The 139,953-nt window shown below is 39.5% G+C and overlaps 10 protein-coding genes across 15 annotated transcripts; 2 read left to right on the top strand and 8 right to left on the bottom strand.

Annotated features, from left to right (window-relative positions):
- Positions 1-33,541: 33,541 nt before the first annotated feature.
- gata2b (GATA binding protein 2b) lies at positions 33,542-43,716 on the bottom strand. The gene is made up of 6 exons (XM_044349284.1): positions 43,469-43,716; positions 42,802-43,229; positions 41,608-42,201; positions 39,601-39,746; positions 36,703-36,828; positions 33,542-35,650 (listed from the first exon to the last, which is right to left on the bottom strand). Exons 2-6 carry the CDS (start codon positions 43,025-43,027, stop codon positions 35,366-35,368), a joined length of 1,377 nt encoding a protein of 458 aa, XP_044205219.1. The 5' UTR covers positions 43,028-43,229; positions 43,469-43,716; the 3' UTR covers positions 33,542-35,365.
- Positions 43,717-58,180: 14,464 nt separating this feature from the next.
- si:ch211-157b11.8 (fibroleukin) lies at positions 58,181-63,359 on the bottom strand. The gene is made up of 6 exons (XM_044348768.1): positions 63,105-63,359; positions 62,240-62,435; positions 61,797-61,874; positions 60,536-60,648; positions 60,137-60,399; positions 58,181-58,843 (listed from the first exon to the last, which is right to left on the bottom strand). The coding sequence occupies exons 1-6, from the start codon at positions 63,357-63,359 to the stop codon at positions 58,501-58,503; spliced, it is 1,248 nt and encodes a 415-aa protein (XP_044204703.1). The 3' UTR covers positions 58,181-58,500.
- A 4,075-nt stretch (positions 63,360-67,434) lies between these two features.
- On the top strand, positions 67,435-78,991 carry LOC122980916 (ras-related protein rab7-like). Of its 3 annotated transcripts, none has more exons than XM_044349356.1 (6): positions 67,435-67,778; positions 72,593-72,655; positions 73,977-74,103; positions 74,334-74,552; positions 77,209-77,337; positions 77,505-78,991. In XM_044349356.1, the coding sequence occupies exons 2-6, from the start codon at positions 72,603-72,605 to the stop codon at positions 77,598-77,600; spliced, it is 624 nt and encodes a 207-aa protein (XP_044205291.1). In that variant the 5' UTR covers positions 67,435-67,778; positions 72,593-72,602; the 3' UTR covers positions 77,601-78,991. The 3 variants fall into 3 exon arrangements, with proteins under 3 accessions (XP_044205291.1, XP_044205292.1, XP_044205293.1); XM_044349357.1 differs by lacking the exon at positions 67,435-67,778 and adding an exon at positions 68,150-68,174; XM_044349358.1 differs by lacking the exon at positions 67,435-67,778 and adding an exon at positions 68,798-68,865.
- Positions 78,992-81,460: 2,469 nt separating this feature from the next.
- Positions 81,461-85,271, top strand: arpc4 (actin related protein 2/3 complex, subunit 4). Its single transcript, XM_044348775.1, has 6 exons — positions 81,461-81,568; positions 83,344-83,462; positions 83,601-83,712; positions 83,818-83,913; positions 84,330-84,500; positions 84,702-85,271. Exons 1-6 carry the CDS (start codon positions 81,566-81,568, stop codon positions 84,705-84,707), a joined length of 507 nt encoding a protein of 168 aa, XP_044204710.1. The 5' UTR covers positions 81,461-81,565; the 3' UTR covers positions 84,708-85,271.
- A 66-nt stretch (positions 85,272-85,337) lies between these two features.
- Positions 85,338-102,081, bottom strand: pfkfb4b (6-phosphofructo-2-kinase/fructose-2,6-biphosphatase 4b). 3 transcript variants are annotated; one of them, XM_044348774.1, is made up of 14 exons: positions 101,927-102,081; positions 91,589-91,705; positions 91,389-91,485; positions 90,276-90,342; positions 90,109-90,183; positions 89,961-90,017; positions 89,741-89,862; positions 89,443-89,650; positions 89,100-89,246; positions 88,901-89,005; positions 88,678-88,807; positions 88,458-88,520; positions 88,202-88,266; positions 85,338-86,388 (listed from the first exon to the last, which is right to left on the bottom strand). In XM_044348774.1, exons 1-14 carry the CDS (start codon positions 101,967-101,969, stop codon positions 86,329-86,331), a joined length of 1,356 nt encoding a protein of 451 aa, XP_044204709.1. In that variant the 5' UTR covers positions 101,970-102,081; the 3' UTR covers positions 85,338-86,328. The 3 variants fall into 3 exon arrangements, with proteins under 3 accessions (XP_044204709.1, XP_044204707.1, XP_044204708.1); XM_044348772.1 differs by lacking the exon at positions 101,927-102,081 and adding an exon at positions 93,127-93,342; XM_044348773.1 differs by lacking the exons at positions 85,338-86,388; positions 101,927-102,081 and adding exons at positions 86,835-87,959; positions 93,127-93,342.
- A 1,509-nt stretch (positions 102,082-103,590) lies between these two features.
- si:dkey-197j19.6 (neural Wiskott-Aldrich syndrome protein) lies at positions 103,591-107,792 on the bottom strand. The gene is made up of 9 exons (XM_044349806.1): positions 107,432-107,792; positions 105,766-105,912; positions 105,349-105,435; positions 105,129-105,213; positions 104,954-105,029; positions 104,819-104,870; positions 104,531-104,678; positions 104,218-104,444; positions 103,591-104,133 (listed from the first exon to the last, which is right to left on the bottom strand). The coding sequence occupies exons 1-9, from the start codon at positions 107,528-107,530 to the stop codon at positions 103,987-103,989; spliced, it is 1,068 nt and encodes a 355-aa protein (XP_044205741.1). The 5' UTR covers positions 107,531-107,792; the 3' UTR covers positions 103,591-103,986.
- Positions 107,793-108,013: 221 nt separating this feature from the next.
- On the bottom strand, positions 108,014-114,032 carry LOC122981194 (MAP kinase-activated protein kinase 2-like). Of its 2 annotated transcripts, XM_044349804.1 has the most exons (11): positions 113,594-114,032; positions 113,009-113,278; positions 111,728-111,867; positions 110,568-110,632; positions 110,397-110,476; positions 110,146-110,272; positions 109,892-109,967; positions 109,664-109,788; positions 108,888-108,973; positions 108,721-108,801; positions 108,014-108,631 (listed from the first exon to the last, which is right to left on the bottom strand). In XM_044349804.1, exons 2-11 carry the CDS (start codon positions 113,270-113,272, stop codon positions 108,458-108,460), a joined length of 1,218 nt encoding a protein of 405 aa, XP_044205739.1. In that variant the 5' UTR covers positions 113,273-113,278; positions 113,594-114,032; the 3' UTR covers positions 108,014-108,457. The 2 variants fall into 2 exon arrangements, with proteins under 2 accessions (XP_044205739.1, XP_044205738.1); XM_044349803.1 differs by having other exon boundaries at positions 113,009-114,032.
- Positions 114,033-115,089: 1,057 nt separating this feature from the next.
- Positions 115,090-122,138, bottom strand: uroc1 (urocanate hydratase 1). The gene is made up of 19 exons (XM_044349802.1): positions 121,844-122,138; positions 121,051-121,181; positions 120,527-120,620; positions 120,362-120,421; positions 120,121-120,249; positions 119,956-120,017; positions 119,741-119,807; positions 119,244-119,387; positions 119,052-119,140; positions 118,011-118,073; positions 117,736-117,915; positions 117,542-117,639; positions 117,370-117,442; positions 116,843-117,032; positions 116,664-116,762; positions 116,436-116,535; positions 115,887-115,968; positions 115,665-115,764; positions 115,090-115,567 (listed from the first exon to the last, which is right to left on the bottom strand). Exons 1-19 carry the CDS (start codon positions 121,967-121,969, stop codon positions 115,427-115,429), a joined length of 2,028 nt encoding a protein of 675 aa, XP_044205737.1. The 5' UTR covers positions 121,970-122,138; the 3' UTR covers positions 115,090-115,426.
- Positions 122,139-123,916: 1,778 nt separating this feature from the next.
- Positions 123,917-126,636, bottom strand: chchd4b (coiled-coil-helix-coiled-coil-helix domain containing 4b). Its single transcript, XM_044349049.1, has 3 exons — positions 126,401-126,636; positions 125,035-125,133; positions 123,917-124,943 (listed from the first exon to the last, which is right to left on the bottom strand). The coding sequence occupies exons 1-3, from the start codon at positions 126,420-126,422 to the stop codon at positions 124,630-124,632; spliced, it is 435 nt and encodes a 144-aa protein (XP_044204984.1). The 5' UTR covers positions 126,423-126,636; the 3' UTR covers positions 123,917-124,629.
- Positions 126,637-128,484: 1,848 nt separating this feature from the next.
- On the bottom strand, positions 128,485-135,226 carry sec61a1 (SEC61 translocon subunit alpha 1). Its single transcript, XM_044349920.1, has 12 exons — positions 135,109-135,226; positions 134,380-134,447; positions 134,202-134,267; positions 133,354-133,432; positions 133,124-133,255; positions 132,928-133,037; positions 131,613-131,766; positions 131,360-131,520; positions 131,038-131,235; positions 130,601-130,792; positions 130,426-130,502; positions 128,485-129,605 (listed from the first exon to the last, which is right to left on the bottom strand). The coding sequence occupies exons 1-12, from the start codon at positions 135,113-135,115 to the stop codon at positions 129,419-129,421; spliced, it is 1,431 nt and encodes a 476-aa protein (XP_044205855.1). The 5' UTR covers positions 135,116-135,226; the 3' UTR covers positions 128,485-129,418.
- Positions 135,227-139,953: the final 4,727 nt, after the last annotated feature.

The following is a 139,953-nucleotide window of genomic DNA, read 5'->3' as shown; positions in this document are numbered from 1 at the left end:
ATTCAAAAACAGCATATTTTATTGTAACTAACATTTCAGAATTTGACATGACTGTGATATTGTCAAAAGACTTAAAACTATTTATTTTATACTGTATTTAACTGTACTAGCACAAATTTTCATAAGACCAACTTTTACATTTTCATTAAACCAACTTTTAAAAAAAAACATGAAGAAGAAAAAAAACACTTGCCTGGATAGATTTAGAGATATTGAATACAAACTTTAGCTGTAGTACTATGCTAGCTTATATGCTACCCTAGTGTGTGTGTGTGTGTGTGTGTGTGTGTGTATTTGCATGTGGTTTGCGTGGCTCTGCGGCCGGAGCTCATCACCTGCAGGGCCAGGTCTGCTTTCTTATCACTTTGTACTTCTCTGATTGGCTTTTATCAGCCCTCTGAGCTCTGATTGGCCTTTATCTCTGAAACCAGCTCTGATTGGGAGGTCATAACGCCTTACTGCAATGGAGCATAAATAGCCTGATAAGGCGCTGATACCAGAGTTCAGCCCCAACACACTGATAATACTCGACATTATATCCTGACCCTCATCCTGTTTCCACCAGCTCCATGCGCAGTCCTGCCTCGTTTTTAAATGTTATGTAATCTGTGTTCTAATGAGTGGACAGTTCAGTATATAAAAGAAAGGAAGAATCATGTAGTTTTTGTTTTGTAATACATGCTGAAAGTGCTACATTTATCTTCTCACTGGGTTTTGGGTGAGGCCCTGTAACACACTGTGATATCAGTATATCCAGATTTTCAGCTGATATGAGTTATACTGCTTGATTTTCCAGTTGCTGTTTTGCCATAATTGGCAGGATTTATAGTTTAACCGTATACTATTACAGCCAAATAGAACTCTGATTTAGGATTGTAAATCCCAACACACCAAATTTCCATTTTTTTCTGTACTGAATCCATATTTGTCTCTGATCGGAGATCATCTAGAAGTTGTTGAGTTACTCTTTTCTGTGGAGATGTTGTTTGTCGTCACAGCTGAAAGTTAACTACAGCAGTTCCTCATTTTTGTCTTCAAGATATTCCTGTACTGAACTATGTACCTCTAGGGGGTAGTAGTCATCAAGAATGGTTAGTCCAGTGTGTGTGTGCTGTAGACAAGACACAGAAACAGAAAAACAGATTTTTAACTAAACTTGAACTGTTTTTGTTGTTTCCTCAAAAAAAAGACAATAGAGAGGGAAACAAGGAAAAGAAAATCAAGTTTTCAGAGGATCAGAGTCATCCACTTAAAACACAGACATTTTTATTCTTCACATGTCTGTAGATTCTGGATTTTACTATCAGAGAGCTTGGATTAATGAATTACCAGGATTTCAGGTTTGCTATAATTGTTTGTCTTGTTTAATGGGCAGAAAAAAGGAAATCGTATGTATCTGATGAATTAGCCATGTGATAAAAGTTTGCTGTGGAATTATTCAAAGCTAAAATGATTCCTTCCTTCTGTCTTGTTGGCCCATTCTGCACACTAGAAGCACAGTTAAAAAAGAAAAAAAAGGCTTTTAGTTTATTTTTTTTCCCCAAAAAATGTGAATCAAAAATATCTGTTGTCTGATGCAAAGTATGTAATATGTTCTGTGTGTGAAAATTGGAACTTTTAATGCCGAATTTAAAGATAAAATGTAAAATATACTCACACTTACTTCAGGAGTCACTTCTATTTCATTATTTAGATCCAAACACTTTATAGAGAATTTGCTTTTCTTTGAATTTTACAAGTCTATATTGTCTTTATCTGTAACATAGCAGCAACTATTGCAGCGCTGAATTAAACTGTATGACAAATCATTTAAAATACTCGTGAGGTTTTCCAGCAAGCACAGTGGAGAATTTCTTTTGCCCTGAACTCGACTATTCTGTCCCTCAGTAACCAGTTCAGACCTTTAGTTTAATGGTGTATATCAAACACATCCAGATCTCAATTATCATTCTTAATGAGGGAACGACTCTAGAGGAATCCCTTTTCCATCTGCAACCTTCAAAGGTCCTCAAAAGAACATCTGAGGGTCTTTATCGGACAAAGTTTCTCCTTCATTTGAATAATTCTCTAAATCGGTCAGAGGGAGATATGAGAGTGAAGACTGAGGTCCTATAAAGTCCTGGAACTGAAATGAGATCTGGGTATCGTGGGGAGGGAGACATAGTAGCCTATGATATGGATTAGAGTTTAGGGATCCGTATCGTTCTATCCCCTTTTTTTCGCTCCTTTTTTTTTTTTTGTCAATTCTGTCGCCACTTATGCTTCTCTTGTGTTTGCACTACAGCCCTCACAAGTGTACTCTACATGCATGTGTGTGCACACTCACTCACGCACAGAAACATTAGCATACACACTTGCTCAGAGGTAAAAGGAGGGTCAGGAGGTGTCAGAGGGGAAGAGAAAACGTCTAAGATGTGTGTGTTCAGAGGGCCTGTATCTCATTACATAGGAGTGTGATAGCCATCAGAGTCAGAATAATATTTAGCACATGCTGCCTGCTAATGAAGCGGTAATGTCCACAGACTGGAAATGAGAACCAGAGATGCCTCTCTTATTCTTTTATCCCCTCATCTTCATGGCCCTCTCCTTCCATCTCTGCTCTCTGTTGAATATTGATCATAGAATAACGGCATATTAACTGTATTTGTGACAATTTTGTTTCCAAAATCTTTTGTGATTTCTTCTTTCAGCTGTTGAGTTATTGGGACTTGTGCAGAGGAGCTGGAAAAGGGTTACACATGAAGTTATGAGTAAGTGGTTGGCTATTTTCCTTTTTTTCCTTTCTCTCTTTCTGATTCTTGTCCTTTATTTATAAGTTGAAACACTATAATATATTACTTAACATTCACTATACAAAAGATAATTGACGGTTAGTGCTTATTGCTTGTGTTAACTTTTTATGTTAAAGTGTATAGTTTTTACACCATCAGGAGAAATAATGACTAACAAATTGACAATGATTCAGGACAATTTTAGCAAATGTGTTATTTTAAGACGTCTTTTTTTTTTGACATTGAGATGCCTTTAATGTTTTTTTTCGCATTGGGATTTTTTTGTGTCCATATTCCTGCACTCCGAAACAAAGAGCCGAGTTGAAACAAAGGAGTTTCTGTATGATGAAGGGTTATTTTCAGATCATTTGTCAATGCAAATCTACTCGCGGTCATGGCTACATCTGGTACAGGCAAATCAGCTGTAGGGAATCCACTGTAGGCCGGGAAATGTGCACAGCTGTCTTTTTTATCTGTAAGGTTTTTTTTTACAGTAAGTTGTAAAAGCGATTACAGTAATAATACCAGAGAGTGTGTTATGTACTGTGATTATAGCCACAATTCATTGATAACTGCGGGCTTTTGTAGTGCCATCGATACATCTGTACAAAGAGTTCCTTGTACATAACAATGAGATACAACACAAGTATCAATTTTAACTATATTTTACATGCATAGATTAATTAAATTAAAATTAAACAATTAAAAAGTGTATGTTGTGTCTTTTTGGAAATATTATTGAGACACATAGTTGACCAGTTACATTTTCTGGCAGAAAATATCTGTTGTATAAAGATTTGAACACAAAAATACATTTATAAATGAATGTGTGCTTGGTTACAGCATTACATAGCAACAGCACCCGCACACAAACACACAAACACACAAACACACACACACACACACACACACCCTAACCTTAATATAACCCTAAACTACCCTTAACTTTAAGCCAAGCCTTCACCCTCACCTAATGATTTATATTAAGAGGACTTGCTTTTTGTCCCAATAAGGGAGGCGAGTCCCCACAACATGACTGTGTAAACAGATTTTTGTCCCCACAACATGAGGAGCACCTGGTCCACACACACACACACACACACACACACAGACACACACACACACACACACACACACACACACACACACATTAAAATAAAAGTGTCACTGTTAAATGTGCTTTAAAGATTCTCGGACCACACTCACAGCTCTCATGGTTGGATGAGGTTTATAGTCAAAACATAAATTAGCTTTTATAGCTCCACAATAAAACACTCTTCTTCATTTAGATGTTCTGACGATCTTCTGCTAGTTTATTGGTCTTGATTTGGTTTTTGGTTGTAATGAAGGTGATGACTCAGATTCTTTGCTTTGCTTTGCTTCCATATGTGGATTCATGTGACATACGGCCTTATTTGATATAACAGATGTTACAGTACAAATCACGGATCATGCTATGTATTGTTTCCCAGTTTTCAAGCTAATCTGAGGTTAGTGCAAAGTATTGACATGACATATGAGAATTACGGCTTTTTATTAATACATTTGTGAGTCTTACACTTAAAAGATAAGTTTTCTGGATGACATTAAAGATCCATAAAAGATGCATCTCACCTCTCTGCACGCACATATTCAGCATAGTTTGCAGTCGCTAAAGGGCAAATGCAAATCATCAGAAAGTTAAACCAGAGGATAAAGCGGATCCGAACTCCAAGCTTATTTGGTTAATGCCATTAAGTCTGTCTGTGTCAGTCACCTTGCACACAGCCCGTCTCTCTTTAACACACACAAAAAACACCTGCACAAAAGAACAAGTGATTGTTTCAACTTTCACCCGTGCCCCCTGTTTTCTCCTTCTCCAGCCCTCTTCCTTGTCAAGAAGATTTACATGCTCTTTTTTTTCCTGGCTCTTTTATGCTGAGATTGTCCTCCTCTGTAGACTGCCTCCCCCCGTGCCGTCACTGCACAAACACAGCTGACAGGAGGTGGAGGCGCTGCCATGACAGAGTCGCGTGCCGTCCAACAAATCCCTCTCAATCCGCCAGCCAGCAGGCCCCGAGTGGGCTTGTGTGTGTGTCTTTGACGCTGTCCTTTTGGAGTGTGTGCATGCGTGTATTTTATAGGCTCCACATTTGTGTGTGTATGTAGATCTATTTTGCTACCCTGCATGTTGTGTGTTTTTCAGCTTTACTCCACAGCTTCTCCAATAATTAGCTATGATTATTTCAGTGTTTGTCCTCTGGATTGAGAAGAGGATTTATCGATTACTGCTTTTAGAAAGAGTCACACACTCGATTGATTGACTGACAGAGGCAGTCAGCGTATCGGACATCAGATACAAGTTTGTTTTGAGCCAGCTTGTTGTATTCATCAATCCTCCGTCTGATCAGTTTGTCAGTCTTCATTAATCAATATGTCTATCTGGTGGATCAGTTTACCAATAAATCCATCTTATCTTTTCTTTTGGTAAAAAAAAAACTTTCACCGCAGTTAGTAAATTAGTTTAAACTCCCCTTTTGCCATTTTGTTGTTGCAATTTCAAACATTTATTGCTCAGTGCTTTATTCTATTACTTCTTTTCATCAATAACAGAACTGCAATCATTTTGCTCAGAGGCTCGTCTTCTATTCTAAAAGTATTTTTTGTCCAACAGGTTTTTTTGTGCGTGACCTTTGTCCTGTCACACTACATCAAGAGGTTGCTGTTTGTCTTTGCTGTAGTTAGGACGTTATAAAACCACACTGACAGACTATTGTCATGTAAATACAGGCTGCTGGTGGTCTTTTGTCTATGATGACATTCAAATTCTAGACAGTATTTGTCTGTGTGTGTTCATACATGTTAAAATCCGACAAGTCAGAAATACACACTTTACATACATAGTAACACTTTGTCTTTTGTTGCTGGTTGTACATTAGATATTTTCATATGTCTGTGTTTTATTCATGCATTATGTTTAAGCGATTGAAGTGATGCGGTCAGTGATGGATGAATGTGCTTTGCTTTGTGGCATTTTAACCAGGTCTTTAGAAACAACTCTGCAGCTGTCTCCTGCTACATGGCACTGCGGGTTAAGCACATACACACACACACGCTGCAGCCCTCCAGCTCTGCTCAGTCCAGGGGGCAGTAAAGTGGTTATCTCTCTCTCTCAGATCCTAATCTGACAGCAGCTCCTGCCTGTTGCCAGGTTACCCCTGGGGCGTCAATCTCCATTTAAATCCTCACTGCCTCCCCGCCCACCCATCAACACTAGCCCTGTACACCCACCACCACCCTCCACTGCCATCCTCCACTCCCTTCTTCTCACCCCACAGCCCCGCGGGTCCGCTCTCTCCTCCCTCACCCCTCCCTCACAGCCCGCAGTCTGACTGTGATTGTGGCATCAGGCTGAATTCACACAGGGCAGCAGGTGACACATGGATGCTTTGGAATCAGCTGCCATTCAGGAAAAGATGGACTGTGTGTTTTTATGATGCAAGGGCACATGGTGGAGTTTGTTCAACATGCTCTATGCTGCAGGCCGTTCCCAGTGTGCTTTGGCACAGGTTCACACACAGTGTACAACCTGGTCTTGTAGAGCAGGGGGATGTGGGCTGAGTGGGTTTGTCTGAGAGGAGAATGGCAGACAGAGGGTCTGGTAGCTGGAGGAGGATGTGGGCAGAGTCTGTGCGGCCCGCTCTGCTCAGACAGATGAGGGGAAACGATGGAGAGATGGAGCGATAGGGAGTCTGATGTCTGAGAGAACGTTCTTCTTCTTCTTCTTCTTTTCCCACTTCTCTCTATCCTCCCCTGGCTTGTGAATGGAGGTCCATTGTGTATGTTGGAAGGGACGTCTTGCATGTTGACCCTCACCCAGAGGTCACAAGGGGAGCAGGGTGGATAAGAGAGAGCGCATAATTGCAGCACAAACACAAAGACGAGCCCACTGAGAGGCCCTGCCGCTGTGCCAGATCAACCTTCCAGAGGCTGCCATTCAGAGTGCTGGTGAGCAGGATAAATTTCCTCACCCACAGATACACAGTCGTGTGTCTGTCCAGTCTGTCATTTGACTGTTTCTACTTGTTTGATCTGTTATCTATTGTTGACTGGTTAAAGCCCGGAGGCAAAGACAGTTTAGTAGCACTGTTTTCCATAAAGGAAGAAGGAAACACAGCTGGGTAGGTTGGTAGTTAGGTAGGTAGGTAAGTAGGTAGGTAGGTCGGTTTTTGTTAAGTAAGCATCTGGCACACAAGCATCCCACATGGTATTACAAGACAATGCTATTTTACAAAACACACATCTTCCAGTGATTAATATAGTATACAAAAAGCATGTGGAAAAAGAAGAGAACCCTCCCCCCCAAAAGATCAAAATGAACTGTTCACAGAAAAGAACTGTTGCATATCTACAATTTATCCCGATAAAGGCCTTTTTTTTCCTCTTCTCTCATGCTTTCTCCAAGTAACTGACTAATTTATGTTTCATATGTGAGCAGCCAACTCAGTCATTGTGCATCATCCGTACTTACATGACGTTCAGTGCCAATGCAGGAAGTAGTATGCCCCAGATGAAAAGTAAGGATGTAGAGGTCAGAGCAGAGTTTGTGCCCCACCACAGAGCTGCATGAAATTCTTACATTTATATTGACCATAACCACAATCCTTCCCCAATCTTAACCATATCATAGTTGCATGTGCAGATATTGTAGAGAGGAAGAATTTAAAAAACATATTCTAGGGTTTTTCGTCCAATGTTAACTTTCTTGATTGGCGATAGGGTTATGAGAAACATACAAGTGGGAACAAAGTTGAGACGAGATGCGGGTGAGATTTGGTGTGTGTGTGCCTTGCATTGGAGTCGACTGTGATCCAGCCTTTGGCCCGTTCAACCTGGTTCTGGATGCCAGGGTCCCAGAGGACCCGAGGTTTTGGGCGGATGTGTGCGTGTTGGAGCATCTTTTGTGTTTGTGTGGGTTTATGGTCCAGTTGGCTCATTCCTGGTCAGTGTGTCAGTCAGTCTGTCGTGTGAGAGGGCACGCTCGGTGCATCTGAAACCTCTGGGCTGACGGCCGGCGGGCACGGCTCAGCCACCGGTGCTCCACCTGGCTGATTGATGCGGGCCTGTTTGAAGTCCTCTCAGGGAGAATGAGCTCCATTCATAAGCTGCTGCACCCTCCACACTGCCGGCCCCACCTCTCACTACCAGCCCTCCACTCTGTTAACAGCTGAAATGCTACACTGCTCAGAGCTCATAGTGGTATGAAACTGAGGTGGAAGACAGCAATATGATAGATAGCCTCAGGATATTCTCCATCCATGTGGAGCGGCAGCCAGTTGTGGCTTTAGCTTCCTGCTCTTGTGATTTGAATATACTGTACTATGTGTAAAGATAACTCTACTGTTAACATCCACTGGTAACAATGCCAGTCGATCACCTCACAATACTATAAGTAACTGCTGCAAACATTTAATCACTGATTAAACTGCTGTCTTTTCTCTTTTAATCAATTGTTCTTTTACTTTATAAAACATAAGAAAAAATTAAAAATGAGAGAGCCCAAGGTGACGTTCTCCAGAGATAACCCAGAGATAAGCAACAAATTCCCACATTTGAGAAGCCGGAAGTAGCAAATATATGTCAGTGGCCCAAAAATAAAAAAGATGAATCAATTGTCAAAATAGAAGCTACTTAATTTTCTGCCAATCGACTAATCATTAGTCAATGAATTGACTACTAGTTTCAGCTCTAAAACATACGATACAAGTTTTGTTCACATTGGAGGTACAGGATGATTTCCACAGTTGTCTTGCAGTTGTTGCTTCACAGTAAATGCAGCCCCTCAGTTCAGCCTCTGTCTGATACAGGCCGTTTTCGCTCCCGTCTCTTTAAGGCTCCCCTCCCAATGGGACTCTGTTCTGATTGGTTAGTTCCCGGAAGCTGCCCCTTGGCAGATTTTCTGGCAGTTTCAGAGACTACATAGACAAACAGTAGTAGTCAGATTTAGCTTCTTTTTCTCATTCTTTACTCGAAATATAAGCTTCTCAAATACATCTGTACATGTTCGAGTCCGAATCCAATCCAAAATAAATAATAAATATCTGACTGGACAACGAGAATAACTCGTGTAAAAACCTTAGCAACAACCTTAGCAACAAAGACTACAGAATGGACGGCCGTTTGTGGGCGTGTGTGAACGATCTGACTCCAATTCGATGGGACAGTTGAGGTAACTTTGCAAACAGAGTGTTAAGAGCAGACTGAAGCCGGTGCTTTAAATTTGAGGGCGCCATTTTTTCATACGTTCAGGTCAGTTCTGGAACTTTGACCATATTTAACATAGACAACCAACATCAGAACAGTATATAAATTACAGGATATCACAAAACGCATGATATGTTCCCTTTAAAGAAACTATTCATTTGAGAACAAAAGTAACTACACCTCATTCAACACTCCAAATCAAAAGTCTATGATTAGTTTCAAAAAATGTAATTGAAATCAAAAGTGGAACAATGTTGTATGTGCAATTTGTGTATGTGTTGGAGTGTGTTTGTCCGCACTCCTGGTCATGCGTGTGTTTTTCGTGTGTCTTCTTGTATCATGCACATGTGAGTATGGGGTCCTTTGCAATTTCTATCAGAAAGATCTGCTGTTGACAGCCAGAGCCAAGGCCAGTTCCTGGCCCTCTCACCACGCTTTGTCTGTGGGATCCCTGGAATGTGCAGGAATGTGGGCTCTGACAGGTGGAGAGGTCCTCCTCAGAGACAGACACAAACCTAAACCCTCTTTCTCCCACTCTCTATCTTCCTCAACTAGTCTGCCTCCATGCTGCCCCCTGCACCCTCTCTTTTAAGTTCCCCCTCACTCTTGTGTCTAGAGTATGAATGTCAGGAAACCGCTCTCCTCTTTTCTCCCTGCACATGGGGAGCAGAAGAGAAAGGGAGTCAGACACACTGGAGAGAAAAGGTTGATTTAACATGAGAACAAGAGTCCAGGCATTTCCTTTTATTTTTTTCCTTGTGGCAATTTTCTTCCTCTGTCTGATTGATTAGGTCGGGACACCATTGTCACCACATTTGCAGAGAGATTCCCATTCTCATGCAGATGAACTGTCAGCACGCCGGGTTTTCAGGGGAAACGCGGCGTCTCATTTCCAGCTCTTCTTCATCTAATTCCACCTAAGCAAGAAGTTGACAGATATCTCTGCAAGTTAAACTGGAGAAATAACCTGCCTCAAGTGGAGCTGGATAAAACTTAAAAAAAAAAACCTTCTACTGTCAGCTTCCCTCATCCCCCATCCACCCACCACCCTCTTCCCTTTACTCAGATTGTTATCGTCAGTTAGATTATTGCTTCCTGTAGAGACCTGGAGCTGCCTCTGCTCTCAGCTTTATGTTCCTTGTGTTCCTGAATAAAACGTAAAGCTAAATTATTACTATCCACATGCAATAAGTCTCAGTTTTCTGTCCGATACAGTAAAACACTTGTACCAAGTGAAATATCTTCATTGTTTTCTCTTTTTCTTATGCTCTCTCTTCTCTTTACTTTTGTTGTATGTGTGGCTGTGCGTCTTTACATTTTTCTGCTATCTGACTGTGTTTCCATTTAAAATGTAAGTAAGGATTTCATGGAGTAACAATTTTGGATCCACAATGTATTAACTCAAGACAAAGTTAACATGTTATCAAGTAAAGACAACATATACAATACAAAACAATGGAAGCAGGAATAAAGTGCAAATTAAAGTGCTTGAATAAAGGAGAAACATTCTTTAAAACAGCACACGATTTATACACAACTTTTGGTTTATCCAGCCATAGAGTAACAAAATTAACTTAATTATGGGTGGACTTTAGCAAATACTTGTTGCTATTTTTGACTTTTCTGGCATTCTTAAATTTAAAAAATATGTGATTCTTGTCAGATGGTTCCAGACCTCTATGTCTTATCCAGACTTTTATATTTCCCAGTAACAAATTGTATTTTGGTTACAAGTTAGAATTAGTCTCTCTGCAGTTTCTGTTTTCATGCAACACTGTACATGCAACCCATTATATAACTTTATATTGTGCCTACAGAGACACTGACCTATGAAATATTGCAATAAAACATCCTTTGAGCATATTTGCATTGAGATTTTAATTTTCCTACATACAGTTGCACACACATTATTCAAATATCCCATGTCTACATCCTCCTCTCCGTCCTAAGCCTGACGACAGTACAGTGCACCAGCCATCAGCCTCCCAGTCCCATTACTGGATCACTTCTGGGGTAACCAGAGCCATCCAGAAACCCCCCGCCCCCCCGACACCCACTTCAACACACACTGTCCTGTAAGACCTCTGTGTCCTCTGATTAGATTTGATTCCTAAAATTGAATCTCCCTCTGAAACAAACACCCTTTTATGCACACAAGCATACACACAAACACACATAAACTGGACACTGAAACCCTACTTAGTTGATTGTTTACGCAGTGACTCTTATTCTCAGTAAAAGCTGCTAATAGGAGCAAATTACTGCCAACAACTTGGAAATATCAAGTGCCTGACTGCTGGGCTGTAATGGAGTTAACTGCTGACCAATCCAATTATGGGCCTGCAAGGGGCCAGTGGAGCCTGGGGAGGGACGGATGGGATGGAGAGAGGGGTGTGTTGGCCTCAGGGGACAGGGGAGTGGAGGGTACCTGGCTCCTGGGCCGCTAACTGTCACTGTTTGGCTGTAATTGGATTTGGAGTGGACCATTGGGTAGAGTTGCCCCTGCCATCCAGACTGGAGCAGGCGATGTGATCTGATCAGTCTTTATTAGCAAACATAAAACAGCTCGGGGCTGAGCAGCGTCTCTTCTTCCCAGTCTGTCTCAGAATTACTCCTTCTTTTATCTCACTTAACCTGTTAGAACAATTATTCTAAGTCTCCATAGAGCACTTCATCAGCAGTACTGCATGAAAAATTGTCACATTCCCCGCGAGAGACGTTTTTGTTGAGCTAGAAGGACATGTACCACCCCTTTGAGTCCGAGCAGTTTGAGCCGTTGAGGAGCGCGGCGTGTTTGTTTTTGTTCTGCTTTGTGAGAGACATTAGGCTGGTAGTGACCCGGGAGGTCAGCGGGAACACAGCTCTCAGCTCACCGGGTCAACTTTGTTTGACGTCTGGAAATGTTCGAGCAGTAACTCAAACCAGGCCTGTTAATCAAAGCTAATGCAACTTTGATGCAGCTGTATTTTCTCCCTCTATCTCCACTTCATTTAACCTCCATTACCTCGGCCTCGCTTCCTCATTCCACGTCCCTGTCCTCCCTCCCCTTGCTGTCTCCCTGTGGTGCTCTGTTCAACTGGCTCCATTACTGGGAGCCCCCCTCCAACCCGCTCCCCTCAGGCATCCCAAACCTCATTTACACAGATATGTTTAGCCAGCACAGGAAGCAACCCGTGCCCTTAACAAAATTACGGTCCAGCCAGCGAATGAGCCGCGGGGCTGGTCTGCAGGGACCAATCATAGAGGGCCTCGGCTCGACGACTTCCTCTTTTGAAAGCAGAAGAGGGGAATGGTAGTCTCAAAATGCTGACTTTTTTTGCGTTCCCCCCTTTCTATGAGACGGCTCTGGACCTGACCAGGAGCTCACCTCTCGCTATGTGAACTAATGTAGTCCATTACAGCTTTTATATGGGCTTCATGTGCAGCTTTGAACGATGTTAATGATAAGGACAGTAATGATGGGGATGTAAATGCACTGAGTGCTGCGTTAACGGAGCCAGGGTGCACAGCTCTGATCACTATCTCTGCGGCGCCTCAGTAATTTGGCTCTGAAGTTCACTCTATTAATGGGACTCTGCTTTTCCTTTTTCCTCTCATATCCTTTAATTCCCCCCATCCCTGCATTCCTCTTTGTGTCTGGTGGAACTCCCCTTGTTCCTCTCGGCACAGTCTTTAAGAGATCACACTGTTTATATAGAGCTTGATGCTCCCATAACAAATATATTTTATATATTTATAGAATATGTAGGTATGAAAAAAAGTCTATTCAAGTGTATTTATTTTGCATTAGCGCCTCACAGCAAGCCTTAACAACCTTTACTTAAAACATCCTTCATGCTTTTTATTGCTGCAGGGCTGCAGGTCTGTGGGAGATAGCCTATAGATGACTGTCTCCCTTTGATTCCTGTTTAATATTCCAATGTTGTCCGTGGTCTTGGAAGGACCATGAGGCCACTTAAACACCCCCCCCCCCCCCCCCCCCCCCCCCCTCTCTCTCTTAAATCTGTTTCAGTATGCATCAGGGACTCTGGAGGGTAGCCATGTGAGATATCTCTCTCTCCCTCATTCCAATCACCTCTCCCTCCATGCCCTCTGCTCAGGTAATTAACTTCTCCCTCCCATCTCGATCCCCTCCACGCCCAGCCTCTCTCTGCTCCTTATCTGGGCTCCTTTCAGACTGTTAAAACTATCAGCCCCCTGTCTAATTCCTCTGGCTGAAGGTGGGGGAATAGGCAGAGAATAATCCACCACACCCGCTCCTCCATTACCTTCCCATCCTGTCACTCCATACATCCACTTGCCATCTCCGTCAGGTGAATCACTCTCCACTTGTTTTGTCCCCCTTTTTTTTAAAAAAAAAAAAGAGACAGGGCTTTTCAAAGATTCATCTTTCTCACCTTGAGTTTGAATGGAGATTCAAAAGCGAGAGATTGGATTAATTAGACATGTTATCCTGATCAGTGAAAGGGAGACTTGATCCCTGTTCACTATATCCTGCTTAGGACCTGCACACACACACATACACACTATGAGGAGGTGAAGTGAGCAAAGACAGGCTAAATCTTTGACTTTTGGAACTGCTAGGGATTAAAAGGAGATCGTAATTGCTTTTTTCCCCCCCTCTCTTTCAGTTCATTTGTATTGACAACTTGTTACTCCTCTGTCACACAGCAGAGAGCACAGAGGTCGCAGAGTTGGGCCGTCACTTGACAAAGACAGAGCACGAATGAGAGGACGTGAAAGAGTGGAGGAAGCTTTCATCTCTCCCCCAGTGAGGCTTCTTAAGCACTAATGCCAATTTATGATCTGATTCAGAACGTCTGCAAAAGGTAACGTGCACACAATTGGCAGATGTGAATGGAGAATACAAAGAAAGGTATGATTGTCGTCAGATAATCACTGACATAATTACCACAGCGTGATAATGGAGAGAGAGCACTGATTGAATGTCAGAGGAATTAAGTGGAGGGACATACAGTATACGCTAATCTTGTGCCTTCCTTCTTTCTCTGCTTCTCTCTTTTTCTTTGCCTCTCACTATTTATATCCTTCTCTAATAGCCTGTGACTCGTAGTGTGTGGTACTGCTTGCTGAGTTAGAGGTCAAGTGTTAAGTGTTGTGTGCGTGGTGAAGATTTGTTCCAGATCGTGTGTGGTTAACCGAGACGAGGTGAGGTACACTGTTAAAAAATGAGCTATACCCCTGACCATAAATAGTCCATCTGAAGTGGATCATAAAGGTAAAGTCAGCAGTAAGTTCTCTCACAGATGGATCAGAAATGTATGATTCATTTTTGTGGCATTAACAGGCTCTAAGATGGCGATTTGCTCAGCTATTGAAAGAGAGGAAAGGCAGCAGATTTAAATGTTTTAATCTGTCTGATTATACAGTTTTTGGTTTCTCCATTTAAAGAAATAAACAATAAAAAAATTTTAAAAAAAGACTCACTGTTAACTTAGATCTGACTAGTGACAACTTAGCATGTGTCCAATTCTCTAATTCATGTCAACTAACTGTTTATTGTCAAGCACATAACCAGAAAGCTAAAGCTGACAGTAGCTTCAGCTTTATTAAGACTATTGGTTTTAATTTAAAAAAATCAAGCTAATAGTTTAGCATTTGGGTTTTAGCAAAATAAGAAACTGTCTATTATATTCTTACATTTTTTACATCTTCTCTACTTGCAAAAGAGAGAAGCGATACAACATTGTTTCTGTAATTAACTCAATGCTAACACTGTAGAGGAATTCAGCTTTTCCTTTCTCATGATATCATTTACCTATGCACCTGTCTACCAGGTCTGCAATAAGCAACACTTAGTTTGACCTTTCTTCTTTTACAGTCTAATTTTCTAAAATTTTTAGCAAGATTCAATAGCCAGGAATGACAAGAGTCACTATCAGTCACTATCAGTTTCATTATAATGACAGCTTCAATTTGGAACTAAAACTTCACACTGACACGGTATCCTCTAGTGGATTGGTTGTATTACACACTGTAGTGTGATACTGGGTTGTTGTGGGACAGTAATGCAACTGGCTTATTAAACACTTCTTGCTAAAAGTCTATGAATAATTGGAATTATTGAATAATATTTGTGTTAATTTTGGTCATTGAATTAATTTTCCATTGAGAGAAATCTTATTGACAGCAGACGTACATTTTTGCGTTAATTCAGTCAAAAGACAAAAACAGACTGTTTCCATATAAACAGTTAACCAGATGAATTAATGATTCAAGGACCTCAGTTAACAGAATTACCTCTTGGCAGGAAACAGACTTGAAAATAAAATTTAAATGATTAGAATAACAAAATCACTTGGTAAATTTTGGAAGACACATTTTTTTTACAGTGTGAGAGCTCCTGCCACTGTCAGGCGTCTCTGGTGGGCGTTCAGGGGAACCTCAGACCTCCACCTGGGCTTTTAGCACCAGCTGATCAGTGTTGCTCAGTTGATAAACACAAAAACCTGAGTCTACAGTTTCACTCTCTGCATTGTGCTTTTGATTCCACTTAAACAGCCTCAAAAACAATTGCTGTTAGTTTCAAATTAAATGATTTCTTTCACAGTCTTGGCACATACATACAAGATTGTATAAATTTCTGAATTGAGGCCTCTTTCTTTTTTGCTCTGCTGCCTGTATCATGTTGCCAGGACAAAACCATGCAGATCCCTCCTCCTTTTACACCTCTGTCTATAGCCAAGCACAAAGACCTCATTCACACACCCTCTATACACTCTTCCCTCTCTTTGAGTGTTTACTGTTTACCGTTCTACACCCAGCGGCGCAGTCAAGTTTGGCCTCCAACTCAGGCATCTTGGATCGTCTGCTGTTGCAGAAAAAGCCAGACTGTTAAAAGGTGGTGGAGCTAGAGCCGTGCAGGTCTCAGTGGGCGAGCGGGATGGATGGAGAAAGAGAATGACTTGTGATAAAAGTAGAAATGGAGAGATGGAGGGGTGAAAATGAGAGGGCGCAATAGGAGAAAGGAAAGCAGGAGATTACTCACAGTGCTTATCTCAAAGTGAAGGAAGGTTACAGTGATGAGAGGAGGACAGCAAGAAAGATAGACGGAGGGTTGGTTTAATGTTTTGGGTTTGTTGGTTAGATAATGACAGCAGCTCCATATAAGACCTGGACTTCTGCTTTGTGTCTGTTGTGACGCTATATGGAGATGACATAAAACTGCCTTTCATCGGTCCCCTCCTCTCCTCCACAATCTCTTCAACCCTCTGAGAGAGGTGGCTGTAGAGTGCACAGGGTCAGTTTTAGACCACTCGTGGTTTATGAGGATGTACGTGCACAAAGGTGACTCAATATATATTTCTACCGGCAGACCTTTTTCCATGGAAGACATTTTGGCATACCGTAGTATGAAAATCACAAGTGTTTTAATGATGGCTGAATTCCATTTAGCTGCTTCAGTTTCAGGGTCCTGGTATTGATCCTGCTGGCTCACTGTCACACTGTTATGGCCGAATGATGCCATTGTTAATGTTATCTGTAACACCTGTGCTTTTCCTACTATGACAAGTCACAATGTCTGCTGTGACTTGTTTTTCAGATAGAGGTAAAGCAACTCTGCAGCATTCAGGCCACGATTTGTTACACGTGGCAGTGTGCGCTCAAAACATAACAAAGAAGACTGCTGGCTAAGGTTAGAAGAAAAGTTCAACATTTGGGAAATATGCATATTTGCTTTCTTGCCTAGAGTCAGATGAGAAGATCAACTCTCTACTACTCTCATGTCTGTAATGATAATTATGTAGCTAGAGTCTTGTCATCACCTTGAGGTTTCCAGGCAACAAGCAGAGACTCCGGGAAGTTACTTTGACCGGCCAAGAAAGAGTCAAGCACATAACCTTCCAAAACCACAACGTGTCATTTTTACACTTTGGTTTTTGTGCATATTACACAAATGAGATATAATGTGTTAATTAATGAGCTTTAGAGGAGCTGGTAGCCGTTTTTTTTGTTATCTCTGTTTCCCCCTGTTTCCAGTCTTTGTGCTAATCTAAGCTAACTGGCTGCTGGCGTTAGCTTCATATTTAACAGACAAACATGTGAGTGGTATCAGTCTTCTCATCTAACTCTCGGCAAGAAAGCCAATAAGCGTTCTTACCGTAATGAAGAACTATTACTTTAACATGAATGAGGAAAAACAAAATATTCAAAAAATCCTTTTTTGTTTTTCAGGACTGAATGACACACACATTATTATTATTATTAGCTCCACTTTCCTCATTTTCCCTCCAACTGAAATGGGTTCAATCACTCCCCATACCATTCCTCCATTTCTTTCCACTTGTACTCAGTCTAACAAGCAGCTCAGTCTAAGATTACCCACTATATCCCAGCAGCTTTGTTGGCATGACAAAGAGCAGAGCGAGCACTCAAATGACAAACTACGGTGTTGCATAAAACAACCACTACCCCTATATGCAAGCACAAAGACAGGTAGTCATGTAACGCTCCCACTGTATCTCTGTCTTTGTTCTGGGCATGATGTTTTGCTGTTTTTCTTCTTTGTTTGTTGTTATACACCCACCAACCCCCTTCCTCACTACCTGCACCACTACCTTCTCCAACCTCTTTCTCTTTGTACTTGGTCGGCCATCATCCTATTCTCTGTGCTGCATCTTCATTATTGCTATAGTAGGTTTGGAAGAAAAAACGGATACCATCAGGATGTGATTGCCTTAAGTTATTATGTAATCCACAAACTCATTTGTCACAGGTTAGAACTACGAGATGAAGTCTTTTGGGTCTAGTGGTAAAACAAAACAAATCGCCATTTTCGGGGACTGTTTGAGGTCTTTGGAGTCATTTGAATTCAGCCACCATCACTCATTCACTGTGTGACAGATGCTACAAAGTGCCGTTACAAGCAGCTCCCAGGGGAGCGAACAGATAAGAGCACAGGATTCAGCAGGAAGGGGGAGTAATGGGATGCACAGGGTCATTGAAAGATACGATTTCTGTTTCAATCACCCACAAGCTGTGCAGAAAATATGACCGGCTGGCACGATCACTTTTCCTTTTGAACATTACAATGCCCACTTGGCACCTAAAGTACCACAAAGAAATAGAAAGACTTAGATGGGGGCAATTGTAATAATGTGTTTTGGAGGGGTCCTTTGCTCTGCCCCTTTGGGTCTGTTTCATTGTGTCTAACTGGATTATAATGGACAGATAAAGATGGAGCCGGCAGGAAAATAATGGCATTAGTACCTGCAGACTGAGCACTAGTGGTCCGTCGTCAATCCAAACCCATTCGGCCTCGATTGACTAGTGATAAAGACTTTCAAATGAAGAGCACTTTGCCCTCCATGTGATAACCGTTTACTTTAGGATGGAGCATTCACAATCTAACAGAAAGAGTACACTTTACATGTATTAGCATTGGTTGTTTTTAATGGTTTGGGTCATTGTAAATCAATCAGCCAAAGCAGATGGAATCTCATCGTAAACCAGCTTTCCATTGACCACCTTTGTTTTGAGCTGCACAATGAGAAGTGACTGACTGGAACGTGTCCGGCGAGGAGCATGTTTCGTATCTTTGTTCCCAGAATAATCAGTGACGGTAGCTGTTTCCTATAAGTCAGCCAGAAATCCCCCCCTGTAAAAAAAAAAGTACAAATACCACAGACAAGAAAAGATAGGAGAATGTAACGGTAATAGTGAATTTGAGAGCCATTAAGTGGCAGTGAGCAGAGAGCCAGTCTGATAACCTTGCTGTCTGGGAGACTGCACTATCTGTTTAAAGAAGACATCATTGGATTAAGGATACCCTCCCACAACCCAAAACATCTGATCTCTAACTGATACACATCATTATTAATTACCAAGTGCAATTACAGCCAGACAGATGGTAAAACAGTGATTACACATAAGCTCATGCAGGCACATCTCATGGTCTTACAGTAACCTGCACTTCTGTACCTCTTTTTTGGATACGCTAATGCTTTTCAAAGGATTATTTTGGAAATGGCAGTGGGCTGTGTGCATGCACTTTTCAGTCTGATTGCTGTGATGGACAATCTGATAGCTGTCGGAGTTATTATTGCATGTAGGTAACTGATTATATTGAATATAGTGGGAGTAGGAGTTGGATATTTTTTCCCTCAATATTTCTTTACTCCACTGAGCATTGTCAGCAAAATCATCCAATAAATCCAAAGCACTTGGAACAATTTCTTGGCACATAAAATAACGCTCCTGAACAAACCAAAAAACAGTGAAAAGGAGTAAAAGTCAGATAGCAGGAGGGTCCAAAACACATGCATCCATGTACACCTATCGACACATGTACGTATTGTCCAAGCTGTATTTCATCGGGAGGAGAGGTAAGAAGGAAAAAAGAAGAAATGGTTACTGACAAGACTTGAGTTAATGCTAACATCAACATGCTAAAATGCTCACAATGGCAAAGCTAATGTTGATGGCAATGCTGGTGTTTGGCAAGTTTAATGTTTATTATTGGTGCCCATAATAATTTAGCATGTTAGCATTATAAAGTGTAAGGCTGGTGATTTTCTATATTTTTCTTATTGTCAGCAAATCTCATGTGCAGAGCCAAACCAACAATGAATTAATCCTACTTGTAAGTACTGCGTGTGTATCCAAAGCCTGATATCTTATTCCTCTGTGCCGTAGACCTCCACTGTTAAAAAAAAAGAGAGTTACGCTACATATCACAAACTTGACTTTGTACCACACTGTACATTTAACCTTTAACAACATAATAATTGGCACTAAACAAAAGGTATAGATGAGGCTGATGGGCATGTCATTAGTTTTGCAGGTATTTGTTCATAAATCAAAGTATTGGACAAATTAAAGTTTGACTTGATGATGATCTGGGAACCATGAATTTGCATACCAAATTTTGTGCCAGTCCATCTGATAGATTTTGACATATTTTACTGGATAATTGAAAACTTTGACTTGCTGGTGGTGCTTAGCGGAAATGTCAGGATCACAGAAATCAGGAGGATACATTGTCTGGGAACCATCATTACAATCTACCCAATATTTATGTCTGGACCAAAGTGGTGGACCAACAGACCGTTGACAGATATTATCTTCCACACAGCTCCATCAATAGGCTAAAAATAATAAGGTGAAAGAATGGCCCAACCATTAAAAGTCAGCTATTGTTAAAGTGTTGTATAGGCTATTGTTTAGATTTAAGCAATTCTGAATTTTTGGTAGTTGAACTAAAACGAATAACATCCTTCTGTAAATAAGAAATATTTTTGCATGCACTTCATCTGCAGGATTGCTCATTAGCTTTCATTCTCTGACTGTCAGTCTATACAAAAAGTTGAGCTAGACATATGATAGCCAGATGTTTGCAGGGCTGCAGCAGAGCGCAAACAGACAGCAGAGGATGATTGATCAAAATCAAAAGAGAGAGAGGGAGAGAAAAAGAAAAGATCAAGCGAACATGACAGCTGACCAAAGAATGGACGACTGTAATCTCTCATTGAGGTGTTTTACAAACGATTATGCCCAGTCTTACTGAGTAACAAATGTGATCTGGCAGATTTGTTTTTTTATTCCCGATATTATGTCTTAGAAATTTGATTGATATTAGCACAAGTGAGATAATGTGCTGCCGGTATCAAAGCTGTTGCTTCAGTGTTGTTTGAAAGGAAGCATGCTGGCATGAATGAAGATGTTTGAATGCAGGGAGGGAGAGAGCGAGCATTAACACAGTGGAAGTGGCGCTGTTCATTTGTCAGGAGATGGATTGCAGCCATTGAGAGGAAAAGCTTTTAATTTGGCTCTGGTGTGGTAATTAGGTTTCAATTCGCTGCGCTCACTAAGAGGAATGGGGAGGGTAATGAAGTTAGTCATCTTACTGTGTGTGTTTAGAGAGAGAGAGAGAGAGAGAGAGAGAGAGAGAGAGAGAGAGGAGGGGGGTTAAGTATGCACGTCTACATTTTTCAGTGGCCCTCTCTCTCATACTCTAATTCATTGTGTAATGCTGTTTATTGCGGGTATCACAGTGCTTTTATGCATTAGTTAAGTGGTCCCGGCACATTACTGTAATGGGGATAGAACATGAAAACACACTGAAACCTGATCTACCTCCTCTCTCTTGCTCTCTCCTCTCCATCGTAATAACGTCTCTCTTTACTCTGTAGGAAATATTTTCCCTCCGTGTCATTCGCTCTCCATCATTTCCCCAACGTCTCCTTCTCCCCGATCTCCTCGTCCCCACGTCGGATTTGAGTTGATGTCACTAATGGCTCGGTGTGATATGCAGAAAGGACAGAACATGGGAATCTCAGGTTACGTGACCTGGGGAAAAAGAGGGAAGAAGGGAAATGGGCAGAGTAGTAGAAGTAGAAATGGACAAGAAAGAAAGTGTACATATGTCAGGGGAGAGGGAGGAAAAGGAAACATATGATAATTATTTTATTGAATAAAGACTAATGGAGTGAATAAGGATGATACATGTCATGAATATATGAAGGACATGTGTTTTATGTATAAATTATGGGCTCGTGGTCATGTGAAAATTAGCCATGGGTTGTTCTATTATCACATTTATGTTCTAAGTTTGTGTTTTTATGTCCATGTATGTCTGTAAATCTCTTCATGTATGTGTGTCTCTGTGCACACTCATGCTTTATGTGTGTGTGTGTGTGTGTGTGTGTGTGTATGTGTTTGTATATTTGGCAGTGGGCACAGTAGCCACATGACGACCCCTGCGTGACCCCTGAGAAGCGTGTAGGCGCCGGGTTCAGTCTGACTCTTGTCACATGATCCCCTGCTGCCCTCCCTCTCCATTCACAATGGAGTATTAATCTGAACAACACGTACACACACACACACACACGCACACACATGCACATGCACATGCACATGCACATGCACATGCATATGCACATGCACACGCACTTTGCAGAAAAACACACACATAAAAAAAAAAACTAATAAACGCTTTCTTTGTCTTCAAGTGCAGCATGTTGTGGATGTTGGTCAGCTGTAACAATATGGAGAATAATCAATATTTGACACATAGTTTTTTTTATAGTGGTCGTTCTTCTTCAGACTAATCTGTTGCTGCCAACTTTTCTCCCAGGCCTCACAGCGCTGCCGGAGCATTTCTATGTTTTTTTTCCACCCCTGTTGTCTTCACTCCTTTCTCTCTCCTCCTGTCTGCTGACTCTCGCTCTCATTGGTTTGTCATTAAGGGATTAGAGGGGTGAGAGACAGATGAGGTGGCCTGAGATGGAGCTGGGTTTTGTGCAAATAGAGGACGTGTGCCTCCTGTCAATCATGCCACTCCTCCTTTTCTCAGTCACATTTCATAAAAAGATTGCAAATAAGTAGAAGATGCTCTTAAGATGCAAAAAAAATATTTTGTTCATGTGCAAAAATGTGACTAAAAGTGAAAGGCCATCTTCAGCACAACTTACAGACCATATAATTAGGCAATTAGCAATGCATAAATGTGTCTGCATACACCCATGCGTCCTCAGATACAAGTTTTAAACCTTATATGCACTTATATATACACAAAACAAAGACAAATGCTAAATGGATGACAGTAAGCCGTTACAGAAAACAAAGACAAAAGACAAGTCCTCATTGAGACCTTCTGGACGGTCTCATATAGAAAAATCCATCAGCACTGACTACACTGCAGCACATTAGTTTTCAAATCATTATTCCCCTGACTACTCGATATAAGTTAATATACTGTTCGTTAAGTGAGCTGAAGCTGACTTCCTCTTACCTCTCCCGTCTCTCCCACGGTTGGGGCCCAGGGCCTCCAGCGTCCCAGCATCCTTGGTGTGTGGGCTGACTCCAGCCCGGCTTCCTGTTATAGAAATTCGCGGAACACAACCCCCCCACCCACCCCCACCCCACCAACACACACACACACACACACACACACACACACACACACACACACCCCTCAGCAGCCCTGCAGCCATCTGTAGGTGAGTGCGTATGTGTCTGTGTATGTGATGTACTGTACGTGTGCTGCCTGCTCACACAATAGAGTCCACACGCAAGAAAGAACAAGACCAGCCAAAATGGAATAAAAGGTGAACGGGTGGTGTAATGTCACGCCGCACACATGCATGAGGTGCTCAGTACTCACGCTTTCCAAAGATCTGCTGCGGATATTGCCATTACAAAAAGAGTATTGTAATGTAACATGCCACAATTTTTAAAAAAATCTTCTACATGTTTATGAACAAGCTTGAGTAATTTCACATGAATGTTGTAGTCAAAAATTGGTGCAAAGTTCGGACAATGACAGAAAACGTAAATTAAAGTTCCCCTCAGCCCCTCCCCTAGCATCGTTCAGCGCGTTGTTTTGTGGTTCAGTCTCACCGCTTTCATCAGTATCGTTTCTAGATGCAGCAGGCAACTGTTTTCAGCAAAAAAAGTTCCAATAAACCCACTGTACACTAACTGTCTCACACCAAACCAAAGACAGAGATGAAACAGGACTAAAAAGAGTGAATATTGAGCATTTGTCAGGTGGACACAGACGTGGCTCCAAAAGAACGCCAATGGTGCTCCGTGTCTGCTGGATTTAAATATAAACAACTATTTTCTACCACTTTTTTATAAGGTAATATGTCAATATTGTGTTTAGAGCTTGCTGCAAAGCGTCTAAATGGCCATAAAATCAACTAATGTTGCTTTAATGCAATTAAGTGTAAGTAACATTATTTGTGTTGAAAACTAAGTACAAAAGGTCTTTTGAAGGTACAGAATTATCATAATTAATTACTTTTCAATCCTGATGAAAGCACAAAGATATATGACTTGTTTGGAAACACAAGTTCTGCATTTCATATTTGCCAGCTATCATATTGTTCTAAATGCAAAGTGAGTTTAAGAGGAATAAATCCTTTAGGTTATTATAAAGCGAGAAGTATGTTGCTGTGGCTGACTAAGGTGCAGTAACACTGTACTACAGGGTATCTGAAGCACTTATAGTCATGCTGGTGTAACAGGAGTACAGCACAGTACAAGGTGTAATTTATAGGCGGAGTGGAGCAGAGAAGGTGAGTAGGGTGAGGTTTCAGAACATGGACTAATAACCTCGCAGCGTCACTCAATCCACAGCGATTGTGCCGCAGCTCCTTGGCTGCGTTGTCACAGCAATCTGAGCAGTATTGTCTCCATATGTGGCCCGGGGCAGTGGTTTCATGAAGGAAGTATTTTCTTAAATGACAATAAAAAGAACAATAGGAGGGTGTAAGCGAGCAGTTTGATCATGTTTATTTCACAAAAGATCCAGTTTAGAGGAGACAGATGGATCTCCTTACACTCTGTGCACTTGAGTACGGGCAGGATGACTGTGTGAAAATCTCAGAATGAATATCTGAGTTCAGACGATAGACTTGTGGTTGTAATGACACATGAGTGCCTCTGTTCTTGTGAGATTTATTTTATACACATTGATAGAAGGATTTCTTGTGTTTGACATTGGATTTTATGCATGTGACTGTCTATAATTGTAAAGGTCAGAGTGTCCCGGCTCTGGCTGATGTAACTGGGCCCACATTGACTCCAAGACCCTCACAATGGCCGAGGTCTGCCCGCTACACAGTAAAAACATTGTACTAAAACCAGCTTCCTAACCCCCACCCGTCCCTGCTCGGGGTGTGGTGGCACAGCATGGAGGGAGGCCGCTCGGATGCTATCTGATTCGCTCATCAGCAGGTCAGGAGAACAAATCCGAAAAAGGACTCGAATGGAGAGGAATGTGAAAAGGCTTTAGTTGCACTTAGAGCTTGGTAGATCGAGGAAGAAATCGAAAAATTACAACTATTTTTATGTGTCTGTTGCTGACTTTTTCCAGCTTATTGTTATAAACTAGCTTATTACCTTCTCACTAAAATTTCCATGTTTCACCCAAAATACATCATCAAAAGGCCTGCTCTGTTGCCCTCTGTTGCCTTTCTTTCCTTTACTGCCTTTGAACCACCAACTGTCCAACCTCAACGTTCTTCACTCCCCTGGTCATTCCTGCTTTCACCATGGTGGGTAGACTGGACAACAGACATGAGAGGTTTTTGGGCAGTTCTTGTCCGGTTAAATTGGACTAGTTTGTTCGTTTTCCCCCTTAGTGCAGTTTGTTTTGGTGAGGTCTGAACACAGCAATCGTACTCATGCAGACAAAAACAGCTCTTTAGAGGATGTGATCTCCGTCTGGTCCCAAACTAACTGTGGAGCAGTTATGTGATGTGTGATGTGATCTAACTTTGAGCCGATCCAACTACTAGTCATACTCTACAAGTTTGAGCTAAATGACTCCTTTAGCCAGATGTGCTTTGCATACTGTGATGCCGATTAGCGAAATCAACAGTTGCTAGCAGCTAACCAGAGAATTAATTGAGGTACAACCTGGACTAGCACAATTAAGTATATTGATAGGACCTTTTTCCTGTGTTTATGTTTTTACTGCCACCTCAGACACATCTGACCAGTGAGCGGAGTGAACGTTCTCATATGGTTTGTAGTGATGCACTTTGGTTCACTTCGATTTTTTCCTGTGTGAAAAGAAACTGAACCAACATGTCTGACCAGAGCAAATGAGCTACAGGTTTGAAAATGCCCCAAATCTCACAGCTAAAGATTCAACATTTCATTAGATCCAAATATACTGGAAACAATTCCATCTCATTGCGTCACTTCTGTTTATAATTGAATCCCAAAACCCTTTCTATCCAATCAAACCATGAGATCATGTTAATTTCTTGATATTTAGAAAATTCTTGAAACAAGATGGTTTTTTCAATACAAGTTGCACAAGCAGATTCTTGACTTTTATGGAATTATATTAGTGTCTCAATTGTGTACATGTGACGGGGCACTTTGAGGACAGAAAAGAATTTTTTTGTGCTCTGTGGATGACATTCAAACACACAAATACATTTATTGAGCACAAAAGGGATATTTATTTGCCCAAATAAAATTATTCTTTGCGTGATAATAATTTCTCTATAAAAATATAACTTACGTGCATGCAAACAAAGAAATCTGTTCTCAAAATGTTCCGTTGCATGCACAGTACTGAGACACAAATGTGATGCTACAGTACAAATGTTTGCTTGTTGTCAGAAAATAAGACGCAATAACAGACAAAATGACTTGTTAAAATGGAGATTTTTTTTCTGTGTAGAATTTTGTTTATCAATATGTTCTCACATGGTCTCATCTGATCTCATATATGTGTGTGTGCATGCAGACATCTGTATGTGTGTGCAGGCCTGCATATGAGCGAGTGACTGTTTCATGGGATTAAACTGTTTAGGAAACACACATTGTCTACGGGCTCATTGAGTTGTAGCAGCTGCAGATGCCTGCAGTGATTTCAGTCCGCACAAAATGGCTCTTCTGCAGGTGACAAAACAGCCTCATTATATCAGGGCTTTATAAAGGACAATACAACAGGGTGTTGTGGCCACCGCAACAATGGCAGCGAAATTAAAGATGTGAAGAAGCTGGTGGAGACTGAGTGGAAATGGTTACAGAGGTGAAGGTACGGGGACGAGAGGGGTGGGGGGGGCCTGATGGGTTATATACGGCGCTCAAGCAGCAGCAGGAGCCACAGGTGAGGCGGATCCATGTCCGTCAATCTCTTTTCTTTTCTTCACTGTCTCTTTTTCTCTCAGTGCTCACAACCATGTCTCCAGTTTCTCTTGGCCCGATTTCCATCCCTCGCCCCACCTAAGTGTGTGAAAGTTGTTGTGTTTGCATGTTCGTCTCACCTTAACAGAAAACCTCTGCTGTTTTCTAGCCATATGAGATTCCTCATATGTTAGTCATGATAAACGTGACTAACATACGAAACCTTTTATGACTTTTCTGCATAGAAGAGATTATAGATGTCAGTAGCAGCAGCCGGAGAGATATCAGCATGGTGGTGGAAGGGTTACAGAGGCACACACCCTACACAAATTATATGAAAAAAAAGAAAAGCAATAAGAAGGAGAGGAAATGAAAAGCAGCTTGATGGTGGAGGGTGACAAGAGGTGCACTCCTCAAAAAGACAATCAGCTCAAATTTGTTTTTTTTAAAAGTGAAGAAGGGAGAAGAGACAGACGTGAGGAACACGAGAGAGATAGCAGCACACATGTCACATCGGGATGCCTTTGCGATTAAATTCTCATGAGGAAAAATTTGTGTGTGTATACATGAAAGCAAAACCAGACATGCATCCATGTGTGCGTGTGCATGTGTGTTTTGCATATTTTGCTCATTATCAGCTTGAACTGCAGTCACTTCCAGTGCGGTGAGTGAGATATCATATGCTGTATGCTGTGGTTGGGTTCAATACTGAGCCTCTAATGCTGCTCAGCTCTGCTCAAGACAACCTGATCACTTAAATCAACAAACACAAGCCCCAACACACTCTTCCTCTTTTTGGAAACTCGCTGTTATTTTCCCTCTACAGCTTCCCTTGTTCGTCTTTCATCGCGTCCTCCTTTTCTTGATTGTTGTTTTGCCGCAACAACTCTCTTGGCAGTACGTGTTTCTCTTTTCGTCTTGTTCTCTCATTCTGCGTTTGTTTCTTCCCAGAGTCTGGTCCCAAGCCAAAGGGGCCTCTGCTCTGAGCTGTTGGGCAGGTCACTGGAAGGTCAGCTGAGAAGCAACACTTGGCCTCCAGCTTAAACCCCAAGAAATGGTTATCTCCACTCCCTCAAACATCCCTGCTCACAGCCATCACAGGACACTGTGATTTGTTCAAGGTGCAAAACACTGAAAACTGAAGTTATTGTTGACAGCACAGGGGAATGTTTCTGTTGGATGCTGCCAACTGGAGACAGTTTTTGTGGCACTAGAGTAAAAGTGAAAGGTAACTGTAACATAGTGAGTGATCGTCAAAGGGTGTGGACAAGATAGATGATGTGATAAAATAGCCAAATAAAACAGTTAAATCCCCAGACAAGAGGGAACAACAGTGTCCAGAGACATTGAGGTAGCTGTGTATGAAAGTGTTGGATTGTTGTCTATCTGTCAAATCTCCTCACACACACAAGAAACACAATGACAGAGATTAGTAAAGTCCACAGTGAATTCATTGTTGGTGTTAGTGTGTATGTGTGTGTACATGTGCAGTGATGGGCAGCTTTCTGCTGAAGTGTCCTTGAGCAAGAAACTGAATGCCTTCCAGCCGGGGTACTGATTGGTAGCTGATTCTGACCTCTGACCTCAGAAAGACTTCCCTGCAACAGTCATAAGACTGTCACATTACTCTTCTTCTATTAAGTATTAGGACTAAAGGTTCACTCTTCCGTCTTGTTTTTTATATACACCAGCAGCCCTCTGCTGCTTGGATAAGCACTTATTTTTGGATAAATGCTTATCTGATAATTGAACAGCATCTAAAACCTTCTCGCACACCTCTCCAAAGTTGGAATTGGAGGCGTTGCATCTGAAAATTTCTTCCACATCATGCAGTGATTGGCCAGATGCGCGGAGGTGAGAAAGCAAGATTTGAACTTCTCTCTCAAGCTCTCTTTTACATTCCTCACAGAGCTACTTGCATCACTTCTCGTGTTTACAATTAAGTGTTTCATCAAGCATGCCTTTGAGGAGAAACAATCTGACAATGCTTTTTATTTTTCCTTTTGAGTGTGGATGTTTGGAACAGATACAAACATTTTTGCCTTCGATGCGGTCAAACGACACGTCGAACAAACTAGCAGACCCTGGCCTTTAGACACATGTGGGCCATCATAGGTGCAACGTACCTGAGATGTTTTGTCCCTCCTTACCTCTTTCCTGCCCTCCCGGCCTAGATACCCCGCCTCTCAGATTTCCTGAGGGCTGAGCCCTGGGCTTTTTGTCAACTGTGTTATAAGATAGTGGGGCCCAGACGCCCAGTCCCAGGGGCTCTAACACACAGGACATTAGCCCAGTGCCTACAGTGTAGCTCTGTGGGGCAGATGTATTTCTCCCTCCCTCCTTCTCTCCTAGACCCTCCCTCCTCCTTTCATTGGTGCAAACGGCAGAAGAAAAGAGGTGATTGTTTGGAGACAAGAGGGATGAATTTGTCTGCCTCAGACAGGAGAAGAAAAGCAGTTTGAAAGGGACTTGTCAGTGGTTGTGGATCGGGTGGTTGGAGGGTGTCCCACTTTTCAGAGAGAATGCACCGTGTGTCAGCATGTTCTACCTTTTCTGCAGGGCCTGGTTTACAGTCACAGTGTGTGTGTGCGTGACTGTACAGTGCACGGGTGCATGTGTTGGAGTGTGCGCATCTGTGTGTGTCTCTGGTGTGCATACCTGTACCAGCATGGTTACATGGGGGCACATTCTCAAGAGTCTTTGTGTCATAATTTATCCTCATAACCGTTTCCTGTACATATTTCTATTCCTGTTTTGAAGGAAGCTTTATCTCATTGTACACTAAAAAAGATTTTGATCATGACATTAGGGTAACTCCTACTTTACGGTGTTTAATAAGACTTTAGGTACCTTGGTGGAAACTAGAACTCTGTACCACACTCATGTTTAGACCCAGTGAGAGTATGTCAGCGCGTCTCTGTGGATATGAAAGTTTTGTCAGTTACGGGTCGTTCATGTCTCCTGTGGGACACAGCAGATTCTTTCACATAATCCTAACGATCACTATCTTTCCCTCATACTGGTTTTTTGTGTATTTTGGTGCTCTTAAGCAGAGACAAAACCTTTGTGTATGAAACACAAATCTCACTGAAGCATGTCCCAGATTGCAACAGAGCAAAAAGTCCCACTGGTGCAGATGTGACACATCACACATTCGGTGGTCATCCAAGAGTGCAGTGTGAGACCATGTGGTTGAAAATGAAATGACCACATCATAGGTTTATTTGACTCATTGTTACCCCGGGGATGAGAGTGAAGAGACTGTGGTTATAGTTTTCGTAATCAGGGTCATGCAGTTGTTTAGGTGGTGCAATGCTCAATAAGCTACGCAACAAGTAGAGGTGCTGCATGACTTCACCATGCACAGCCCCAGGACTGAATGTGTTAACAATACCAATTTTGATGCACCCCTAACTGTTAGCAATGGATATTATATATATGCTATTCTACAGACTTCCTAACATTTTGAGTAGCATAATTATCTGCATTTAAACCCAACAGTTGCAAAGAAGCAATACAGTTTAAAGTATTCGATTGTCACTGAGAGCAGTGCTTAATTTGAGCAAAGCCTTAAGAAAACCCCCCAAAAAGATATAGTTATGGCATTTAATACAATTATTACATTTTTTTATTAAGTTTTCTGCCAAAATGATTGCCCTTACATTATAAGTTATTTGTCCCAGTTTTTATTATTGCTTTACAACGTATAAAACTTTCTTTTTCATAGAATATTTATCTAAAACCTACAGTTTCGTTCAACAGTCCCCAACATGAGACATGACAGTCATCTGTTCATCTGCTCAGTGCACAGTCAGCATCATTTTTCATCTAATTTCATCATACTTAGGTTACTAAAATTCTCCTACTCTTCACTTTTGTGTTTAACTATCAGCTTGTTAAGATATAGGCTATCACATTTTAAGCTGGCTTTCAAGTATTTTATTCTTATTTTTTTGCTGTTGTTGCATATTTGCCCATTGACAGATGATAGTTGTAGTAGTAGAATATGACACAAAGTCCTTTGAGTTATAGATATGTGGGATGTGCCTTAACTATTTGGCCACATTTGTAATTTCTACTGCATTTGATAAGAATCTCACTGGGTCTTACTCAAACTCATACATACATACTCATACTTACTCATAGTAGATTTAAGGTTAGTGTTAAATTTATGCAATAATAATAATCAACCACTGTGTTTAAAAATTATAGACACAACACTGCGTTAAAACTGATTTATTACATATTCACTTATCAGAGCAAGACCTTATTTCAATTAAAGTACCAGTGTGTATAATTTAGTGGCATCTAGCGGTGAGGTTGCAGATTGCAACCTACTGAATAGGTTCCAAGCATGTAGAAGAACCTACGGTGGCCGCGAAACACAAAAGGCCCTCTCTACAGCCAGTGTTTGGTTTGTCCGCTCTGGGCTACTGTAGAAACATGGCAGCCTCCATGGGAGAGGACCTGCTCCCTATGTAGATATAAAGGACTCATTCTAAGGTAATGAAAACATAATAATTCTTACTTTAAGGTGATTAAACTCCAATTAAAACATACTTATGAATATTATATTCCATTTCTGCCAAGTCCGTTCCACTAGATGCCACTATATTCTACACACTGGACTTTTAATAGGAAATAATTTGTTTATCAAAACAGAGCAACACACGTGAACTCAATTCTCCATCAAAACCACTGCAGGGTCCTAAGTGATCTCTGCAATATGTTACATGCTTTACTCCAACTTTATGGAATCTGATTTTCTGCTGTAAAGGTTTTCTACAACTGACACCAGCTAAAGGATTTTTTAACTTGTGTGTAATCTGTCTCTGAGTTTACTGGGCCCTCTTTGATGTACATGACCTTAACTTTGACATCCCAGGATCCTGACAGTAATGTGGATGAGTTGTTTTCTCCCGCTCTTGGTAGATGCCCCATCCCTTCATCATTATTAGGGCTCTGAACAGGATAAAACTCTGCTCCTTTCCCCTTTCATCTCCTTTATCACCATCTCTCTGCTAACTCACTCCTCTGAAGTCACTTCTGGCTTTGTTTTTGATTCCATTGATTGAGTTTGGTAGAAAAACAAACGGTCTAAGAAGGAGGGTGAGCACACAAAGGTGGGAGCTATGAATCTCACTCGTGAGCGGATTTAGGACACCCACCCAGTCCCCAAAGCGACTCTTACTACTTGGCCGCTTTTCATCTCCTCTTTACGGGGAAAGTCTCATTCTTTCGCTGTGTCATATTTTCAGTCAGGGAGGACGTGACATTTTAAAAGGGTCTGTGAATAAGTCTGAGTGCAGTGTGGGAGGGCCTGAGAGAATGACAGAGTAAGTGCTTCCAGGGTGAGAGGTCAGGGAAGTCTTGAGAGGAGGCTGCATGCTGCACTTGGGTCGACCTTTGTCATCTCAAGGCTCACTGCTGTAGCCTCGAGGCAGAGCCATGCTTTAGCCTTCTGAGAAACTCCTAAACACACAGACAGACACTTCACAAGTAAAATCTGTGCCAGAGACGAGACTGAGGCACACCAAGGTGGAGTTTTTGCAGCAGAGCATATTCTACTGGGAAAATCCCCAATTGGATTTAGTGAAGATGAAAATTGTTTAGAATCCTGAGAGTCACAGCAATGAAGCAAATCACAAGACGGTGGAAAAAGACCTCAGACTTGACAAGCTGGAAAAGTACTATTCAACAAGTACAACTTATGGAGAAACTGATTCACAAGATAAGAAATACGGAGGACACGTTTGAAAAAGGTGGATTTTGGGTGGCATAAAATTAGTCAAATGATCTTTAGTTTTTTCTTCTGTCCCTAGCTGCTTCCTGTTGTTCTCTTAGTAAAAGGTTTAAATAGTTAAATATATGTGTCTGTATAAATGATGTAGCTGTATTTTTTATATGTATATAAAGATGAATGTATGTAATATCAAATTTACTTCTATTTTTTTTCCAATAAACCTATTAACGTCTTTTTTAAGTTTAGTTTTGCTTTGTCTTTTCTGTTACTTATATATCGTGAGTTGTTAAAAAACAGCATGTTTTTGCGTGTTTTCTGCCCATTCACTAAATGCATATCATATAGTTTACAAAAATACCAGGCAGGCTTCCCCTGGTTTCCATGCACTTTGTCACGGTATTAAAATCAACATTCAGATTATTTAAACTTGCGAATAGTGAACACCTTTATCTTTGGTTTACATCAAAACTGCAGTTATTGTTTTGTGGTAATGCAGGTAAGACCTGACATGATTTAAAAGATTTTCTCACTGCACTACCATACAATAATTTTTTGATGTTGTAGATTGATTTTTATAACTTAGAGCTTTGACAGAAATCCAATATCAGCTGGGAAAGGAGATAAACACATGGTTGGCAGCGATGTACGACATATGTAATCTGTTACAAAAGGGTTTGAATATGACGACACACTGGTATGGTCTTTTAGGAAAAATCTTATGTCACTGTTACAATAGCATCATGTAACAAGCTGATACTACCAATTTCATAAGAGTATTACCCAATGAGCAGATGCAACTGGTTAAGTAACTGTGGGAACATATGGTTCAACCCGCTCAATTTCTGTCAACAGCACTAATCTCCGCTGCCTAATGAAGTGACCCTTTTATTAGAAAGTGGAAAACAAGTGTTAGAGGGGAAACCTGAAAACATTGATATTGTTCTGTTGAGATTTACTACAAAGGTTGTCCTGAAAGGAGAGGAGAGGAACGCCTCATTATGCAGCCGAGGAGATCGATGAGTGTGTGTGTTACAAAAGCTCCTCTGTGCCCTGGTTAGACAATAAAACTGATATTTTTTAGATATTAATGCCATGTTTAATCGTGTTTAATCAAAAATTACATGTGTAGAATATTACCAGATGAAAAATAAGTTGTCTCACTCATCTCTGCAGTTTTCTATGGTTTCTTTATTATCAACAGTATTCAATGGCCACCAGATTTTCAGCTTCTTGTTACAGGTAGCAAATAGTAAAAATGGGTTCTCTGACTCTGGTGGGATGGTAGAAGATTTGATGAAAAGCCATGTTATACAGGCTAATAGAAGGTTGTACTATACACAGCATTTATCATTCAGCTGCAAAGGTGTTCCTCACATGGTGACATTAGCATCACCCGTGGAGCAGGTGAAGGTGTAAAAATAACGTGGCTCATCCCCTAAAAAAACTCTAAAAGGATAGTATAACATTTTAGGAGATAAGCTTTAACACTTTTTTGTCACGGGTGAAATTAGAAGATTGATACCACTCTTATGTCTGTACAGTAAATATAAAGCTACCGCCAGCATTGGGTTAGCTTACCTTAGCAAAAACACTGGAAACAGAAGGAAACTGCTAGCCTGGCTCTGTCCAAAGGTAACAAAATCCACTGATCAACAACTCTTGTTTGTTTAATCCATACAAAAAACAAAGTGTAAAGCTGACATGTTGTGGCTTAACAGTCATGTGTCATATGCTGAACTATTTTTTGGCCTTTTGCAGAAACCTCCGGGACTCCAGGATGTTAGTTGAGTTAGGTTTGTCAGACTAGCCAGACTAGCTGTTTCAATTTGTCTCCAGTCTTTGTGCTAAGCTAAGCTAACCAGCTGCTGGCAAAGCTTCATATTTAGTCTACAGACATGTGAGTGGTATCAATTGTCTCATGTAACTCTTGGCAAGAAAATGAATAAATGTATTTCTTAAAATGTCAAACTATTTCTTTAATCTGTTGCTCCAGAGACAAACAGGGATGTAAAGGAGGCAGCAGTGTTTCTGATACACTGAAGATATTTAATTATATTAGTACAAAGAAACAAATAGATGCTACTGATGTTGTAGCTTGTATTGACTGAACCTGAAATAGTGCCTACGTGAAGAGAGCTATTTCTCTCTGTAAAATGTACACCTCTTGTGTTGTCAAATTCAACATACCTTGTCCCAGTATGGCACAATTAGCCAAATTAATTTTAAATATTGAATAGAAGGAGCAGATGTGATAATGAACTTGATCTCTTTATTTCTTACGAGTATAAATGTTGACCAGCTCAGAGAAAGCGCTTCAGCTAAAAATATATTAATAACTGGGATAACAGTATCCATATTATGATTCAGGTGATATAGGTAAAGAAAAAAAAGGCAGTGAAAATAAATTATCTGAATAACAATAATAACAATAATTATAATAACAAGAATTATAATAAACAGTGTCAAATTGGAATTCATAAACCTTTTTTTGTTTGCTTGTTTTCTTTTGTGAAAATTCCTTTAAAATCGTCCATGAGCAAAAAATCCAGCATTTTTCATTTAATGTTGTGAAGGGGATTGCTCTGTCTGGGACGTCCCCTTCAGTCTCACATATTTACAATATTCACAGTTGTTATAAACCTGTTCGGCACACACTGAACCACACTGCAGTCATGCCGTCAGTGTGGACTGTTGGAGTAAATCTGAGGTGCAATGACATTTTTTTGTGTTTACATGTGTGTGCCTTGCAGACAGGAGGCAGAATCTCTCTCTCTGTCTTCCTCCATCAAAATCGGTACCTATAGATAAGGAGTAAAAAGGTCCTTTCCTCCCACAACACATCTGTTCTCCAACAAACCATTGGCATAATCAATCAAGAGACAATCAAGATGAAGACACACAAACTGCATGTCTTAAACATCACAACACTGTCCTTTAGTGAGACCCTCATCCCCCTTCATATAACCATCTTATAGGTTCCCCAACTCCCCTCTCAACCCATAGCCGTCACCATGTTAGAGTGGTGCGGGTGGCCAAAGGATGGGTGTATCGGGGTGGGCGTGGGAAGCATGTGTCCAGCATGGCTGAAAGGTGGCAAGTGGCCCATGGACATGTGTCCGGCCAGGGAGGCAGCGCTAAAGGTAGAGCTCTTGTCGTGCATGCTTTTGGAATACTCCTCATAGCAGTCGCTGCCCCGCTTGGTCTTTTTGGATTTATTGGACATTTTCCGGTTGCGTGTCTGTATTCCCTCCTTTTTCATGGTCAGAGGCCGGTTCACCTGTATAGAGAGGGAGAAGTTAGGAGGTGAGTGATGTGTTTTAAGTTTGGAGAGAAAGTTCTGAGGTTCAAACCCAGAAATCTGGAACTTGTATGTAATCAAATACATTTTTCTACCTATAGGTTGTGTCATATCTAGATACTTTGATACGTCTTTAAAGGATGAAGCACACAATTTCCTATATTTTTGATATTGTCAACAAATCTAGGTGTTTGCCCACCTCTGAATATGTTCTGACTGCCCTACCCTGTCTGTGGCTCTCAGCTCCGAGCTCATTGCTTCCTACTGAATACCTAAAACTTTAAAAATGTTTCACAAATATGTTATCTCACTTTTTAAGAAGGCTAAATAATTTCCTGAAATAGCTGGGCACTGTAGTTTTTTAACCATCATTTCTAAAACAGGAGAAAATTGTGAATTTGTTTGGGACTATTTTCAGCAGCGGATTAACACACAATTAGTGCTCTAGGGAGTATTTACAGCAGCAGGACAGTGTTCGTAGGATCGACTCAAATAAACTACAATGCTGATGTTCATCATAACAAAGGAACATGAGCAATGCAACTGTGTGGCTGCTTGATGTGTTTTTAATAGTTTTTGGACAACAACACAGAAATATAAATTAGACTTTGGTCCCACAGGTAATACTTCAGTCATTATTGGTTTTGGTCTTTTCATGGGATATGTTGACATTAAGAAAAATATAGATTATCATCACACTCATCCTTTGAAAATACACATCTTTAGTGTCTATAGTCTTTTTGATGCCTCCAGTCTTAATGCTATTCATACGGAGACTGGACTTGTGGCAGTTCCACTCAACAACAGTCCCACCATTGTGACTCTCGAGGGGATTACGCCTACCATGGAAACAATAAAGCACAAAGAAAGAAAACAGCAACGTCTGAGAGTAAAACAACCCTCACTCTCTCTCTTCTCTCTGCCTCTCTTATCCCTCAACAATCAGTGTAACCTGCCTGCCTACTTCCCGTCTACTTGACCCTGCCAGCTTTGTACGGGCCCAACTTGGCGATCAGCAGTCAAAGACTTACGTTATGCAGTTTATAGTAGAGGCCGCAGGCGTTGCACACCGGGTCTCCATTTGCATTGCGCCTCCAGAGTGTGGTGGTGGTCGTCTGACAGTTAGCACAACAGGTGCCTGCTCGTCTGGCAGCAGACTGTGAAGAAAAATATCAATCGGACTTTGATTAGAGCTCAGTAGCAGCAAAGAACAGTACAGTTAATGAATATTTACATTCAAGACAATATATGAAATTAGCTCAACTTTCTATTCTATTGATTTAAACAGTTTCATGTTAATGAATCTACTGATTATTTTCTCAATTAATTCAATAATCGTTTGGTCTAAAAAGGCCCATCACAAGTTCCCAGTGCCATGGTGTCATTTTTAAATATCCTGTTTTGTCCAACCAAAACCCAAATATATTCAGTTTACTATCATAGAAGAGTGAGAAAACCAGAAAATATTCACATTTGAGAGGCTGGAACTAGTGAATCTTAGCCATTTCTACTTTAAAAATGACTTCCTCTATTACTCATTCATCACAATTGTTGCCAATTAATCCCCTGCTGACTGACAAATCGGTTAATCAACTAATCAGTTCAGCTTTAGGTGAAAGATTTGTAGACGTTCAATGATATGATGGGAGTTACTTCTGCAATATTCTGACATCAGATATTAAATTTAAATCTCTCACAGGGAACATTAATTTGATGCAGTACATTTATTATTTCAAATGCTCAGTTCACATATACAAAGCTCAACTAGTTTAATATGATGAGTGAAGAGTCCAGAGTGTCACATCAACCCTGATGGGTTCTTCACACCTGATTATTTCATGCTTTTAATTGAGTTAGACCTATTACCACAGAAAATTAAGACATTAATCTGCACCCTCACTCATAAATGTTGCAATAATTTAAAAATCTTTAAAAAAAACACACACACACACAAAATGGTTATCTTCAGTCATTATTTTCCCTAAAGTTCTTTTTTTTCTATGAATACAGTGAAAGTCAAGAAAACGGTGCCTAAGGTGCTTCCTTAACTTTCCCAATCCTCTATTTTAAACTCTTTTTTCACCTTGCCCTACTCTCTGTGTCATGGATGGAGAGTTTGACCACCAGAAAATGAGGTCTGAGCCTATAGTTAGTCAGGAGGCCGCAGGAGGAAACAGGCGCTGGCCCCGCTGCTTTATCTGGACCGGTCAGATATCCGGAGAGGAAACAACTGGAAGCCTGCTGCCACTGAACACAAGGCTCACTGGAGCACTGAGCCCCGGCCGAGCCATACGGAAACCAGGCCTGATATATGGCCGTATACGCTTTTATAGCTGAAAGACGCTGAAATAAATGCCCATATATTTTGTGTGAAACAGACAGTTTGCCTTTGTGCTCTACACGTCTGTATAGAGTCTCAACAGCCCGCATGTGTCGACGCAAACAGCCTCGAAATCTTTTTATTCGACACGGGTGAAAAAAACGATTTTGCCTTTTTTCATGGCTGACGCTACATGTTCGTATAACATCTTTCTTATTCAAATTGTCTTTATACTTTGACCTTTTTTCTCAACCTTCTTTCCTTCAAAGAAACGTGCGTTAACTTAAATTTGTTGTTTGATGACAGTTTAGAATAAAATACTTAATATACAGATTTTATAAGAATAATTGCTTGTATTTTTATTTTTATTCTTATTTTGCAGTCCTGTTACATTGGTCCAGAGTTCCTTCAGTATCAAACAATGTAACAAACCGTTTCCACATATCCTGGTTTAAAAATCTGGTAGACCTACACTGCAGTTTATTAGCTACTGCTGATTTAACGAGTCTGTTGACTCTACAAATACGGTCTTCATTTCACAGCTGCCTCCTGCAAACACAACTGCTGCAGAGAATTACATCAATACACTGAGGCTGCAAAGATATTTGCTTTTCTTTGAAAATATTACGAGCTATCAGTTATTATTATCAGTTAGTAGGAATGTTTTTTTTATGTCAGCTGTTATTTTAGCAGCCAAAGTTGCTGCTGCTGGGTCAAAATGATAATTCACTTAAATAATATTTAAAGTGCTTAGATTTAAAGTACTTATTCAACATCAGATTTCACCCTTTAAAAGTGCGACTCCCCTGACCAGGTATTGAATCTTTGAACAATGGCTTATGCAATTCTAAAGTGCTCAGTATGTGACATGAAGTTGGGGATGTGACTGCTGACCTTCTGCCCAGCAACACTGATGTCTAAAGCAATTCATGATGGGAAATATCTGACTTTAACCAAAGCCGATCTGACTCTCTGCAGTGAGACAGACTCTCCTTTGAAAACCATAAATCTCCACAAAATGTCAACTTTTCACGAGCTAAGAACAACAGCCCTGTTTTCAGCTTTGTCACGTTGCATTTTCAGATAATCCAATGGCTTTTTAATGGTTTATTCAGCTTTAGAAGAAGGGGAATTTTCTCAGGAACACTTAATCCTTTAGTTTATTTGAAAAATGCGTCAATTTTGTGCCCACCACACATGTCACAATAAAAAACATGCCTTTACTTTGCACCTTTTCCCCGCATATCTAAACAAAATAACTCAGTGCAACACATGGCAGCACTGCGAGCCATAGGGTGTCAGCGAGGCACTGTGTTGTTTTGAGGGATGGTGTGCTGGCCCCGCTATCAATGACAGTATCAGAAGTAGCAGTAATAATGATAACAGAAACAACACAGATAGTCCCACTCTGCTAACAGCCTGAGCTGAAGGAGCAAGAGGTGAGTGGGAAACACAATTCCTGGAAACTGATTGGGAAAATATAACTTTCCTGGAATTGTGCCTCCTCCCCGTCTCCCTCCACCTTACACTCATTTTATTTACTAACCCCCACCACAAACATACACACACACGCACATATGCATGCACGCATGCAGTGGTCAAGACTCACCAGTCTGCGTTTGGGTTTAATGAGCGGTCTGTTCTGGCCGTTCATCTTGTGGTAGAGCCCGCAGGCGTTGCACAGGTAGTGTCCGGTGCTGTCACGTCTCCACAGAGGTGTAGAGGTGGCTCCACAGTTTACACACTCGCGGCCCTCTGTAAGAAAACGCACATTTACATTTGTAAAATCAAACTTTATACTCAGCGGGGAAACAAAATGCTCCCACTTTTTAGATCTAACCGTTGAGCTCTTTCGCTTAATTTGTTCATTGTGTGTATGGTTGCCAAACTGTAAAGATATATTTTTATTAGCTTCACTGACCGTTCTGATTATGTTACTTGAATTAATTGTGTGTGTGTGTGTGTGTGTGTGTGGACAAATTAGATTTCAACAGGATTTTTTCTGGTTGAAATTCTTTGTGAGTTTTAGTTCAGCGATACACAAACAAGACCTTCATTTATAGACTAAAGAGCATATTATTTAACTTTTATACCCACTGACTCTAAGGTATGCATTATCAGAGGTACAAAAGCAGCTAAAAGTTAAAAGAAAAGTTTGTTTTTCCAGTACTTTCACACTCAATTTCTCACGCATCAATCCAACATCAGTTCTTCATTAAAAAAAAAAAAAAAAAAAAGCTAAAATTCAGGCCATTTAATTATTCTTTATAAAATGAACCAAGATATTTAACCTTCCAAAATCCTGAAGCAAACGACCACAATATTAAAAAAGTAATAATTTGGGTCATTTTAACTTTTAACTTAATGACATGAATCACTTTCATGTAACCTGCGATTCCATTAAAGTCATAAAAATACAGTATATGGCCAATAAACTTGTCAGCTCTTGTTTCATGAAACAAGTCAGTTACAGTGAGTTTAGGTCACCCTCCCGTTCATAAACTGGTTAAACACAACCAGGCTTGAAGCTGGGAGTCTCCTGCTCTGTAATCAAATAACAATCAGGACAATGTATTAATGTCTTATGTAACAGAGAGGCGACTCCCAGCCTAAATACTGAGGTTTGTGTGCCTGCGGATCTTCCTTTCACACCTCTGGGCTGGATCCAGTTCACCAGTCTGCTGCAGCCAGCTCAGGCATCATTACAGAGTCACGGTGAACAAAAGAGGATTATCAAAGTGGCTCTGTGTTGGAGAATAGTCGACTCTGAAACCATTTATATACATGTTTGTTTGTTTTTTAAACATCATTATTTTTTATCTGTTATTATTCTAACACAATTTGGAAAATGATATATTCATCTTGATGCTCAAATCATAGACTGCACATTGCAATAGCCTGGCTGCGTTTAAAGTCCTGCACAAAATAAATGAATCTGGTTATATTTGGAATATATTAAATTGATTTTACAGGCTTTATAATTTAAACAGTAAATGATATAATGTTGATATAACAGAAGTGTATCTTTCCTGACAGGCTGCATTTGTGAAAAACCGTTTCTCATCAAGAGTTTCTCATCAGTAAATGTTCTTTTAAATACTTTAAAATGTCTTTTTTAAATATAATTTAATTAGCTCATTAAGAATTGTGGGATGTTAATCCTATACTATATTTGCTTTATATACCCTAACATTAATAAACGACTTTAACTTTAAAAGGCAGTAGAGTCTATTTATTTATGTTTGTTTGTGATCATATGAAAAAAAGATATAAAAGGTGAAATAATCATTAATCATCTTATAGGATTATGGACAGATTAGTACATAAATTATAAATATAGTATAAGGAAAGCTGTAGTTCAATAAGCCTATCTTTGCACCACAGATAGACAAATATTACCTCCAATAGACTACAGTCAGCCATGGCATTTTAGAAATATATTAATTGCTTGACAGGAGCTATCTTTAGTTTTAATTTAATTTAATTTAATTTCCAATGACTCAAATCAAACTACAGAGATGAGATTAGGCCGGTATATAAACTCACTGACAGCCTTCTTCTTTTTTAAGATTATACTGCATACAGGACTATCTCCCGTGCTTCCAGGGGGACTCACCGGTGCAGGACCGTGTCTTGCCTTTGTTCTTGTGGCTGAAGCTGGATGAAGCTCCCAGCAGGCTGCCGGGGTGAAACAGACTGCCGCCGTACTCGTGGGCCGCTGGCAGAGAGTAGCTGGGATATGTCGGTATGGGGTGGTGGGTGGAGGGCGTCTGAGCGCTCATGGAGGCCAAGCTGCTCCTCAGTGGACTTGAACCCTCCATCTTCATCCCCTCCGGTAACGAACTGTGGTATTTGATAGATTCCTTCTCGTCCATTCTGGTGGCGGAGGACGAGGGAGACGCGGCCCCCGGGTCCGGCGATACGTCCTTTGGTGGTGTTGGGGGGAAAGGGTACAGATGGGGGCTGGAGTGGGACGGCGGCGTTAACGAGGATGCGGAGACCGTGTTTGAGTTGCTGCTGCACGGATAGACGGCGGAGAGGCCGCCGGGGGACGCGGAGCCCGGGTGGTGCAGGCTGGGCTTGCTGAAGGGGCTTACGGCCCAGGCGTTGTGGTGGTGAGCCGACAGGGCTGCTTTCCCACCGTCCAGCCATGAAATCCCCGGGCTGTGAATGAGATGAGGCCGGCAAACCTGAGTCCCCGTCAGACGAGCTGTGAAATAATCAAACAGCAGAACATGTATTACAGAAATGTTGACAGGCTGATTCAGCGTTTAATATAAGTGTGGTGTTTTCTGTTGCATGCAAGTTTTCAAGATATCAAGGTTAACTGTCCTGATTTAAATGTGCAAATACAGACTAAATTAATAAACAACACATAATTTACATCCCTATTCCCCGCACTTGAATGATCATATAAAAATTCAGATCTGATTTGCACAGTTACGTTATCAGTTTAATCTCAGGATATATTTTACTTTATAGAATTTGTGGGCAAATATAAAAAAAAAAATGTGACAACAATAAATAAGCTGTGCATGAAGGCAGGAAATGTGTTCACATTTTAAACCACATTTTAACGTTTCAAACAGCAGAAAACTGTTTGCATGTTTAATGTTCAATACTCAAAAAATGTGTAAAATTACCTCAGTGTTATCATAAAACAAACAACCACTAAACCACATTGGCGATTATATTTCAAAAAGAAAACAATTTTGCTTTACAAGTCGTACTTTTCATGCAAAAAAAGCCAACAATAAGTCACTATCTTCAGGACATTTGTTAAAGTTTGACCCTGCGTTTGGGATCTTACCGTGCGCTTGGCTGTAGGACACTCTGGCCCTGGCAGAGTTGTGGTAGTACGGGTTTCCTTGTGAGTCCAGGTGATTAAAGAAAACATCCACCTCATCCGGAGGCAGCAGCTGAGCCGTGGGCTCCATGTAGTTGTGCCCCAGGCCGGGATGGTGAGAGTCCGGGTGTTGTCCGTTCAGCACGGCGTGGTGATGCATCCATCGGGGCTGATCAGCCGCCACATCCATCTCTATAACTCTCTGTAGCGCGCTTTTTTTTTTTTTTGAAGAGTCGATCGATATCCAGGGAAAGGATACAGAAATATTTGTCCTTTTACGAGATCTTCACAGTGTCCATGTACAGCAGGAGACTAATGCTTTACGGGTTTTCTTCTTCTGACTTTAATTCCTCTCTTCTCCTGCACATCAAGTCGAGTTTGACACTGGAAACCTGCAACAAGCAAACATCACATGTTAATATTTTAAAAGCAAAGTTGTTGTGCAGGCTGGTGCAAACTGCTCCTGTGGTGCAAGGAGTGATGCAACTTTAAGATATTAAAAAAAAAAAAAATCATCCCCACCCACCATATTTACTACCACATCACTCTTCATACACCTCCGCAGGCCAGTACGGTTTTATCACTAATCTCAGAAGCATTACTTAGTGACAATAAAATAAACAATCCGTACCTCTGCCTGTGGTGTTATTTTATCCACAGTGTCCGCAGCTGGCTCACGCCTCTTTGGAAAAATGTGCTCCCCGTCTCTTTTTGGTGCCGCAGGTCCTCTCCAGTTTTTGGTTGGTGTTTGTCGGAGTAAACTCCGTCCGCTGGGACTTAAAGCAACACGTAACTGTGGCTGACAGCGCGGGGCCAGGCTTGTCAAGCTCAGGGGCGGAGTCTCCAATAAAGCTTTGACTCAGCCAATTGCGCACAACCTCCATAAAACCTCAGAGGCGGAACCCCCGACCAGAAAATCACAAAGATATCTATGCAAGATTCATATATCTACACTCATAGTCAGGCTTATTGGAGCCAGGCCTGTTCTGTAATTTATGGATGTTTAATCATCAGTGCAAAATCTACAGAAACATAACATCTATCTAAAATAAATAGGCTGTATAATAGCACATTTATAGATTATTTTTCCAAAACTTTCCTATAGAATATTATTCTCAGCTGTCACTTTATTTTCCATAATGGCCCTTGCTTGGCAGAAATGGACAAATAATGAATATCTGGTAAATGAATAAATAAATAAAAATAACGTTAAATAAAATTATTATAATTGTCACTGCATGTGCAACACACCAGCAGAAGTGGAGCAAAACTACAAAGTCTTTTAGTGTTATAATTGATGTTAACGCTTTAAAGAAACGTTGATTAGTGAAGTAAATGTGGAATAAAGTCTTCACGATGGGCAGCAATGTAACTCAAATTAAAGACCCAAATGTAATGGTTTTTAATTTTAATTTAATAGTTTTCTAATACGCAAACGGTTTGAAGAAATATTGAGTAAAGACAAATGCACTGATGATGTGATTTGCACAGGATGAATTATTATTTTGTATTCAGGTGAAGGAACAAGATGTTTTTACCGCACGTGCTTGTGTTCCATCTATATTTGTGTGAGATAATTAGTCTTTTTTCCCAATAAGTGGCCTGATTCCTGGTATGTTTGGACGTTAAATGGCTAAAAGTTCAGTCTCTCTCTTTCTCTCTCCCTCCTTGCGCATGATTGACAGACAATAATTGGAGAGGGAGCGCGTGCAGTCCCGACCGGCCAACCCTGCCGCCTGCTTGACGCCGTTTCCTGACGTCAGTGCATCTTAGTAAAGAAGAAGAAGAAGGAGGAGGAGGAGGAAGAGGAGGAGGAGGAGGAGGGGGGGGACAGATTCAGGACATGAACTTTGTCTAACACAGAGGGACCGGGAGAGGGAGACGGGGGTTGCCCGGAGTCTGCTTCAGTCCCAGCGGATGAACTCGAGGAAGGACACTGCAACTGATATTTACACTGTGGCAACATTAATAATACATCAAGTACGTCCTCCTGACCTATGCTGTGATTTCGAAGAATAAACATACAAGCAGTGGCAAACTGTAACCAAAGGTGGACTGAAGACACCGGATTATATAATATTAGATTAGATTAGATTAGATTAGATTAGATTAGATTAGATTAGATTAGATTAGATTAGATTAGAAAACTTAAATGGCGTCAACGAGAAAATTATTTTGCAAACACACCCAACTTAAGAAATGATGTTCACATTGCAGTGACCTAATCAAGAAAACTCTATGATGAAAATAGAAAGAAAAGAAAGAAAATTAGGATCTTGACTGAAACTTTTTTTTGTTCGACTTTGTAGCTCACATAAATATGAGTGTGATAAGTTTGGGAGTCCAACATGGCAGAACCAATATGTGATGTAGTTTAGTTTCTGTATATCTTGCTGCATTTTGCCAAAACCACTGACATGGCCAAAAAAAAAAAAGTCTGAACATTAAAATTTCTACAGGATGTTACGGCCTAAAAGTTATGATGACCAGCCGTTTTGCACGTCATATACAAAGACTTTAACGCGGGACTACGAAACAACAATCTGACTGTTCCTCACTTATTCTCTGTAATCACAACTTCAAGCTAAACCTGCAAGACGCGTGAGTCCCTGCGTGTGTTTTAAACGTGGGAAATCTTGTGTTTCTGCTCTGCAGGTGGGAGATCCACGCAGCTCACATGCAGGTGAGGCCTGACCTGTCAAACATACCAGTGATTAGCCATCGCCCCTTTTCTCCTCTGCTTATGATTTCCGCTCTGTAGCACCGTGTAGGAAGGAAAATCATTAAGAGGCGCTCTTTCATGTGACAGACGCAGGACTGAAGTGATTTTTAGATAATAAAAAAATGTAAACTTTTTACAACTTTGTTTTGCAACCATCTCATGACATATCCTCCTATTTGTTGTTTTTTCTTAACATACAGCAGCATCTCAAATATATACTTTCAATACACGAAGGGAAAGGCGATTTTAAGTGATTATATCTGGATAAATCTGTTCTTTTTTAAAAACCAGAGTATAGGCCTACAATATGAAGAACCGTCTGTCATTATTTATACCGAGACAACAATCCTTATCAAGCAGCACTGAGAGGAAACACACCACATAAACTGAAGAAAGCAGAACATACCGGAGGGCCAAGTGTGGCAGTATTAGAGCTCATCAGCATGATAATGTGGAAATACACATGCTTTGAGTGTGAGCCCTTTTGATCTGGTCTGGCGATAAAACCTTATCGGCGGCGAACATCCACTTCCATTTTAGGATTTGACATTAATTCAATCCGCCCTTCTTTTTTTTTTTTTACTGCTCTTTTTCTCACAAGAGCTCAGGAGAAAGAGAGAGGTCGCAGCACTGAGAATCTCATTAGGACTGCCATTGAAAAAGGAAGTGGTTTTACCTCATAATAAAAATAAATAGGAAATGAAACGTCACTATAAATACTCAAAAATCACAAAAGCTACTGCAGATGTTAATTATTGTTATTAATTTTATTTAAAATCCCAATTACCCTAAGTCTTTTATCATCACCATCAGTATTATTAGACTTTATTATTTATTTTATTTTATTTTATTTTTTTTTAAATAGTAGGCTAGTCTTATATTTGTTTATCTGTTTTTAACCCTCACGTGGCCATGATGTAGCGAAATAATTATGATCTGCACTAATAGAGCTCGTTACATTGACGTGTGTGTGTCTCCCAGACTGAAAGACAGAGAGGTAGCTGGTGATCCTCGGGTCCCACTGATTATAACCCATCCCGGGGTAATTTTTCATCGGTGCCGGGCTAATCTTTGTTCTTTGTGAAGATAATAAATAGCCTAATCGTTATCAGCGAGCTGCTGGAGGTGTCGGAGAGAATGGGGCTGATCGGCCCGGGAAATAGGCTCCAAAGTGCCGCGGAATAAATGGCATTTCTTATCTCTCCCTCCCAGATTATCGCCGCCTTTTCAAAACCCAACAAATACATCTAATGCAGGGGGATGCATCATTTACTGGTCCAGATCTGTGTGAATGATTGATAGATAGATAGATAAATGGAGAGTAGGGGGAGAGGGGAGGGGGGGTGTTAGCTGTTATTTACAAGTTTAATGTTCTGCATGTGCAAAGTCTTTATTCTGTGTGTTTAGACTGCATAAGCACAGCTCGTTTTTCCATTATTTTTTTCAGGTTATCTGCGGGAGCCATCTGAGGTTCCGGTGCTTTGTTGTGGTATCACGCATCTTATTTCTTTCATGTCGGATTTTACTGGATAAGAGTTAAACAGACTCAGCCGCTTCCACCCAGGGACAGAAATGTATTTGAATAATGTTTTTTTCATGTGTTGGAAATTTTGCAAACAGAAAACGCGAGCAATTATTAAGCCACAGGCCACGTTAGATTTACTTGATACTTGAAAGTCATATAGGCCAAGTAGTGTGGAATTAAAATTTTAAATTCTTTTTATCGTCTAAATCAGCACTTTGTTTGGTTGTTTGGTTGCCATCTTGAATCAAGGTGAACCTTTGATTAATAAAACAGTAAAGATGATTTTGATCAGGCCACCAACGTCTAATAAGACTAACGCCTTATTATAAGCTTCCTTATGATTATTATTATAAGCCTATTTTTTTTTTTCAAACTAAAATTTCCTTTAAACATCTGTAAACAAATTTCACTGAAGGAAAATGGAAGAAGAAAACTGACAGTATTTCCAGTTTCTGCTGTACGTTAAAATAAGAGACATAAATAAAAGCACTTTATGAATAAGACATCAACATAGTGTAGATTAAAAAAAATCACCTTTTTTCAACACACACACGAGCTTCAGCCTCACCCAAAGATTAAAACATAAAAAAAAACATAACAGTGTCCTGTTAGGCAGAAAGAATGAAGAGGAACCTATTTACTGTGGCGTTAAACCATTGTGCATGAGTGTGTGGGGAGTGACCAGAAAAGGTATTTTTCCAATATATACAAACTGGATGCTTAATAACTTGGCAGCTGCAGCAGCCCTGGGTGCTGCTGATGGTCTCCAGGGTAACGGAGATAACAGTGCACTCATTTTCCATATCTTACAGTCTATTATATTCAAGGATTAGTTCTCCTTCCCGAAAAGGTCAAACATAAAGTCAAGCCAGCCAGGAGTGCTCCTCCTCCTCTTCCTCCTCCTTCTCCTCCTCCTCCTCCTCCTCCTCCCCTTACAGTGACAGAGCATTTCCAATGTTTTTTCATATTATCTATTTGGACCTGTGTGATGACCTTTGCTGACACACTTTGATAGATGCAAACCCCCCAACAAACAAACAAACCTCCCTGAATTTTCCTTTAATATCCTCATAAAGACTAATTCTGTGTGTGTGATGATCTCGTTTATGTTTTATCTCCTAAACCATCACAGATTCATATAATATAATTATTTTTTGTGTTACTCTTATGTTTTAGTCATCTAAATTCACAGTTCATTCACCTCTTTTATTTACTGTGATCCAAACATTGTTTTCTCTTGACTCAAGAGACAAAAAAAAACAAACAAATATTTGATCATATAATATTTAATCAATGACATGCAATATATTAATCATGCTGCATCCAAAGATCTGAGAATTTTGGGGGTATCAGCCTACAATCCAGGAACTGTACTCATGAAATACACTAAGCCTAAAAGTAAGTCCTAAGTGGCTGTTAGTGTAGAAACGGAGGAGAAACTCCCCATAATAAGTAGCATGTTAGTCATAACTTAAACAATGATTCATAAAACATTTTAGGGCTAAAAGTGGGTCTGAAAGACATTGGATGTAGACCAGAGGACTCCTAAATTAATTTAAATTTAAATTCATTTTATGTATATAATGTTATTACATTTATCATTTAAATTATTTTTTTTAATTCAATTTAATTGAACTTAATTAAATTTAAACGTAATTTCTTCAATTTGCATAATATGTGATAATATTTTTTAAATTTGATTTCTAATTTAATTAAATTGATCTGATTGAATTTCATGTAATTTGATATAACTTTATTTAATTGAATAAAAATGTTTTAGTGTAATATAGCCTAATTTAATCCCAATTTTAATTTAATTTCAATTTAATATAACTCAGTTATTTTTTAAATACACATTTTGATTCAATTAAAATATTTTAATGGAATTTAATTGAATAAAATATATTTGATTTAATTTAAGCTTTGCTATGAACTTTCAGCCCATTCAGAAGGACCCCTGATGGTGAGACTTTGTGATCATTGGTCAGTCTGCTGCAGGTTGGAATAATCAGGCGGACAGTGACACCTAGAGGAGAGGAGTTGGTCTCTTCATCTTCACGCACTGACAGAGGAAGATGCAGCTGCCTCTTTGGAGTCTTTCATCTAAAACCTCTAAAAAAAAAAAAACTAAAAAAAAACACTTGGAAGGATTTGCCTTCCAAGTGTTTTGTCTGTTTTGTCTACCTGTTCATTTCTCAACAGAACTGCAAATAACACATCTTTGATTTATTTTACATCAACGACTCTTCCTCCCAGCACTGATGTGAGACTTTGAGGCTAAAGGTTACAGCTTATTCTTCATTAGAGAGAAAATGTGTCTCCGTCTCCTCCCTGCTTTTTACTCCAGAAGTGACAAGTTAAAGAAATGTCCTGAATAAATGCTTCCAGGGACAATGGCGTCCATCCCTCCAGTAGAGTTCAGACACTTGTCCAAGGAGTACTGAAGCTCTCAGCCTCGCCTTTAAAGAATACTTGTGCATCTTTAATTTTCTTTTAACTGTACTTGTATAATATATTACTGTTACAGTTGGTTTACACACATCTCACTGAGTGTTTGTTCAGGCTAGAAATGATCTGGAGACACGCCAGCATCTTTTGAACGTCTCTACTTGACCTCTTTTCATCCCATGTGCAGTCTTGAGGAGGATCTTTACGAAGTCATTAGAGGTCAAAGGTTAACCACTTCACTTCCTGCCCAAAGAGAAGCAGGAACTGAAAGTTTACAACACCTTGTCACTAACAACCTGTCAGTCAAACTCAGTTTCACCGGAGCTGTCCAGGGAGTTATAGAATTCAAAACACTCCCCCCCCCCCAACCTGTGAGTGTTCATCGATTTCAGACGTTGTGCCTTTATTTTGTCTATGAGTGAATCCAGTTCCTGTGGGAGTGCGTGTGTGTGTGTGTGTGTGTGTGTGTGTGTGTGTCAGGTCATTATTGGCACTGCAGCGCTCCAGACTGTGCAGTTACAGGTCAGAAAAACATCAGCTGCATATTAACACTTGATTTCTATGTTCTCTGTACTTTCCTTAAGTGTGAAATGAAATGGCTAAAATTTAAATAAAAGAGTATTTTACACAGTTTACGTCCATTTCCAAGGCTTCATAAAGGTTGTATTACACGCATAATTTTGGATATTTTTATGGTTTTATCATTACAACAAAATTTTAGATAGAAAAAACTTTTAGATATCTTGTGAACTATTTTATAATACATTTGTTGTCATTGGAAACCTTGAGATTACAGCTCAAATTTCAATTTAACTTCTCTAGTTTTGAACCAAGCTTGTCTGCACAAAGTGAGTTTATAATGATGCCTGAGTGTCTGTAGGGTTGAAGTGGACAGAAGGACGAGTTATAATTTTCTTTTTTAAAGGATCATAGCAGTGTTGTTGCAATTTTTAGATGCTTAACTACAAGTCATACTTGCTTAACATTTGTGCATGGTATGAAAGCAACATCAATCAATCTGCATCAGCTTTTGTCAATGTTATGTGCACATTGTTGTCGTGTTGTGATGTATTTTAAAGGATAAATTCACTATTTTTCAAGTCTGCCTTAAAACAGTCAGGTGTCTATATTTAAACACTGAAAGAAGTTAAGCTTGCTATAATCAACCCCCCCTGCGAATACTGACCATTAAAAGATCCCTTCAATGTAAGTGATGGGAGACCAAATCCATAAGGCAAGGCAAGTTAATTTATACAGCACGTTTCAGCAACAAGGCAATCATGAAAGTCTTGTTTGAACACTTCAGACTGTTGTTTCACAACATCATTGGACCTTATTTGCACTATGATGGTTTCACAGTTGAATGTGCAGCCATGATATGCAGGTTTCTTTCAGTCATGTCAGAGTATTTTGGTGTTTTTACTGCACCTACTTCTTACATCTTTTACGGCATAGTCACCCACAGTCAGAATGTGAGGCCCAGTTGTCAGCTTTCCCTGTAGCCACAGTCCCCATTTGGTACAAAAATGTATTTAAAAGTTTATCTGAAGAAAATATGAGGCTGCAGCAGTCTGAGTTAGTCAAATAAAGTTGATATCTTCCACAGTGTCTTCGTGGAAAAAAAATTCCCTCTTTCTGTTGTGACAGAGAGTTTTCCTGTTCAGCTGCAGTGGAAGGATCGTATCGAATTTGGCACTAAAATAACTGTAACTTTGAAAGATTGGATTGATTTGACTAATTTGGATGGCTGAAGCTTCATATTAGCTTCAAATAAACTTTTAAATACATTTCTGCACAGAGGGAAGGCTGTGGATTTTGTCCCTGAGAGCATTATGAAGGGATCTCTTAATGGTCAGTATGAACAGGAGAAGTGATTACAGCAAGAAAAACATGTGTAAGTGTTCAATTGGACACCTGAATATTGTTTTAGAACAGACTTGAAAAATTGTGAACATGTCCTTTAAGTGCAGATTGATTTGAAAAGTGACCTCACAACAATAATGTAGCTCTGACAAAAAGTAATGCAGTGATTGTAGTGATTTTCGCTGTGATGGATTACACAATGCAAGCACATTTCTAGAGTCTACTCATTCATACCATGAATGAGAGGAAACCAGATAAGTAGACAAAATACATCCACATTACAAAAATACAGTAGCATGATTTGCAAAATAGTGTTGTAAAGTATAAGTGTTTTTGATATACAGGATATGATCCTTTAACAGGATGAAGACAAGAAAAATGAAATGAAAATGAGCTCAGAGAGACCAACACTGTCTCCTGCTTTTCTACATGTTTTCTGTCAGACAGTTTTATTCCATGTTTCACTCAGGAAACAGAGATTACCTTGAACTCCAGCAGCAACTAAAGGAAATAAGTGATGTCCAACCTTTAGATTATCTAAAGGTTGCGTTTCTGTGCACACATGCATAACAGTGTGTGTCTAGGTGTGTGCGTGTGCATTCATGCAAGTATTGTTTCATGTTTTTGTGTTCAATCTGTCTCTGATCCGTGGTGATTGCGAGTCTATAAATCCCCCGACTTTCCTCCTCCTGTGACGAAATGTCTGCTACTTTGCTTAAGCTGATTCTCAGAGCTAACCCGTCCTGTCACACACACACACACACACACACACACATAGTGAATAAACAATATCTGATCCATCTATTCTCCTGCTCTCTGTTTTCTCTCTCTCTCCTGCTCTGTTCCTCAGTATAAAAAGGTGCCTAACATAAGCTTACACACACCCGCGCACACACACACACACACACACACACACACACACACACACACACACACACACACAGCATAATCTCATAGCATTTGAAGGAATTCACTGTGCCCTTTGCTGCTGTTGTATTTGTTCAAAGGAAGGACATTGTAGTCATGAGACTGAAGTTACAAGATGTGTGTGTGTGTCTGTTTTGTCACTCTGCCACAAATCTTGCAGGTGCAAGAGAGAAACACAGCTGACCATTAGGCTGCTTTACCACATCCTTCATACTGTAGCACGCACACACACGCACACACTCTCATTGATGTTTTATCATTTTTGACAAAAACAGCATGCACATTTGGTGGTTTATTAATTGTCAGACGTTTTGGTGGTATTTTACGTGGATTATGATGAGCTGCTTCTGACCTCCTGCTGGTTTCCTTTCATGTGTGTTTGTGTCAGTAGGTATTATCAGATTAGATAATCCTTTGATTTGAGAAACGGAGTCTGCCTGATCAGCATCCTAAATCTCCTCACCTTTCCTCCTGCGATTTTCTCCCTCTTTTTATTATCATATTAGTGTGACATTTTGGTGGAATATAATGGAAAAAGCAACCAAAAGTAAACTGAGAAGGAAAACTGCTTTTTGAGCATCATCACGTGATATCACTGTGGGCACAAAGGTTTAAATTTTTTGTTTGTTTGATTAACATTTAAATTGATATCAAATATATTTTTGAATAGGTGCAAATTCACTTTTAAAACCCTTTTAATTGACACAGAAATAAACCTTTACATAATTATATGATGTCATGAAGTTGAACAGCTTTGATCTGCTTCCTTCACAGTGAGTAAAAGATTTAACTTAATTTTTTGACCATTTAGGGCCAGTTGAAACAAGCTGGGGAACAAGATTGATATATAATGAACATGTTAGCAAACAGTTTGCACATCCTGTAGGTATGGAGCAACATTATCTTTCATTTGGAGTCATGTTTCTGGCCAACTGGCAAAGTTAAGTCCAGTATTCACTCTCCTTTCAGCTTTGTTTTATGAGAAAAACATCTGGTTCTTTACCTGCTAAATGCTGCACTTTGTTAAAGAAAACTCGTTATGTTCACTGTCTGCTGTTTGGTGCTGGATAGGTGGTGTACAGTACAGTAGGTTTGTGAGCTTTTTGCTGAAAATAGCTGCTCACTGCTGCTGAAAATGATGCTGATGAAAGAGCAGTAAGAATGAACCAAAACAGCAAAACCAAAACAATGAGCTGAAAAGATGCTGTAAAGCTTCATAGAGCTGAGGGGTGAGATGATAATTCTCTGTGGTTCACTACGAGGAACACCTTTCACATACTAGAAGTCATGTGAGCTTTTGTTAATATAAAAATATTGATTATAGCTGCTTTAAAGAACCTTTGTGCTAATAAATCCTTCACCAGAACTCACTAGCAGGCACAAGTTGATCAAATTTTGCTTTTAATAAAAAAAAGTATCAGAAGTATGTGGTCACATAAAGTATGAGAAAAAAAAAAAATGACATCAATGTGTAAAAATGCACAGAAAATCATTTGAATTTGCAAAGAAATGCCAAAAAGGTGAAAAGGTGTTGCACCAGAAAGTGTTCTGCTCTCTGATGAGATGTATCACATGATGGTGTAAAAACTTCAAAGCTTTGACAACATTTTACAGCATTTTTATGTAACTAAAGGAAAAGATGTGGGGCAATCCAGCTAGAGTACAGACACTGGAGACTGGCCTTTAATGTTATCTGCACTTCCAAGACTATCTGGACTGTCATTCACAGTCATGGGTGAGGGCTTACAGTACACTGTTATGATCTGATTATTTTATTTTTACTGAATTCCCATGAGTCCAACATCAAAGCACTGATCATTCAAGTAATCCAGCATTATCTTTGCAGTGTCACATGGGTGTGTGACAGCTAATATCTACAACCGCAGGGAAAAAATTAGACATCAGAATCAAACAAACAAGAAAAAGATGCTGCACATGCATGTTGTTAATCATAAATATTTTAGTTTCTTAAGATGTTTTAAGTGATACAGAATGATACACACAGCCTCTAGTGCCTCCAACCCCTCCCTACAAAACATTACATCCTACACTTTCTTGTGCAGATATAGACATGACAAGAGATGGAGTGAGGCCTGCCACATGGCGCCCTCTGTGTTCTCCCTCCTCTCCCCCCTCCTCACCCCAGCTCCTCACCACATCAGGATACACTTGTTCTGGTGAATTCCGGTTTCAAACGGAACGCTGCCTTGCTCTGTTTTTCTGCAGGACCAGTATCACAAGCAAGCACATACTGTCTACTGTCTGTCAGTGGCCCTGTGGTCAGGGAGGGGAATCTCTAACGGCCTATTGTACACACACACACACACACACCTTTCAAACCTCACCCTGCTCCTGCTTCCTCCCCTTCCTCACCCTTGACAGCCCACATGCACACGCTTATCACCCTGAGAGCAGATTAAAGAATGAAAAGTTCCTTCCACTACATGCAACTCAGTTCATCACCTCCTCCCACCTCTGTCGTGCCGTCACATCGCAAAATCCTTTTTTTTACTACACACACACTGCTGGATTGATATTCTTAATATCCCACATTAAAACAGGGTTGTGAAGTTATAAACTAAGTCTTTAAATTTCTCAAACTGCTCTCACTGCAGACCGGTTCTGTCCTTTGACCTCCAACCTCAAGTATGGTGCCCCCAGTGTTGAAAGTAGGCACTACAATCTGATTTTTACTTTGAGGTTCAATAGTTAAAAATTAAATAAGCCAATGTTCTCTTAGATTTTACGCTAGTTCTGTGATACGGCTTCAAGAGAAATACACTTATCAGTCTCAGACATCAGAACCACTGAAAGAAATCACATTTTACTGGGACATATTTCTATAATTCATTCAAATATGACATCATTTACGCTCTCACCCATCAGCTTTCACACAAACATATTGTGTTTGACCCAGTTATTGTCTTTGATTGTTTATTTTCATGCAGAGCACAATATCTATAGTTCTGTCATTACTATACACAGAGTTTTTCTGTCTTTGTGTTCGCAACAGAGTTTCTCATGTGAAAGTCTCAGGAAGGCAAATCACTTTCCAGATTTACTCTTTGCTAAGCAACATTGCCACCTGCTGTTGAACAGACACAGACTGGCTTACTTCTACAGTCTAAGCAGTCATGATGAGACATGTTGGGCCTCTAACAGCTGACCTGTAAAGCTGGAAAAAGTAGCGCTCTATAAGAAATATCTTGTTGGAATATTTACTCATTCTTTGGTGTGTTCTTGGTCTTCACAGATCTAGTCCGTGACTGAACTAAATCTGAGGAAGTACTGAAACTTCATGTTTGCTGAAGAGATCATGTTAAGTTTAGTGAAGTTGGACTCTTACACACAGACTTATCCACATGACATCGTCAGCATTTACACTAAGTGAATCTTGATCAGTAGATGATCAGTAAAGTTGACCAAAAAGGTAAGTGATGGATATGGATTGATGGATGGATATCGCATGGATAAATAGATGATTTGACTAAGAAACTAAAATGATGTTTCTTAAGAGTAGCCATGTGGGGATTTCGTTTTTGATCGTATAATCTGTTGAGTTTTTCAGACCACCATGTCTCTTCAAACTGGCTTGTGCTTCAAGTGATCCTCCCAGAAGAGACATCTTGTAAATGTCTGCCCCTGGGGGTACAGAGGTTGCTGCCAGCATACAATACAAGGGTCAACAGTGTTATATAAAGATGAGGTTGGCGTCTGTTTTCAATCTGATGTTTCCTTGTGGCACCCAGTAATGAATGACACGAGTCACAGGGGAACTTCCCTTAGAGGAGCGCAGAGCTTCTCAGAGGGATGTGCTGGCTAACCGCTGCCCAGCTTGGGCTTCCGGCTGTGGGGCAGCAGAGCATGCCGGTACCTCTCACACCCTGCAGCACCGCCACTATCACCCCACTCCAGACACTGTGCCAGGATACTGTGGTGACACAACCCTGGGCCTCTGTTCCTCCCTTGTCAACAAGACTGATGGATGCAGAAAAGAAGGAGGACTGATTGATATTTAATGTGACTGCAGCACTGCGAGGGCAGAATAAAAAAGAGAGGACAGGATTATAAACTTTTAGGGAGATGATAAGAGAAAGAGGGAGTGAATGAAAGAGAGAGAGGATGGTGGGGATGAGTAAAAAATGACAGAAAGGAGTTACAAGTGATTTATTTTCATATCAGGGATAACATGAAGTGAAAATCTTTTTTAGTGATTCTGCAGTATTTGAGAAGTTCATCATCATTCAGCACATTTTGAGAGTATTTCTCAAACAGAACATTTAATTAGACTCAACAGGACAATGTGTTAATCACTTTTAGATTGATCCAGTCAAGATTTGACCTTCTTTTACCTTTTACCTTCAGCTGAAATAAGCTTTTTCTCTGTGTTGCCAGTAAGATCTTGAGCCACCAGGGGGCAGAACATGGAGTTTGTTTTCCACAGTAATATAACACAACACACACACACACACACACACACACACACACACACACACACACACACACACACACACAAAGAGCAGACACACTGACAAAATCAAATGAGAAAACTGATATGTATAATAGCTTATATGGGTGATTAATCTTGATTACTTACTAACTGCTGTGTGTGTGTGTGTGTGTGTGTGTGTGTGTGTGTGTGTGTGTGTGTGTGTGTGTGTGTGTGTGTGTGTGTGTGTGTGCGTGCGTGCATATGTGTAACACAGTGAAAAAGGGAAAAGGAGCTTGTTGGTGCACAACAATAATTAAGGCGGCATGATCAAACTGTCTTCAATGGAAGCTTCTTTATGAATTCAAGCACATCATGAACCTGCCGATCTGCTAGGAGGACCACTGAGTCTCTTGTGTGTGTGCGTGTACATGAATACAGGCGTGTCCCAGTGTGTGTATAAGTGGTGTATGTGAAATACCATGGTTGGTCGAGAGTCTGCCTGTAGTGTGTCTGTGTGTTTAGATCAGAGTCCGTTGAGTCCCCTCAGGCCTTCAGCCCCCTCACCGGTTAATAATAGACACCCTGCTTGTTGGAGAGACTGACAGCCCATTGTGAACGCTGCTAAAATAGGTGCAGCCATTCAAACACACACACACACACACTCACTGATCATCACACGTGCACGGGCAAACTGAGCACTCACACAATCAACTCTAAACTCCCAGAAAAGCCTTTGTGAAGCACAGCCAGAGAGGGAGCCGCCCGCCTGACGCCAAGTCCAAAAAGCAGGTGAGTGTGTGTGTTTGACTCGATAGTAGTGGGCAGTAGGTGGTTTGGGGTATGACGACAGGATAAAGCTCCCAACGGCTGGCATCAGTGTGTCAGGCTTGGACCTGAGAAAGTATGACTAAGGTGAGGTGAGAAAAGTGGCTTCTCTAAAACAGGGCTTCTCTCTGTTGAGTGTCAAATGCTGAGATTTGGGTCTGGCTCTATATTAACATAGTTGGAGGTATAACACAGGGGCCCGTAAGTAGTCAGAAAAGGGTTTTTAAAATCCTTATCAGCTTTCTGCTGCTTGAATGAAAGTGTTACTACTGTTAGAGTCCTCTCTGCAGGGTCGCCATGACCTCTTAACTTCAGTAAGCTAAACATACTGTATATTCTCTCAAGATGTTATCTGACCTAAAATACATGTGAGCTTTTGCAGACAGCACATGTTTTAATGGGTCAAGGAGTTTAGACAGGAACGGATACACACAATAATACAGCAATACACACTCCATGCATGTTTGGAGGATCACTAGTCTATCCTAATATTTAATTAAGTATTACAACAAGCTAGATTTTTTTTTTATCAACAAAAACTTCGACAAGCAGTATTTGCAGTATTGTTGTATTTCTTTGTTTCAGTGTCAATTGAGTAACAGTATAAATGTATTTTTTTGAAAGAAAGAGGCAATGAACAAAAGAAAAAATGTACTATGGAGTTAAGCTTTAAACAGCCTGCTAGTGAATATTTCATTCATTCATATTCATTTTTTGTGCATTTTTTTCTTTAGTCTATTAGCTGCCATCTGCATGATAAGTGACATGAAAGCTGCTGTGAATAGATTGATGTCCAGATAGTGACTAAAACATCTAGCAAGTGATTGTCAATGCAAACAGGTTTTTCATCTGTGACTGACATGATTATTACAGTAGTCTACTGTGCGGCACATTTTCCAGTGAGACCTGTCATCTTTATCTTTAGGACGGCCCGACAAAGTTCCGGGGTCTTGTCTTCATCTCCACTGTCTTGAAGGAGTAACGTTCTCCAGTTCGTCCGTCAGTCAGAATGTACCATGTCCCCCAGTAGATACCGTTAGTCACACCGCTGTAGCGCCCATGGTAATACCGTGCATTCAGGTTAGCTGCTAGGCAGGCATCAAACCACCAGCCTGCACCATAGTACTGACCGCAGTTTCCAGCTGCATAACGGTCATTGTCTCGGTCAGTAGTGCTGAAGGACCTGCCATCATGGTTGTAACGTTTGCTGTAGCTCAAGGCATTGCCTGCATCACCAGAGTACTCCCGAGCAGTCAGACGATACCTGGAAGACACAGAGAGAGAACATCTGTGAAGCTTTATGTGTGGACTATATGGTAAAGGCTGAGTGAATAGTGTTTTTATACTCATTTAATCAACCTGGCAAACTCACAAAGGATATTTCCATAAACAGAGGAGACCATGGAGGAGTAAATGGGTGACAGATCAAAGGAAAAACCATCATAAGTTCCTCAATTAGGTGTTAGGCTACCATGAGCCTCTAGAAAAGTTTCTAGAGAATCCTTGCCATCAATTTCAAGTTTCTAATGGAGGGACGAACAGCCTTCCCTCATTTGGTTAAAGCACCAAACATGATGGTAGTGGAGAGCGCTGTCTGGTCCAAAGTCTTCCATGAGTATTCAATTGAGTTGATATCTGGTGACCATGAGATCATTCGGTGACCCCATGTGTCATGTATGGACGCATCTGCATTTGCTATGATTCACCACTCATTTATTTTAGGATTTTTCTTTCATTAGTCACCCGTCTTTAGTTGCAAAGAGAGATCATGCGATATTATCTTGCATACACAGACACACAGACAACCATACATGAACTGACTTTGTTAGCCAGTTCGCACAATAACAGAACCACGCAAGGTAGAGGTCAGGGAAGACAAAAAGGGGAACACCAGATCTTGGAATTCAACATTGTCAGATAAAACCTATTCTGAAAGCTGCAAAAAACTTTAAAGACCTTGAAAACCTGGTTTCAAGGTCTCAAGTCTCAAGTATTTCTTTATAACATTAAAAAAACATGACTAAATAAACAACGATCAAAGTTGAAGTTAAAAAAATAACCTCAGTTATTATTTATTAAGTATTTAACTACCACAAATTTAGCTAATCTGCGTAGATGGGTTTGATCCGATTTGATTGACAGCAGTCCTCCAACACAAGCAAACAGCCCAACAACTGCTTATATGTCTTGATTCAAATGTCGCTAAATCCTGATTGGTGCATGAAAGTTTTTGACATCATCTTTTTCTACCTGACGCCCATTCAGACAAAAACACGAACAGAAATATCTCAAGTGAAATAACCAAAACTCCACCAAGTGTTCATTTAGAACCACATTGCTAATAGCAGGAAGCTGGTTGAGAAAACTGAGTTTCATGGCTTTTAGAGTTCAATATCTTATCAAGAATGCAGACTGTGATTGAGGGTGAACTGAATGCAGCTTTTGCTATAGTGACCTTCCTGACACAACTCGTCCTCTCCAATCTTTTGTCTGAACTACAGCTATCTCTAACCATGTAATGCAGAAACTATGTTTTCTTCTGTGCAGTGTGCTTCACCTCTGCGCCTCTGAGGCTACTTTGAAGTTGCTGTAGGTGGCGTGGCGCCTCTGTTGGTGCCAGTCCTCCAGCTCGATGCGGAGTTGGTGTTGGCCAGTTGAGGTGAGGGCGCTCAGCACCGCGTTCCCCAACCAGTGTTCTCCCTGTGGACTGCCAAAGCCCTCCCGGTATTCCTGCCATGTCCTGTTGAAGTCCAATGAGCCGTCCTGACGATTCTGGATCACTGTCCACCCACCACCCGCCGTCTCCATGTCACATTTAGCCTGAACCAAGACAAAGACTTTGATATTGTAAAGCCTAGATTTTACTGATCCACAGATAGCATACACATCTCTAAAAGAAGAAGAGTGGGGTGGGGGTCTATCTGTGTGTTTTATGAGTGCGGTGTATCCGAAATACCTCCAACGCTGGTCTGTGCAGGTCAGGCTGGATGGTGTAGATGCCATTCTCTTTGATCCCGAGCTTGTAAATCTCTGCGCAGTCCTGAGGATGTAACCTTTCCAAGGGGGCAACTGAGAACCACAGTACATTTTTATTCAAGTAATTCATCCAAATATCATTGTATCATTTGAATTTAATTATGCTTTAAGGATAGGTTCACATTTTTCAAGTTTGTCTTAAATATACTCACATGCCCATTTGTACATTGAGTTATGGATCTGTAATTGTTCATCCTGTCCATACTGGTCATAAAGAGATTTAATTCTAATGCAATTTAGAAGTACAATAAGCCATGGAGACAAAATCTACCCGTCGACTCCCCATTCAATGCATGAAAGTTCAGCCAAAGATAATATGAGGTTTCAGCAGTCTGACTTGGTCAAATTAAGTAGGGATCTTCCAAAATTACTGTGTTTTTAGTACAATATTCTCTCCACTGTAGCTCAGCAACCGAAACTAAATTAGGGAATTTTGCAATAAAAAGACTAACTTTTTTATTGCTCTATTATGGAAAAAGTTAAGTAGGCCGAGTACAGGTAAATGGATTTCTGAATTATCTATGACTCTGCCCTTAGAAAATAATCAGTCACTCTTTCACAACATTTGGGGTCCCTTCATATGTTATCTAGAGAAGACAGTCTTTGCCCATATGATGGAAGCACCTGGGGATATATAAGTATAAGTATATATATATATATATAAGTAACCCGTCTGCAACGTCCAAATCTGTCAAAGGTTTTTATTTTCAACATTTGTACATTAATATAAGATGCACTTAAACTGAGGTGTATCACCCTTATACAATCCTCAACCAATCTTTTTTAAAAGATGGAGTGGGGTTGGATTGTGTGTGTGGGTGGAGGATGTTGTGGTTAAATCTCTGGTTTTGTACTTGAGATTTTGTTCCTGTGTCCTGTGTTCTTGTGCATATGTGTATAGATAAACTGGTATGTGTGTGTGTGTGTGTATGTATGTATGTGTGTATATATATGTGTGTGTGTGTGTGTGTGTGTGTGTGTGTGTGTGTGTGTGTGTGTGTGTGTGTGTGTGTGTGTGTGTGTATTAAGTTGTTCTTAAAATCAATAAAGACATTGTTGTAGGAGAAAAAGAAAAAAACAATTATTACAGGGACCAATAATCTTTCAATGCCTGCTTGGGCATGTGCATATTGTTTTAAGAAAGACCTGAAAAAAGTGAACCCATCCTCTAATGCCCTCACCTGTAGGAGGATATTGTGTGATGCTCCTCAGGAAAAGCAGCAGGTCTTTCTCCCCCTCTCTTCCCACGGCTACACTCTCTGTCAGCCCAGAGAAAGATTATGTTATCAGTAATACACATCACTGTTGTCAGGGGCTGAAAATAGAGGCTTTGTCTTTGTGTACTGCACAGAGAGGTCCCAAATTGTATGATAACTCTTTAAAGCTTCTTCACATCGTGAGCCATGCAGTATGTGTGTCTGTGTGTGCATGTACACAGAGTTTTTCTCATCCTTCTCTGCGCAGTTAAATTCCTATGCACTCACCTATGACCGACACTTAGCAGGCCTCATTGAGGTTCTGTTTACTATGTGTGGGGGAGTGACTGCGCTGGCATTTGTGCATGTGTGTGTGTGCATTTGTCTGTGTGTTACAGAGGTGGGGGATATAAATGTGTACTACTCACCCAGTCGTTTGGCCATCACCCCAAGGGCCTGGCTGTGACAGTGGAGGTCACACTCTGTCAGCACAGCTGCCATTAGAGCCAGGATTGCCCCTAGAGAGTTGCTCTCCTGGCCCCCGTGACTCCAGGGGCCTCCTGTTTCCTGGAGAGAGTGCATGCAGCGCTGCAGCTGAACTAGACGCTCTTTGACACCTCCAACCTGCAAAGACATCGCCCACAGGTACTCTTTGATAGTTACACAAATTTGCAATTATATCAGCAATCAACTCATGATTAAGCACTTCTGAATCCTCTTTATTCTTCAAGAATATTTCATATCTATAAGCTTGGTTAAGTGAAATGGTAGTGTTTTTAAGTTATAGAAAATGAAGCTTTGCATCCATACACAAAACTCTCACAAAGCTCAGTGACATGTCTTATGTCAATCTGTCTTTTACACTTACATCAGACATTGTAATTGTGCCCCTCACACACCTGTTGCTGTATGAGCTCAGCACAACCATATGATGTGGACATTTTTAAAGCAGATCTAATTTTATCCTTTCTCCTTTGATTGCTGACTGTCATTGCTCCGTGGCTGTTAGGTGGTGCCAAGTTTAGTGTGACAATTGTCCCATGGGAAAGGACAGGCTGGCCTGCCCCTGATAGTACGCTGCTCAGTCTCCGTGGCACACGTGAACGAACCGACAGGGGGGTCAGGTCCTCTTCAATTTGTCATTTAGTGTTTCTGAACCATCTGACTGTTGCTTGGCAGAGAAATATCATTAAAAATTGCACTATCTGGCCTTCCTCAGAATAAGATTTGTAAGATGGAAACAAGAAATCCTCTTAGGAAAAGTACAGCAAAAGACCTGTCACTGTCACTCACCTTAGGCTGATCCTGGGGGACATTGTGCCTCTGCTCCACCTTCCGAGGAGCATCTGAGATGGCTGGGAGTAAAACCCTCACTCTGCAGGCTGTTGTCCCAGTTTGACCCTCACAGGCCCCGGTGCCCACTCCCACTCCAGTCCCGGGCGGGATGGGTGCAGCCACCAGACTGTCCCTGCAGGGAGGGTGTGTGCAGGCTGGAGACGCCTCTGAGGAGAGCAGCGCTCCCACATACAGTGACAGCAGAGGAAGCATACCAAGAAAACCAAGTGGAATCATGGGAAAATGGAGAGATGTAATTTTTAAGTCAAAAGCAGCCTTGTCTTTTACTCTTTAGCAGTGGTCCAGCCTCCTCCCTCTGCGCTGTAAGTTGTCTGTCCTTTTGTTGTTGATGATTCTCTGCAAACTTCCACTTTGCTTTCTTTCACATTTCAGTAAGTGCCTCTTCAGGTGGTAAGTGTTTGCTGACCCTTCCTTTTTGTTTAGACCTTTCTGTTGCTGTTCTTGTCTGTCTTGTTTTCTGCTCTGTGTGCTTCTTTCATCCTCTTCTTTTTTCCCCCCCTCAGTTCATCTCACTCCCGGTCCTCCTCTTTCTCCTGCTCTGTCTCTGTTTGTGAGGTTGCTTTGGCTCAGATTCCTAGATAACTGCGGCACTCTTTGCTGTCTGACACGGACTAATGCACCCACCCCCTGATACACACACCACACACACACACACACACACACACACACACACACACACACACAATCTGTGCATCTCCTTAACTCATCTCATTCTCTTTCTCATAGATTCCCACACAGCCACACACAGACATGCATGTTTACACACACACATGCACTCAGAATATGATTATAAAACACATATGCTATGCATTGTGACATTATGCAGTTTATGGACATATGAATCACAGATTAACGGACCTTTTTTTTTACTGCTTTGGAGGAGGGCATGTCCTTCCTCTGTGATTATACCTGCTTTATTTTCATGTTAGAGTAACATTTTTATTCCTCTCAAACCCCCCATGCTCATTCACATCTCACCCTTATCCATCAACGTGCATACGCAGCAATGTTTGTAGACATGGAAATTCAGCAGATGCTTCAAGTATGTGGCTCCTTTACTCTTGTGGACCGTTTTCCTGCTTACAACCCTTTTGTGTTGCACTATTTGTATTTACAAACTGAGTTCCAAAGAGGCCATAAAGACTCGACATTCAATAGGTGCGAGAAGGCAGGAATTCCTCTATAAACACCAGAGTCATCCCAGTCATCAGGATTCTGCAGAGGCACACTCCCACTAACAAGGTGCACAAACACACACTCACAGTATAGATGCAGAACAAAATCAAGATGAGATCTCTATTTAGGCTCAGTCACGGGAAAATAACCTCATAATGTGAATGACAGCTCTGTGTTCTCTAAAAAATGAGTGTGTGAGTGTAGACGAAGATTTGAAAGACTCAACAATGAGTCGAGATTTGGGATCCTAATTTGACAGTAAATTCACACACTTTTCTGTTTTTACATTATTATTTAGGGTGTGTGTTAAAGAAATGATCAATGTAACACTGAGAATATGGTATAAAGTAAGATCTCTACAGCTGCTACAGTTCTGAATCTCTCTTACAACATTTTTATTTGTTTTATTTGTCATGTAATAGCTTATTGTCAGATAATTTTCATCTGTTGTTCATGGCCAGATGTTAAAAAGGCACCCTCAAAATACAATGAAACAACATATCTCATAATATTACTATATACAGCATCATCAACACCATGTTCATAGTAAAGTACATATTTGCCAATAAATAAAACCAATGTTTGTGATTATTGTGAGCGAGTTCAGATCAGTTTCATTTAACTTAATCTAAGGAAACACAAATTTATTAAAGCATGAGCAATTTTCTTATCGTAACTCAAATTTTCTTTTTATGTATGTGTGTTTCTGTACTATTTTGATGGTATCCTAAAATGTTTTGTTTTATTGTAAAAGTTCTCTTTGGTTAGGAGGCCTGTCTATATTTCATGATATCCCATGAACAAGAAGTACCTGCCCATCCAGCTCCCACCAACCACACACACTTCCCCCTTCCCCGACCCCTTTCTCGCTCTTTTTCTCATACACACACACACACAAACACACACACACACACACACACACACACACACACACACACACACACACAGAAATATATTTTCTCTCACGGTCCAGTTGCCTGCAGACAGGCTGTAAAAGTTGACCTGCATTCCCATCTTAGCATGTTTCAGCAACACTGTGTTTTTGGGACAAAGACAGTCTTTCAAGTATCATACAAGCAGATCGCTCACCTATCTTTGACCTTTACACTTGCTCAGCACGTCAACACCACAGAGTGCTATATGTCGCTCTGCAGAGGTCCATAACATAAATGTGGGCTAATGTCTGGGACCACCAGTTCACTTGGTTCATCCAGGCAAAATGAGTTGACACTGTCCTCTAGTGGTGGATCATCATTGGTCGAGGGGAGTGAGCTTAAACAAGATGGACCCCTCAGAGCAGTGAGGTATAGTAAAGATCCCAGAATGCATGATCCACTGGGTTTATCTATATCTCTGATGAACTATAATATCTGAGGATATAAGTTCCTCACTCCAGGTGCATACTAGATGTTTTGTAAAACTATGTTACATTAATTACCCTAACTTATGTCTTGTTGAATGAAGCTCATTTGACTTTTTGATTTTGCACATGAAATTAAGTTTACTTGTCAAAGGGAGTTCTGCTCTGTGAAAACAGTTGTACAGTGTCTTCTGTGGCGCTGGAGGGGGCTTTCCAAAGTCTGAGAAAATGACCCTGATGATGTTGTCAGGGTTATATCAGCTTGAGATTGAGGCCTAAAATTTTGAACAGAAAGCCTGCATTACAAACTTTGGGTGTGTGGTGTGAAAGAAGTGGGCATTTAGGAGGCAGGCAGGATCTGAAAGACACCGTTGAGTTGCATTATGGAAACTAGGATCCAGAGAGTCCCCCAAATATTACGGAAATGCAATACTAAATCATTGAAGTACTGCTTTAACATGCATATGAGCAGCAACACAACAAAACTGAATTTACTCATCTTAAGAGGATGATATGTATCTATAAATATGTATATATCTCTAATATGAATCTTTAGTCCCCCTCCACTCAAAAATATGTTTTTCTTCTTGTTCGTACAGTTGAATGTTTGAGCTTCATGGTGCAGAATGATGTATGTGCAGAGGTTGATACTAGAAGGCTGTTTTCACATTCATCTGCTGAAAGTGCAAAGTTTCTCTGTGCTCATTGAAAATCTGATGGCATGATTCAACACTGGATTTTCATGCCAATGCCAAAGGCATAATTTGTGATGACAAATAGTGACAAATAGTTTGAAGTCAATCGTGGTCCAATATACAACGTACTCAAGTGTGATGTGGAAACTTGAAGCTTCCAGTGCACAAACACTGAGAATGGACTTTACAGTGTAGGAGGCATCTTGTGTCCAGCAGGAAAACTTTTGAAATGAAAAAAATATTTGCATATTTATAGTTTCTGGAATTTTTAATGAGGGACAAGGAGTAGATATAATTTTAAGGATTTTAACAAGATAATGTCACTTTTTTGTGGAAAAACCATATCAAACATGAATTCTTATAAGTAGGGTATTTTACACATCTTAAAACAGGTCTGGAGTATTGGATTAAATTTGTGTCATAATAATTTAGCAAAATCTCCCAAGAATCAAACAAACAAACAAAAAAAAAACGCAATTGAAAGTGAATAAAAGTAAATTTGAACAAAAATTGACCTCAAAGGCAATGTAACACCTCGTATGTTACAACCATTGACTGTATATTTACATACAGTCAATTACGCAACTATACCAACAGCACACACGAGAGCTTTGTGTCAGAACTGAAACTGAAAAACGCAAAACTTTCACTCAATGAAAGAAAAGAGAGATTATTTTAATCAAATGTAGCACCGTTGTATAGTTTTCTTGCAAGTTTTGCTTTTGAGGTACTTTTTGGTTTCAATTTTGTTTTTGTTTTTTTGATTCTTTGGAGATTTTGTTAAATTATTATGACACAAATTTAATCCCATACTGAAGAGGATCTTTAACTGTTGACATTGATGACAAAACCCTGAGAACTGAACTTACTGTTGTTTTCAATAGCTGAAGTTGCTTTATCCATGCAAGAGCAGAAATCCAATTAACATTTTGCAGAAATAATGCGGAATTTGACCATTTAGTTTATGATAAATATTAGTGAAGAATGTCAAAAGTGGGCGGTGATTATTAGAGAGTTGCGTCTGACGTAAGACGCAGGCGTTGTTTTGGAGGAGGAAGTGAAAGGGGAAGAGAGAAGCTGAGGAGGGTAGCAGATAGTTAGCTCGCTGGCAGGCAATCCTTCACGCAAAGTGCCAAATTTAGTCACCAGTTGTAGATTATCTCGTCGTTTTTTTGTTAGGGTTAATGTAAAGGGCAACACATTTTTCTAAGAGTTTGTAACCAGGCATTGCCAAATTAACGCTAGCTAGTCAGATAACGGCTAACGTAACGCCTAGTTAGCCTCCGACGAAAGCTGCTCTGAACAATAACAGCTAGTTAGCTTCGCAGCCAGGTCTGATCCCGTCAAGAAGTCTTCTCTCCGGTGTGTTACGAGCTGAAAGTAAGTTCTTCAGACGACAACAGTCTGGTCATATATTGCATATTTGGTCTGCTATAAATTCATCCGGGGTCCTATTAATGCAAATGCGATAACAGCTAATTGTGGTGCAATGTCTGTAAAGAAGCTGGTTGGCAAAAACAAGGCCGTCCTGTAGCTCTTCTGGGCCGAATCCAACAGCGAAGGAGAACCGGGAAGACGAATCCGGTCCGTCGAACAAAGCAGCTCAGAAATATGCCCTCGTCTCCTTTTTCAATTTTTCTTTTACTATGAATTGCTTCAATGCAAATTAAATTTCCCATACGTGCATACAGATAATGAGGGGGTGGGGGCACACACTTGGAGCTTCAGTGTCAAAACTACCCATTGCTGGATTTTGGTTAACACGTCTTGATACTGGCAAGTATCGACTTACACACTTAGTACACAGTCTGTGTTGTGTCGTGTCGGTCGGGCGTTGTGCTGCAAGCAGACTCTCCTGTCCCGAGTTTTTTTCTGTTTAATAGCTTTTCGGTTTCGGCTGTGACTCAGACAGGTCACGCAGGTACACGTCGTTCAGTTTGTCGGGTCGACCTCGGGTCGTAATTCATGTAATGATCCGATGAGGCTATAACGCCTATTACTTGTGCCAACAAGCTTATCTGGTTGAAGTGCGAACTGAAATATATTGCCATCTAAACATTAGAGTCATATTTTTCTTTCTTTTTCAAGTCATACTACTTTTCCTTTCCTTTTGTGTCTTTGTTTTTTTAATCACACTTCTTACAAAGAGTATAATGTCTGTGATTATGGTGTTATTGAGTTGACTTGCAGTTGTTGGCAACTGTCCTTACAGAGCAAACAGCTCATGTCTGGTTACTTGATACTCTAGTTTGACTTAAAAATACTGGCCTGACTGGCCTGAGTTTGGATCAACTCTAAATTGGGATTTACTAATATCCCATGAGTTGGCAAGAGCTGGTTGCAGTTAACATGCTGGAAAACATTTCACAGTACATTTTGTAGCACACACAGCTGTGTTTCATTTTACATTGCAGCGTGGACCTTCCAGTTTGTTCTGCTGTACGAGAGGCTTGATCATTCAGTGCAGGTTTGTCGTAGGGTCATGTGGAAAGCAAACTTTTGGTTCAAAACATTTGTTTTTTGATTTGAGACGTCATGGAATCCAACATCCAGCTGTTACAAAGTGTTGCACTGTGTAATTGTAGAGAGAAAAATAGTTCTTTGACAGCATTTTTAATAGAAATCTTTCACTGCGTGTCATGCTTTATAACATCGTCGATTGCCGTAGTATTGTGCTTTGATTCAATATTATTTTTTTTTTTACATGTTTTCCATTGCATTGACATGTTTGATTGTTACAATGCACTGACGCTGTTCAATTGTTAATCACATGGGCACTCAACAACAAGATGCAAATGACATAGCTGGAAACATGAAGATGGTCTAACTCTGTGACGTGTCGAGATGGGTTGAGCATTGAGAAACATAAACAACAACAGAAACTCTGCCATCCAAATCTATATTTAGTCCAGAGTTTGTTTGTGTCTGTCAGTGTGCATGCGTACTCCATGTCAGAGGTGATCTGTGAATTCCAGCTGCTCGTGCTGGTGACTTATGGACAGAAAGGAAAATGTGTCGGGACTCCAACACATGACTTTTTAGCACATATTTCACACATATTCAATCCATGAACAGTTAGCTCCTATTGTTAGGTAGCTGAGTGATGTGCAGTTGCCACTATAAAGATTTAATTATTAGTATTTTCATCATGCTTCCGACCTTCTGACCAGATACTTATTAATTATCTAATTGTGTAAATGGTGGTACATTGATAATTGAATGGATAAAAACATCCAAAGTAAAAGAGCTTAAAATTGTACTATACTAACACAATTCATAAATAGATTTATAGTAGTTTTTTGAAGAGGGTGAAGTAAGAATTAAACCATTGTTCCCTATTCTGCATTCAAATATTTGATAGTACAATAATTTATATTTTATGTCACTTTTATAGGTCAGATGGGGCAGTTTTTCATCCAGTTCATAACGATGAATGACACATTGATCACAACCAGACAGACAATAACATAGCGAAAAAATACCAGTATTCTGTGCAATCATAATCTTCCATAACTGTGAACAATTTAAACAATCTCACTTTTTGAATATTTTAATACAGATTGAAGTAATAAACACATTACCCGGATCCTATAAAAGTAGTTGTTGTGGATTGTAAGCTTTGATTTGTTGCCATAATTACTCTAAGAATCGTTGTGTTCCTGTATGCGTATTATAAAACTTAACAACAGATCAAGTGTTGGAAGAAGTGGGCCCATGTTGTTTCACATCATCTGTAGATGTGAATATCATGTCACCACTAATTTTTGTTTCCCATGAGGAAGATTCTCAAATTCTATATTGAAATAGGCCAAAGTGTGAAACCTGATCAATTATTATCTAGAGGACGTCATTTTATGAGCTATTATAAACTGAGAAAATTGACGAAGCCATCCATGACACACTGGCAGCAGCATTAGTTTTATAACATATTAATAATGAAACACAAACATTTAGACCCATCAGATATTTTCCATGTAAAACATTAAACAGTAAAATGTATTTTTCTCGAGTGCCAAATCCTCACAGATTTCTCCTAATCTGCAGATATTTCTAAAGCACTTTACAGTCGATCTGTGTCAAGATTTATTCAGTTTGACACACAATGCCAATATTGGTATTGATGAAACCTGCCATTTAGTGTTGATGTTTTAATATTGTGTATAATAAATTGACTGGCTGTCAGTTTTGGTGAGAGACAGCCACCTGATTCTTCACTGTGCCTCCTGTCAGAGATCATAGTCAGTACGCTCTGCTGTTTGTCGAAGATCTGAGTAGAGTTCCTTCAGTAATCATGTGACTGTGGTCTGAGCATGCCTAGACTTTGGTGATGTGCTGTTGTTTGTGCTTCTGTCAGCTAATCTGTGCTTCACAGTATGATAGTTACTGAAGGGCTGTGCTTGTTCTAATCAGAAAGAACACAAGTGTACTTAACAGCTCCTGTTGGTAACTGAAGTATTTGTGTTTTAAAGGCTTAGATGTGGAGTTTTGGATTTATTTAAAGAACACATGAATCAGTCTATAGCTTGACTTAAAGTTGGAAGTATTCATGTTTGTGTAGTTTTATTCTATTAGTGGGCTGTGCTAAAAACCTGTTTGTGCTAATAGACTGGCATGTCTACAATGTACTCTGTGCATGATGTTCAGTATGTTGACTTCATGTGATAGCTGATGGGAAGTTTTTTTATGTTGTCTAACAGGTTGTGCTGCATAAAAAAGTAAGGTGGACGTTATGTTTCCTAAAACTAGGGACATGATTGATTTATGGAAGACATTTTTGTTCACAAATTATAATATAACAGTAACCAATTCATTCGTTTCTTTATACCACACTCTGTTATGTTATACCCATATATCCATTTGCAGTTGCAGTTCAGGTAATCTTCATTGTAATGAGGAAACACCGACCATCAGACTACCGATACTGCTGCTTCACAAACAGTACGCACACTCACTGTAGACTTTCTGAGATTTTCTTCTCGTAAATAGCATTGTGCCAGACTGTTTACTTGGCACAGATATGGCGAAGTCTGCATGTGTGAAAAAAGATAAAATAGCCTCTTATGAAATCATGGTGTATTTTAGTCTGTTTAGCCTCTTTGTGTGTGGATACGGTTTATAGATAAGCCCTGAAGACTGGCACATAGCCACTTTTTGTTTGTTTTACTATCCTGAATTTCACTTTGTAAGTTTCCTCCATGAAGTATGTTTTTGTCTGCCTTTAGGAAATCTGGGAAAGATGAATGACATGGATGGTGGGATAGAAGGCGGGATGAATGACAGTAGGAGGGATTAAAGATTGGACACCAATTATCAGACTTACAGACACGCTGATTGACATAAAATCATTTATGATATCTTGGGCACCTGTAATTTTGTTTCAACAGACGTAATGATGTGATGTTTCTCATTGTTTCTTTCTGAACATTTTTAAATTGCCCTTTCAGCTTCATCAATTTTGTGTAACTGTAGCATCTCCCAGTTTCATTTTGGGGGACAGTACATAATTTGCTCACTCATTGTGTTGAGCAATATCTTAGATCGTGCCTTCTTCATTTTGACTTGTAGGAAACGGTTCTCTCCACTTCTCACCGCTGTATTTAAACATCCAGACATCACACAGATTGCTTAATGCTGAGCTACAGTTCTTGCACAAAGTAATATGATATGTATCTAACTGATTGACCCAAACCAGAGAGAACATATACACATGTTTGCTTTGTTCGCAACACAATTTCAGGCAAGATTTGCACACTAAAATGAGAAATTCCTGGACTTGGATCATCACACGCAGTAGTAGGTAGTCTGCCTGGTAACAGTGTGATATCAGGGAAAATGTCAGATGTGTCACTGGGTTTGGACTTTAGTATGGAGAAGAAGTCCGTTCTCTAGGAGGTAACTTCCTGTGGTTTATGAGAGAGAAAGAGAAAGAATGATGTGTTCCTCGTGATTCGCCCGACAGCTTAGAAAGCACATGACTGGAATGAATGGTATTCAAACCTGATTGGTCCAGGGCCATGAAACTCTACACACACATTTGTAGAGTGGTGTTTTGCAATGGGGATTGTCGATTTGTTGATTTTATTGCCCCTGAACAATACAAAACTGTTGTGACAAGCAATGAACAAGTTATGAAGTAGCTTGCGTAAGTAAGTACGCTCTGTATGCTCAACTTTTTGCTGTTTGTCTTTCTGCAGCTGTGGAAAAATGACATCCAGGAAGAAAGTGCTCTTGAAAGTCATCATCCTGGGGGATTCTGGGTGAGTCAAAACATGGCATATTCCACCTTTATATGTCAAACCCAGCAATCAGGTTTGAAAATCATCTATCATTGCCTTATATAAGACAGAATAGTCATCTCGTTACAATCCATCAGTCAACTCGACTTGGTGGAGTGGGCAGATTCAAAGATCTTGACTCAGGCAACAGCAATCAGTTAATCTTTTAAAATTGTTTGGTGGGAAAAAACCTGCATGTCAAGGTATTATTTTTCTTTTCAGTTGAAGGTCCTGACATTGCTTTTTTTTTGGTGTTACTTCCTTGTTGGGAGGAGTTGTTATTGTGCCATAATCTGTCTCCGGGCAGAGTTAAAAAGCTGCTCTGTAGAAATACAGTCCTACTGTTCTCCAAATCTTATCCGCAAACCTAATCAGACCTAATCACTGCTATTAATTTGCTATTAATTTTCATGCTCAGTACTGCGTTAGGTTGTTTGTTGGAGAAATGCATCAGTTAGGGAAAATTAAGAAACTGTATGACAACTACATTATCCAAGATCACAGACAGTATCTGGTCATTCCTCACAGTATTTGGGCCTATTTACACTTGGGGCACATGTGTGTCTCATTCAGCCAGATCACATATCTGTTTGCATCTGTCTTGGTTTGGTAGATATAGGACTGCAACTAATGATTATTTTCATTATCGATTAATCGGCCAAATAATTTTCTCGATTAATGAATTAATCATTTGGCCTATAAAATGTCAGTTAATAGTAAAAAATGATCATTACATTCAAGTTGACATCTTCAAATATCTTACTTTGTCCAACCAACATATAACTGTATAACAGAGAAAAACAGACAACCATACAATTTGGAAGCTTGAAACAAAATATTGGGCATTTTTGCTTAAAAAAATGACTAAAACGATGAATCAATTATTCAAATAGTTGCCAATTTAGTTTTCTGTTCATCAACTAATTGATTCATCCTTGCAGCTCTAGGTAGATGCAAATAAAAGTCAACGCTATGTCAGCCTACCTGATGCAGTTTGTTAATTGCCAAAAAAGAAAAATAATTTATGCTCTTGAGCAGTTTAGTTACAACAATATCAGTTTAGCTTGGTAGCTAATCACTATCCAAGTAGTATCCAAGTATGTAACGTATGTAAGTGGCATAAAGTGTAAATGGGGTCTTGATTACATCTGTTTATCTCCTAGCTTTAAATGAATCTAGGTAATTTAATTACTGTATATTTCATATTAGATATCAGTCAACCTGTCAACCACCTTTTGTTTTTGCTCTTCAATAAACCATCTAATATGTCTGTTATTCTGCTGTCTGTTCTCTTCTACCTCAGTGTTGGAAAGACCTCCCTAATGAACCAGTATGTGAACAAGAAGTTTAGTAACCAGTACAAAGCTACAATAGGAGCAGACTTCCTGACCAAGGAGGTGATGGTGGACGACCGTCTTGTTACAATGCAGGTGCATCACATTTACAACTGGAAATGTTATATCTTATGAGGAGGAATGAAACTGTAAAACGTTAAAGCGTTTAAAGCATAATGTTAGTTGTAATTTCATTTTTCTAGATCCCTACCCGGTTATCAGTGTTTTGCATCATACCCACAGTTGTTCATATTTGTAGCCGTCTTCTCCTCTTTTCTGTAATCCTGTCCATTTGTTAAACTTTTTGTGTCGTTGTGGTCGGTTAGATCTGGGACACAGCTGGCCAGGAGAGGTTCCAGTCCTTGGGTGTTGCGTTCTACCGTGGAGCAGACTGCTGTGTGCTGGTGTTTGACGTGACTGCACCCAATACCTTCAAGACACTGGACAGCTGGAGGGATGAGTTTCTGATCCAGGCCAGCCCTCGAGATCCTGAGAACTTCCCCTTTGTCGTGCTAGGCAACAAGATTGACTTGGAGAATAGACAGGTCGGTATCAATGGTTGATGCCTCCATTACCAATACTATCATTTTACATCATTACTCATCCTGAATTGTAGATCACTGAAATGTCAGATCCCTTTGACACCAAGGCCCAGTTCCAATGTCCTCCCTAAGGGTCTTTCTGCACCAGATGTGTTTCAGCAGCGTTTTTTACTTTTGGGATGTGTTGGTAACTACATTGATGGGTGCTGGCATTCGAGTGGTGTTGAAACACTTGAGTGTACAGCAGCACTATGGCTGCTGCTGTTGTGCTGCTTGTGTAGTGGTCAGTTTACACAAGGATTGAAGACTTAAATTGACATCAGCTGCATCTTCAACACAAAGTGGTGGAATCACAGAGCACTTGGTCAAAACACCGGAGTGACTTTAAAGCGCCTATAATCGATAATTTTATAATGATAATGTATCAAACGCGTAATGTGAGGTGTGTCACTCGTTGTGATGAACGTACAAAGAATTAGCAGCCTCCCTTATGCAGCGTTATAGTGAGTTTCAGCTCATTATTAAGCTGTTGGGCCACATCTTTTCTGTTCTGCTCTCGTTCGCTTCCGGTCACAGCAGCCAGCTGTTTCAGTGAAAAAGCTTGTAAAACCAGTGGCGACAGATCATGTGGGCAGAGCCCCACCTGCTAGATTCAGAAAAAAGTGGTTTCAGTGGCACTGAGTAATTTAGAAATTAATCACTTATTATTCTGTATAAATGAATGGCATAAAATACTTGGTTGCTGCTGTTATTTGTTGTTGTTCTAAAATTTGAGGTCAGTGGCTTTTAAAAGGGTGTTTTTAACTATGTTTGATTGCAGAAGCTGCTCTGTGGGGATAGCCCCACTCTCGCAACCTCAAATGCTTTGAGTACAGGAAAATAACATTACACATACCAAAAGTCTTTGGCAATAAAAGCAGGTGGCATAAACTTGATGCCAAATAGGGCTGATTGCCTGTTGCCCCACTGCTATTTGATTGGCTATCTTTGCTTAGTAAATTGTCGTCATTCGCTTGTAGTTATAGGTTAGCAGAAGCTGTAACTGTCAATGAAGTGAATTATCTTCCAGCACACAAATTTGAAACTGTCTTTAGAAGAAAAGTGTTGAGATTAAACGCCTCTGTTCCCACCAGCTGTGGGACATTGTTATAAACTAAACCGCAGGCAAAACAAATCTCAGATTTAATGTGGAGTGGTTCTCCAGGAAAAATGGCTAACTGCTAGCTTGTCCAAGAAGGTGCTGTTTTTGCTTCTCGTGTGTGTTTTTGGAGGGAATGGCACCTTGTCAAGAGCAGGTTTAGGTTTAGGTCTCAAGCATCTTTCTGAGAGGATTACCGATCATGGAAATAGCGGAAATCATCTAGGCAGATCAGTTAAGTTTGGGTTTGCTCGGCCAAACAAATGTAGCTAATTGACAGTGCATACAAACAACAACTACAGGATTTTAACACCAGAGTCATTGAAATGTTTTCCCAGAGGAAGAACTGCCGTGCCTCTTTTCTCTTCATTTGAGCTTTGAATTGGTGGGTGAAAAAATTGTAGTTTATCCTGCTGTTTAAGTGCGGTAGGTATCTGTAGTGTGATTACTCACTACTGCTGAACTGTTTAATCCTGTGAATAGTGAGATACTTATTTGCCTTTACTCATGCGGGTGTCTATCCCTGTTCCCCTCTTCCTCCAGTCATCTGCTCTTCTTCCTGCATTTACTTAAAACATCCGTTTCCTGGCAGACGCCTCTCTCCTCCTCCTCTTATTGCTAATCTTCAGCCTGCAAACAGCTTTTGTATTGACAGTCACATTGCCATATTTTATCTAATCCTGTAGTTATGCTGTAGAAGACTCAAAATATTATTATGTCAAATTGTAAAATCATTTAATTTTCTGGTCATGCCTCTGTCCAAAGTAGTTGTTGCCCCACCATGTTTTCCACATAAAAACGCCACTGCTTAAAACCCACTGTTTACAAACTGCTCAGCACTTAAGGGCAAACAGACAGTTAGCAATTAGCTTGTGAACATAGTTGAGTATTTAGCAACCAGATATTTCCTTCAGGAGTTGGTAGGAACCAAAACTTAGCTGAAAAAGAATGAACATTAGACTTGCATTCACCGGATGGCCAGAAGCACGACTCCAAATGAAGAATAATCTTGCTCCATAACTGTAAATAAGCAACTGTTCCCTAACAAGTTCAACATGTCAGCTTGTATAATCATGTTGTGTGTTCACAGCTTATTTATGCTGCCCCCAACTGGCCAAAAAAATCAGTTACAGCAGGTTTAGTTGGGTAATATTCTTTGATCATTTTGGACTTTCCTATCATCCCAATTTTAAACCTTAGAATGAATTCTGTGCATTGTTACAGTGGGACAACACTGACCTACGAGGACTTATATGGAATGTGTATTACAGTCTTGAGAGTCCTCAAGTATGGACATTGGGACTGGGCCCAAGAATACTTTCTCACCTAATAGTGACCCATTTTTATGCACTATGTTGACCTTCTGCATATTTTTGGCCTATGATAATCTTAATCCATGTTCCTCAGAAATATGCACAATTATTTTAGTTAAACATTTCTGGCTTGAATAAGAAGGACATTTTCACTTTGAACCTATCCCTCCATGTTGATGATTTTCTTCCTCTTCACACACACACACAGGTAACCACCAAAAGGGCTCAGGCTTGGTGTCAGAGTAAGAACAACATCCCGTACTTTGAGACCAGTGCCAAAGAAGCCATAAATGTAGAACAGGCATTCCAGACAATTGCACGTAACGCCCTCAAACAGGTAAGTCACAGTAGCAAAAAATGACAGTGGAGATGTGTGCTTTGTTATTAGCTCATCTCCAATGTTTGTACAACGATGACAGCTGAATAATTTAAAAGCTAGTCTTTATTACTCTGTTTGTTTAGTTTTCCCCTACACTGACTATGCTCTCTTTCGATGCCTGCCAGGAGACAGAGGTGGAGTTGTATAATGAATTCCCAGAGCCCATAAAACTGGATAGGAACGACAGAGCTAAACCATCAGCAGAAAGCTGCAGCTGCTAAGGGACAACTTGGACCATCTTCTCTCTTGGCTTTCTGAAACACCCCGTCACCGGTTACATCACCTACACCTCGCTCCCAGGGAAAGGACTTCCCTACCGGTCTTCCTCCGTCACGCCTCCATTCATTCCATCAACACGACCCCCCCCCCCCCCTCACGCAGTATGCTGCACATGGATGTACCCTCCCCCCACCCCCAATCCCCCCTCCTTTCACTTAGCACACAAATTAATCCTCTAGCGTACTCTCGTAAAATACGCTGACAAAATCCAGTGCCCAAAGATCACACGAGAGGGGAATGACACCCCCTTCTGACCTCACAGTCCCTGACTTGATAGTGAGTGATCTCCTGCCCATCCATTTGTCTGACTCTCACAGTGAGGGGGCAAGATGGAGCCATGTTCAAAGAGTGCAATTGGGAACTCTAGATGGACTGGTTGATGCTCTGTAATGTGAGACGATGTTGGCTAAGGTCAGCATCCCAAGTATCCTATTCTTTCCTTCTGTTTTCTGTTTGCTTTCTATTGCCTATCTGTCAAGAAATAATCAAGGTGAACTATATATATATATATATATATAAATATATATATATATAATTTTTTTTTAATTGGCTGATGTTATTTCTCGAGCCAATCTGAAACACATATTTGTTTTTTTTGCACTTTCTTCTTATGTTTTTGCCTTTAAATGTTCTAAACATAGAGGGATGACTGATTTTGGGCAACGTCTGCTACCATGCGCCTTTTTGGTAAGCATTAAATTATACCTCCTCACTTGCTCTCCCTGTCAAATTTCCCCCACCCCCCGAGAATCTGTTGAACACTTTGGTTGATTGTATTGACTTTTTCCCTTCAAGGTTGTGTGTTAATGGGTTTATAACTGCCTCACACTTCAGAAGAAATAAGTAGACATTAAGTAAAAGCTGATAACGCAATCACAGTGTAAAACATTGATTCCTCGACATATTAATATTTGCCTTTTTATGTAACATTACTTGTACCGCTACTATTACTGCTGTATGTGTTTATGTCCTTCATCAGACATTTTTCAACGCTATGAAATTACAATATGTGTCACCAACACAGCTTACACCTGTCTTCTGTCATGTCTTTGTTATCGCTGTTCTCTCTATCTGCTTGTAGCTCAGGTTGGCTTAAGTACTTAATATTTTTAACGGATTGTGTATTACGGTGTATAGATGGTAAAGGTAAAAAAAAAAAAAAAAAAAAAAAAAGGCTGATGGATTGAACTGAAATGGATGTTCTCTCTTTCCATTTAAAGAAAAGATCCAACTTTCTGCCCTGGTATTACTCCTTCTCCTTATAGAAAAATCACTGCAATGCCAATGATGTCAAAGAAAATTGGGACGTCAAATAATAAAACTCTTGAATATATCAGTGGTCTTAATACTATTGGTCTCAATTTCTGTTATGTTTCATTGTTTGGTTAATTCCAGCATCCAGACACTGCCCTATTTGTATGCTTTTAAGTGCGACCTGAAACACACTGTAGTTGTGTGATGTCATGCCTCGAATGAAATGCAGTCTCTGAAAGACAGTATTAATGCCCCCACACAGGTGTTTTCAGTTATTTTGGCTGATTTAGATCTCTCTCAGAACTGATGGACAGCTCAGTGACTGTAAGTTAGTGATGGACTGTTTACACTTTAATGATTCTTTAAGGCAGGGGTCAGCAATTAGGCTCAACCATTCGCCAGTTTTTCCCAACACTGCTTATTGGGTGGCTGACATTGCACAGGTGTGGTGAAAACCATCAAATATGTTCTCAATACATTTTATTTATTTTGTTGAATTCAAGAATAACATTTATAAAACTTTTAGGCTTGTATCTGAGGGCAGATGTCATAATTCCCATTAGTAAGTGAGGGTAAACAGAGTGACAGCAGCTTATGTTAATATTTATTTGGCAAGAAAAAGACTCCTACATAAATATATCTACTGTGTTACACTATGAGACTAGAAATCTATGATATCCACAGACTTAATTATAGTTGAAGCAACGTACTGTTGACATAAATCTGTTCTGGTCTGATAAGCCAAATTATATTATGTACCTGTGTAATAAATCTTGTAAATTTATTGATGTTGAAATGCGGAAATTACCCCTGTGTTTACATTGTTATCTACTGTAGATTTATGAGGAGTCATGCAAATGATCTCACATAATCTGTAAATGGGAAAAATTCAGATCATGTTGGGGGGCCAGATTTGGCTCACGAGCCACCATTTGCCCACAACTGCTTTAAGGTATATGGAGTTTGGTGACCTCAGCAAACTCAGACTGTTTAAACTCATTACCTTTTTCACTCTATTATTGTGAATAGTAAAATTTAAATTTCAGACACAGCAACAGTGCTTCTCTCCCAACTTCAGCGTCAAAAGAGGTCAAACCAACCAGAACAAATGAAAATGTGTGGGTTTGCGGAGGCTTGAAGGTCACAGATCCAGTCATCTTAACAGCCAAACATCCTGTTGTAAGACCTTTTTAACAGCAGACATTTTGGCTTGTCAATATTGTGTAGGAAAAACACAGGTGTTACTAATAACATTAATGATGACTTTGTCCTTTTCAAGTGTCCCAGAAAACCATCTATGACAGCACCAGGACCCTGCAACCAAAACAGCAAAACAAAATTCAGCCATCGCTATTTTTTTTTTTTTTAATTTACACCTGTGCTTTTCTGTCTGTGACATCAAAAGGTCACGATCATGAATCCCTAACTGCTACATAATATTTGAAAGGCCACTCGGAACGATGGATAATGGCCAAGATAAAAGTCTTTGGTTGACATGTTCTGAGAATTTGTAGACTTATTTCCTGACAAAAAAGCCAGGTGTAATCAATAACATTATAAATGGCTGCAGTTCCAGGGGCCTGCTATTGTGCATGCTGGCTCACTGGAATGACTTACTGGGACACATTATAACACAGCCAAGTGCTGTGGCCAAGATTTTTTTAGAAATAATGTCATTAGTGCAAATTCCCTCACCATAACCCCACCCATGATGTTCTTACAGGGAACCAACAAAACTGTACTGTTTTTGTTCATTTATATATCTTATGGGTTTTATCTCCTTACATTATGGTCAAAATGTAGTTTTAAAAAGGCCTTTCCACACAACTAGGCAGAGATTTAAAATGTTTACAGTTCAGCAAAGTCATTTGGACACGCACACCACCACCAAGCCCAGAATTATAAATGTAATAATAATAACCTTTATTTATATAGCAATTTTCAAAAACAAATTTACAAAGTGCTTCACAGACATAAAAAACAGAAAATACAGTGTAATTACAAATTAGTTCAATGCAATCAAGAAATAGAACGACTGAGTAAAAATCTTCAGAATAAATATGTGAATAAAGCATAAAACAAAAAGAAAGACTAAAATATATCTAGTCTAATGTAAAGTTGGCTCCCATCACAACATCAATTAAGCTGTTTCTTCTTCTTTCTTTCTTCTTCAGCTGTTCATAAGAGTTTTGACCAAAGACAAGACAGAAACTCAAACTTAAAATAGATAACCTTTGAACTAATATTTGAGCGAAAGAGCATACAGGACTGGTGTAACAAGTATATTACCTTGTATGGGAAACTTTTTATTTTCCTAGGATGGAGAAATCAGGACCCGCCCTACTCTGCCTCTGATTGGCTTGTGCTCGTTGCATTCATTAGTTGGGTTGGTCAGGTTTAGGTATGAGAAGTAGGATTGGTCAGGATTGGGGTAAGAATATCAGGGTAAGCCAATCGGAGGCAGAGTAGGGCGGGTCACGACTTCGCCATCCTAGGAAAAATATCGCTAACGGTTAACGTTATTGTGTTACTTCCATCATGCGAACAGCGACTGCCTGTCAGCTGCAGAGCGGCTTCCGGTGTCTGTTCCCGGAAAAAAGCTCTGACAAGAGTAGCTACTTCCGCCTTTAGCCGCCTCTCCTAACACAGAGAAATGGTAAGACAAATTATACAAGTTTGCTGATAAACTGACATAATTTAACACTTCCATACACTAGACTTTGCATATAGTAGGTTGTTACCGCTGCTCGACTAACACTGCATCCATATGTGAGGGCGCAGTTCGGCTTTTCCGCCGGTCGTATTTGAACAAGCTAAGCAGGTAACGGGCAGTTAGCTAACAGGCTAGCTGCTCGGCTTTCTAGTTAAAGAAAAAACAATTGAGATAATTCCATTGTAATAGTACGAACAGATGGTGACATAATGTTGTTATTATGACGTGTGAGGTTGGTCGTTTTACTGCTGTTAATGTTGTTGCTAAGTAACGTGTGCTAACTGCTGGCTGCTGCAGCTGTTACCAGCTGTGCTGAGCATGATGTAAGTTAGTGGAGCAGCTTGTTCACCTCTGCTTAAAAATCGTCTCACTGCTAAACCATCATTTTAATCAATAATAATAGCCTATTAATAATCATATAGATCAACGCTTTTTACAGTTCTACCAGTGTTTCCTGTCATTCTCATTAGCCAGTGGCTGTATTCTTATTAGCTCAGGTGTATAGCACTGGATTGGTGCAGTCAATATTTATGTTTGAGGGTTAAGAAAAGTACAGCATAAACGTTATACTGTCTGGTAGTATTTTTGTTTATATAAACACATAACCAAGCATTTTTGATTTGGTTATTGAAAAGTTATAACCAAGATATGTACTGAGTGTGACATTTTACAGTTAAAAAATAATGTAATGTATGGAGAGACATTTGCACCAAACATATGTTGGGCATTTCTGTGTTGGAAATTATTTATTCATTGCTCACTACTTCATCATGGTCATGGTGTTTTGTCAGTGAAAACACTGGGTCTTTAGGTTGTGTTAGCTCTGGGGAAATGATTAAGCAGTTGTGAATTTAAATCAGATTTTTCAAAATGCTGAATTAAAAAAAGAATAAAAATACACACAGAAAATACAAGTAGTGTAGTCACACATTGTTCACTTTGTGACTCCAATGTGATACAACCCGGTGCAATAGTGGAGTGTCAAAGTTATGGTAGTGCATTGCATCCACCAAACAAACAAAAGATAAAAGGTTCCTTATCTAGTGGTTATGACTTCCTTTCTCATAATTTACGAGTCCTTTTCTCGTAATTATGAGAACTGGTGTTACACGGTATTATGTGACCTGATCAGTGTGTTTTCCACCAAAACTATCCCAAGACTTTATATGCCTGCACAGTGTTGATATACTAATAATACCAATACCATCCATGTTACTCAGTGACATTATTGTCTCCCAGTCTCAAACCATGGAGGAAATAAAAGCAAATGAAATCAGGCACCACCTGTACTCTCAAATAGCAATAATTGATAACCACTTTTATCTTCTCTCATAATTTGGAGATATGTTTCTTGCTTGGCTTTTAGCGTTACAACATATAAGGTCATTTTAGTACATTTCCAAATTCCTAAAGTTTTCTGTGTGACATGTTTTGGACATGCCGACCCGAGTAATCTAAACATTATTTCAGACCGCAGTTTCTTGCCGTTATTGCTGGTTGTGTCATGAAGACACACCAGAAACAACCAGTTGCCTGCTCTAGGTTGAGACTCAACGCGGCTGAAGACCTGATTAAACACTGTTATCAGGAGAAGTGAAACTAGGCAAGAGTGTGTATTCAAAACTTGCTGATCTGCAGGACTTCTCACAAGTCAGCCTCAGTTGCACCTTTTTCATTAGGAATATCCTCATCTACTCTTCCTCACTTTCCTCCCTCAGACAGCAACTTTGCGTCCCTATCTCAATGCGGTGCGTGCCACTCTGCAGGCCGCCCTCTGTCTGGAGAACTTCTCCTCACAAGTGGTGGAGAGACACAACAAGCCTGAGGTGGAAGTCCGGTGAGTTTCAAGTTTAGTATCTTTTGCATTTGGCCAGAGACGTCCATAATCACAGAGGAATGGCAAACAAAGAAGACTGATTTGGATAACATTTTTATGACCCAACATTTAATTGTGTGTGTCTCTGTCCAATTTCAGGAGTAGTAAAGAGTTGCTCCTCCAGCCTGTGATCATCAGCCGCAACGACAAGGAGAAGGTTCTGATCGAGGGCTCCATCAACTCTGTCAGAGTCAGCATCGCTGTCAAGCAGGTCAGTCAGCAGTTACATGTTTAGACTTTGATTCAATATAGTAAATGGATGATTGATATGACTTTTATAACTGTATCTTGACAACTGTTTAATTTAAACAATCAGGCAGATGAGATCGAGAAGATTCTGTGCCATAAATTCATGCGTTTCATGATGATGAGAGCAGAGAACTTCTTCATCCTGAGGAGGAAACCAGTGGAGGTAAGCAGAAGTTGAAACTAGGTCAATCACATTTACAGGGTTTCCACACATATTTATTCAGTTATGAAAGCCAAAAATGACTTTATAAGCAATGAATTGTCCTGGAAAAAGCTTTGAAATATCATAGACATATAGTTGAAATTACAACTCTAGTTAGGGATGAGGTAAAGATGGCAGCAGTTGTAACACTCTGAATGCTCACAGTTGGTGAGTGGTTTACATTTCAACTTGCTTTTTCTGTTATCCACATACTGTAAGTTACAGAAAATATCCAGGAAACGTCCTGTAAAGTGATTTTTTTGAAACAATGAGAACCCTGATTTACATTAGTATCAGTTATTACCATTAAGAGTTTACAATATTTAGCTGAAACAAATACATGATGACAAGATTAACACTGCATCTTCATTTTGCAGGGCTACGACATCAGTTTTCTCATCACCAACTTCCACACCGAGCAGATGTACAAGCATAAACTGGTGGACTTTGTCATTCATTTCATGGAGGAAATTGACAAGGAGATAAGTGAAATGAAGCTGTCCGTTAACGCCAGGGCTCGTATTGTCGCTGAGGAGTTCCTTAAAAATGTGAGTTCATCAGTTTTTATAGATTCTCTTTATTTGCATAATTACTGTGATGTTATTTTTATACCAGAGTGACCACAATCATCTACTTTACTACTTATTGCTGAAACAGATTTTTTAATATTATTCACATTTGTAATATATTTTGCCTTTGTGTTTTCGATTGATTGAAGCTCAGACATTGTTTCTGTTTTACTTTTGCAGTTCTGAGAAGTAATATCCGGGGAATACATTCCTTTTGCAATCATGGCCGTCACAGTGGAGCATTCACATCACAGGGCAGAGAGTCAAACTATCATCAGCCGAAGAAGTTGAGAAACATAAGACGTACAGTAAAGATGTACCGACCAACAGGGTTTGACCCTTTATTCTTCAAATGCCCCTGTGCTCATAAATATTGATGTTTGTACATTATGAATATTTACACCAGATATTAATTTCTGCCTTTAAAACATTAGAAAGACGTCAGGGCAGGTCCTTAAAAAAGATATTTGTAATCAATATTAATGAGCACAGGGTAAAATGGATTTTTTTTTTCAGATAATTTAAATTGTTTTTTTAAATATATCTATCTATATATATATATATATTATATGCACATAAATTTCATCGCTATCTTTTGTTACGACCAAACTTAAACCACGAGGCCAATCAATTGGTGCACATGTTTTGTTTTATTACGTAAGTACACAGAGTAGACCTTATTGTAGATTTAAATAATTAAAGTAAATATACTTGCTGGCAGTGAAGATGAATAAAGCATTATCCTTTGTATTTTAGTGGTGTTTTTCTTATCCGTTGTGGTTTTGTTAAGTTGTGAATCACAGAAAGCAAACTCTCTTTCCCTCAAGCATTGAAGGTTTATTGAGGTTTGTACAGCTGAGGATGAACAAGGCATTTTGAATTATATATTCAGTACATTTATATACAATATCAAATGTATAATATTACAGAAATTGTACAGATTTCTCTCAAAAAATGATGTACTGTATAATACAAGTTGGTTTACACACAAAACTCACATCAGACAGACATGCTTGTACAGTTTGCACAGTACCTTATTTTTTACTCCAAATAGAAGCAGGTATGACAGCGAAAGACCACAAATTCTATACCAAAAATCCTTTTTGGTTCTACCATAATAATCACAGAGGACGGGCCTCATCTCCAGATTTCGGGTTTCAGAACATAAACTACATTTTAAAGAAAAGGTTCAATTGCATTTATGTCATTTCCATCCTTTGTGGTGTAAGAATCTGATCTTCACCTCTGGAGTGTTAAAGACTCATTTTAATCTTTGTTTACACAGAGTAAGTACACTGAACGGTCATCTTTTTTAATATACAGTATATAATGCAACAAACAGAAAAAACTCCTGTTAAAAAAAAAAACTTCATTTGTGTTTTCTGATGAGTTTCTTAAACAGTCACATATTTACAACTTTAATCAAGAACATCAGAAGTAGTTGCACTCTCCTCCTGTGTTATGATGCAATAAAAACACCTTCAGAAACACTGGAAGCATATGGCAGTGTACACAATGCACAATATACAGTAGATATTAAATATAATTAGGGATAAAGATGCTGAACATTAATGGAATGGTTTTATCGTAACAGTAAATCCACATATCAAAAATAACAGATGTATAAAAATGGATGACATTTAGTGAAAGTGCTTTACAGTGTGAGTCTGGGAAGATACTCGTTTCTCCACATCAGTGAAGAAGCTGCCACAGTGAGCAGTTGAAACAGCACCATACCCATAATGCTATTCAGAGGTCCAAACAGAGAATGGGACCAGGTCTCAGCTGGAACAGGAAGTGCAGGGGATTAGAAGTGAGCTGGGACTGTTTGCAGAGCGTCTTCGGTGGTGCGCCGCACGTTCACATTCTGAAACAGTGATGAGAGGAGAGGACTCAGTATTAAACCAGTATATTCCCACATCACTTATCTGACATTTATTTCTCATAAATAATCTCCTGATATTCATATTTTCATGAACAGTAACTAACGGTAAAATGAGCTATTTTTATTTAGTCTAATCAAAGCAGAATTCCTGCTCTCAGATACTTGTGTGTATAGAATAATAAAACTGGAGTATACGAATAGAGGTTGTGGGTTTAATAAACAAGTTTTAGTCATAAAACTGCTCTTTTAAAGGCAGATTGCTAAAGACATTTTAAAAAATGCCTTTAAGTATTTTACTATAGATTACTGTGTGACATGTAAATGTGTTCAGTTGACTGTCTTTATAGACACAGTCATTATGAGTGCAAAGAAGCTTTGTCAATAAAAAACATCACTGATGTTTTCATCAGAAAAAGTAACAGGAGGGGAAAAATGATTTATTTTTATTGTTTCACTTTTACAAGTAAATCTTGACAAACACAAAAAACATGAAAAATTGTTCATTTGATATAATACTTTAAGTCTGTATCTAGAAGTGTCAACAGCAACTGAGCTTTACATTCTTGGTGATGTTTCACCTTTCTTTGCCCTTAACACTCCCACATATACCATGACCTGGATGACTGAGAGTCTTCACAGACAGTTAAAGCCTGTGTGTTATTCAGCAGATAACTGATAGATTTAATAGTGAGCATCTCAATTCTAGTGATTAAAAATTAGCGCTGCAGAATACCCTTCACATTTAAACTGTAAACAAGTGTTGGTATAGAGACCAAGTTAAGCTCAACACAAAAATACTACTAGAATGAAAATGATGTATCATATGCAGGGATAAATGTATATTGAGGTTAAATGTGTTTTCGTTACTTATACACGTTTATATATTGTACAAATAAATGGCTTCATGGTAATATAAAACACAATCATGGTAACATTCATTATTTTAAAAAAATGCAGCACATTGAAGTCTTTATGCTAATTGAAGACATTGATATAATGTGCTGATACAACGGCAATACAATCATAGAAGTGCGAGTGCAAAAAAAAAAAAAATCATCATCAACAGGTGTTAGTGCAGTTATACATGAATCAGTGCAGAATATACAAATGCTCAAATACGCAAAACACGCACACACACACATACTTCTGTCACCTACGAGGACATTAATTTCCTGAACACTTGTTCTAACCTACATGCCTAACGCCAACCATAGCCCTGAACTAACAATTAAGTCCTCGTAATATGTAATATGAGTTTTATACTCCAACATGATAATACCAGAACACACACACACACACACACACACACACACACACGCACACACAGTTTATGGAGTTCCTACAAAGAAAAAACTGCATAAAGGACCTGAGATGAAAGAAAGAGCATTTCTGCTCCCACTGAGAAACAAAACTGAAATGAGAGGATCGCTGCTGACATGGTGGAGGTAGGAGTGTCTATGGTAAGAGATGTCACAGATGTCTCAGTTGATGTCAGGGATGGCCGGTGGAGACTGAACATGGCTTCCTCTGCCGTGTGAGAATTTTTATATTCTCTGTGCGATAAGAAGAAAAGGATGGGTTCAGCGCTGACTGCTAAGGCCTGCTTGAGGAGGGAGATCTACAATGTGCCCCCTCCGCAAATCATGAAACAAAGTCGCACACAGCTTTTTGTCATTCAGTATTTACTGACTGACTCGTAGGTCTCAGATGAGGTTGGATGGATTTAGCAGTGAGGTTAATCACTCATGAAGTGGATTCAAGTTGTCCACTTCTTTGTGTTGACTGGGATACCTACCTCTGGTCTGTCCCTGTGTGTGTTCACAGCGTCCACGCCTAAATAGATAGACTCCACTTTACATCCTGAATAACAGCAAACAAACAAGAATCATCACTAGTTAGACCCGCTGGAGGTAAATCAAGTTTATTTTGGTTATAATATTTGTTACAAGGTGAGACATTTACATTGCAAATAAGACCAAAACAAAATGTAACAGTCGACATACGCTAATATGTATATGCTTATATAAGCCTAGAAAAATGACAGTACTCACCATAAGCCAGGGGGGTCAACTTCAACGCAGTGTGCAAAGGACACTTAAGATAAGGCAACTCATCTGTGGAGGAAGAGAAAGAACATTTAATAACTTGCAATTCAGCCAAAGAAAAGCAAAACTTTGAAAACAATGATGCGTGTAACAAATTGGCAAAAAAAACCCAACCCTAAACAAAGTTACATTTTTGTCCATACTGACTGCTGTTAGACCTTCATACCTGCAGGCTTGTCTAGGAAATATGCAAGAAGACAACGCATCACGGCCTGGTGACAAATGACCAGAACATTCTCTTGTCTCTCCAACTCCATGATCACAGGCTCCAATCGCTGCACCAGGTCTTCATACGACTGAAAAGAGAGTAACAGACCCGTCAGCCACACAGTTTGAAGAGACACAAACAAATCCCATTCACGTCTTTAAGAGAACAAAAAGTCTCTAACCTCTCCTTTAGGGTAGCGGTAGCGGTACTTGTCTTGGTCTCTCAGTGCAAACTCCAGAGGGTAATGCTCCTGGATCTCTTCATACATCATTTCCTCACACACACCCTTTGTAAAGAGGAGGGTCATGTGTTTAGCTTCAATACATAAATGCTTAAAAATGCTGCAGCATTTTGCATTTGATGCACAGAAATCAACATACAGCATCTATTTCATTGAGCGATTTCCACTGTTCATATGGCACTCCCAGGCACTCCGCTGTCTGGATTGTTCTCTTCATCTGGCTGGTCCAAACCTTCAGATCTTTGATGTTCTGGTCCTGGATAAATTTCCTTAGACTCTTGGCAAACTAGGAGGGAAAAAGCAGTGAGAACAGTGATTTCTCTTTAACCTCTTAAACTCCACAAGGATGCCAGTGTCCTCGGCTGACATTACTCTCTTTCAGAAGCTGTAGCGAGTTTTAAAGCTAGAGTGAAGGCTATATTTAAACTTACAGATGACTAATTCTCTAATTATTCAGATTCACCACAGACACAAACACACACCTCTTTCCCCCTGGTGGACAAACCAGAGTCGCCTCCGATGCGTCCCTTGATGTTGAGATCGCTCTCACCGTGGCGACACAGGTAGATGGAGCGTGGAGTAATGTGGATGTTCATCAGGTAGTAGACGATTCGGCTTTGGATGTGGTCAAGGACGCGGTTCACCAGGTAACGACGGCCCACATCCATGATCTTTATGTAGGACAGATCCCTGCAGCAAGAATGTCAGATGAATAACAAACTTGTGTACAAACTTGCGTTGCTGGTTTAAACTGCTCCAAGTAATTCTGTGTATCCTAACCTGTCCAGAACCTCATCCAGAGGCTGGTAGGAGGATTCATAACACTTGATTCTCTTCATGAAGTCCTCAATGGCCTCCTCTGTGTTGCAGTGTATGTAGTCAGGGCTGCCCAGCTTTACTTGCTGCAAACAGGAAACATGAGCGAATGTGAACAGGAAAAAGAGGAAGACAGCTGTCTAGCTCTGATCGAAGTCTTTGTAATGCTGAACAGCCAACTTACCACAATGTTCTGTGCAATGACATCCGGGTCCTCACACACAGACTCCACAAAAAACACCTATATTGACAAAACAGTATAGAAAGCTTAGAATGACATCAAATCAATGTGACTGATTGAATTCAATAAAGTCCTGCCTGTGTTAACATACCTTGAAGCCATTTTGCTCAGCGAACTTGACGATGGTTCCTCTTCTTTCTCTTGTCGTATTTGTGGCGTCGAAGACCTGAAGCGGTATGAAGAAACCCCTTATGAAGCCCCGATATGCATGCATTCATGTTACGATGGAGAACTCAAGAGACCATGTAGAGAACTCACCGCCACCTGTCCTCCTTCGACACACAGGTACTGCCGAACATCGTTGAGTGCTGCCATTGCACATTGACTGTGGAAGAACAGCAGACACACAGCCAGTTTACCAATTAGCTACAACTTCTGCTGCATCTTCATTTGAGCAGTTTGTAAAAAGTCAAACCTATGTTTTGACACATCTGTTGTAGATATTTGTCCCATCATAAGTACACAAGAGTGAAAAATGAGACAACAATTAATGGTTTACATAAACTTCTGCATTATGAGTAATAATACTTTTTTTAAAGATGACGACATCTTGCACCCAACAACCTCAAGACAAAAAGAGGAAGCCTGGTAGGCTTTCTTTGATGACAGAAAATGAATCATCATTTTAAAATAATAAACTATTCGCAATGAAACCAATTGACAAAAAAAGAAACCCTATTATATGAGTCAATTTGAAGCACATTTGCCATTTTTGTCCCAATTTTAAGACGGGCCTATTTCCCCATTCCCATATTTCACCTGGTCTGGAGTTTGCTAAAATGATCTAAACCTCTTTTCTGGACATGAAAATGAAATAGAAAAGCCACTAAAATGTATTTTATGATCGTCCACTGCAATCAATAACAGTGTGTGCAGAGCTATGGGACTTACAATATGTATAAATTGAGCCAGAAAGTAGTTCTGATCTCTCTCACTCATGTTTTCTTTTCCACATAAGTAGTTAAGATTAAAAATGTTTTAAAAATACATTTTTTCTGTAATGGCTGACAGAATTACTTTTACAGAAACGTTGTCTGTTGTCATCAGAGCTATAGGTCTATTTGATACTGTGGTAGGACAACATTACAGCCTATGTTCACCTAAAATTTGACATTTTTAAATTATTTGTAAATTTGATTTTAATTACTAGATTGAATTTAGTCTTCGTGGCACTCTATGGAGCAAACAGTCTGACCTAACACCTCAGTGGGTGTTTGCTCTGATGAGCTCCTCCTCTCTACTTGAAGGGGAACTTATCAGCGGGTGGGGTCTTTCATTAGACTGAAAACCTGCAGACTACTGTTGGCTCGGGTTGCTCATGGTTTGTCGACGCTGCATGATGTAGGCTGACAGCTGGGGGAAATCACTTACCGTCTGATTTTTAAGCCCTCTTCGTTATCTGGACGGAAAAACTCGAAGGACTTGTATATCTTCAAACACTCCCTTCGGTACTGCCCAACATTGAACTCTGTTTTGGAAGAAAATGTCATATTTTTAAAAGGCGGAGTACAGCCAGTTTCTACTGTAAAGTAAATATCTGAGATTATATTCTAGGGGAGTGTAGCTGGTACCTTTGGTTGGCACACCTATCCAGTTTAAGTAGCGAGTCAGCTTCTTTGAAATGTATGTTTTCCCTCGAGCTGGAAGTCCAACAGTCACAATGAGTGTCGGGCAGTTGGTCATACATACTGTGAGAGACATAGAGAGAGAAAGAAACACACACTTTTAATGGATTTAACTCACTTCTCACACAGTTCATTTGCAGAGCACGGCTTGTCAACATTGTTCTATTCAGCAAGAATTTAATTAGTCTTGAAGGTTGCCCATAATTAAACCAGACAGTGAGAACACTTGTTGGAGAGATTTCAGTTCAGTGACACACAATACCACAGAAAATCCCTGCCAGAGAGCAGAGACATTGGTGCTGACTGAACAAAAACAGCCAAATGCTTTTAAAGATTTAAAAATGTCTTATTTGCAATTTAAATATACTGTGTGTCCTATCAGGACTTGAGACAAGCCTTTTATTCAAACAGAAGGAGAGCCAGGACAGATGAAGAAATGGCAAATTAACAAACAACTGAAAATAAAGATGGAGATGAGTAGCTATAGACAGCAGAACATGAGGTCAGTAAAGCTTTCTGATCAAGTAAATCACATTTTTCTACAAGCATAAAGCTCTTTCTGGATGTACTGTCACAGATAAAAACTATTATATCTTGCAGCCAACACAACATAGATATAATATCCTTATTATATATTGAAAACTATTGACTTCACTAAACAAGCGGCACTCTTTTTCCTGTACAAAAAGAAAAACACACTGTTACAACCATGCACACTTCTCCAGATAACCCTGCAGGACAGCAGTGAGAGTATCAACACACTCATGTTCACTAACACTCATATAGATGCAACGGACGATTGATCCTGCATTGTGTCTGCAGAAGCTGCTTAACTGATTGTACTGGATACTAGGCACAGTAATGGTTGAGATGAAGTTGGAGAAGGTACATTGTTTTGTGCCAGATGCAGGACTGAACCAGTTTCAGCTTGTTTTAAAAGGAAAACAGCTCTGAAGGAGGCCGAGCTTGACTCAGCAAAAACAAGCCGACCTGCAGAGAGTGAGCAGACTGAAAGAAACTGGCTGAAATTAAAAAAAAAAAAAAAAAAAAAAACAACAACTGCTGACTTTCACATACATCCAGACTAACAGGGCTAAGGCATGTTGGCTGTTAGAGGTGGTACTGGGAATACTGGCGCATCCCGGTCATGTGTGTGTCATGAGGCCAAATTTAATTAAGAGAGGTTGCAATTATTTCCCCCGAGCGCTTTTCAAATTCACCCGCACGCACGTGATTTTAGGGTAAAAATGAACCAAACAGGGTGAACATGATGCAACATTACCACGAATATTCGGCACTTTATCAGTGCGCAATATCTCAGCAGTGCGTAAAAATGTCAGACAGCGAAAAATGTTTTAAGTTCGGGAAAAGAGTGCAAAATAAAAACGATGAAAAAAGGAAAAGGAAAAAAGGATAGATTACTAAATGCCCCACATCCCCACAGTCGCATCCTCTGCGGCACTTGCCGGCCAGCGGCATCTCACCCCGTCTCTGCGCTATGTGCCCGTTCTTGCAGGGCATCCAGATCTTCCTGAGCGGGTTCTGGGTAAGCTCCCGCGGGGAAGTCTCCACCACAAACTCCTCGTTGTCTAACATCCTAGGTGTCCGGTCCGTGAAGTTACCCTCCTAACGTGAAACTGTGACGGTGGGCTCAAGCCCAGGCAATGTGATGCAGCAGGCTGCGGGGGGGGAAGGTGGGGGATGTCTCATATCAACTGAGAGACAGCAGGTTCTCATTACCGTAACGACTGGAGACTGAGCGCAGCACAGAATGAGGGAGCAAAACAAAAAGACCAGTGCTGTTACCAAGAATGTAACTTTACTAATCTGTCATTTTATCAATTTATCATTTTCATTAACTCGCTAAAAACATTTTTACTGTGAAATTTAAGACTTTTATTTTAAGAATGTACAAACAAAGAAAATAATGTTCATTTAAGCAAGGAACAATCACAATAACAATAGCCACACCAGACAATGATAGATTAAAAAATGGTGACAGACTTCTTCAGATATACATTATCTTTACATTCATAATAAGTGATAATATTTTGATAATATTAAACACACGTGTTGTTTTGCACAGTATATAATACTATATGAGCAGAACAGATGAGTCATACTTTCTTGCTCAGTCTCACAGGAAGTACATTTGCTAAATGCATGATACTATTACGTTATCCCAGACACGTAACGCAGGCTTGTTTCCTATTCAATTTCTCTTTATAATGTCTGAAAAAATAATCTTAAATTAAGGTCTAATTACTAGCTTTTTCCCAGAACTCAAACATATGATGGAAATATCACCCCATTCACAAATAAAGGATACTTGTGTTCATATGTTTGGAATATAGGTAATAGAAGGAGGGTTTGTTTTTATTATCTTTCTATTATACATTTTGTTGTGTTTTTGTCTCATGAAATCTCAAATGTTTTCACAATTCATTTTCAGGAAAAGCTGTTGAAACATTACCGTAATGACGGTAAGTTACTGTACGTTAGTGAGTCAAGAGAAGCTGGTAGAAAGCATATGTTAATAGAAAAACAAGCGTTCAGCTGTTCACATGCGCCACACATGGGCAGTGAATGCAGCTATGAACTGAGCCAATCAGAGAACAGACGGAGAGGCCCGGCAGCCAATGGGAGAGCCTGGCCGGGGATGAGGAGGGCGTGCAGACTGATACGAGCTCAGAAAAACACCAGCGTGAAAACTAACGGAGCTTCACGTTTTACAGGAACATTGACTGTACACGACCATGACCTGTACACGACCCAGTCACGGGCTGCACGGTGTCAAGGCCACACATCCGTCTTGTGCAAAAGTCATCAACAACTCTAATATCAGATACACACACAGTGCAGAAAGTCCCGTCCCGTGAGTGTAAATATGAGGTCAACAGAGGACATCCATCAGCTTTTACACTTGAAAAAAAGGTTTTAATGGTTTAAATTTGTGTAATATATCACATGTATGATCATAGTGAACTATTATTATTATTATTACTAATTATTATTATTATTACAGAAAAGTTACATGAGAAAACAGTTAAATATATTTTACAAGTTTAAAAAATGTATATTTTTAATCATTGGTTAATCTGCTGGTTATTTTTCTCATTATTGATTAATTGTTTGGACTATATGATAGATAAATTAATAAAATGTGTATTACTATTTTGATTTTGTCATTATTCAAGCAAACCCCTCAGACAGTCTGGTTTCAGCTTATCTGTTTTTTATCATTGTAAACTGACTATCTTCAGGTTTTGGACTGTTAGGACAAAACAAACAGTTTAAAGATGTCGCCTTGATTGCTGAGAAATTATAATGGACATATTTCACAATTTCCTGTCATTTTATAAACATAAAAATACAATAACTTGAGAAAATAGCCCCCATATTAATTGATAATGAAAAATAATTTGCCCTAAAAGTGTCAGAAAATACCCACTGCAAGCTCTCACAGTTCAAGGCAGTGTTTTCAAATTGATTATTTTGTCTGATCAACAGTCTAAAACTCAAAAGGTATTCAATTTACAGTGTATTAAAAACACAGAAAAGCAGCAGAACCTCATATCTGAAAAGCTTCAACCAGTAAATGTTTGGCATTATTGCTTGACAGATGACTAAAATAGATATTAAACAATTACATAAACAACAGATGAAAAATTATGAAGGAGACTGAAAATCCTGCATGAGACAAGAAAGGAGAAGTACAGCACAACATAAAGCTCACCAAACACAAATGTCTTTCAAGTGATGACTGAATCTGAAAGCCTGCATTGTACTGAGGTTAATGTAGTGTCAAAGTTATAACACCAGATGGCATTGTGCACTCACTTTTAAAGTCCACAAACAATACCATTAAAATAAAATATGAATCTTACTGAGGAAAATGACTCCATACAGTCTGATAACTGTTATCAATTCAGCATCCATTGTGACTAGGGCTGCAACTAACAAGTACTTTCATTACCGATTAAACTGATGATTACTTTTCTTTGTTAATTGATTAATTGTTCAGTCTATAAAATGTCAGAAAATATAGAAATACACGCCCTTTATAATTTACCAGTGTCCAAGGCGACATGTCCAAATGTCTTTTCTGACCAGCAGTCTTAAACTCTGTGGTATTACTATCATACATGACAAAGAAAAGCAGCAGATTCTCACATTTAAGGAGATGAAACCAAAGAATATTTGGGTGTTTGCTTTAAAAGTGACTGAAACGATTAATCAATTATCAAAATATTTGCCGTCGACTAATCAATTAATGCACTGATTGTTGCAGCTCTTATTGTGACCGTAAACAGAATCAGAGGTCAGAGGGCATGGCTGTCCCAGAGCAGTCAGCATGTCAGCAGGACTTATCCCATCAGCAAGACACCTCACCTCACAGCTTCCACCAGTAATCCCATTAACACACATTTTCTAAACCTTCAACACAAACAAAAGCAAGTTTAAGTACAATACAGAACTTCAAGTTGATAAACGTTATTGTTTAACCACTAATTTATCAGCTGATTGGCACACAGTTAAAGGATGTTGCAGTGAAAGCCCACATGACAAATATAAATATAAACATGCAAAAATATCCAGCAATAAGCATTAAAGTTGCAATAAACGACATTCAGCCTTACTAGATGTCAACAAACAATAGTTTGCTATGTAAAGATGTAGTGGAGTAATGGCGTCCTGGGCAGACAATAAAGTCACACTCCCTCTGTGTGTTTTGTAATCTGAGCCTCTCTGTTCTTTGTTTTGATAGCAGCACTGGCTGCGCGTGCATGTTAGTGCATGTGAGTCCCTCTGTGTCACAAACTTCCTGAAATTACAGCCAAACAGTACACTAAAATATGTTTCTGAAAGCATTTGAGGAAAGAAATAGTCGATGCAGTAACAGAATCTTGATCCATATTTGATCAGATCTGCCTAGTTTGACAGTTTGATCTGAGTTTTGTGAGCTATCTGTCCAGGGACTGCTTTCTTTTTTTTTTCTTTTCCAACTTTATTGGTTAAACAATGCACACATTTGTTTTGGTCTGATATGCTGGTGCTAGTGCGAAATCTAGTGGGGCTGACTGTCTTTAATATAACAACAATAATAATAATAATAATATTATAATAACATGTCTATAATCTCAACCTGCTTTAATACATTACCTGATAATGAAATGATTAAGATGTGAGTATGAAAAGAAAGTAGTGAATAAATATGTCAATTAGTATTCTGAATGTTCTCAAACGTGAATATTTCCTGGTTTCTTTAGTCTTCTATGACATCACCTTGGGCTTTGGGAGACAGTAATCAACATTTTTCACCATTTTCTGACATCTTATAGACCAAACAACTAATCCATTAATCAAGAAAATAATCGACAGATTAATTGATAATGAAAATAACCGTTAGTTGCGACCTTTTATCCCACATACTCATCTACATTAGACAGTTTATAATCCTGCTTCTACCCAACATGACAAACTAGATTCCTTCAGCCATAATTAAATATTTAGGTGAGTCATGTAGTGTTAAACAGCAGCAATTATCAACCTCCTGTCATATTCCTGCTGGTAAGCTTCGGGTTGTGTTCACTTCCTCTCTGTCCAGTTTGTCGATGCAACTGTGATGCTTTTGGCAACTTCCAAATCAAAACATTTACCCAATTATTAAAGTTATGTATTATGATCCACCTTAGTAGCCTGAAGTGTGATTTCCAGCAGGTTAATTCAGCGTTTTACATGTATAACATATGCCTCTTGCATGTTACATTAAAGGTATAATATGTAATTATTCCACATTAAAATGTCTAAAAACAACTAGACCTATGTTATATATTTTGTTGAGTTGTGTACTTACATTATCCCAAATGTTTCCAACAATTTTCAAACCCAGAGAAATCTGTAATTTAATTAAAGTAACGGACCGTTTCATTTGGTCGCATGTCAATGGTGTCATACCTCCTCTACCAAAGAGTAAACATGCACAAAATGCATATGGCGGCGCTGTGTTTGTCCGCTACAATGGCGTCTACCAAAGAGTAACTTACACACATACAAGATAATACATCAGCGTTGTGGTTGTTCCACAGAAACTGTTATAAATTGACTTTTATTTAGTTTTAAACCACATTTTCATGATAAATTTAGGTTGCTTTTAACTATATCTTTTAGCTGGAAGAAGGATTTTAGTCATTGGACGTCTGGATCTTACGTTATCAGAGAAACAAACTGGGCAAACGTTAGCAGCAGCTCAGCTAACAGCCTGTACCGGACGTCCAGTGGTCGCCAAACATTGTTGGAGAAATATTGATTTTTTTAGGTGAAACAGCTTTAATTAGTATTTTAAACGATTTTAATCTGCGTGTACATTTGTTTTTGGAGAGGAAGAGACCTCTCTGGATAATGCAGTTCCCGGGAAAAACCGGTTGAATGTCTGGATCTAAAATTATAAGAGAAATAAACCGAACAAGTGTTAGCAGCAGCTCGGCTAACAGCCGTCGTACATTGTCAGAGAAACACTGATTTTTTTAGGTGAAAGTGTGTGACTGTTAAATGGAAACCTGTAAATAATAATGTATAGCTGACCTGAGATAGATTTTATTACTAATTATAATTATATTGACATTCAGAGTGATTATCTATGTGAACTGATTCATCTGTATCAATAGTGTGTTTGTGTAATCTGTAATATAGTGAGTTTTTGATCCTGGTCAAGGTTAGACCATTGGCCCTGTAATTTGTTATTTAATGGTTATTAAGCTTCGTCACAGAAATCATTTATTAGTATTGTGAGTTTCCTTTGAATATGATTTTATTTATATTAAATAGTTTTACTGAGACCGGGCTTATATCCCCCAGATCCCGAAGTGCTTGTAAGCAATAAACAGACATCATTGAGTCGACATCGGAGCTGTCTGGGTGTCTTCGTTGGAGTCAACTGACGTTACTAACTGTCAGCCGTTAGTCCACCATCATCATCACAACACAACGCAGAGACTGTAGGCTGTCATTATTATCAGCCATATAAAACAAACTTAATGGGGGCATTATAAACTGTGAGGCTAATATAGTCCCCCGTTACACATGCAGTGTTAATACTATCTTGCCAAGCTCCTGTACTAAGTTTACAATATTAACTGACCTAAAAGCTGCATTGCTATGTGGACAATCTGTCATTAGTATTTGACTGATATGTGCATTAAAATGTAACATGTTCCACTCTTCTGAGAAGATTTTCCACAAGATTTTGGAAGCTGACTGCAGGGATTTACTCCCATTCAGCCACAAGAGCATCGCTGAGGTTAGATGCTAATGTTGGAAAATCAGATTCATCCCAAGATGGACGTTGTCTCACCAAAAAGTTTAAGGAAGGCCTTCTCCTGTCCATTGTCTTAAAAATATCATTGTATGCTGTAGCATTCATAGTTACATTAACTGGAACTGAGGAGCTTGCCCCAAACCATGAAAAAACAGCCCCAGACTAAAAGTATGTGGACAGGATTTAAGCAGAAATTCAAAGTCTGTGCAAAAAATTACAAAAAAAATGTGCAATAAAACACTGTCCACTTACTCTTGGCCATATAGTGTACTATCAAACCCTTAAAACCATCAGTGGTCTATCCTCTGTTTTAGCATGTTGATTTGCTCCTATTGTGCTACATGCAACAGAGGTTAACACAACAGCTGCTATGTCTAAGTCCAGGAAGAAAATGTCCCCATTGCACAGAAACGCTGCTACATTTGCAAGCATAATGACACAAAATTCACACCAACATCCTGAATGCCCCCAAATGCAAAACATGAGCTAGATCAGCGGACAGAGCAGGTGCACAGTTACTGCATAGGCATCACACACACACACACACACACACACACACACACACACACACACGCACACACACGCACGTTGTCCTACATCACTTTTTGTCCCCAAAAGTAGCCTATGACAGACCGACATGCATACACACACACAGGTTTGCACAGCTATCCTTGTTAGGACACTACTTTGACTTCCATTCATTTTGGACAGCCTAACCCAAACCCTTACCATAACCCTAACCAGGATCTCAGAAATGATGTTTTGCCACATTAGGACCAGGCTTTCGTCCCCATAGGGACTATTGGTCCCAACAAGGTCAGTGTTTATACCAGAAACAGTCCCCAAAAGGTAACAAAAACAAGCGCATGCACACGCGCACACACACAGACTACAGCTCTGCCTGGAGCCTTTAATGAGATTCTGAGTGAGCGGGTGAACTTTCCCCCAGATAGAGCGCAGACACAGAGAGGGAGGGAGCAAAGGAGGAGCAGCGAGAGAGAGGGAGAGCAAGGATGAGAGGGAGTGATTTATTGTGATTATTCAGAGTAGGAATTTGACGAGAGATAAAACCGGAAAAAAAAAATTGTACTATTCAGTATAATAGAAAGCTGGAAAGAAAAGGTGAGAGAAAGCAAATTTACTGCAGCTGGCAGCCTCTCAGGCGTGGAGATGAATATCCTGCGGGGTATAAAACCACTGTGTTGGGTCTGCTGCATCCACTCAAGCATATTCCTCTCCCTCTGCAGTAATAAACACATATGGGCTACAATATGTGGACACTCTTGAGACAAAGCTAGCTCAATGCTTTTTACAATCAGCCTCTTTGTAGCATCACATTTTCATTACTGTGTACAGCAGGGGCAGCTTAATATACACATCAACCGTTAACACCCTACTGAATAGCTAAAATACAACACAAATGTTTATATTTGGCTCTCTAGCCCCCTTAAAATAAACAAACCAGGCTCCACAGACTAACACTTTCTAACACGTTTTTCCTGTTTGTCTGCTTAGCCCCACCTCTCTCTTGTGTGTATGCACAGACAGAGCAGCACAGCCTGTTCATCCCTCATGCATCTGCCACAACAGCTTGGGCTGCACACATTTAAACCGCTGTGACCATATTCGTACAAGGAACAGCAGTAAGTCCCTCCCTTAGGATAGAAGATCTGTCAGAGACTGTCTGCATGGCATCTGTCAACATGACAGTACACTAACTAATGTTAAACAGGCCCTCCAGGCTACATGACTAATATAATTACATAATAACCTATTCTTATAATAACTGAGTCAACAGATTATATAGGCCATACATAGTATTAGCACAGGTCCAGATGCTATTTATATATTATTATTTATGTTTATATTTATATGCACATGACACTTTTGAGCTTCATTGACAAACCTCAACGAGAACAATATAATGGGCTACGCTTCACAGCTTGCAGAAGTAAAACACACAGACAGGTGTTCAGGCTGAAATGTTCAGAGTCATGATCAGGCTCTGACACAACGGAGCACCTGTTAGACCAGGATTTCGGACACTGCAATCTCTTCTTCCATCTGCCCCATGTCTGGGAAACCAAACCACCAATGCGGGTTGTGAAAAAGCCACAAGAAAAACAAATGACTTTGCATTAAGTGTTTAATGTGAGTGTAACCTATCTAAAAGCATCTTACACACATATTTTGTGGCTGAGAATATATCACTCTAACCCCATGTGAGACCCAGATGATAAAAGGTATTCAAGAGCAAGCAAGACTACAAAACTGTGTGAGCCATGAGAGGAGCTAAATCAATAGTGAGCCCTGAGGGACATCCAGGAGGTCTCTGGAAAAAGTTTCAGTAAAATGAGTGTGGAGCTTCATGGTCAGGGTCGATTATTAGTTTTCCTCTCCCATCTGCTCCACAATATGATCAGGCTGTGCTTTTTAATTGAATTCCTTCCCATATTGGCTCTTTACACAATCATAACTAACTCCAGAGATTTCTCAGACATTCTTGAGTATCCATGATCTTCATGTGCTGTTGTGGGTCTTTAAACATTTGTTTCTGTTTACATCCTCTGGCTGTCACTCTCATAACTCAGTCAGTCCACCAGCTAGCTGACTGGCTAACTTAGCTAACAGCAGCCAGGCTAAGCAGCAGCAGATATGGAGACGCTAGCTACACAAGCATCCTTAGCAAAGTGGCGAGCTGTTCCTTTGCTACGTGAAACCTGAAATATACATTATTTGTCAGAAATATCTCTGCGGTGTGTCGCAGTGTGTCCCGCCTGTCAGCTCTGGAGCATGCCTACGTGACACAGACTTGTTTACTTCATCCGCCTGCTGGCCCAGCTGCTCTGTGGCACTTCGGCTCCCTCACTGCATGCACACAATGTCGACTGAGTGTCCAAAAAAATCACATTAAAGAAAAATGCAGAAAGAGAAAAGTGAGAAGTCAGCAGGAGTTTGCACCCTACCTGCCCTGTCCCGCGTGTTTCTCGGGCAGCAGGAGCCCCTCATGGTCCAGGTTTAAAGCCTCTTCTTCCCAGCGTGGTGAGCAGTGTGAGCGCCTGCAGCAGCGCAGGAAGCAATGAATGAAGTGAGGGAACAGCGGCAGAGACGCGCGCTCATTATCTAGTCCATACGCACGAGCGAACTTGCACATTTACTTGTTATTGTTTTGTTGGACTCATGTACCTCCGTCCATACATGTACTCCTGAATACAGATGTTTTAAGCCTTTTTGTGTATGCACCATTATCAGTCACATATGCACCAGGCAGCGCGTGCAACTAATCCTTGACCCCAGGGTGCCCCAAATGACCCAGGTTACCCACCTGTCAGTTGGTTTTAGTCATTTCATTAATCACAAATTTGTATATTTTTGATTGCACAACGTAAATGTAAATATCAGCTAATTGGCTAATTTCAAATTCATTCATAAATACTATCTCACACCAGTCAGGATGTGCAATGTGTGAGAAACTAGGCACTGATTGAAAATTAATATATTACTTCACAAAATGAATGCTTGATACTGAAATTCAGTTCAATTCTTGTTAATTTTTATTAAATTCCATGCCAAATTAGTACTTAGATAGACTGAAAATAAAAATACTTATTACTATTTCCTTTTTTTTTTTGCAAAAAAAAAAAAAAGTCTACAACTACTACTACAAATATCTAATTTTCTTCTCTCTGAAAAATTGTCATTGGAAAACGAAAAATGTGGACATATACTCTCTATGACTTTTGGTCACCTTCTGTCTTGTATTTGGAAAATGCAAAAAAGAAAAAAAGGCATAAAAACGTTGTTTAATGGACTTGTTTAATGTAAAGACATAATTTTGTTTTATTGTATATAATTAAAGTGCTATTGTTTTTCTGTTTTTTTGTTTGTTTGTTGGTTTGTGGCCTGGTGTGGGGGAATGATGAAATGTGTGGACTGTATTGCTTATAGTAGTTACACTTTGATGAAATAGAAAATAATAAAAAATAGACTGGAAATTTCCGCTAAGGTGGGTCATGAGTTTTTACCTGATCTTGGGTCCCTGTCTTGTAGGGAGATCATGTGTCAAAATGTAGTGATAGGAAATTTATCAATTTATTTCATATTGTGCTCACAAATATGCAAATATTCCTAAATTATTAAATTCCTTAAGAGTTATTTGACATTTTCTTTTATTTGCTGGTTCCACAGCCTGCTAGTGAAGAACAAAAACAGCCCAAATAATGATGCTAAGATGTGATTATTGCAGTGAAACAGAGGGGTTTGAATTATTTTTGTGACCAACAAATAATGAGGAATTAAACTGCATATTGAACAAACCTGACAACATCTTGGCAGATGTTGCCCTCCTCCCTGTAAAAGTAATCCATACCAATCCATCTCCTCTGCTGTCTTCTCAAATTTTAATCGGCCATTTGTTGTAACATGTTTTTAGATATTTTTGGATATTTATATTTACTTATTAATGTTTTTTTAAGTAATAATTTTATAGCCTTTTATTGTTTTAGCTTTACTACCAGCATGTTTTTTCTTTATTTTTTTCTCTTATTTATTGTGTTTTGTTGACCTGCATGACGAGTTGCTTCATAAAATTACTCTTGTAGGAATACATAAAGTCTGTGAAGTGTTCAAGTTCAAGTTTATTGTCATTCTTCTCCTCACAGGTTATGCAAAAAGCAGGAATGAAATATAATGCCCCCAGGGCCATTGTGCAGTACATAAAAAACACAAACTAAAACAAAGCAATAAAAACAAGCATAGAACAATAGGAGCAGCAAACTTAGAAACTACACTTAAGATTAAAGTGTAGAAACATCAAAATGTGTGAACGGGGGTGTCAACAGGGGCAAAACTGTACATTTTTGCCCCAGGGCCCCATAACAGGTTAATCCAGCCATTTCCTTTTATAAGAAAAAACAGCAACAACAACAACAACAAAAAAAAACCAACTCAGATGTATCACAGATGTTTAATGAGCGTATCATACGCTGCATATTTAAAAACATGTTTTCCAGCAGTTTGATGCTTCTTATCGTTGTTCCTCTTTGTTAGTATCCGGCTCCATTTGATTTCCTTCTTCTCTTGAGCTTCGCTGGAGCAGCTGCTTTTGTTTGAAAACTTCTCTCAGTGCAGACAGGATCTGCTCACTTCTACCTGAAGCTGTTGGAGAACCCACCTGTAGCAAGAAAAGTTAACATCACTCAGTCCACACACTTCATATGTTCAATTTTGATGGTTGCAGAACTGTAAGTCCTCTTACATATTTGAAACTTGCACTCTTTCTGATCCTCTCTGGAACTGGAGGAGGAGCAGATTTAGGAGGAGGAATCCAAGCAGCAAGAGGACTCTGGTTTTGTGTGTCAGTGCCCTGAGGTGTCTGCTGGAAGGTGATGCTGCTCTTAATGGGTGGCGGTGGCAAAGGCCCTTTTTTCAGAGCAAGGGAGAGGGACACCCTTGCACCTTTTGGTAATGTCTGAGAGGCCGGGCCTGTGAAATATGCCAGATATGTACTTTGCAAAGAATTAAATGCTGAAAAGTTTGTAAACTGCACAACATCTTTCAAGATAAAGTACCTCTGCTCCTCAACTCTCTCTGCACTGCCTTCAGTCCTCCAAACTGGTTGATGATGCAGTCAACAGCCTCGGCGATGTCTTTGTCTTTCAGATCCTCTTTAGTGAGTTGTGCTCGCATCAACAGCTTTCTCATAGTGGGGTCCAGATCCTTAAATTTCACCAATAAAGCAGGTAAGGAGACTGATTTAATATGCTATATCTGTGTGTCATGATGTGAATTTTTTATATAGTGACTGAGCATGTGTTTGACTTTCTGAATGAGCTTTTCATGTGTATGTTTCGACTCACTGAAATAGCTGTTGGTGTAACTGTTGTAGATGGTGCATCCGCTGGTTTCACTCTACAAAGAGACAAACAGTAAATTCATTGCTTTAATCCCCCACTTGCTTACTTTACATCCAGAAAGTGGTAACATTTTCTCACCCTGGAGCTGCTAGGTCACATGTTGAGTTGTCCTTTTTATCAATGTTTGTCATTTGAATCATCCCTTTCATCTTTTCTGCAAAATGGAGGAAGTAAATGTGAATGAAAGATTCATGAGAATTCTTTTAAAAAATATGTTGATACACATGAATTATCTATTTGTTGTTATTCAAACCTTGCTTTCTTTGGACAGCCTTCACCGCCAGATGAAATTCCTCTGCCTCTGCCTCATTTGCAAAGTTGAAGCCTGCCTGGTGGCTCTGTGCAAACACAACAAATCTACACTAAACCAGCCCAAAACTAGTAGTCTGATGAACATGTTGCACACTTTCAAACTGAAACAGTTTTCCCATTGAATTAAAAGATGTAAAAAACTGTCAGTCTACTCGTCTTACATCTGCAGGGAAAGTGTGGAAGAACGCATTAGTTGCGGTGTACTCGAATGGGATGTAAATCTCCTGCTCCCACAGTAACTTGGCTCGCTGTGATTAAGGAAAAATGAGGGAATGATAAATGATATGAATGATAAATAAGCTGGTTCTGAACAGCTATTACAGTGTTACATGAGGTAAAGTACAGGCACACCCATCAAGATAAGATTCCCCATTGTTACTAAAGGAAATAGCAGTTTAAAGGAAACACTACAAGCTGTCCCTTGCGTGCAGCTGTACTCGCACACCTACATGCACACATGTAAACCAATGAAATGATAACAAAGTGAAGCTAAAACTTAAATGTTGCTTCATTTAGGGAAGTGACATACATGTGTGAGCGGGCGGAGTATCTCTCACGAGTTCTGTAGTTCCTCTTACCTTGACACAATAGAGATGCAGGAAGTAAGAGTGCACAGACTGATCTTCGATGAGACACACCACTCCGCAATCCAAACAACTCCAGCCTGGACCCCCATCCTGGTTCTCTTTAGCCACTAGAACCTGCGCTACTGTACTTTTGATCAGCTGAAATACAGTATTAGTTATAAAAATCACAACAATATAACATAATATAATGTAAATATAACAATATATTATGTGAGTATGGACTACTCAGAAGTTTAAACAAAGTATAAAGATGATGTGGAGTTATCAGAACTGTTTTTCTTAAGAAGAAGATTGAGAAACTGTGTGATTCATAACAACAACACAACCAAAGAATCCTGAAAGTGTAATTTTACTGTAATGAACTTTTTTGTCTACAATCAGTTCTGTCCTGACCTGAAAGTATTTTCCTGTAAGGCTCATCCCTTTCTTCTGAAAATTTAGTCATCTCCAACCCTGTGAGGTCTGATTTTCCTTTGAAAAATGTAATATCCTTTGTAACCTTTGACGCACTCTGGTTTAGTTTCAGAGCACGTCATTGCAGAGAAGCTGCTCCTGAGAGAGACTAATGACCTCTTTTTAGTGGCTGATGATGCTGGTGGGTGCTCCATTTAAACTCTCTTATATCTTGTGTGAGCTTCAGTAGATCAAACCATCTGAGGAATTGATGTCATGGCTCCTCCCTCTCATCATAGGTAAATCCATCCATAGTGCAAAAAGCATACAGAGACGCAGGATTCAGGTCTCATCTTTCCTCTATTCTGCATTGATAAGCAGTCTTATTTTAAAAGTGACACTGTTGGATGTGACAGAATTTAATTCAACCTACAGAAAACCAACTAAGAAGCTGTCATTGTTTGATTTGTCATTAATTTAACCATGAAGACTGACGCAAGTGTAGGCTTTGAAAAGTAAAACGTTGTGCAATTTCTTCTTTCAATTAGGAATATTTTCACAATTACTAAGTTTTTTATGTTTTTAGGGATGATGTTTTTATCCTTTCAAACATGAATGCAACTCTATGCAGTGCAGTCTTTCTGTATCTTTTCCAACCTTTACCAAAGACAGCTGTTACCTCCAGGTTTCCCAACAAAACACGGACACTTTCTTTTTGACCATTTAAGGAATACAACACAGACCTTAAACCCAACAAAATCACATCATCACTGGCTGAATCTTCATTGGCTTTTACAATACAAAATGAACATCTTGCCTCTCAGTTTTATGGACTTGTTATGTGAAGACTGTATTGATTATGTTTGACCTCTCATTTATATTTTCTGCTTCTCTTTTGTGCTTTAAACAGTACCACATGGAAAAAAAGATTATTATTGTACATTTCTACATCTTGCAGCAGCTGCTCTGGCACTATAACATGGTTTGTTACTGCCTGGCAATACAAACATCAGATAGTAACTGTAAACAACAAAACAGCCCTCACAGAGAGCCCATTCATCCACCAGGCCTCCTCTGATGGATGCTGCTGATAACATGGAAACAACATCAGGAAACAAAAAATTGAAAGTTACTGAGTGCAGGGACACTGTCATCCGATCATACAGCTGATTATCATCCACCTGTTACACTATACAGAAATAGCTATTTTTGAACTGCTTTTTACAGATTTTAATTCGAAATGACTGTAATGAATTGAACTGACCTCATGCTGGGGTTGGAGCAGAGTCGAGATGACACCTTTCTCACGAATTGTCAGGAGATCACTCATCACCTGACATCCAGGAATCAGACTGGACGCCATTGCAGAGACTGTCCTTTTTCACTTTTTACTCTCTGCTGCTGTTTGTACCTCGTCCCTTCACCTTTTCTAGATGTATCCACAGAGCCTGCTCAGCCTGAAGACATTCAGTCCTGATCCTAACTGCAACTGGGTTGAACAGCAACATTTCATGCAGTGGGTCATGCAAATTTATTTGACTTGGTGTACACTATTTATTGTATGGCCTGTGGCTTTCAGATACCAACTGGACAGTCACTGTCAAAAGGCCCAAGATAGCAAAAAGACATTTGTTACCATTATGTATTCAAACTGTATGTTGTTAAAGGTACCAGCTGTTAGTTTGCATGTACAAACATTGCTGAAACATCACTTCTCTTGCAGCATAAAACTTTTTGAGTTATATTAGATGGTGTTAATGGCTTAGAAGAGGCTTTCAAAGCAAAACATTTCAAGTGTGTGGAAATATCTGGTAATTTTGATAGATTTCTTTGTGCAAGAGCCATGTTAACACTTTGACCTCTCATGGTTTTAATGTCCCTTTGTGCATTACATTATTGACCATCATCAAAGTCCCCAACAGAAGAATTATTAATTGAATGTAACCTTGTCTAGTACATACATTTTATAACGTCCTTCATTGTTTACAGCAGGAGGAACAATTTTCTTTCATTGCCAGGTGAGGTTTTATAATTCCAAGTGTAAAATAAGATTTACATATACAAAAGTGACTCGACACAGTTGTAAAACATAAAAAACAGTAACAATCAAAATACACAACATTCTTAAGACTATTGAGTGCAGTGATACGAAGAAAGAAAAAAAGTAAGTAAAATACATCAAGTGGCATGTAGATGGGAAAATATTGCTAATAATAATAACTCTGGCTTTCATAGTTTTACACTACTTCTGTCCAATAATCATTTCCCCATGTTTTCCAGAAAATGTGACTTATCTATTACTATTACACACTACTTCATCTCCATCTCCTCCCCTTTCAGCTCCTCCAGGTATGGGCCTCTTGCGCCTCTTGTTGAGCAGAGGGTTGTTGGACGTGTCCAGGTCTTTAATCTTCACCTGGTCGTAGTCAACACGCATGGTGGCCAGAGCACTGGTCATTTCCTCCTGTTGGAAGACAGAGACACTCTTTGCTGTAAGTCTTGTAGTTTACTGCCACCTCGTGGCCTCATTCTGAAAGTAATATTGAGTCTCACCTTCACATCATCCCAAAGCTCCTTATCCTCTGTCAGAACACGAGAGGTGTGGAGAGGAGTTGGAGGGACCACCATTGACTGCTGTGGTGTAAAAGCACAAATATAAGTTAATATACAGGGGAAACATACAGATCTATAGCCACAAGGCTTACAAAGTGTTAACTTACACTAATCCAGGGATAGTTCATGAACTGTCCAATGGTCATCCTCTCATTGGGGTCTGTCTTCAGTAACTGAATGATGAGCTGTTTGGCTACAGAAGAAATAAAATACAATTAAACACACAGATGAACCAATATGTCTGTAGTGTAATGAGCATCTAAAATTAATAATACAGTTTCTTTTCTATTCAATGGAGACTTCGTACAGGTTGTTTTTCATGTTTTAAGAATGTGATTAAATCAGTACAACATGCCATCGTTAAAGTGAAATCGTGTTGTGGCTTAAATCTTAATAAACATGTTGTGCTTCAAGTCACTGCAGACTTTTTTCAGTATTAAACGAAGACCATGATCTTCCCCTAACCTTAATCAAGTGCTGCCTGTGCCTAAATATAACCATAAACACGTTAAATGATGCTGTGGTGTCTACTAGTGGATATTGTGCTGCAAGATTAGATATTTTGGTTGAGAAAAAAACAACTAGGTACATTGTCTCTGAACATTTCATTCATTCACGTTTTCATTCATTGAACATTTTTGCAACTTGCAAAATATGTTAATTAATAATATTTTCTCATTTTGTTGAGAGAAAACACAATTCAGTCAGCATTATGTTTCTAGCAAAATGTATTTGCTGTTGCAGTTAAGTTGTATATGAAGGTCATTTCTAAGAGACAGGGTTTCAAAGAGGTAAGCTAAGGTGTAATGCAAATATGCACAACTTTTTCACAGTTTTGAAGTCTTTTTGCTGCTATTTATAAATGTAATGTCTGAAATCTGACCTTCCTCAGAAACGTCAGCCCACTCAGGGTTGGGGAACTCATATTGGCCCAATCTGATCCTCTGCTTCATGCCCGGAGAGATGGCCTGGCCTGTGTTTGAGTAGAACGGAGGAAATCCACAAAGCCTAGAAACACAAGATAAGACGAGAGACTATTTTAACCAATACACAGAATTGTGTAGTAGCCCTAAGCATTTCATTAAGTTAAATAGACACTTATGATACTCACAGAATGTACATGATGACGCCCAGAGACCACATGTCACATGATTTGTCATATTTCTCTGGCCCAAGCACTTCTGGGGCTGAATGGACAAATAGATACAGTAAACAGCAATAGAAAGACATGATGCAGACACATGTGGACAACATGAATGACAACAAACATAACCATAAACTATGTCTATGGCACATTTAAGCTACTGGCATTCATGTAGAGTAGCTCCTGATTACACCATGACTTACATGACAGGAAACACTCACCGACATAGTAAGGAGTGTAACAGGGAGTTTGGAGGGAATTGTGCAGTGTCGTCTCCTTCGCAAAGCCAAAGTCAGTCAGTTTTAGTATAGCGTTACTCTCCTTGGTGGTGTAGAGCAGGTTTTCAGGCTGCAGTATGTATGAGTATCAGAAAAATATGTAAAAATCAGAATTTCAATACTATTTATTTAGCTAAAAGTGTTTATCTTTGCTTACATTTTCTGGGAAGAATAATATTTGACAGCAGCTTTACCTTTACATCCCTATGAGCGATGTCCATGTGGTGGAGGTACTCTATGGCCGTGCCGATGTCATGCATGATCTCTGACGCCTCTGATGGACAGACATGATACAGGTGTAACGGCACAGGACACAATGTAGAGATTCATGAATCTTCATCTGTTAGATGTGAACTCTGACCCACCTCTCTCTGTGAAGGCCTGGTCCCCTCTGGCCTGAATGCGACTGAACAGCTCCCCTCCCTCCATACTGAGACAATATTAACAAAGAGATCAGAACTGGGACAGCGAGGGGACTCTTGGCAAACGAGCACTGTTCTCCGCTGCAATCGTGGTTTTATAACAAAGCAAGTCATTGTGCCTCACTGCAGTATTTACTGTTCAGATGAGTCCAGTCTTCTGAGCAACAGCAGACTCTGATGACTCAAGCAGTAAGGAAATTAAAGGGAAATTCCACATGAAAAAACAACATCAAGCTATCCTGTTGATTTAAGACCAGAAGGTTTATATAAACACAGACAATTACTTGACTAAGGTGTTTGAGATAATGGTGTTACCAGGTGACACTTAATATTGAATTAGCAACAGACTAAATGGGCTCAAAATGTGTTTTTGCTCAGTATATTACATAATCAGATGAGCTCTACTTGAATGTAGCTGTAAATCAGAGGATTTCCCCAAAAAGTGTCTTATGTCAAATGCTGAAATCATAGCTTTGCAATATCTTCTGTGTGTTCCAATCACAAGTGGACAGTGTCAACGTTTGTCATATAGTATGAATGGAAATGCTTCTAGTCCTTATGTTCTCACTCCCAAGCAGACTGTAACTTATTACCATCTTGTCCCTCTGCTGCTTTACAAAGTGTCAGTCTTGTTTCAGTCAAGTTATATAAAGGACAAAATAACAATGGAAAGTAATGTATAGAGATGTACAGAGAAATGCCCTAAAAGGGTTTATTTGTTATCAGTGCCTATAAATTTAGAAAGACGTTTGGTTAAGTCCAAAATTTAATGCAGGTTGATAAATTAATACGATCCAAAGTAGTCACCAAACACGTATTTGATATGCATTCTTGTGCCAGGTGTGATCTGAAATCAATCTCAGCTGGATCTAGACACAATCCAGACCTTTATAGACATAAGACACAAGTTCTGAACAGGGCTGTAGTGTCGTAATATCTATTCAGTTACTCAAATATGAAACAGCTTTAGGATGTTTGTCTACTGATTAATGCAAAGCTGTACTATATCATATCATGTGCATGTCAAATATATTTTAGCACTGATTTCTCCTTAAAGACCTAAAACAAAGCAGACAATGAACAACAGTGCTAGTAATGCTCACCACTCCATTATGATGAGGAGACATTTCTTCCCCTGGTGCATGTTCTCATACAGGCTGAGTATCCGGACAACATAGGGACCACCGGAGACTCGCCAGTGCAGCTCCACCTCACGCCGGGCTTTAGGGGTATCATACAGAACCTGCTCCATAGACAGAGTACAGCACAATGTAAACATATATTAGTGTAATGTTCCAGTTTTATATTAGGTTGTTTGACATCTTTGTGAAGAAATCAATCATAAACACAGTTACAAACACATTAATCACATGTTTACAGCTCTATTAGTAGCCACTAATAAAGCCTATTTACTTTCCAAGCAGTAACAGAGAACATTGAGAGTGAATACTTAAACAACATGTTTATCTTTAAAGACACAGTGACTGTTATCGCAGACCGGGGTCGGCGGAAATCCTATTTTCTTAGACATGCAGCCCAAATCCTTGTGGACATGACAATGCGTTTTGAGCACTGAAGGAGGAAGAAGGCTTTCCTCTAAAGCCTCTATGCACAGTCTGTTGCCTCTCACAGAACATGAGGTTACTTAAAAATACAGTATACAGAGCAAACACTTCACATTTCATTATACCTTTCGGTTGTGGCTTACCACCAAGGAAAACATGTGGAGGCACTCATGGGGCTGCGCTTCCTGTTTTTATTTTCTTAAGGCTTTTCTGCAAATCCTACAGTGACTGTTTACTGACATACCAACTCTGAATTCTTCACAACTCATATTTTCCAAGTTCCTGTTCAGATTCACTGTTAAATATTTCAAATATGCAGTGAGCCGAAAGCCTAATGTTGAGAAAAAAAAATACAGATTTTTACTTTCTGTTAGAGGATGAGAAGCACAGATGATTATGTAAAGTACTAACAGAGCAGATCTTTGTCCACACAACAATCGCCAGAGCGTAGTGGAAACATGTGTCAAAGCATCCCAGACAGCATATCACTGTCTCTCAGACGCATCCACTGTCTGGGCAGCACAGTAACTGAATTTGCTCTGAGATTACTGCTCCATCCATCCACGGCTGGAAATTCCTATTTCATCTGAGTCGCATGACATAATCAGTGTAATACAAATTTGAAACCATTACTGGCCATCAGGCTTTATATACAGTGTAAATCCTGCACAGATTTACAGTATAAGACGCCATTAAACAGTGTGGACCACAGACACAGCAGAGATGAATAATTGATGGGTGCTCTCTTTCTTTCCAGTGACAGCAGCCTCCAGAGGACTGTTTAGATCTTACAGGATAAAGAATCAGGCAAACACACACCTTGAGGGCACATTTCTCTCCTGTCTTCTTGCAATAACACTCCAGCACTTTGCCATTTATTCCCAAGCCAAGAACCTGAGCGGTGATTTTATAGTCATCTGTCACTGCATGTCTCTTGAACTCCAGCTTAGAGTAAGCAGGAGGCTGGATGTCAGTGAGGCCGCTGCCCAAGCTGCTTCCAAGGCTGCTGGAGTCGCTGTGGCGCGCTGTCCCGTGCTGCGCAGTAATTTGATTTACCGACTGTTCCTCTTGGTTATGATGCATTTTTTTCTGTAAAAGCCAACAGTGGCAGAGCAAATGTCATCAGTCTCTGCCCCAGAAAATATCCAGTATCATTCTAGTTCATCCACGTCCGCCTAGAGGAGTTTTGTACTTCCATCTCGACACACTTTGAACACTGTACAAGCAAAATGAGGTATAAAATCTATAAAAACCTCCTTGGTGTACAGAAAAAAAAGGGCGGAGGTCTTAAATGGCACTGTTATATTTACACAGAAAACTTCCACCTAAACACTGGATGTGGGTGTAGAGATAATAAAACACAATTAATGACTGGGAGAAAACAATGCTAGAAAAATCTGGTACCCCCTCCTGGTCCTCATCACGGTTATCTGCCTCTTCCTGCAGGGTACACCAACATCTCCAACTCTCTTACGTCAGCGCGGAGCGGCTCAAATTCATTCACGATTTTCTTAAAGGAGAAACTACGCGTAAATACCCACGGCAGGGAAGAGAGACCAAAAAGCTCTGTCTAGAAATGAAACCTAAGTACACAGTCTACATCCGGAGGCGTAGAAATGGAAACTTGGCCCCCAAAACGTATATTGTTCTGCGTTTCCATATAGCCTTTAATGACGCTGGAGTTTCTGCGGAATCTCTGTTTGTCCATCTGTTGCATCCTCACCACGTTATCCTACTAAAAGCACTGCCCATATTAATGCTGAGCCACAGAGACAAGAGGTTAATTGTGCCATATATGCTGAGTGTCAATTAAAGCCATTAACTAAGCGATCAAGATGTTACTAAAAGCTTGGAAATGCAGCTATAAGGGTTCATCAGAGGACGCCATGGCAGCAGGGTACACAGAGGGTGCCAAGAAACCACTCAAATGTGACACCGAGAACAAATGAAATGCTTACAATAACAGCTCATTTGTATTTCATATATTTAAACATTAGTATTTGTTTAGAACTACTATCACACTTTTAAGCGAGGATGAGACAACACACAGCCAGTACACCAAGTTTTGTTCATTTCAATGGCATGTTATCATATTGTTCACTTTATAATATCTATGTTTAATTTATGCTCTAATGCTTAATTGGAGCATGAGTAATGATGATTTCATGCATGAATTAATGCAGAATGTATCATGAATTCCAACAAATGATCAAGTCAATATGACTTCATGTGATTAGTTAAAGGAAAACTTTGGTATTTTTCAACCTGGACCCTATTTTCCCATCATTTTGTGTCTAAGTGACTAATGGGGACAATTTTTGAAATTGGTTCAGTATTGAGCGAGAGCACTGCAGCTGGCCATGAAATGGGTTGCAATGTAATCTGACAAGGCAATAGCGGCCCATCGATGTATGTCCACTAAAAGTATTTGTTTTAGCCACTGACAGGCTCAGATTGTTATTACAAGTGTCTGACAACATTATGGACAGGACCACACAGAGAAATACAACACTTTTATCTTTTGCTTGTTCTGGGTCTGTTTGTTGCAAGTAGGTCTATCTGGACTAGCAGTATCTACACCACACACACTTTACTACATGACACGCCCACTTGATTAGGTTTAGGCATGAGGAGGAGGACGGTTAGGGTTAGGGCTGATTTTGACAACAACTTAACTCTTGCGAGATCAGATCCAGACTTGGTTTGACACAATAACAAACCACTGGATCAAGTGAAAGAAAAAAGAAAAGAAAAAAGTTTTATTTCTCTGTATGGTCCTTTCCATAATGTTGTCAGACACTTATATGTCAGTGTCAGTGACATTTTGATTAACATAATTGGGCAAATTATTATTGTAGATTATTGACATATAGTGCAAATGACTCATACAGGCTTTACAATTTAAACATGCTTGTAGTTTAATTTTCAGCACAATAAAACAAAGAACATATTCTTGCAAATTAAATTATTAAAACAGCCTAGCACAATAGTAGAGCATCTGTGTGAATTCTGTGTAATTATGGATAACATACAGTATGTAACATCACTGGCACTGATTGATTAACTAGTACTGACAAAATATTTTGCAGTATTTCAGTATTTTGAGTTGTTTTTGTAGGAGATTTCTAGTAGCCATTTCAGCTGTTGGATAAGGCCTCATTCAGTGATTGCAGCTGCGGCTTTCCTTTGCTGCGTGTCTGTAGCTGGCTGTTACTGTAACATATGCTGCAGTGTTGGCTAGCCCTGCAGGGCACGGTCCAGCACGTGCTCATCCTTTACAGGAAAAGGCATGGTGACACGCAGCTGCCTGTGCTCCTCCATGGTGCGCTGAATGGTCTCATAGGCATTTGAGTTTCCAGACCAGCAGCGACGAGCCACCTGCAGCACACACAGACACACAGATCAGAGTAAATCAGATATTATCTGTAATCTGAGCAGACTGTAAATAATAGTGAGTTCTTCTTTGTACTCTCACCCCATTGGAGACGTCCCAGTTGAGCATCAGAGTGGCCCGCTTTGCTGCTCCCTCTGAGCCGTCCAACAGCAAACCAAATCCTCCATTCATTACCTCACCCCTATAGATGAGGCATAAGATAAAGTGAAAACACAATGAGAATTCATTTAATAAACAGCTTTGATGAATCATAACTAACATTCACACAGATCCACTATTTACTGGATAACCATCCAGCCTTACCAGCCAACACCGCCACCGTTATGCAAGGAGACCCATGTGGCGCCCCTGAATGCATCACCGACAAAGTTCTGGACTGCCATGTCTGTAAAGAGGAGATATGGTGAGCTGTCACTGTGGCTCGAATTCAAGTAATTCCTGCAGTATTTCTGGTTTATATGAATGAAAAGTGACGCAGGAAAGCTGGAATCAAAGAAAAACAACCCAGGTTATGAGCATGCGGCCAAAGCCACAGGCCTCAGTCACAGCTATTCATGTCAGTAGTAATCAGAAACAGATGCTGTGCGGACTGTGGAGTTGCCAGCTAATGTTTTTTTTTTTCTAGGATTTCAATCATTACCTCAGTATGATATAAAAATTAAAATCTGCTTGAAATCAATTACAGTCAGCGTGTCTTCTTTTATTTTTGTCAAAACCATGTTATTGTTGTTTGGTAATATAGTTGAAAGCAGGCGTTTGTTTCTGTCAATCTAAAACAGACAAATTGTCATATTAAACTGATTTAATTGGAAAAGTCCTTAGTTGTGCACAGCCACAGTGAACTGCACATACCTGCACAGAAGGCAGACCCATCATACACATTAGAGGTCTCTCTGAAGGGGCTGTCTGTGCCACTAACATCATGATGGTCTCTGCTAATAACCACAGGAGCCTGAGTAAGAGAAACAACGTAAGATGCTGTCAGTTTAGAAAGCCCATGGCCAGATGTTGAAACACCTCTGAAAACATGAAATCTTGCATACAAAGATGTATATGAAAGCAGAAAATGTATTCTCTTACTGAAACTCTTCCATCAGCGATAGCCTTGTTGATAGCCAAAGCAATGGAGACTCTTCCTTTCTGGTCGGAGTAGAGGATTCTGGCTTGGGATCCCACAACCTAAACAAAGAGGAACAAAGAGAGCATTTACAGCCATCTCTTCAACAGTGTGATTTGTATTTAGTCAGAAAGTTACCGACCATTTTGTGTTTTCCGGCCTCTCTGATCCAGCGGATGTTGTCACTGTACTGCTGTCTGATGCGATCAGTCACGTTGGCACTGATATCCTCCAGGACAGTAGCAGCAATGTTGTCGGTTACGGCGAGATCTTGGGGGTCGCCAGATGTGCACACCCAGCGGAACGGTCCGAAGCCCAAAGAGAAGATGTCGCTGTGGCAAAGACAGAAGAGGAGAAATCACAAACTATTCATCCCAAGAAGAAAAAGATCTGATCTGATCACAGGTTTCTAGATTTACAAAAATAATCTTAACTCCAGCTTCACTTGTACTAGCTCTCGCCAGATTTTCCCCTGATGAGATGTGGTTTAAAGCTCAGACAAAGCTAACAAGTGAAGCTTTACTTCTGACTATTTTGACAAACTACTGTTTCCAAGGTCAACAATGAACTTTTACACTCTTGATTTTCAGTGTTTTAACTGTCTAAAGCCTGTGTTAGAGTTATAATGCAGGATCAATGCTATATTGAATAAATAAGACAATATCTCACCCCATAATGTGCTGGACATAAGAAGGGTAACGGAATTCTGTCGGTCTTCCACCGATCTTTTCTACCTCTGCTCCTATAAAAACAAGGAACCCAGGCCTCTTTGTTATTCTGATATGGAGTGAATGACACATCTACGTTTATTGTGTATGTTTGTGTGCATTAAATTACTTACCGGCTCTCTGGGCCTCCAGGAGAAATGCGTTGCCATAGTCCCAAAAGAACATACCAGCATCAGACAGCTTGTTGATGGCCTTTATGTGTCTTTTGAGGCTGTGATAATATGTAAAACATATTATTTCAGCTTGATAGTATCACAATTTGCAGAAAATATACTACAGCAACGTTCTCCTGTATGACTAATTCAACCTTTCTTGGACCATGGTGCGGAAACGGTTGGGATCAGTGGACATAAGCTGATTGGCCTGGTGGTAGCTGAGCTGGACTGGATAGTAGCCTCCGTTGAATGGGTTGTGAAGGGAGGTCTGGTCTGAACCCAAATTCACCAGGAGCTCGCCTGTCCTCTCATACTCCAACAGCAGCCTCTCCCTGGTTAGAAAGGTAGACAAGTGGGAGATTTCAAGACTATGTGACAAAACGTGGCTCTCTCACTGTAGCTGCAGCAGAAAGTTTTCACCTCTCACCATAGGTCTACAATATTGCCATGGTAACCCAGACTGAGGGGAGTCTTTGAGCGCATGGCCTCTCTGTAAGACACACACAAAAAAAATAAGGGTTATTACTGTATCTCACAGTAGACAGGTTATTTTATTGGATACATCATCCTGTGTTTTCTGTGGGTTTCTGTGCCATTTTTCCTGAATATGGAGCATTTACTAAGATGTTGAATATATTAACAATAGACGTGTACTCAAGTATTTTCATTTCATGCCACTTTATAATTCTACTCCACTGCATCATACATACTAGCAGTACTAGCAGTTGCTTAACAAATGAAGATTTTACACATATAATGAACTTATAAAATATGATGCTGTGTTATAGACTGCACTTCTTTACAGCATATCAAATAATTAGCTAAGTGCAACAACAACAAAAATGCTGCTTACACATCAATGCACCTGCATTAAAGGAATAGCTCAACATTTTGGGAAACATGCTTAGTTAGATAAGACGATTGATACGACTCTCTCTCTCGTCTATGTGAATAAATATGAAGCATAAACACTGGAAACAGGAGGAAGCAACTAGCCAGGCTCTGTTTGAAGTTAACAAATTCGACCTACTAGCATCTATAAAGTGATTTCCGTGAGTCTTGTTGTCACCATGAGGTTGGCCAGTAACCAGGGAAGGATTTAGAGGTGCTGGAAGGTGGATTTTGTTACCTTTTAACAAAGCCAGGCTAGCTGTTTCCCTCTTTTCCATTATTTTCCTCCACTGAGTACTTTTACTTTAGTAACATTTCCAATACAGTACTTTTACTTGTAACAGTGTATTTATACAGTACAGTGTGGTATTGTGGTATATCCACTTCCAGGTATGGCTTTTTTGTAGCTAACAAAGCTGCCAATTAATACTGCAAGTTCCAGACTTTCAACACTTAACACCATAATATCAAAACCATCATGGCCACCAGTACAGTATTAAGTAAAAGCAGCAACAGCTTAGTAGTAATGATTTTGGACATTCATGATTAATCTTAATAATCTTCTCCTCTCTGTTACCTTATGCGTTTAATGCATTGATCCAAACTACTTGTGACCTCCATCAGCCAGCCCTGCTCGTGTCTCTTTCTAAGAGGAGCCTCGTCCACCTGCACAGAAATCCAGTTCACACCATCACATCGACATACAGTACTTCCTCCGTTCTTGCTCAGCAGTTGAGTACTAACATATAAAGTCTGGATACCAGCTGACCTCTGCAATCACACCAATACAGCCAGCAATGACGGCAGCTTTAGCCTGAGCTCCACTCATGCCCCCCAGGCCAGAGGTCACAAGGACACGACCTCTCAAGTCATCAGAGCCCAGGTACCTCCGGCCGGCATTCAGCACAGTCAGCTACACAGAAAAACACAACAAAACAAATAAATAGAACAGTAACTACTTCATACAGGTCATAAAGCAGGTTACAAATGTCTTTAAGTTTCGAGGGTTCAATGAAAGCGTGATTTTTCCTGATCAGATTGTTTCATTTAAATATTTTAGAGGTCTACTAAGGTGATACTACTCAGTATGTGAAAAAAAGCACAAAAAAAAGCAAAAAGAGTCTAAAAAATAAGTATAATTTTGTGAAGAAAAGTTTTGTTTTTTCTTGTTTCCGACACAGAAATCATGTCATAATCCATATTTGTATGAAGGAATACTTGAGTGTGCTGTTGTGCATCTTTTGTTTTTGTTGTTTTTTCACAAACCATAGTGCCATGAACAATCCCTTGCGGACCAATGTAGCAGTAGCTGCCTGCTGTCATTTGACCGTACCTGAAAACAAACAACAGAAGTACACAAGATTACATCTCACACCCACACAATATGCTTAATATGGCAACATTTTCTTGTATAATCACCACTCTACCTAACAACAAGTGATGGCTGATACCAACAAAAAAAATCACCTTAAAAAACTTACATTGATACACCGAGAGCAAACATCTTCTCATACTGCTCTCTGGAGGAGTAATTTGGAATAACCTGAGTGAGGGAAAAAGAAATGGTGGATGTCTCATCACACTGGGATGCATGTGGGCTAAAAGTATCAGTTTATAAGGTCAGTTTATGCGTCTTGTGCAGTTACCATGCCGTTGGTGATGATGGCACGCGGTGAGGAAGGCAGGCTGGGGAACAGGCCCATGGGATGACCGCTGTACATGACCAGAGTCTGCTCCTCTGTCATCTCACTCAGGTAATGCATCACAAGGCGGAACTGCACTCACACCATCACACACACACAAATCATTATTATTTTGTCTATTTAGACTCTGTATATCATCATTACCAAAGCCACTGGACACAACACGAGTCAACTAAGGACCTACCTGGGCCCAGTTACTAAACACTTGTCCATTCCCTCCATAGGTGACGAGCTCCTGGGGAAACTAAAATATTAAGAAAAAATAAGCTGTCTTAGAGTGAACAAGTCAAACAAAAGAATTAACTCAGGAGGCTTTGCTCAGTTAATACACGCTGTGGAAGAAGCTCACCTGAGCAACTGCTGGGTCCAGGTTGTTCATGATCATTAGCATTATTGAGGCTGCTTGACGTGTGCGACAAGGGTACTGATCTATGGGATATGCTCTGAGGAATAGAAGGAAATTTATGAGAACAGACCAAGTAAGGCTGTAACAGCAAAACTCCTGAATGTACTGAATCCAATAGAGTTAGAGTTAGATTATGTTCACCATGCATATATCAGCAGGTCAATAATGTTGGTCGATATTGTATTTGATCTTTTTAAATTTTCAAGTAACAATATTTGCCAAACTCATCTTTCATTTGCTGTTACTGTCATCTTTGTTGGTAAAGTTTAATGGTCTTTTTATATATCTTTGTCTTAACTTGTGACCGAGTGACCAAATTAAGTGTCAAGTGCAAAAAAAGGAATATCGGTCAATATATATTTAATAGATTTATTTTACTCTTTTTTTATTTTACTCTCATGTATCAGTTTGGATACTGGCTTCAAAAATCCCACATGGGCTAGTCTTTAATCATCAGGCTGCCTCACCTCATGCGTAATGTTGGGCAGAAGCGGTACATGTAGATGTGGCCGTACTGCCGCAGCTCTTGAGCAAATTCAAGTGAAAGTGTTGCATGGTGGGAGGGGGGAAAATAACGCAAGGCATTTCTCAGCGCCATCTAGAGGGAAGAGGCATTTAGGTTACTGGATGAACACAGTGTAAATCAGTGTCCTCAATACTGTCGGATAGACATGAGTAAGTCTTCAACACTTTCAGGCTCCTCATGATATAACGGTTAAAAGCTTGCCTGTGTCTCTCTTAATTATTGACTGAAGCCTTTGCTCTGAGTTTAGGCAATCAGTTGAGGACCTGAGAGAATAATCAATTTTTTTAGAGCAACACATGAGCCAGCAGTGGTGATGCAATAAGACAGAGTACACAGCATGGCATAATGTCAACTGTCTAACACCTATATAGTAAAAGAAATCGCACTTTTTCCTTTTGATATTGATGATTTGACAGTTTTTACTGCAGCCCAGCTGGTCCATCTACAGTGTTTTTCATACTATTAGACATATAATGTCTTCATTATAGATTTTTTTTTTTTTTTTTTTTTACAGAAAGTATTTTGACATAGTGGCAAAAATGTCTGTGACTAGTACCAGTGATGTCTCTATTCTAGTCTTTTTTGAGCTTGAAATAAAACACTACACTTGTGCTGTTGTGGACCAAAAAGAATTATCATAAAACGTAACCGGATTACTGCTACATTACAATTTATTTTGTGACAAAGAAGATAAAAATGTTTGAATGCACTAAATTGTTACTACATTCACTCACCCGCTCCTCCTCTGCTGTGAGGTTTGGGGTCCGGATAGGTGCATGTGGCACATTAGGGTCTCTTCCCCGGTTAGGAGGCAAAGGGTCCAGCGGTAAACCGCTGCATATCTCCTTTAAAGTCGACATCCTGCTGAGTATTTTTTGTCAAACACTTGAGTAGAGATCTGGAGATCACACTGGAGATGGACAGACAACTGTCACCCTCACTGCAAATGACTGTTATGGAGAGAAAGACTGTGATAACTACTTGTTAAGATTTGTGGGCGATCGCTCTGCTCTTCACCTCATTGTCCCATTGGCTTTTTGGTCATCTTTGCCCTTCTCATTCCGCCAATAGCATGCCGTGGTTAGAAAAGGTTATTTTGTAATGATTGATTCCTGAGGTTGTGGACAAACAGTGCTACAGACCTCTGACCCCAGATGCATAAACATGTAACACAGTTAAACAAGCATGTCAGAACCTTTGGACAACAACAGGTCAACAACAATGACGTAGAATCATATCATTTCCTCAACAGTTTTAAGGCAATACAGAGCATTACCACCATCACCTGCAGATCCATGGACATTATACAAGACCTCTACACTAATACCTTTTTTCACTTACGTAATATCGCAAAAATCAGGCACATCCTGTCCCAAAAAGATGCAGATAAACTAGTCCACGCATTTGTTACTTTTAGGCTGGATTATTGCAATTCCTTATTATCAGGCTGCCCTAACAAGTCTCTAAAGACTCTCCAGCTGGTCCAGAATGCAGCTGCACGTGTACTGACTAAAACTAGAAAAAGAGATCACATCTCTCCCATTTTAGCTTCGCTACATTGGCTTCTTGTAAAATCTAGAATAGAATTTAAAATCTTTCTCTTAACTTACAAAGCCCTTAATGGTCAGGCACCATCATATCTTGAAGAGCTCATAGTACCATATTTTCCCACTAGAACACTGCGCTCCCAGTATGCAGGCTTACTGGTGGTTCCTACAGTCTTTAAAAGTAGAATGGGAGGCAGAGCCTTCAGCCATCAGGCTCCTCTCCTGTGGAACCATCTTCCAGATTCGGTCCGGGGTGCAGACACCCTCTCTATGTTTAAGAGTAGGCTTAAATCTTTCCCTTTTGATAAAGCTTATAGTGCCGGGGGACTTCCCATGATGCACTGAGCTCCTCTCTCCTCCTCCTCCTCTCCATCTGTATGCATTCATGTAACATCAATGCATGTCAATAACTTTGCTTCTTCCCCTGAGTTTTTCTGTGCTTTCTCATCTCGCTGGAAACCCTGGGTTCTGGGCCGAGCCTTCGCGGTCCTTCACAGTCCTGTTGGCATCCTTCCCTTGCTGCTGCTGTGTCATTGTCATTATTGCTATGATTGTTGTTATGATTGTTGTTATTCTGTGTCCCCCCCCCCCTTTCCCTCTTTCATTCTCTCTCTCAACCCAACCAGTCAAAGCAGATGGCCGCCCACCAAGAGCCGGGTTCTGCTTGAGGTTTCTACCCGTTAAAGGGGAGTTTTTCCTTACTGCTGTCGCCAAGTGCTGCTCATGGGGGAATTGTTGGGTCTCTGTAATTTAAGAGTATGGTCTTGACCTGCTCTATGTGAAAAGTGCCTTGAGATGACTTTTATTGTGATTTGGCTCTATATAAATAAAAATTGATTGATTGATTGATACTAATTACTAATAATGTACTAAAAACGTATACTTTCCGGTGCAGTGTAGTAGATGCAGATTAAGTCTGAAAGTAGGACATTATCTACACCATTTCACCCTTCAAAACCACAATAAACTGACATATTTTCTACATGTCTGAATAAATGAGAACTAGTTAACTCATTACTAAAAAAGTTTGTATCCTGACCGAATTACATTTTAACTGCTTCTCTCCTTGCAGGTTGAGTTATAACTGAAAATAATCTAAAGGGAGCAGCAATGTTCTGAACTGTTTGTGTTACTCATTAATTACCAGCTAAGTTACCATCTGCTGGGTGCTAATGATGCCAACACATTTCCAATATTGTGAGTATACAGTTGTTTTTGCAAGGTCAACTGTAGGAAATCGAGGGAGGTCTACACTAGTAATATCTCACCAGAACAGTTTTTATTATAAAATTTTCAACAATATTCACTTCAAGTCACTTCAATCATTCCTGTGTTGCACACAGACGGAACAGTTGAGTTCAGGTGAGGTAAAGGTTTTAGGTCTGGTTATAAATTAGCAGACAGAGGACAACTGTGGAAACTGAACGCTACTGAACATTCAACACTAGAAAGTTGCAAGATGTTTTTTAGTTGCAGTTCATTCCTCGCACATCTGCAGATTTAACAACTTTGATAACATTACTAACATAAATGTTGTATAACTCATAATGTACATGTAAAATGAAATATATGTCATGTAGTATGAAAATAATACAGTTAAAAGAGAATGGAAATGAAAAATGTTCAAGTATAAAACGTGTTTTTCACTGTAATCTTACAGTTTCAGAGCTTTTTATGTTAAATCAGAGCATGGATTAGTGGACTGTTTATCATGAAACAAAGGAAGTAAAAAAATATCCACTTTACACCTCAGTGTTTATGCTCAGCTTGGTCCTTTAAGATGTTGATTGAATGAATTTGCAAATCTTGTTTTTCCTGAACATAAGGGCAGGACTGACAAACTTGAATTTCAAGATTGTGATTTTTTTCAACAATATTATATTATTTAAAAAAAAATACAAGTCCATCTTGTTCATAAATAGATTTTTTTTTTCTTTTTACAACCCTGACGCTCGGATTGACGCGGGGGCTCATCATGAGCTTTCCACTGAGCTCTCTGTGTTGGGTTGTGGGGTATCAGAGTCTTGCACAGGAGCAGAGGTCTGCTCTGTTTCAGATGACTTTTCTTCGGGCACCTTGTCATCTTCTTGCGGGTAGAGGTCCGGGTAGCGCTGCATACACTCCTGCATGGCCCTGAACTGCTCCAGGCATTCAGAGCCCTTCACCTCCTCCTTACTGTAGTGGAAACAGGAGAAGGCGTCCTTAAATTCAGTCCCACAAGGACCACTGGCCATCCCGCCGAGGCAGGGGCAGTTCCAGTTGATCTCCCCATTGGGAAGAATCAGACCTAGGATAGGAGAGGAGTTTTGAATTAAAATGCAGGGTAATAAAATGTAGGGTTTAAAACTTTACCAGAGCTACTATTTATAGCTCCTCACCTCGCTCCTCATAGGGGTCATTGGGATCCTCCTCTATAAGCTCAGCATTGCTGGGTGTTGCATGATCCTCTTTGGTGGCAAAGATTATTCGGTCTTTACCTATTGTGTAAAATGTGGAAGGACAATTCAAACAAAACATCAGTGGTAAGTATTATGACATCCCATCTATCCCACAACCTCAAATGACCTCAACTGCGTCTACTGGATAGTTAATATTATTATGTTATAATATTAAGATGACAATAATCACACTGGTTCTTGTTCCAAACTTCAAATCATCTTATAGAAAATGTCTGCTGAAAAAATAGCAAAAAACACAAAGTAAAGATATGCCAAAGATATGTTTGTCATTTAGTAACAGTGTCACCGTTATGGAGTTTGCCTGCAAGGAGCTCTGACAAGTTTAATTGTTAACTGTAAAATGTCCCACTATGTGCATATCTTGGTAAAAACGTATCAATCACCAAATGCAAGGGATCCTTATCAATGCTTATGACATTTGTTTAAAAAATTTTTTTTTTTGTTTTGTTTCATTTTAACCCTCAAATTAATGTTGTCATTGACTTATTTGTATGTGTGTGCATGTTCAGCCACACATCTCAATGAACTGTGTTATTTAGTGATGAAATGATTAGCCAATTGATAGAGAATAATAGGCAGTTTTGAACAGCTGAGGTCATTTATTAAGCTAAGATGCTAAACATTTTCCAGCTAAGGATTTGCAGCTTTTCTTTGTCTGACTTCATGACAATTGACTTTTGGACAAAAGAAGACATTTGAAAACATCTTCTTGGGTTCTGGGACATTTTAATATGATTTTTTAATTATTTTGTGACTTTTTGTGACATCTTGCACAAGAACAAATCTTTTAATTGAAAACATAATGGACAGATTAGTATAACATTGAAAAAAAACACGAGTAAGATTATGTAGCGTGACAGTCTGGGCACATTTTTCTCTTGAATTTGAACAAATCTCATGAATATGAGCAGTTTTCCACCAAAACCAAGACAGCCACATTTCATCATGATGCCCACGAGAGAAAAACTTAACATACTGTGGTGACAAAGACAAACATTTTGTGAAAACCATCTTAAGATGACTTACTATGAAAACAGTCACTGTAGGTAACACAGACTGTAAGGTTATGGTGCTGCTGGTCAAGGTTAAACTAAACTTTTAGCTAACGCTCCTGTTCACAGATGATGTAACGCTAACAGGTGATGATTTCAAATGCTAGTTATTCTCATAATGAAGAGAAACTAGTTACACTACACTTTTAGTTACCGGCTTTATCATTCAGACTCAAATTAACTTAAATGTTAGCTGTCCAGATGAGTTAGCCAGGCTAGCACAACATGGTTACCTTCCTCTCTGACAGAAGTCATTTCTTCTCGCTGGAACTGATGAAGCTCCTGATTTTTACCTACTGCAGCAGATGGCAGCTCACAGAGAAAAACACGTCGTATTAATACATGACACAACACTACGTGAAAACGTTGGAGGTTTCAGTGCAGCATCAGCAATCAGCAAATGTGTTTCACAACTATCCTTGCTGTAGCGGCAAGACCATGCAGTCTTCTTCTTTGCTCCTCTCGCGTAGGCCAAATCTTTATTTCCTAGGATGGCGAAGTCATGACCCGCCCTACTCTGCCTCTGATTGGCTAGAATTCATTAACTTCGTTGCTTGGGCTGGTTAAATTTAGCCATGAGGAGTGTGATTGGTTATAGTTAGGGAAGTAATATCAGGGTAAGCCAATCAGAGGCAGAGTAGGGCGGGTCATGACTTCACCATCCTAGGAACAAAAAATATCGCTCCTGGTAGAGTAGAGCTCCGGGCCACAGTACTGCCTCCTACAGCTCAAAACCCTGAATGCAAGAAAAAAAGGAGGCCTCTCCACAAAATGATGCTTGTCATTTCACACAAATAATGTTTGTAAAGAAAAGGAGAAAATCTTGGTATGTACGACTTCTCTCAAACTCTAACTGTACATTATTTACAAATCATTTCACTTATTCAAAAATATCTTTAGTCCATCAAAATGTCAGCAAAGAAAGAAGAGTTAAGGGAAATACAAACAATCCAATACAACCCTGCAGAAATACTACTTTTTAATGTTAATATAGGGATGAGAGATTAGTTAGGCAATTAACATTGCCATAATTATAACACAATCTATCTTTATATACACAATATATATAACATATAATCACAGTGTATTTTGTCGCATTAAAAGTTGGACAAAAAAATGCTCTCAGGTACTTCAGATCAGTGGTTCTCAAACTTTTTCACATGTAGGACCCCTAAACTGACACAAATTAGACCACTGACCCCCATCTGATAAGATTTCTGCTTTTAGATGTTTTATTACAGAAAGTATATGAAACTGAAATAGTCATACATTCTGTCATTGTGTTACTTATGGATGGAATTATAATGAAAATAAATTATTCTCCTTTTTGCTAGGGACCCCTTGGAATCCCCTCAAGGACCCCTGGGGGTCCCTGGACCCCAGTCTTAGAACCACTGCTGTAGATCACTATGTACAGGTATATGGAGCAACAATCTGTCTATAGAGAGACAATAACAATAATATTAAAAGATCCCCTCCAGACATGTTTTTCGACATATAAAAATACTTACGTCTGATACACAAAAACAATATATATTTCAAAACAATTACCTACATAAAAGATCTTAAAATGACCTCATTCTTGTTAAACTACTGGAGACAAGATGTTTCTTCACTGAAAAGTCTATTCTCAGTGTTTGTGCACTGGAGGTTTCAAGTGTCAACATCACACTTGTTGCATACTGGACCACCATTGTCTCCAAACTAGTTGCGATGTCACAAATCCTGCTCATAGGTACACGTGTGAGATTTAAAGTGAGCACAGAGAAACTTTCCTCCTTCAGCAGATGAAGGTGAAAACAGCCTTCTGGTGTCAAACTCTGCACAACGAAGCTCAAAGTGAAGTCACATTAAGGAAAATATGCGTTTAAACAGAAGAGGGCTTTAATAATTGCCCTTATAGAAATAGTAGTAGAAGGTAGCTTTATCTTAAAATTGATCCCTGAGGTATTGTATTAGATTGAAATACATACAGGCATTCAAAATATTTTCTATTTGCTGTGGCCAAACTACCTTCCCTACAAAAAATCTCAAGCAATTTTCCAGTCTCATTTGTCTGAAGCTAAAAAACTGCACATTGTGAACTGTATTGACATCAAATGTAGTTAAAAAAAAAAACTTCAACATCCTCCATTTGTAGACAACATCTAGAGAAGTAAACAAGAGAACAGTGTGCAATATCGCCAAGAGACATCACAATATGTCGGCCAAGTACAAAGACTGCATAACACTAACACATAACCCTCAGAGGCAATTCATCGATATTCATCTGGGACACATCAGCACAGAACAAGTCACACAATCAGAAGATTTAGCCTTTTTCCACAAAAGGTTTTTTATTGAGAATGTTTTTCTATAAGTTTGTTCTGAAATGCATTTATTTTTACATATTCAAAAGACTTTATCTTACACTGAAGACAAATTCAAAGTTATTCAATGCATGGCCTATGTACAGAGAAATAATTCATCATGTGTGAAAACAAGTGATTAATATAAAGTATGCTTAAAGCAGACAATTAAAAAAAAAACAAACAAAAATATTCTTAGAACGTGGGCAACAAGAATGAATGTGACATGAGTTAATACTGCAGCTCCCTGGGAATGCCCCACTTCCCCAATTCGAGCTCCACATCCTCTTCTTACAAGATGTTCAGTTAAAAGCTATCACACAGGGACACAAATCAGGAAAATGACAGTACTTGACTCAGCGTCTGACAGTTCAGCTTCTGGTCCACACCTTCACCTGATTGGCAGGTTAACAGAAAAATAAAATAAAGCTGAAAAGACAATGTTTAAACTGAGATAACACCAACCAGAAGATCGAGTGCTTCTACGCACAAAGCAGGCAGTTGACCGCCATCATTCGAGTCGAGTATGCCTGCATACTGAAGCGCTCTCTTGTCAGTCTGAAAAAAAAAAAAGGATCAAACTCCTGAAGGACTTCAATTCTTCCACAAAGGAAGCCTTTAAGTGAACCTTGGGGAGCTTTAATCTCGAGTCAGTTAGAAAATCTGATGTACAACTGAAATGTCTGTGTTGCTTTTGGAAGATATGTGGAGGGAGCAAACGGTGTGAATATCAGCACGTGGTTCCACCACCTCGCAACGCTTCATTTCAGCTGAGAATCCTGAGAAGAGATTCCTCAAACGTCCTGAAACCGGAGCGCTGATGATGCAGGGGCTTCACACATAGATGTAAAATAAATGCAAGGTTGGTGATCTTAATCAAAGTTGGTGAGAATGTTGGCTTTTCTAGAAGAGCAGGGCCCCCATGCTGCCTACTTCGCTCTGTTCTTTGACAAAGATCTCAAAGTACTGATAGATGATGGTGACAGCCAGCAGGATACCAGTGCCAGAGCCGATGGCTCCGAGGAAGTCGGCCATCACTGATAAACCACCGATACACAATCCGCCAAAGGCAGCAGCAGTGGGAATGTACCTAGAAAAAAAAAAAAACAGGAAAATTGAGAAAAAGGTTAATAATCAAATTTAACCTGCAGGTCAGTAGAAATAATGAAATTATAATTGTATAGTAGTTATTAAGCTGTGCTTGTTGTAGATGCACATTCAAATGACTGGGATGCAAACAACTGAGCAAAACATCAACACAAAGAAAAGTAGTCGGACACTTAAAATGCTGCCTTTGTTTGGTATATCTTGATAAATAAATATTTTCAGCACTTTGTGACTTCATCAGTGTGCTGAACATTTCTTTGTTTACTTAGAGTGGTGTTACCAAGGACAACATTGTTATAAATCAATAGAAGGGAGATTACTGTGATGCAAAAAGAGGGGATTTGAATCTGTTATTAAGATTAGAATACTTACATCTGTATTTCACAATTCCAAATGTAAAATACCTGATGCAAACCACTTGGTCATACTCTTAAAACAATTGTGAACAATGACCGGCGTTGTCAACACTATTAAACAATGTAAAGCAGGTGTGTGAACCTAAAACTGAATGTGTTTCACTATATTTGAACAGAAAAATGATCAAGTGTCACAATGCAGAAATAGCTGAGTCCAATACTAAAAAGCAGTGAGTGGTTACACATGTGGCAACAGAGAAAAGTAGGGTTAGATAAATAATATGAGAACTTGTAGCTTTGATTATAACAAGAGTTAAGTGTTGAAAACATTAATGTAAATTCATGATCAAAACTATAAGCATAACTCACTGAGGGGCTTCTTCCATGTTGTATTTATATAAAAATAAACCAAAATGGCCTGTAAGGGAAAAGGATTTTGGATTTTACCTGTTCAGTTCATGGACCATCGAGGTTTCTCTGTGTCCCCTCATCACCATCTGCTGCTCCTTCAGCTGTTTCGCCACCTGAATGATGATGATGAAGAAGAAGAACAGAGCTCTAAAACACAGCCTCTTTGAAATAAACCATTAACACCACCTGCTAGAAAGCAGTTAGGACTTACATCTTTAGCAGAAGAGCCTGAGACTTCAATCCAGGTTTTGGAGAAAAAGGCACATGATCCGAGCATGAAGACGATATAGATGAGTGCATGGACAGGGTCGTCTAGAACGGATCCAAATGACTCAGGAGGAGAGAGGTAGTAACAGAGTCCACCCACAGGATAGGCACGGGCTGGACCACCAGATGTTGTGTCCTACAAACAGGAGAAAATAAAGAATACAAGCTTTAAGGGGCTGAAAAATGTTTTATGTTTGTTTTACTATCTAGAATGAACAAAAGCTGGAGCCCAGAACTTATAATTTCCAAATTCAAAATATGGTATATTAACAGTAAAATGAAAAACAAAGGATTGTATTGATGATGATGATGACTCTTATAATAAAACTGAAAAAAACTGAACTGAAAGCTGCGAAAAGTTGTGATTAAATGTATACTTACAGACCAAGTTCCAAGCAGATTCACCAGGAAATTACCACTGAAGCGTGTGGAAAGCATCTGGGAGATAACGTACAAGTTGGAGACCAAAGCAGACTGCAGGATGATGGGAATGTTGGAGGTGTAGAAGAGCTTGATGGGGTAGGTGTTGTACTGGCCACGGTAGCGAGCTGACTTGATGGGCAGATCCACCCTGAATCCCTGTGAGAAGAAGACAATCGTTAACAATTCATCAGTCCTCCTTTTCAATTTTCATCATCCTTTAAGAATGAAAACTTTAAAAGGTTTAAAGTGAATCGCACCAAACAAAAGGCCAGCAACTCACCTGAAAGTATATCACTACAGCAAAGACAAACACTGTGGCGATGAGGTTCATCAGGTTGGGTAGGTTCTGTCTGTAGAAGGCTTCTCTCAGAGCACGCACTTTGTCTGTCCTTGTAGCCAGAAGATGGAAAAGAGCAATGATTGCTCCCTCAAACTCAGTGCCTGGAAACACAAAGAGTCACAAAATGAGGCACATTTCTTACAGACTTTGCACATTTATCCACGTATTCGCTGACTTCTCCGTGGTCTCTTACCTCTGCCGGTGTTCACAGTCGTGGGGCTAAAAGCCTTCCAGACAATTGTCTCACAGATGTTGGTGGCAATGAACAGTGAGATTCCTGAACCGAGACCGTAGCCCTTTTGGAGCAACTCATCCAGCAACAGCACGATCAGTCCGGCCACAAACAGCTACGGGAAGAACACAACAGATACAGTCAGATATTGTTTCACTTTGTCATAAACTTTTCTTTCAGCGAGGTTTTAGCTGAAGTAAGTTAGAACATTTGTTTTCACAATGAAACTTGATAAAAGTATTAGCTTCTAAGATCAGTACTTCCTGTTCCACTGGTACCTTGTAAGTGAACTCAATTAATCTAAACAAACCTGTTGGTTGTGTAAGTCTAACAATAAGTAAGGACTATTTTAGTTTTCTGATGCAACTTAATGACACGTTTCTCTGAGATAACTTTGGTGCATCTCTCGCACTTCAATAAGCCTTCAGTTCTACAGTTTTGAGCTCTTTATTTCAAGAGGAAACATATGTTTGATAATGTGTAGTTTAACCCTTTCATGCATGGTGTCCACTACAGTAGACAGATATTTGGAAGCCATCTTGAACCATTTAAGTTGTAGTACCATGTCCCAACTACCAGGTGGTGAACCCCCAAAGTGTTGTCTACAATTCCATCTGAATGTCATTTTTGACTCTCTCTGTGATTTTGTGATATTGAATCATAAATTCAAAATGGTGGAGGGTGGAGGAAATGCACCAAGTAGCTCAGGAATATCTGTGAAATACTTTTATTCTCAGAGAAAAAAAAAAAAAAAAAAAAAAAAGGTAAAAAGTATATTTTTCAACTAAATAAGATGTTTCAAACTTTTATCGAGTTTTTAATAATATTTTTCTTGTACATTATTTTCTGTGACTGAAAATACATCTGTCCACTCCAGTGGACGTCATGCAACAAAGGGTACATTCTGTCTATTGCGCCTAGGTCTTGTTTTTCAAATATCCACTCTATTGTTGTAGTTATTTAATGTTCCTATGTGTATTCATACCATTTCACACATTTCAAAATTCAATATATTAAAAAAAAAAAAAGTTTATGAAAGGGTTAATGTCACCTAAACATCACTGTAAGGGAGAAGTCTGTGATAATAAAACATCCATCTTTAACTTTAGCGAAGCAGTAATCAGTATCAGTAATTAAAAATAAATCAGTTAGTTTGTTTCCTTCGTATCAGTATTTCCAATGTTCACATATTATTATTTTTATTTGAAGTTCAAGCTGAAAGAACCACATGTTCTAATCTTATATTTTCACTCAAATTAGATCTTCCTGTTCTCACCTGAATGATGATGAGCAAACAGATTCCAGCACCCATCTCTGAGGGATCTCCATACATGCCAGTCATCACATAAACGATGGCCTGGCCAATGGTGATGATCATTCCAAACACTGAAATACATCGAGAAGGGTCAGATAATCTTTAACTGTAAATCCCTACCACATCTTCACAACTCAACTGATAATGGCTGTCTTACATTTCTGAGCTCCGTTGAAGAGGGCTCTGTCCTTTGGTGTGTCTCCAACTTCGATGATCTTAGCTCCAGCGAGCAACTGCATGATCAGGCCTGAGGTGACGATAGGTGAAATACCCAGCTCCATCAGAGTACCTGGAGGGAAATATTCAGGTTAGGGCATACCAGCAGCAGAGCAGATACACAGGATATACGTCATTGCATTTCTTTTCAAATAACAGCTAGACAAATACCTCTGTTTGAGGCCAGAATTACTCTCATCCAGTAGAATGGATCTGCAGAGTCTGAAGACATGATGCCAAAGAGGGGGATCTGGAGAAAAAAAGTGAGAAGATAAATATTTGTTAGCAGGAGTCTAATTACTTTGACACAACTAAGTGTTGGAGATAATGTTCATGCTACACACACCTGTTTTAAGCCTTTCACAAAATGTTATCAAATCTAATAAAAACTGTCCAGTGCAGAACTTTGTACAAATATATAGTATTTCAGTTTTGAAAGTTTAACAATTTCAACACACATATTCCTAAACAGTAAACTCAAACTGTGGTGCCAATTTCACTGCAGGTGGTTAAGTAATGATTAGTGCTGAAATTATATGTTTAATCAAAATTGAGAAAGACTTGCTTGCTTTTCTGTTTCATATCATGCTAAACTGACTTCTTTGAATTTTAAGTCAGACACGGTTTTTATATTTTAAGCATAAGTTTGGGCTCTGATTAGTTATGATGGGCTGCTGTCCAATGTTTGGATATTTTATACATAAACTGAATGATCATGAATAATTGATAGGTTAATAAGGAAAACAGCTGTTGCACCTATTCATAATGGTGACATTATATACATAAAACATGAAGTTTGTAGTTTATTAAGAGTTTATATTGTGTTTTTATTGCAAAATGTTGAACATTGGAGTCATATATTGTAGATTTGCATCTCCATGAAGAGTAGCTGGTTATATGTCTTAATCAAATGAATCACCTAAAGTGTTTCCTCAGCAAAAACGTCACAGAACGTCAAACTGGAGCAAAAGACTAGTCATTATGTTAAAGTATTGACTGTAATAAATTATGACACTCACCTGGCAACACACCAGGAAGATGAAGAGAGTGATGGCTGTCCATAGCACCTTCTCTCTGAACTGGATCTGTTGGTCGAAAAAATTATAAGTTTAATATCAGGTAGCTAACAGCTTTATTTTACTGCCAAATACAAAGGTAATGGTAATATTGGGGGTGTAGTGAAAGAAAAAAACCCACCTTTCTTTCAGGTTTTTGGATCTCTGGCAGCACTGCACAGAATGGCTTTATCACCTCCAAGAATTTGACTAAAAACAAGAAAATATGAAACAAGAAAATGTTTCAGTGATTTATCTGGACATAGTAGCTGGTCATCAGTGGGACGTGGCAGTGAATGGGGGGCGGACTCAATACTACAATATAGCTACATGTATCAATATCAAGCAGATTTAATATCGAATAAAGCAATTTTGTTTCACAGTAATAGTAGCTATTTTGCTAGACCTTTACATGATCATTGTCATACATTTCTTGTTAGCATTAAGCAGACGATAGGAGCAGCAGGCTCAAGATAAAACCGGCGGTGTTATGCGTCGTCATCACTAGACTTGTCAATGTCTTTGAATGAGTGGCTAACAAGTTAGCTTACGAGACATTTCTAACCGGCTCAAACCAGCGTGGCGCCTCTAGGATTTCTCTAAAGGCAAGAAATCTAGCTTACAAAAATACTGTCTAACTGTCTAACCACTAACAACTTATTATCACAAAACGGATCACAAAGGTACAAAAAGCAACTCCCAACCAGTTAGCTAGCTAGCAACGTAAGCTAGCATGCTATCAACGCCAGCGCTACTACGTTACCGTTAGCTGACTAAGTTGACAAAAAAACATCAAAACAGCATTCAGGGGCTTGCTATAGAGGTTCTAGATAGCAGTCTCATACAACTCTTGTGCCGAAGTGATACTCACTGCCCATGATGTCCCAACTGTTCACCGAGGTGCTCCTTAACTGAGAAAATCTGACCAGACCTCACTACTGACTGAGGCAACGAGCAGGAGGAGACACTGTAGAGACACGTCACCACTACAGACAGCAGACTCCACATTTAAAGAGGCACTCCGCTATGATGTAGACAAATCTCTGCGATGTTCCTGAATAATAATGACGGTAATAATAATAATAATGATTTATCTTTTTGTATTGAAAACATATTAATATCCATTAAAGGACGGGCTCACAGTTTTTCTAAGTCTTACTTAAAACAGTACGCATGTGCCCAAATGAACACTGAAATAGTTTTTTTTTTTTTTTGCCATAATCATTCCTCCTATTCATACTAGCCATTCATATTGCTTAAAACAGTCCTTCTTCTGTGCAAAAATGTCTTTAAAAGTTCATGTGAAGTTAACACGAAGCTTCAGCCGTCCAAATTAGTCAAATCAAGCGACAAATTAAAGGAAAATCCTAAATAAAGGAGTGGAAAAACATAACAAAGGCATAACAAAACAAAAATAGGCTACAATTAAGAAATCAACATCCAATCATGCTCTGTGTACATGTATAAAAATGCTGACAGGCCCAGTTGATTCTCACTTTGTATCAAGATGGTAAGAGAAAAAGACTTTGAAAGTGACTTTGAAAGAAGGTACAGATGGCAGGTCTGCAAGACTGCTCAACTGGCTGGTGTTTCAATAGGAACAGTGACTAAAGTGACATCTGCATTTAGATTTACGGGAAAGACATCAGCAAATAGGGTCAGAAGTTATGGTTGACAAAGCACATTTGATGACCTTGATGCTTGTGCATTAGTGTGAAAAACAGAAGAGCAACTCTTCCTCAAGTGACTGAGAGTGTCAATGCAGGACGTGATCAGACTGTGTCAGCAAGAACACTCTGTCAATACTTACATAGAGAGAGATAATATAGTAGAGCTCCAGTACATAAACCCCTCATTACAAAGATGAACGTTTGAGAGTTCAGTGGTGCAAAAACCATAGGCACTGGTCTACAGAGATGTGGAAAAAAGTAATATACTCAGATGAGTCATCCTGTACTATATTCTCGACAAGTGGGCGAGTGCATGTTTGGCGTACACCAAGAGAACTGTACAAGTCTGAATGCTTGACCCCTACAGTGAGGGGATCTGGTGGTGCTGTTATGCTGTGGGAGGCATTTTGCTGGCATGGTTTGGGTCCACTTGTCGCCTTAGAGGGAAGGGTCACTGCAAATCAATACAAAGTTGTTCTGAGTCATCACCTTTATCCTATGCTGAAACATTTCTATCCTGATGGGAATAATCTCTTCCAGGATGACAATGCCCCCATCCATAGGGCACGAGGGCTCACTGAATGGTTTGATGAGTATGAAAATGATATGAATCATACACTGTAAAATATTTTACTGTGAGTTTACAGTAAATTACTGGATACTAGTGGCATTACTTTCACAGTAAGCTACTGTGACATTTTCAGTCAGTTATTGTAAAATGATAGTAGTATACTGTGACTTCACAGTCAATTACGGTGATACAGCAGTATGTTGCTGTACAATTACTGTATTGAACTGTAACTTTACAGCAAATAACTGTAATAACACAATATGCTGCTGTAGAGTACAAATGTCCACTAGATTACTGTGATATAGCAGTATGCTGTTGTATAATTACAGTATATACTGTAAAAGTAATGCAGCTCAGTAGCCAGTAATTTACTGCAAAATTTACACTTAAAATAACATTGAAAAATGCTGCAATGCATATGACGTGTTGACATTTTCTTTCTGTTAACTCACAACAAAAAGGTTAGATTCAAACAAAGACACAAGCAAAATCAACTTAAGATATTTATTTTGCAATTTTATATGCATTTTGCACTAATTATACATTTATTAATTTTACATTAATAAAAATAATCATCAATTCATACTTGAGGTTGTTTTACCTCCTTTTTTTTAGTATTTACCAACACAATGTAAAATAGCATATCTGCAGTCACAGTAATAGTGAGTGCACTACCATATATGAAAGGATAGGTTTATTTTTTTCATGCCTGACTGAAAACTCATGTGACCATTTGTATATTGCAGTACTTTGAGTCATTGTTAGCTGTACTCATTCCTCTTGTCTACACTGGCTGTGAAGAATCTGCTGATGTGATTCCAATACAAGACATCAAAGATGAATCCAAAGTTCTCATTCTGTACAGGGATTATAGTTCAGCTGAAGATAATATGAAAATTCATCAGTATGAGTTAGAACAATATTCCCTCTTTGTGTGACAATCCCTCTGCCAAAGCTCAGCAAGGAAACACCATCTGTGGAAACACAAGGAGGGAATATTGCACTAAAAATATCAATTCTGAATAAACCTTGAAGCTATTAGCTTTGGCTGAATTTTGAAATGTTTGCACAGGATGACTGCAGATTTTGTCCCCAATCACTTACATGGGGGTTGCTTTAGAGCTCTTCTCTTCCTGTGTGGACAGAGGGATCAGTTACAACAAACAATAACGTTTTAAAGATAAACAAGGATATGTCTGTATCGTTTCATGACAGACTTGAAAAATGTGAACGTATCCTTTAAGACCTGATACTGGGAAATGTAAGATGTGCCTTGTGCATGTTTGGGAGAAAATTGATAACAATATAGTTCACGTCAGTCCAAAATCTCCCATAGGTGTTCAACTGGGTTGAGATCTGGTGACTGTGAAGGTCATAGCATATGATTCACATCATTTTCATACTCATCAAACTATTCAGTGACCCCTCGTGCCCTGTGAATGGGGGCATTGTCATCCTGGAAGAGACCACTCCCATCAGGATAGAAATGTTTCATCATAGGATAAAGTTGATCACTCAGAATGACTTTGTATTGATTTGCAGTGACCCTTCCCTCTAAGAGAACAAGTGGACTCAAACCATGCCAGTAAAATGCCCCCCACAGCATAACAGAGCCACCAGATCCCCTCACTGTAGGGGTCAAGGTTTTTCCTTTAATTTGCTCAAACTGAGCAAATATTGGCAGGGGAATTAAATCCTATTAGGACTGATTCTGCAGTGAAATGTTTAGGGAAAATGTTTTTTTTTTATTAAATGGGTATTCATATTTAAATGTAATATAATGTTTAATTAAATTTAAGACAGGCTTGTTTAATATTTGAAAACACCATTTGAACTCAACAATATAACAGTAACCAACTAATTTACACTGACAAATGACATGGAACAAAGGAGGGGCCACGAGAGAAAGAGAATTTTCCAAAAATTATTATACACGTAACCTTGAGAGAAAAAATTAAAAGTATTTGTCAATAATGTACTCCTTCAAGGTACTCAATTATATATTTATATGGAACTTTATTATTAGATAACTGTTTATGAGCACAAACAAATCCAATCTGAAATCAATCTAAAGTTAAGTTCTGAAAGCAAGCAGAAAAAATATATATACATATAATACAATACAATACAATATATATACAATACAAATCTGTACTACACAAGAACTACGCATGAAAATTTCTTTGTTCAAACTCAGTTAAAACAAAAATATTACCAATATATCAGATGGTTTAAAGATGGGTTTTTTCAGTGTTCGGTCAGTAAGTGTGAAACCCAAACAGAAGATCAGATTTAGCGGCAGAAACTGGCTGACAAAAGTTGATAATGACAGCTCAGGTCACACTGAACTTGGCTGTAATTTGATGTGAATGGGGCAGAGTGAAGCACCTGAAAGCATCATGGAGTCTTTGTCCATACTCTTCTTGGCATGATTCAACACTCCAGTCATAGAGCTCTCATGAACCATGATCTTGTTGCCCACAATCAGGATGCAGTCAGCAGGCAGGAGGTCACCTGGAACACAGACACACACAGGTACACTGTAATAACAGCTGACCCTTAACTAGTCTTTATGTTACATCATTACAGCATCTGTCTGTCACACAAGGGTGGAAATATTTGGATGTTTTGTTTTCTAATGATTATGAAATAGTGATGTTGTGACACCAAAGGAGTGAAATTGGCTCTTTATCGTTAACAAACATAATTATTCTGTTGTGGTTTTCAACTTTATGACACACAATTTCACTACCTCCAGGATTATTATAAGACTATAATACAGACTGTTGCATTCTGGTGTTCACATGTTAATATTTAATTATCCCTAGAAGGTAGTTTGTGTTGAGATGACAAGATTATTCTGTCATCAGTGGGCTCTGTCGGATAATCTAGAGGAACAAGAACACAGTCTCGGGAAAGAATCCCTGCAGTTCAGATTTTCAAATGGATTTTTTTTTAAATACTAGTGCCAATAGGATACATGACTTTCTTTACATTTATTATGAACTTACAGGATTCAAACCAAAAAGGAATAAGAGCTAGGTATGATCACAAATTGGTAGCGCAACCCTCCCAAGCAAACAACTAGAAGTATGTTCGTAGAGCTATGGTATGAGCCTTTTTTTTTTTTTTTTTTTAAATCACTACAGTCTATCATGGTCCCTCTAGGTGCCCTCTACTGTCCTGACTACTGGTGGGGACCAGAACTTCAGCACTGATACTAAAACAATACATCTTTTGATACCTTACATTGAGAAATAAATATAAAGATGCTTTTCTATAAAAGCCTTTTTTATTGAACAAAAAATTCCAAAGTTGTCAAAACTGGCAAAATGATTATTTAAACTGATCAAACTATCTGATCAAAGAATAAGTCAACAAGATAATGAATCTGAACAGACATTTGATGTCAACTTTCAGTTTATGATCCACAGTGCTGCGACACATTTCAGTCATTACTGGAAAAGTATTGAGG

Source organism: Thunnus albacares, chromosome 4 (assembly GCF_914725855.1).
Source record: "Thunnus albacares chromosome 4, fThuAlb1.1, whole genome shotgun sequence".
NCBI classification, from domain to species: domain Eukaryota; kingdom Metazoa; phylum Chordata; class Actinopteri; order Scombriformes; family Scombridae; genus Thunnus; species Thunnus albacares.
This window is presented reverse-complemented; position numbering and strand designations above follow the sequence as displayed.

Coding starts and splice junctions, on each gene's coding strand:
- gata2b (XM_044349284.1), bottom strand. CDS start 43,027: ATGGATGTGGCGGCTGATCAGCCCCGATGGATGCATCACCACGCCGTG. Junction 39,747..41,607: donor CAAGACACGGTCCTGCACCG/GTGAGTCCCCCT, acceptor GTTTTCTTACAG/AGGGCCGCGAGTGTGTAAAC. Junction 36,829..39,600: donor TTAAACCCAAACGCAGACTG/GTGAGTCTTGAC, acceptor TTTTCTTCACAG/TCTGCTGCCAGACGAGCAGG.
- si:ch211-157b11.8 (XM_044348768.1), bottom strand. CDS start 63,359: ATGCTTCCTCTGCTGTCACTGTATGTGGGAGCGCTGCTCTCCTCAGAG. Junction 61,875..62,239: donor GGTGATGGCCAAACGACTGG/GTGAGTAGTACA, acceptor CTGGGCTGACAG/AGAGTGTAGCCGTGGGAAGA. Junction 60,400..60,535: donor TGCACAGACCAGCGTTGGAG/GTATTTCGGATA, acceptor GTCTTGGTTCAG/GCTAAATGTGACATGGAGAC.
- LOC122980916 (XM_044349356.1), top strand. CDS start 72,603: ATGACATCCAGGAAGAAAGTGCTCTTGAAAGTCATCATCCTGGGGGAT. Junction 74,104..74,333: donor ACCGTCTTGTTACAATGCAG/GTGCATCACATT, acceptor GTGGTCGGTTAG/ATCTGGGACACAGCTGGCCA. Junction 74,553..77,208: donor TTGACTTGGAGAATAGACAG/GTCGGTATCAAT, acceptor ACACACACACAG/GTAACCACCAAAAGGGCTCA.
- arpc4 (XM_044348775.1), top strand. Junction 83,713..83,817: donor TCAGCATCGCTGTCAAGCAG/GTCAGTCAGCAG, acceptor TTAAACAATCAG/GCAGATGAGATCGAGAAGAT. Junction 83,914..84,329: donor TGAGGAGGAAACCAGTGGAG/GTAAGCAGAAGT, acceptor TTCATTTTGCAG/GGCTACGACATCAGTTTTCT.
- pfkfb4b (XM_044348772.1), bottom strand. CDS start 93,238: ATGTTAGACAACGAGGAGTTTGTGGTGGAGACTTCCCCGCGGGAGCTT. Junction 89,247..89,442: donor TGTCCACCAGGGGGAAAGAG/GTGTGTGTTTGT, acceptor TTTCCCTCCTAG/TTTGCCAAGAGTCTAAGGAA. Junction 88,267..88,457: donor GTTGACCCCCCTGGCTTATG/GTGAGTACTGTC, acceptor GCTGTTATTCAG/GATGTAAAGTGGAGTCTATC.
- si:dkey-197j19.6 (XM_044349806.1), bottom strand. CDS start 107,530: ATGGCGTCCAGTCTGATTCCTGGATGTCAGGTGATGAGTGATCTCCTG. Junction 104,445..104,530: donor GAGAGAGTTGAGGAGCAGAG/GTACTTTATCTT, acceptor CATATTTCACAG/GCCCGGCCTCTCAGACATTA. Junction 104,134..104,217: donor AGAGTGCAAGTTTCAAATAT/GTAAGAGGACTT, acceptor TTCTTGCTACAG/GTGGGTTCTCCAACAGCTTC.
- LOC122981194 (XM_044349803.1), bottom strand. CDS start 113,272: ATGCATCATAACCAAGAGGAACAGTCGGTAAATCAAATTACTGCGCAG. Junction 110,633..111,727: donor CTCCTCATCATAATGGAGTG/GTGAGCATTACT, acceptor ATATTGTCTCAG/TATGGAGGGAGGGGAGCTGT. Junction 108,802..108,887: donor TGAACTATCCCTGGATTAGT/GTAAGTTAACAC, acceptor TTTACACCACAG/CAGTCAATGGTGGTCCCTCC.
- uroc1 (XM_044349802.1), bottom strand. CDS start 121,969: ATGTCGACTTTAAAGGAGATATGCAGCGGTTTACCGCTGGACCCTTTG. Junction 117,916..118,010: donor GGCAATATTGTAGACCTATG/GTGAGAGGTGAA, acceptor CTTTCTAACCAG/GGAGAGGCTGCTGTTGGAGT. Junction 115,765..115,886: donor AACGGTGGCGGTGTTGGCTG/GTAAGGCTGGAT, acceptor CCTCATCTATAG/GGGTGAGGTAATGAATGGAG.
- chchd4b (XM_044349049.1), bottom strand. CDS start 126,422: ATGACTTCTGTCAGAGAGGAAG. Junction 125,134..126,400: donor GACTTCTGTCAGAGAGGAAG/GTAACCATGTTG, acceptor TTTACACAATAG/GTAAAGACCGAATAATCTTT. Junction 124,944..125,034: donor TGACCCCTATGAGGAGCGAG/GTGAGGAGCTAT, acceptor CTCCTATCCTAG/GTCTGATTCTTCCCAATGGG.
- sec61a1 (XM_044349920.1), bottom strand. Junction 134,268..134,379: donor TCCAAAAACCTGAAAGAAAG/GTGGGTTTTTTT, acceptor TTCGACCAACAG/ATCCAGTTCAGAGAGAAGGT. Junction 131,236..131,359: donor CTGTAGTGATATACTTTCAG/GTGAGTTGCTGG, acceptor TTCTTCTCACAG/GGATTCAGGGTGGATCTGCC.